Consider the following 123,824-nt stretch of genomic DNA (forward strand, 5'->3'; position numbering starts at 1 on the left):
TTGGACAGGGTAACAGGCAGAATCCTATCCATATAAGAGGGCATTGAAATTATTCAGTGTACAGTTTTATTGTTTAGGAAGATTCACTTTTTTTCTGGATAAAACACACTTCCAACAGCTTGTTGCAAGTGCTGGCTTCACAGGTGGCTGTTTCCAACAGGCCATAAAGCATCCAATGTAGGAGGAGGAGCTCAGTAAAGGAATGGACTGGAAAGACAGGACAGCGTTCAAGTAAGCTCAAGGTAGTTGCTTTTACATTCGTTGAAGCCTACAATAATTTAATGTTGCTATGAACAAAATCTCCCAGTTCTGCTGACATTTAGTGCGTTATCTTCCTTTTGTAGCTCGAAAGATATTTTTCTAACCTTGATAAAAACAGGCAGTGATTTGGTTCAGATTCTTGTTTCTGACCAAATCCAGATTAAAGTACTGTGTCTTTGTAGAGCTCTTGGCTCCATGTTATGTACTAATAAGTAGATATGGCTGCTTAACAAAAGAATGGTAATAAAAATTGCTCTAAATTGGAGGCATCTCCCTGGCCGTATCAACTGATGCCCATTCTCACTGTTAGCTCATCATTTGGCAAGCTGGTCTGCACTGCATCTTTTCAGTATCATGGCTGCTTTTAAATATTATTAAATTCAATGAAAAAGAAATCAATTCTTGTTCTGCAGAGTTAATGCTAGCTAAAAGAGACAGTAGTCCATTTAAATGGAAGAGGATATGAATTTTGCTGGAAAATTGACTGAAAGTCTGCCTGTATTTGGGAAGTGAAGAAGGTGTGCAAAGGGAAGAACTATAATGAAATGAATGACAGGGGGCATTGCTGCTGTTCAGCTTTTCAGCATAATTTGTAACTGCAGCCCTGTTCAGTAAATGCTGATACTCAGCCATATCAGATGGCTTTTAAATTCTTGTCACATTTGGGGCATTTCAGTATTCCCATATGATTGTGGTGCATTAGTATTGCAATAATGTTGTAGTTTGCTATTAATTACCCTCCGTACCCTCTGTTTCACTGATTTAATGTTAGATTTTAATTGGTCAGCTTTCTTAATTACCTATTAGTAATGGAATATGATTCCCAGTGGTTTTTTGTTTTATTTTGTTTTTGTTTGTTTTGTATTGGAATATGAACATGGTATCTCATATTGATATGTGTCAAGAAGTTATCAATAGGTTGTTTAGCAAGAAATTCTGTCTTTAAACCAAAACAGAAAGGTGGAAGAACAAGGGAGCAGCAGTTTCAGAAGTTTAGGAGCATTTTAAAGCAGTAAAAGCTGTGCATTTTATTCACATTTATGTTTCCTGAAGCATAGAAGCCCTTCTATAAGCCTATATGTATCAAATATCCATATAGTACCATCAAGGTCTACTTACCAATGTATTTGTCTGTACTAAAAAGTTAGGTTTCCTTAAACTGCATCCCAAGTACCATTCATGCAAAGACATCCCAGGACACCTCTCCTGCAGAGGTGCGAGGGAGGCCTGGCTGTGCACACTGTCCGAGTCCCATGGCTTACTCAGGTTGGAGGGTATCTTGAATACTGGATGAAAGCAAAGATGATTTTGCGATAAATTTTTGATATAACCAATGGACGGGTGAGATCACAGGAAAGTCACAACTGAACAATGGTGAATATTTCATAGTAAACATGAAAACCATTAAGGAAGGTTGCTTTTATTGAGTCATAAGCTAAATCCCTGAGAACTGCACTGCAAACTTACTCCAACAATTTAATTTTTATCTTGACAAGAAAATAATTCTGTTATGAACCAGCTGCATTTTACCATAACTGTCATTCTCAGCTATTAGAGTAAATGTTATGTGATCCTATAAAATATCCCGAGTCCTTCATCAAAACTGGGCATGATACAGAAGGTTACTGCTAAAGGGCAGCTCCCGCTTTCTCAGAAGTTGTGCCAAACACTTTGACGTTGCTGCTGCGCTGTTAGATGCATGTGAAAAAGCTGCTTAGAACAGAGTTCACTCTGAGCATCTTTACTGTCTCTTTACAGTTAAGTTTAAACACAGCAGTCCAGTTGTGAATCGTTCTGAGTACCTACAATGTCCATTAATTTCATTTAGGGTTTGATCCAACTTTGGTTTCAGTGGAGATGGGATCTGTGTGCTCAGCAGTTGCTCAGTTTCTGTCAGGAATTGAACCCTAATGCCAATTTCCATTTTTGTTTCCTCTGTTTTTTTTCAATCTACATGATGTTTTTGCTTTTAAAAACATTTTAAACAAACTGTTTTATGAGCGTACTCCTTAAAATGCAGATACTGTGTGAATCGGCACTAGTCTCCAAAAGTAAAATTAGATTTTAAATAAAAAATGGGTCTGTGATAATTTGCTGAAATTATGTTCCTTCACAAATCTTTACACAAAGTCAGATCAGTAGGTTGGGTGACACATTACCCAAATGCAGTTAGAAGTTAAATATACAGTAAACACATATGAGCTGTTGGAGAAAAAAGAAACATAGCATGGTATTCTTCTGTTTTAACTTTCCCTTTTCCTCCCCCACTACCCCCTCCTCAAGACTCAATTGTTTCAAAGAAAAATTAGGCAAACTTTACAGAACACTAATACAGGAAATGATCTAGGATATTATACTATATTTTTGGGACCAAATTCTGTCATCTGGCGTTGCCGTATCTTAGCAGTTATTCTTCCCAGGTCACCTTAGTGTAAATAAGCGTAAGGAGTTTGATCAAGGGCTCAGATGTGCTTCTTTAATGACAAGTCCAAAGAGAACATGCCAAGTGCTTTCAGGGCTGGCAGAGTTGTCATTTGAGGTGCTCAGTTTTACATTATGGTAGTTTTGTGGTCTCTTGTTGTGCAGGAGCAGTGAGTCACTTCAGTATCTTCCTGTTTTCCTGCTTCTTCCCCCTTTTTACCAGAGGCCCTGCAGAAAGTGGCATTCCCTTTTGGGTTGAACAGTGTGTTCTGGCTAGATAGGCAAAATATGGACTTCATGAAATATTCGGCTGTGGAAAATGTAACACCTGGCACTTCTTCCTAACAAAATAGTAAATGTAAGCAGGTGAACTGTAGAGTCAAAAGGGGCTTGCACTGTGCTTATGTGGGATAAAAGCACAAAGGTAGTGGCAGTGAACTGAGCTCGTGGACGTAGGCACTCTTAAAATAGTTGTGAAAGTGTCAAAAAAAATCCCACTGGTGCCTTTTTTTCCCAAGGGACTCTATGCCATCCTTAATGGGGATAAAAACAACCAAAGGGGGATAGGTCACGGAGAAAATAGCCTGGCACAAAGTGTGACAAATCTGCTCAGGGCAGTCTAATAACTGCTGATTATGTCTTATTAGAGCTAATGAGCTTGTATGCAAAACATGTGAATCTCAGCTGACTTTTGGCAGGGGCTAGAGAGGAGAATCCCCAGTCTCTGCCCGCCTGCTGCAGAGCAAGGGGAAGGGCTGGATACCACCTGCACCGGCAGATTCAGAGGCCGGCACAAACCTCCCATGTTTATTGAAGTGCTTACAGCTCTCTGCAGTTTCTTACCTGACAAAGCACGCCAATACCCTGCTTCAGTTTTGCTGATGCAAATGAAATAAATGGTGATAACAGCGTGATGCATGTGGCAACCATGCTTGGAGGACAGGCGATGCCCTTTGGGGCCACAAAGCCTGGAAGTGCTGATGTGGAAAGAAGACTGTCCATGGGCTTGCAGTTCAGAGGGTGAGAGGAGCTTCCCACTTGCCTTCACAGCACTGTGTGACATTTTTATCCTTTAGAGAAGTCTCCACGTCGCTACAGTGACTTCTGGTGCATGTTGTTTCCTGGAGCTTTGCGGGTGTGATATGAGGCTTGCTGTGGACTTGGCAGTGCGGCAAAGCAGCTGTCACCTGCGCCAGGCTGTCATCTTCAAACCGAAAAGTCTGCTTTGAAATTGCTGTTGAAATTGTCCAGTCCTTGCATTGAACAGATGTGCAGATCAGAACTACTGAAAAGTTTCTTAAATGAGGTCAACCAATGCACAGCCAAAGAAATAGACTTAAAACCGCAGGGACAACCTTTAAAAGCATGACAGGATTAATCTCGAGCCTAATTCTTCATTGGTGTAGAGAGGCAGAATTCCATTGATTTTCCACAGAGCTTGATTCAATTTTAACTCGTTGAAAAGCAGAAGTTACTGTTGCAATGTTGCTCTGAACCCTGCAGCGGGGTGGCCGTGTGGGCGCTCGCAGCCCCAGTGCAGCAGGGCCAGGCGGAGTGACCGCGCTGGCGGCGCCGGCTCCGTGCGGTCGGCCAGAGCTTGGGTTTGTCTGCGTGGGAGAGTTGCTCGGCTGAGGGTGCAGGATCAGAGCATCCAAAAAGCATGTTGGAAAGATGGTATTGAGTTTCAATATATGCTGCTGCATTCCATGTTTTATAGTTTTCTCCTTCCTCTAAGTACTCTGATATTTATTTTCTAAATGGGAAAATGACCACACAATCTGTTACCAGCCTATGCATCTCTGAAGAGTCATAGTATAATATCTCAGAGCAAAATGTCATATTTTTTTTTTCTTTTGAAATACCTTTGCTATTCAAAACAGAAAGGTTAACATCGTGACAAAGAGAAGCTTTGAGGTTTTTAGGTTTTAAGAACTCGTTGTCCTAACACCTCACATGAAGTCCTTAATTTCGTAGGTCTTAATCAAAGGAAAGATTTAGAGGTATAAAACGGCTTCTGGGTGGATGTTGTGTATAATGAAATCTTAGTTTAGGTATTCATTCTCTGCTCAGTATTCAAGGCTGGAGGCTGATTACTTGATGGCAAAAATGTTCACTGTTCCACTTAAGACAAAGGCAAGTGAAATTTCATATTAAAGAGGAAGAACTGGCTATCTGCTTGCCCCTTTCACAGTTGTGTTATTTTACAAATATATATATATATTTTCTCATTCCCATTGCCTTTAAATCTATAGAATGAAGGTACATGACCTATTGCTTTTGATGTTTACTGTGTTCTGTAAACAGTGGTGGGAAGCAAAGTAGATTTGACCTTTTCAGGCTGCTAAATAACTCTGTAGGCTTCAGTATCCTGGAAGCTTTGAAATGCTACGTACTGCAGAGATCCGAGCTCATTCACATCTCAGTGTGGGAGGGTTTCTCTCTTGCTGGCGTCGTTTTGGCTTTCAGCCTGCACTCTGGGGTTACAGCCTGCAGCTGACACAAGAAGCAGCTCTGTGTGCAAGAATGAGCAGTACTTGCTGGTCCTCCCGGTAGGTCTTGGCCCATTACAAATCCCCATCTCCTTTTGAGTCATGCTGTGCCAAGTTTGTGTTTCCTTAAGCTTTCCTTAGTTTAAGTGGGCTGTAGCAGTGTCTTTCCTTGGAACCACTGGCCTGTTTCTGAGCACGGTGTCAGGTTGTAACCTGCTGTGGAGATGGCCCCTAGAGTCAGTGCATATTAATTCAATTTTTCAGAGGCCTCCTAAAACTCTTTCCCTCAGCACCCATTTTTCAGAGCTCCTGAATTGTGTAGTTCACCTCTAAGAGCAGAAGGTGCTCAAAACAGGGAGACCTTTTAAGGAATTGTCCTAAAATGCATGATTAACAAAGCTTTTTGACACCTTTTACTACTAGTGCATCAACTCCAGTCTTTTGTTCTCATGTTGTGTGTGTGGTGTTTTTTATCTCAATCTGGAGGCCAAAGGGGACAGAAGACAACCGAGCTCCATGTGGTGTTAAATTCTGTATTCAACATTCCTGCCAGTTCACAAACTACAGGAGCAGATCTCCAGTGAGAAACCTGCCAAAAAATGTAAGCACAAGGCATCCTTTGGTCTTTCAGAGGTGTGGGATCTCCTCTGTACCCAGCACCATAATTAGAGGGCTTTAGGAAGGAAAAGGGTAAATGAACATGCTGTTGTAGATCCTTTGCCTGCGGTCTGCTGTGGGTTTGGTGGCAAACGTGATTGTTACTCCTGCTGAACAGCAGCCCTTTGAGTTCAGAAAGTGGTAGCCTGAGCTCAGCACCCAATCTCCTCCCAGTCACTTTAAATCTTATAGATGCTGCGTGTCCCAAACCAAGGCACATCCTCCTCAGGGAACTCCACGTCAGCAGTAGTCCCATGTCTATGAAGAGATCTGAATTTCTGGTTACCTTCCAGTGCATTTCTGCAAATGCCTGATACTCAGTTTCAGAGCACATAAAAAATTTAAAGAATCGCTAAACACTAAGTAAAAAAAAATACAGTGGAGTTCTCTGCACTCAGTGAAATTATTGAAGCAATAAAGAATAATGCTTTTGCAGATGAGGCTCCAGACCAGGCAGTGCAGAGCAAATCAATAATGTCATACTTCTTGCCAGAATCAAAATACTTGTGGAAGTAGCTGTGGAGTGAAAGGAGAAAAGGTTTGCTTCAATCAATCATTCTGTTGTATTGTGCAGTATCACAGGCCAAACTAACTCCCTTGCTAGAGACTTCAAGAGCTTGACAAGCATTTAATCAAAAACGTTGAGCCATCGTTTATCCTGAAAGCTCATTGTAAAGAGCGTGTGGTGGATGCAGGAAAGGTGGCCTGAGCCTGTGATACCCATGGGGTCCTAGACTCTTCTGTGCATGGCCCCTTTTTCCTTTTTCAGCTGCAAGCCTGGATTTCTGTTCAGCCCTTTGCACTGCGTGTTTCCTCTGTGACTGCCGGTGAAACAGTGGGAGAAATGCCCAGGAATGCCCAGCTTGCCGGGCACCTTCGTGTCTGCACTGCAACATTGTGCTGGAGTCCAGCTGCCACCGGGCCCCTCTGTCGCTGCTGTTACAGCTACGTAGCATTAGGTGGTCTTGTCCTTGGCTAATTTAGAGTTTAAGCAACTACTGTATCTTTAGAGTAGATAAGGCTCCAATTAAATCAAACTCGAGACAGAACTGACCTCAGATCTCCTGGATCCTCGTCCCCTACCTTACAGGCAGGCTGCCCTTTGGGTACAGCCCCAGCTAACTCAGCCCAGCAAACTCCGGATTAGGTTTGCTCTGTGGACCTCGCTGTGATTGAGTGCAGCTCAGGTTATGTGCCCAGGGTCAGAAGACTGATGCAAAGTGATAATAAATCCATGGTATAATAAATAGATAGCAGATACGCTATGGCCAGCACATTAGTTTTGCTCATGGTTCAGAAGTGACCTTGAAGCTGTACAGGAGCTCTTCTGATGCAGACTATCAATGTTCAGAGCATAGGTATCATTTACACAAACCAATTCTATTTTGAATATGTCCCCGGAACCTCAAATTCACCAGGTGTGAGGAAAAAATAAAGAGGAACATAAGCACTGGCTCATGTACCAAGTGATATACTAGAAATGATTGTTTCTTTGGACACTCATTCTCTGAAGAGACCTAAAAGAAGTAGATGTGATAATTTCCCCAGTTTGTGATGGCAGCATTTTAGTTGATGAAAGGACAGCAGTTCTGTTTTCCACAGCTTTTGAGGCTTTCAAATGCAAGTGTGTACACACACGTTCATGTGCTCAGGTCGTTTTTCAGCCCAGATATCCTTGACTTGATTAGAGCACGGAGTTCACCTGGTGTTTCCTCCCATTCTATGCTACATCCATCTTGCTCTTTTTTTTTTTTTTTTAAACAGAAAAAAAAGTTCAAACTAATTCATGTCCACAAAATATTTGATGAAATGGCACACTCTGGAATGACCTAATTGAACCAGAGAAGTGTTGATCGCTTTAGTCAAAATAGCTTGCAGTTCTCTTGAAGGACATCTAAAGGCTTGGAGCACTTGTGTTTTTGGTGCAACAACTGTCCTCTCTATTTCTTCAGAGTAATCAGGGATAGTATGTTGAGATTCACTTCTTCCTTCTTCAGCTTCTGTATTGAAAAAAAGTTGTATAAAATGAGCTCCACCTTCTGATTACTTGGAATAAGATTTTCAGCCTCTCATAAAGCAGATTAGACAGTGCCCAGGAAGTTTTACCTCCTTTCCTTATGCCTTTAGAGAACAAAATTGATTGCATCATTTTCAGCATCATTTCATATCCATCCATAATCCATCTTCCAAACTGTATCAGTGCCTCGTACCATAATCCACATCTGTTAATAAAAAAGAGGGAGAGGGAACTACCCTTACCTGATACAGAAGATATTAAAAATTCACCTATAAACAGTTATTCAAACCAGTAAAAAGGTCTCAGTTTACTAGCTGTGTTCTCCTACAGATGGGTTCATCTGTAAGAATGAAATTATTTGCTGCTGTTCTTTTTTTTTTTTTTTTTTTTTTTCCTCCTCCATTACAAAGTCTGAATTCACCGTTGTTTAGATCAGCAGCGAATACCCAGCAGAGTGCACAGAGTGCAGTGAAGTGCTGTGCTCATCCCAGGCACCAACCGAATAAAGCCAAGTCCTGGAGCTGGTGTAAAGGCAGGAGGAATCCGCCTGCCGGGTGCTCTCCTACGCTTGGCCACCATTGGAGCCGGGCCTGTGTGTGCATGGGGAGGCAGCAGGAAATGCAGGAGCAGTTGGAACACGGTTTCACGTTTCCCTTTCCAAACTGCAGTGCCACTTCCTGAAAAATGTTCTGTCCCTAACTGACTGCTTTATGGTTGATCCTCCCCTTCCTTAACATAGAGTGATATATATATATATATATATATATATATATATATATATATATATAGCTCCAGTTTTATGACACTCGTGCTGTCATCCACATCCCCTGAAAATATATTCTGCATCTGCAGTGGGGTGCAGTGATGATCCAGAGCAAATGTTAACTTTCATCCTCCTGTCTTTGGTTTCCGTATCTGAACAAAGAACAGGTGAGAGTGTTTTTCTTGCTGGATCATCACTGCTTGCTTGTGGCTTGGTGGTGGGAAGCTCCATTCCTAGAAAATGTTCAGGATATTCTGGATTATTCCAGAAGCAAAACATTTGCTCATCACTCTCAAGCCAGAAATCATCCCTGATGTAAAGGTGAAGATGCTAGCAGTGTGTTTGCAGAGCAGTCGTAGTATTTTAAGGCAAGTAAAGGAAGAAATTTGCAGTTTATGGTTGTGATTCAGTAAGGTGTTCGTTCCATGCTGAGCTCCAGAAGTCTTGAACAGCAGAGGACAGGTTTCTTGGCATCTGCCTTGCTTATCTCTTCTACAATAAGCCAGGGTGATAGTTGCGTGATAAAACTTTGCAGTCGTGGTTTATTTTACTTTGAATTGATGTCATGGTATTATTTGGAACAGCTAGTGAGGCATTTAAGAATTGTTTTCGATACAGCTCATTGTTGTCCCTGGAAGCGAGACTCGGTAGTAGCTGGCTGAGGGAGAAACTGCCCTTTCTTTTTGGGCCTGACTGAAGAAGAAGGTGTTTAAGCACCTGGGGACCATCTGCCCAAGGTATTTAGAGCATGAGCCCAGCTTACACAGTAGCTTGATCAGGTTGCTGCCTGGAGGGAGAAGCCTCCCGATGCCATTGTCACATGGACATGGCTGGAAAGGCAGCCCAGGTTCAAATTTAGAGCTGTATCCTGGAGATATGAACTCAAAGCTGTGGGGATAAACTTTAGCAAGCATCAACCTTCCTCATGGCTTTGCTTCAGGAAAGCCTTGAAAGGAGCATGTCCTGGAGAGCCCGCTGCTCACAGCAGCGGGGTGGAGTTGCGGTGAGAAGTCCGTCCATCATTGCCCCAACTCACAGACCATCTACCTCACAGTAGCTCACAGCATGGAAAGCCAGAATGGCTCATGGTGCTCTGTCCCCTTGCACTGGTTTGGTTAAAATCAGAAGGCTGTAACCAAGAGGACCTAATGACTGCGGGCACAGCACGGTGCTAACGCGGTACTTCTGGCTCTGGCCCTCGTTTGAGGGCTGCCAGCTCAGACCTGGCTGCAGAGCATGATGCTGTGGGGCTGGATGTGCTCTGCAGGGAGCAGAGCTCAGTGAGAAACTGATGCTAAAGCTGCTGCCGCCCGGGGCGAAGCTGGAAATCTCTAGTGGGGGAAGTATAGCACTTATGCTCCATCCCCCTGTGTAGTCCCTGCTCCTTTACCTGTAGCCCTGTAGCACCTGCCTTTGTGGCTGCAATGCAGAACTGAGGTCCTGACTCCACAGAACCGGCTGGCTGTGTTGATAGAAATCCTACTGCCAGACCATGTGGCTGCCAACAGCACATTATTTTGATCCAGACCACTGGTAACAGGCTGGCAACAGAAAATCCCCTGTGGCACTGAGATTTGAATAAGGAAAAGTGAAATCTTGATTTAGAAAGGTCTGAGTGTATTAACCTGGCATATCAGGAGGTCCCCATCCCACTGGGAATATAAACATGCTCTTAATGAGAAGGTAGAGCTGTCAGGGGCCACTTTATTCATAAAAAGGGCTACTTCCCTAAGTGCTATTATCTGTTAAATTGCAGGATTAGTATTTGAGGTAATAAGGGAAGAGGAATGGGGTCTTCTTGCCTAAGAATATCATAATTTCAGCCATGGTGGAGTTATTTCTGGTAAGGTTGCTTGTAACAGAGCAGTCCACATTTCAGTCTTCCTAGGAGTTAATGTAGTGCCAGAAAACAGCACTCTGGGGTGTAAGTGGGAGATATGAAGCTATTAGTGATCATATCTGCTCACAGCTGCTTCACTTGTGCCCTCTCTTTCCCAGGCATCTCTAGATGGATGGAGGAGAAAGGTCTGCATGTGATCTGACTGAGTCAAACCTGTCATTGCAGATTTTCTCCTACCTTGTATCAGAGGATGGAGCAGTGTCCTCTTGGCACACATCAGGCTCTGTTTTCCACGCGGAGTTTGACTGAAGCGGACAGTGACCATCCTCCTGCCTGTAGGACATGCTGGCTGGTAGTGACATTCGCCCCAGCAGGTGAAGGGATCGAGCCAATGCTTCGGGGTTCCCCATCCCACAAGCACAGGGTGGAGGAGAGCTACACGCTGTGTGTCGTTCCAGGTTTGGAGGGGTTTGTTTTTCTCGCCCTAGCTCAACCATGGAGCAGAGGCAGACCGTATGTGAACTGGAAGGACCTGTCTGTGTCTATAGGCTTCTGTTTCATGTGAGCAGCAGCCTGCGTGGCACACTGGGTGCTGCCAGTGCGAGGCTGATACCACAAGCCTCCTCCTGTGCCACGCAGGCTGCTGTTTACTCTAAACCGTCTGTTATTTGGGGGTTAGGGGAAGAGGTGGAAAGGAATTGGGAAGTATGAATGACTTAACCCATGTGACTCCTGTGACCTCGAGAAGGGCCTTCCTGGCTCACAAAGTGGCTTTATCTGCTCTTCCCAAAAGCCCCCTGAGGTTATTGGTCATGCTCAGCCCCCCTAATCCATGAAGGGGGCAATTTTTATATCATATATCACTGTCAGCTGTAACATGCCCTCAGAAGTCGCAAGATTTGCATCTTATTGCTGTTACTGTCAGCCTTTACTGTAACGTTAGAGCTATCATTATTTTCTTCAAAATGTAGCTGTGTTGAACACCAGAGACATCTACCATCAGCAAACCTAGGTAGTCAAACACGATTTTTTGCATTTTGTTCCTCTACAACGAATGACAATTCCCTCTAATAGCTCTCCTGCCGTCTCTTTCAGAAATTATAACTGCGGTAGCCTGCGTGCTCCAGGAGGTGATCTCTGCAAATTGGCAGCTTTGCTTCTCTGTAAATCTTCTGCCAACTTGCGGATTTCATGTGGTTCCTCCTTTAGGCTAACAGCTTTAGATTTAAGTGCCTGCACACACACACATGCTCATCCTCACAGTGAGATTTTGCATCTGAACTCATAAAAGCTTTGCAACTTTCTTGCTGTGTCACTATACATTAAACTGAAAACTGGTGCTCCTTTTTGTTCTGTGACCAGGCTGTCGAGTCAGACGGGGTGTCTGATCATCTGCGTTTGGTACTGGGGGAAGGGGCTCTGGTTTTCATCTCACCGTGCTGATGCTGGGCTCTTCAGGAGCAGTAAATGTAAATGATAGCTGGGGCAAGTAACTCGTGTGTGATCTGCTGTGTTAGACTGCTCCAGGAACATGCACTTGTGTGGCTTGTCTGTGCATCCCACACGCTGCATTGCCCTTCTGAAAAGCTGTGCCAACCAAAAGAGCAAAGAAGGAATAAAAAGCATAATGCCATTCTGAATAGATGATTTTGATTAGTCACAGACCTCTGGTATACTTTTTTTTTTTTTTTTTTTTTTTTTTAACGTTGTTGCTCCAAGGCTATCGTTATGTGCTGCTCTTGCCTCTTTAAGGCAGTTTTGTTGAGGAGATGCTGACCTTACAGTGCACATATGACAAATATAAAGCAAATGTAGCCAGTGCTGACTTGGGTATACAATATTACATGTTTTGCTTCAGAAAAGGACAGCTACTTCAGGGATACGTTGTTTGTTTGTCTTGTTTTGGTGCTTCTGAAACACGATGGATTTATAGAGTCACTGCAAAATTCATAGCGTGAGTTTGCTAAGATGCTGACCTGCACAACGGCTTGAATTCCTTCATAGTTTCCTCAACTATTGTGGCAGCTCTTGAGCCCCTACTGCGATGTGACCATTCCCAGGGCTGCGTGCTGTTTCGGCTGTCGTGCCCCACACCAAAGGCCCAAGGACTACACAGAGCTCAGGGTAGAACCAAAGCTCTAAAATGAAAAATTCACTCGTTTTCTTAAACCTGGGAAGCTCTCCTTCACCCCGTTGCTATGGTGATGTCTCCCATCCCTTGATCAAGGCCCTCTGCTACCTTTCTGCTGCTGCAGCCTCGAAGCAATCGCTGTTTTTTCCTATTGCTGCGCTGAAACAAGGGGAGAAATTACAGGGAAACTGAGGGGGTGGCCAGGAGTATCCCAGGACAGGCTTATTAGCCCTGGGGACAAGCTGGTCAGAGAAAGACAAACAAGTTGGTGATTGGAAAGTGCAGCTCTTGTTCTGATTAAAGAATTCACTACATATCTTAAACGCCAGTGGTAGCGCTGCTGGTGGTCATGCTCTGCTCTGTGACATCCAGTGAGGTCCCCTCTCCTTCGTCTGTGGTGATAGAGGAGCCTTCACCTTCAGCAGGCAGAGAAAGGGCTCTCTTTCTATGTCTGAGCTCTCCCACAGGGTTTTATTTGATGTTTTTAGGTCTCTGTAGGCTGAGAAGCAGCCCAGCTGGTCTTGCATGAGCTTTCTGACTGCTCACCCCACACAACTCATTCCCTGACGTGGCTGCTTTTGTTCCTGGCTCTGAAACTTGGGGAGTTTCAGGAATGCAATTGCTTGAGATTTCCCTTCCTGGCATATGGATAGCTACACAGCCCAGCTGAAGGGCACGTGGTGAAGGGTTTGTTTCAGAAAGGATGGCTAAAATCATTTGAAGGGGCTTAAGATGTGATGCCTGCCCTTGCCAGTTCCCAGATACTGCACTCCTTGAAGCAGAGCCTCTACATTCATTGCAATTGGCTTGGCCCCTGTCGTTAAAGCTTCGTTTATGTAAGAGTTGGTCTTTAGAGAGTCGCTTTTGATTTTGCTATAACTAAATTGGTGTGGGAGTCCCCATAACCACATTCTACAACTTTACAAGTAGTAAGCAGAAGAATTGGGTGACTAATTTGTGTGATGCCTTATTCATATACTAACTGGAGTAATCACCCGGATACGTCCTTTGCTCTTAGTAGTTGCTCTCAAGAATATCCTGTGGCTGTTTCTTGGTGGTGTGTGACTCTAAAGCAGTGCTGTCATTTCTCTTGCCTCAGGGCATTAGAAGCATTTTCAGGAGCAGTTATGGTCCATGCTGAAAGAGGGTGTTTACTGAAATAACATTGGGAAAAGACATGGAAGGTATAAGGAGCTGCCAGAGTAACAACTTCCTCAGCATACAAAATGATGGAGTAAATAAGTGATAAAAATATGGGAAAGCTGCAAACAGAACATGGGCAGTCTTACTGCATTCACTATCCAACTGCAGTGAGCAAAGGTTCAAACACGCTTGTTAGAGCCCCCGTGCTGCCCTGGAGCTCAGCTCGCTCACTGAATAAAGCTCAGAGTTTGCTTGCAGCCGGGGAAAACGAGAAGGCCGAATACCAGGGTGAGAGGAGAGAGCGCCGAGGTAGGAAACGAGCAGCAAGTTGTGTGGGCTACGCTGAGCAAGGCTCCTCAGTGGTGAACTTGGAAGCACAGGAGCTGCTCTCACCTGCAGTGGACTCCAAACAGTGCCCATGAGAGCCCTTCAAAAACCTGCTGAGTCTTCTACCATTTATATGTTGGTGCTTTCTGTGTGTGGAGTAGACTGGAGTATGAATTTGCTGCCTTTTTGTGGAATACAACAGCAAATACCCATGCTGAATTTTTATTCTAAAAACATAAGATTACAGTTGAACTATTGTGCAGAGTATTCGACCTTTCTATTAGAAAATACTTTAAGGCAATAAGACTGGCAAATTCTTAATGTTTGTACTAGTTATATAACACAAATTAATGTATGCATGCTAGTTCCTACACAAAATAAGACTGTGATCCTCGTGGTATAGATCTGTACTTCGGCCTTTGCTGTACTGCTGGTTAGGAATGGGATATTTTTGGTGTGCTCTGGACCTACATGGCTGTGCAACAAAAATGGAGATGTGTGGGCCATGCCTTATTTTCATGCTAAGATTATCTTGCATAATTGCAAAGTCTTATACTGTTTCATATCTTTAATTAGAAACACTGATAATTATCTGTTGCAAAGTGGATAATTACAGTACTTTCAACTAAAACTTACTTGTTGGTGATTTGTAGAATGCAGATGAGGTCTGTTCTGACACGTTTTATCTGTCATAGCTTGAGACGAGACAAGTGCAGTCGTGAGATGCTCTGATCTCTTGGCTGTGCTTGATCTGTTTCCTGACATGGAAACTGAGGTACTTGGAAAAATAACCCAGCATCAGCCTGGTATAATATATCCATAGTGCAGAATCTAATGGAAACAACATGGTCGGAGGGATTTCAGGGAACTGCTCTTGTACCATACTGAGGATTTTCACTTTAAGTTTGGCCTTAGGCTCTGTGCTCCCTGGCACCTTTCTAGAATACAGTAAAAGTACAGTAAAAATATTTCCCCAAAGCAGGGACTTTATAAATGAAACCTGAATAATTCCATCTTGAGTCTAAGGGCTCTTCTGAAAATATTACAGGACAGGGAGCCTTGCCCAGAAAGCTGATCTCCTGAGTGTGAGCTGTGCAGGTACAACAGCAACAGAGCCTCTCCCCTGTTATGTTCTCACTTATCACTTATGTTCTCACTTTTCTTCTTCAGTTTTTCATGCTTTTACATATATATATATATATGTGTGTGTGTACATATATATACATATATATATATATCTCCTCCTGTGTTTTTTTTTTCTCGGGCTCTCCTACTAACCTTTTTGTTTAGATTCTTCTTCTTTATCAGAGTCTGTATTTAGTCGGTGCCTTCTCTCCCAGCAGTCTCAAGGTATCTCTTTGTTTCACAAATCTCCCTTGCCTTTTCAGGATGCGCTCTGTCCTCCCCTCTGAGACCTGCTTCTTGTGATGGGGAGGGAAGGAGGAACCCAACATGATGAGAATAAAAAATAAGACATTGTGTCATTTATTTCCAGCCATGCTTGAGGGTGGTTTTGAAAAGCAGCATCAGCAGAAGGAAGAGCCTGCACAGATCACAGGCCCTTCATATTGGCCTTTCTTATGACTCATGCTGAGAACCCATAAACTTGGAAGGGTGGTAGAGATTTTAATCAAATTCATTCTCTTCTTTCCCTGAGCAAATGGGTTGATAGTGTTGAGCTTTGAGGAATACTGGATTCTCCTAAACAAGATGCACTTTGGGTCATGCTTTCTCTAAAGCCTTATCCTACTGCTAATGTTATATTCAGTCCACTAAATATAGATAATTTTTCTGATATTTAGAAATGAAGAAACGGTAATTAGTAGTGTTTGTGTACAAAAGAATAAAGCTGATTTGTGCAGGGAAAACACAAACTCTGCCTCTCATTTTCATGACAGAAAGCAACTGTAGAGCTGTAGCATATCCATATTCCCCTTGCCTCCTCATGCAGAGAAGAAAAGTGGCTTTTTATGTCTTTTACAATGGGAATATTAAAATCATTGAGAAGTGAATGTGAAGGATCCAATGGATCTTCATTAGGTATTTTTTAATGAAAATATGTGCTTTGAAATGGGGCAATGGGGTCCCCATGAGTTGATTTCATGGTCTATGAGATCTTTTCTTTCCCAAAGAAAACCTTTGGATGTTTGGCTGCTCCCAGTTCTCTTCCCAAGGTCAGGAAGTCCCTCAAGGAGTGAACATGTCAAATAAGATTTTTTTGGTTTACCAGCAGGTGGCATCAACAGAGCAGTCAGAGTCACACTTTGGGCTTTGCCAGGGAAGAAGTCAGCCTGGTAGAAGTCAGTCTGGTTTCCTGGGAAGCTGGCCTTATCGTTGCCACCATTTTGCTCACCAGTTCAGTCATCTGCACTGCACTGTTTTTGTCTCTCTGCCACTTTCAAATCTTTTGCTGAATAACTGTCTTCAGTTTCTGTTGTCCACCACTCAGTGTGATTTAGTTTTTTTTTTCTGCTAAATCATATGGCCTTATTATCTTCTCTGAGCAGATGACTGAAGTATGCTGCTGTACCTGGCTTGAATAAATTACTAGGAACAAACCTGAAAGGAATGAACAGATTTGGCGAAGTATTGTGGGCACTCCCAGGGGAGTGAACGTTCGTGCACCTAGATTTGTTGCTCACTGAAATCCAGTCACTGCAGTTGTGGTCGGCTGGAGGAGGAGATCTGGGATCACAGAAGCTTTGAAAATGAAGGCATTCCTTCATCTAGAGGGATGATCTTCTCATGTATCTCAAATTACTGTTCACATTCCTCACTTCTCTGTCCGGTATGAAGCGCTTCAATTCCTGAGGCGGCAAATCCTTCACATTTCCACACTGATGTGATCTCTCTGAGAAGACCTGCAGTGGCTCTCATGCCAACAGGCATCTCAGTGTGAGGGTTCTAACTGGCCAGAGGAAGTGACGGATTTCCAGTATCTCTCCTCTCCTCATATCAGCACGTTCATGGTGGTCACCTTCCAGTTCTTCCCAGCTTTTTGTCGCTAGCCTTAAGTAAAGGGAGATGATAGTTAACCAGTATTTAACCGCCTTAGGGGCTAGGGGCATGCTTACATCCAGTACTGTTTTTTCTGACCCCTACAGTTGACATGACCTGGAGGCCTTCGCAGGGCCCCAGTTTAGCTCGGGAGCAGTGTCCGAGGCTGTTCACACACCGTGTGCTTGACAAGAAATTACCAGCACGTATTCCGAAAGTGACAAGGCCGGAGAAGGGAATTCTAGGCAGAATTCTCCTATTATTTCAGTTTATTAAATGCAAGCTTTGAAAAACTTGCTCTTTTTCAGTGGTGCTTGCACATCTGTGTATTACTTTGTCTCTGCTGGCTGATCATAATTCTACCTATGTTGTACTTGGCAAGGAGGCAGTGTTTGATCAAGGGGACTCTTGCCAGCTGTGCTGGCAAAAGTGCTTTTCAACAAAATTCAAATGTAAATGCTTTATTAGTATTTATTAGTTAGTGGTTGCAGTTGGTAACTTGTATTTGCCTAGGAGAGCTCCAGTGAAACGCAGCAAGGTTTGGCTTGCCGGGGAGACAAGAAGATCGTTCTGCAGTTGCTCGTGTTTACTGTGTGGTGTCCAAGTGCGGATGCAGATCCAAGCAGGGGCACTATGGGGGTCCCGGCTCAGTAAAGCAGAAGTGCAGGTACTTGGCCATGAACAGATAATTTAATGGTTTGAATCTAAATCAGATACCAATATTGAAAGTTGCCAGCTGCTTGTTTACAGATGTGCCAGAGGTGCTGACTGATTTGCATGTTTGCACTACAAGAACGTCCGTTGGCCGGGATTAACCTTTCCTGACAGATGTTGCCATCTCACCTAGTCGTTTGGCCCCTTTTCTGCTCAGTGCTCCTTCAAAGGTGAGGCTCTCCTGCCTCCACATGGCAGGAGGGATCCCTAAAGCACCAGCGCAGAGGGGAACAGCAATGTTGCTCAGGAAGCATGAGTACCTGGGAAGGAGCCACACAAAGGTTCACAATTATGACATGTATTTCAGTATTAATAATGAGCAGGAATCACCCAATTTTAGCACTTCCTCACATTAGGGTGTTTTTGAAGGGTCAATACATTTATTGTACATTTATATTAAGCTCTTCTAATGCGTGGTAGCTCTGCTTCTCGACAAAACGAACAGTTGCATTTCTCTTTAGGATTGTTTTTCTTATGCACCTGAGCGCTTAGGAATTTCTGTCCATTCTAAACCCCATTTTTCTTATCCAGGATTTTCTTCTTAATAAAAAACTTCAGGACAAGAATTGCTGACTGTGAGATGCTTGAAACTTGTATTTGAAGACAGAATAGGCTGCTATTTAGTAAAAGCATTTCCTGGGGATAGCTCGTAATACCACTTTTTTGTCTTAGTTTTTGCTATGCTTCACACTTTGCATTTGTAAGTACTTTTATTAAAAAAATTCCTAGCTGGAAATTTGTTTCCAGTGCTCCATATTGATAACTAAATCATCTTGATATTAAGATTAAACTGTCTCTACAGTTGGTGCATGTCAATAGCTTTTTGCTTAGGTCCTATATGCCTTGATTGATAGGGCTTATTTACACGTAAAGAAAATTTTCCATATGATCAAGAACTAATGATATGAGGGTATATTGAGGGTATATATTGATCTTTATGTGCATTTAAATAGTTAATAGAATGTCTGAGCACATTTATAGTGAAATATTCTTTAAAGTTGTAGTTAAACAAGCTCACTTGTGTAGACTAAAATAAGAATCCGGGATTTTTATTGTTACACATGCCATTTAAAAACTTCATACCGCTTGGGGAGAGTTCTTATATCCTAGAGCTAACGGGAGCCTACCCAGACAGTTTGATTCCCTAGGCGAATCTGCTTGGACTCCTCTAGCTGAGCCCCAGTGCTGTCATTACACAATGTTGTATGCAAGCTGATGTTTCTTGCTGTCTTCCTTACTGGTTTGTGGGCCTCAGCAGCAGCGTCCCAGAGATGGATCTGGCAGTGCATATAACCAAGGTGACAGCGCCTAACAAACTCGTGCGTTCAAAGGGAAGACTGCCCTTGGGTAGAGACCTTGTTTTCTGACTGAGTGGAATGCACAGCCTGGGACAGCCATGCAAGGAGTAGTGTTTGACCTGGCAAAGCTTGAGTAAGTGGTATTTAAGGCTCAGATTTCAGGTATTTAGGGCTCAATTCTGATGGTGCCAGTTGGGGAGCTGCTCTAGAGTGTTGTGAGCTTTGCATATTAAGCTAGAAGAATTTGGCATGGTAGAGGATGTTGGTCAGTGGGTTAACTGAATCTGGTTAAAACATTTCTCCACCTTGTTTTCTAGTAAATCTTTTGAAGCTAATTTGAGTCAGCTGGAATGTGAAAACCAGTTGCCTGGGACTGCGATCTTGCCATGGTTGAGTTCAACTCATCGTAGGGTTGAGAGATTCCAACGCTGCCACGAATGAGGCAGGCTTCCCACCCCAGGAGGTGGCAAACCTCACAGGAAGATTTTTGTCAGAGTCTTCAAAGTAAATTTCTTGCTCGTGTTTGGCCAGAACATGTGTCAGAACATGCCATGTGGTCTGCACTTGGCCCCTTGTCCTGGACATCTGAGAATGGCTGGAATAGAAATGAGAACATCATTTGCGAGGATGGCCCATGTTTTCATTAATATGTAATGCTGCACCTTGTAATGGGATAGATAGCTGTATGAGGACCGAGCCTCATATACAGTGAGTAGGAGAAATGAAAATTAATTTTTATTTCATTACCTTGAATGGTGAGCCCATCTGCCAGATAAGAGTGATGCTGTAGATGGCTTTTTCCTTTTTTCTGTGAGGAAGCTAATTAAGGGATTATACTTGTGTGTTAAATAGATGTTCAAAATATATTGGTGGTAGTGCTTGCCATTCCAATTTCATAATGTTGCAAGCAGCAGAGGGAAAGCATGCTGACACTGCCCTCTCTTTGGGATTTCCGTCTCGTTCTCTTTTTAATCTAATTTCCTATGATATCAAATGAGGGCTTCTGTTTGTTAAAGGGAGCCAGTGATACTTCCAAAATCCAGTAGTGATCAGGGTTACTTTATGTAAGGCCCCATGGGCAGTGTCCCAGAAAAGTTGAATTTGATATCCAAAAGTGAATTTACTGACTTCTTGCATGTTGTGTAATAGATGCATCTTTGGCACATTTCCGGCTCCAGTCAACAAGTCACTGTTTCTGTGTGATATTTTAAAAATAAAGTCCACTTAGCAGGAATGCTGAGAAATGCCTGCTGTTATCTGTGGTCATTCCAGTTGAAGTGGGAGTTGTTGCTGGTAGCAAACGTAGGTTGATTGCTCCAAAACTAGCACCCTGCTATCTGGGATCCCATCTGTTCCTGTTGCCACTTGCAAGTCAAACTGAATTTTCACTTATTACTGTACTGCAGTTTCATCACAAACTTGCTATGTCCTAAAAACATGAGAATTAAATAGTACGTGTCATTTGCAAAAAAGGGTTTTAATAACAGCTCAACTGTGGTTCACAATTACAAGTGAAGGAGTGGGCTAGATCTCTCAGCTCTACCGCAGTTTCCAGTTTTAGATGTTGCTAATTTTAATGAGTTTTAATACGAAAGAAATAAAAACATTTTGCCAAAGAATTTGAATATAAAAAAACGAACTGATTTGAGTATTTGAATCTCTTGCATTGTATAATGGTCAAACAAGGAAAGCAGAGCTTGAGAAGCTCATGGTTCGGCCGATCTTTCCCTAGGTCACTGCCTATCCACAAGCCGGGTTGCAGGATGCGCTGAGGGAGAGAGGAGGGCACTGTGAGCACCTTGAATCCCTCCGTGCCCAGGGGGTGGAGTAGCTTAGAAGAGTTAACCTAAAGCTGGTGTCACTTTGGGCACAGCTTTGGTGCAATTGCTTGTTTGTAAGATCACGCTAGAACTGGTGTTAGCAGTGCTAATCCGCTGCCTCTGGAGAGAGCGTCTCCCTCGGAAACAACACGGCTCTTCTCGGAGTGTCACATGCATTTGGTCACAAATCATGTGCAGGTTTGGTTCAAAAAGAACAGTTTTGTGCCTTGATCTCTTTACCCTACCACATGCATATGACTTTCTAAATGACAACAGTTATATTGATAATAAAGACATTATGTAAGCAAAATGGATAATAATTTTGCCACTATTTATGTGATAGCTGATCCCAGTAAAACCACCAGCAAAGTTGCATTCAAAACAGGCATCATTGATATTTTAATTATTTTATTTTTTTGATTCAGCGCTGTGTTCACTTGAGATGATTCCGTCTCTCCTTCCAGGAAGGATTCCCCGGATCCCTTTTTCTCTGTACTCTTAGAGCTCTGTTTTCTGTGTTACGATGTTCTCTTCCTGGCTGAGATCCTCTTTGGTCCTTCCTGAAGGATCCTTCAAAGAAAGCAAAAGCAAGAGCAAAACTGCTTATTGCTGACAATCACAAGAAAGAAAATCTCTCTAGTAATTCTTCACTTTTCAAAATTTTTTAGAACTATGGGAAATGTAGATATTCATCTCTTCAACTGAGGAACTTGAGGACATGTTAATGGGGTCAGAAGTGCTGCTATTACTTGAGTGTTTTGTTTTCACTTGTTTGTTTCACTGTTTTATGGTGGGGTTTAAATGAGGCTCTCTGTGAAGTTTTAAGAACTTGGAAAAGCACTTTAAACTGGTGTAAGACAGTTTTTCCTGGATAACCTAAAATGAAACTACCCACTTATTTATTCTGTTTGTAAATGCCTTGAGGACAGGACAAAGAATTACTCCCAAAAGGGCATTTTCACACCATGTACTGTGCTGCAAAAGGCATAACAGTACATCTCTCTGGGTCAGTTTGGAGGGTGGCTGATGGGATATCTGATCATTCATTGCAGACTTGCGTTTCCTAGTATTAGTTTAGTCATCTCCCTCCATCTGTAACCACCCATGTGAGCAATGAAGTCAGGAGTGAATCAAAGCCTTTAGTCAAATCATTTTTACACCCACAGACAGTTTTCCTACTAGTTGAAAATGCAGTATTAGAGCTAACTATTGCTACCTTGTGGATTTACTTCTTCCCTTCCAGGCAGCCAGGCCCATGCTCGTCATGCTGGGTGAACAGTATCTCTTAAACATCTTTAGTGCTTTGCACAGGGCTTCATCGTGTTGGTCACTTACAGTAGGTCTTTGCTGAAAGTCAGGAAGGAAACGAGAGGCTTATCTGAGGCAGCTGGTGCTTTTCTGGGGTGAATTACAGTGAAAAAGGAGTTCTAAGCAGATCACCTAGAGAGGGAACAGTGTCTGAAGAAGCTGAAGCCTCCCCGCCGCCAGCTGAAACACTGGCCAGGTCTCGCCTGTGGTTGTCCAAGGGCCGAGCAGTGCTGTCACTGCCTTGGTAATGTGAGAGGAGCTTTGGTGATGGAGACAGGGTGTGTGGGACAAGGCTGCATGTACCAAGCTACCAGGCTTGCTGAGGGCTGCTAGGAGCAGCCCAGGCACGAGGGTGAAGGCCATGCCGCAGGGCCACGCTACAAACCAGCTCGGGTGTATCTATACAGGGTGCGAAGGTGTCCTGGGTTGCACAGCAGACTGACTGATGTGAAGATCCAGCTCTTACCTTCTCTTTTGTTGCTGTTTTTGTCTTGCTTTGTTCTTCTAAGAATTCAGAAAATGCCTTCAAGGTATGTTCCCCAGCATAAGCCACCACCTGAAAATGTTTGAAGATTAAAATTCAACTGTCTGCACCAGGTGCCTGAAGTCACAGCATAAATCAGTTGAAGGATCTCAAATCTGTAGATTCACCTAAGTGTAGACTCTTGCGTGCAGCTCAAAGCTAGGGCAGAGATGCAGAAATTTCCCTCGTTACTTGAAACCCAAGCGTAAAGCAAAAATAGATGCATCTCTAAGAAGAAAAGTACTTGTACTAAAACCTGAACCATTATTGTATACTACAGCTCCTGCATCCTGCCAGTGACTGACCTCAGGATCTTTCCTATGTATGTTATTAAACATTGCCACAGAGTTCTACTGCTTCTGCCCCAGCATTGAGTGCATGCTTTGTCCTTTACCAATAGGAGAGAGAGTATTGGAAAGTTCCTGTGTTCGTGTGTTTCCAACCTCGGTGAAGTACTGAGGGCTGAAAAAGCTTGTGTGAAATCAAAGTGGCAGCAGGTGTTATTACTGGTCTCTATATAGCTCTTTTTCTTTCTTCAGAGCACACCAGTTTAACTCCTTGGCTGCAAGCGCCTTTAGTCATCTCTTCCTGGCAGAACAAGGGAGTCGGGGTGGTAGTTTTCACGCAGTGCCCGTGCAGTGCCAGCTGTGGTAGCACTCTGCTCACATGCTCATGTTACCTGTGTACTCCTGACTTGGGGAGGACTCTGTGTCCTTAACTTTAGTTAATTTTTAAATAGTGTACTTAAAAGAACTCTGTGTATAACTGATACCTGGGTAGCACAGTGGCTGTGTGTTAATGACCTGAGTGTGTCTCTGGTCATTTCTGGCTGGCCAGGCTAAGGGTGGATTCCTATGGGCAGCTGTTCAGGCTGAGCAGGAAGGAAGAAGGCCAAAACACCCAGATCAGCCATCGCAGAGGCCTACGAGACACCTGCGCTGGGCTGAAGTGCAGGGTGAAATCTGTGAAGCTGAGGGAACTAGTGTAAAAACAGAGCATGCAAGGAAGAACTTGACATTGTAAATGCCCCCTAATTTTGGGGTGATTATAAGTGTAAAACAATCCTTTGCTGTTTAATGAAACTTGTTCCTGATTTTTCTTTCTTTTTTTTTTTTTTTTTGACAAACTGACATTTATTGTGAGCATTTAATGGGTCTCTGCTCTTCCGCGCAAAGCCTAAGCAGTGTTTGATCATGCAGGACTGCAGTTCAGTTCATTAGGAGCTGTGCATGCACATCCAAGAGCAAAATGTGTCCCTAAAAGATTAAATGAGGTAATGGACGAATGCATTGGAGTTTAATTGAAGTTTGGGACTAAGAAGAAATATGAAAAGCTTAGTAATGTCTTAATTATAACAACATCTTAGAATTAATATTTTGCTTCAGAGATGGTATTTTTTAATCAGATCATCCACAGAGGTGGGGACTATAACTATTTGTCTCATACGTTTCTTTGTCTCTTTTCAGTAACATTTTCCGAATATGCTGTAACATAGCTGATGTATTAAGCAGCATATTTTAAAAACGATTAGTCTTGGCAACAAATATTTATTCTATATTGAGGCATTCCTGTGATATTGGAATGACATTAAATCATTGGCATAAGTGCATAGGAGAAGTTCCAGGATTTGATTTCTGTAGCAGTTTAGAGAGTATAACCTCTCAAATGCTGGTACCACTCTGCTATTGCAGTCACTCCTGCTCTGGAAACCACAGACAGAGAGTGGTTTTGTGAGGAGACGCATGTTTCAAAGCACAGAGACGCCGCGGTGATCAGGTGGATATCTCTCAAGTTCACTCTGAGTTAAGATTATTATTGCTAGAACCCAAGAGGGTTAAGCGAATCAGCAGAACGCGCGTTCGAAGTCCAGGTTAGTAAATAATAGACTTTTTCCACAACCTTGCTCATACGAAAGGTTAAAGGGTGAATCCTTGGCTCAGGTTCTTGGCAGCAAGTAATCCGAGGCTGAGTGGATGAGGAATAAAGTGTCCTTGCGGGAAAGGCTCCTGGCTCACGTGCTTGTGCTCTGCACCTCACGCATACACACGTCCCCCCTCCCCGCGCAGCTCGGCCTCTGCGTCCCCGTCAGCCTCTCACCTGGTAATCAGGCCCTGCAGGAAACAGTCTGAAGAATGGATAGTGATCCAGCACGATGGACAGGATGTCGTTTGCCGTGACATCTATCTTGGCAATCATTATGTCCTTGCGACTCTCGTATTCCTCTGCCAGCCTATCCCATATTGGCAGGAGTTTTGTGCAGGCATGGGACCATGGGGCATCTGCAATGTAAAACCAGAAGTACACAATCTGGCAGAAGAGCATGTTATTGTGCAATTATTGGGACCTATTTAGCCCAGAAAATTCATAGGGTTTTAGACTTCAGCTGTGGCCAGTCTTTACTTGAAACCATTCAGCCTTCATGAGTTTCATGCCCTACCTCACCACTGCTGTGGGGATCAGCAGCCGCTTCCCTCGCGGTGCGGCCGTAGCCCTGGCCAGCCTGTCACTGCAGGGGTGAACACGCAGCCCTTGTCATGGGACTCTGCTAGAGACCAGGCCTGCACAGCCCACATGAAAGTCGTTGAGTTCAGGGCAGTCCAGCTAGTTGTCTATGCTTAGTTTCATGCTGCATCTTTTTCTATACTGAAGTAACTAAGGCCCCAGCTGCTACTGCCACTACTGGCTGCTATGGAGAAGGGCAGTGTTTATTGCTGGGAAGGGTCAAAAGGCAAGTGATTTCCCTTTGTAGACAGAGGAGAAGAGCTATTTGCTAAACTGCAGCTCCTCTTTGGAGTTTAATCCTAGTGTGCTGTAGCTGTACAGCCACGTGTGCCCTGCCTCTGCCTTGGAAGCAGCCTCGCTCAGGCTGTACAGCACGTTATAATGTCCCATTGTACAGCATGACATTCTAATTTCACGTTGTCTCTCAACATTGAGATTTGATATTATCTTGGCAAATATTTACTTAAGGGATCCAGTGTTATTCAGTGCAATCTTAAGTCAGCAGAAGCACCATGGTGTTTCCATTGATGTGACACAAGCTTTTCTTTAATGCTTTCCTCAGACAGCAAAAAATCCTTAAGCTGGACTTCTGTAAAGTACAAGGTTTAGTTTGGTGTGGAAACACAGGTTTTGTTTTTTTCACATTCAAATGATCACCCTAAAGCACTTTAGTATCTGAGTGCACTAGAGACCCTTACAAAACATTACAAACACGGTCATGGTGTCGTTGAAGACAATCCTGTTGAAATTCTTCCCGACAAGGACTTTGACAGGCAGCTTGTCCCAATCTTCTGGAACTTCCTCACTGGAGAGATGTAGCTAATCAAAAACAAACACAGCAGTGAAAGTGTGGGGAGCAGTGAGAAACTACTCCTAGTTAATGTGGGGCTGATTAGTTATTTAGCTAATGTCCATCATTGCTTTTGCTATCTCTGTATCTTTGCTTTTACATCTGCAGTGCAACAGAGGAAAGACCACATTCCGCATGGGATCTCAGAGTGGGAGCTCACACAGCTCTTGTTCGGAAGAGATGGAGACATCCCCATCTCTTCTTCCCTCCTCCTCTCCCTCAGCACCAAAGTCAGGATCTAGCACTTGGAACTCTTCAATTCCCCCTGCTGTCAGGTTGAGCACTTAGTCTCTTCTTGTTATGGTAACTAAAGTAAGTCATGCTGAAAAGCACTGATTAAGCAACACATTTTAATGTAGTTTTCACATGGGAATAGAGGATGACACCTCATTATAACAATAAATGCTGTATTATCAATTGGGAATGATACCCTCTGTTAAAATTCATTCTATGACAAGAAGTATTAGGAGACACTAAGTTTAAATTCATTTGCAACAAATGCCAAATCTTATTCTACTTTGAAACTGTCAGTTTTCTATTTACTAGACCTTCCTGCAACCTCAAAATCCTTTGAGATGAGTCATGAATCTTCTCCTCTCCTAGCTGGAGAGGAGAAATAGTATCTCCATTATTTGATTGGAAAGATCGAGGCACAGAGAAACTTCAAGCCAGTAAAATATGGCAGTTGAAGTCAGCTAAAATATTGGGCCATAAATGATTTTTCTGAATTTGCATAGGGGGACTGGAAAAATTTTTAGTCTATCTCAGTTGGTCTGTCAGCAAGTGAAGATGAATACACTAAAGCAAGTGTAAATTCACAGACTGATGATAAGAACAACAAACTGTGTTTTCGTAATTTAAGGGGTGCTTCAGCTTTTTGGGTTTGTTAGTATTTTAACTGGTATAAAGGGACACCTCGTTAATAATGGGCATACCTTTGCTTTTCCATCTAGGTAGTTCTGACAAAAATGTCTCAAGTTCTCCACAGTCACCTCATCTGCAGGCATTTTGTACTTTGCATCACTTGTCAAGTTGAGGATTCTCACTGCAGGAACATCAGCTTGAGTGATGCGAAAATACTCAAAAACTCGTCCGTTCCTTGTTTCATTAGTGTCCACGAAGACAAACATTATCTGGTAATAAAGAAGCAATCGAAGTATGTGCTTGAGTCCCCCCAGCTTTGGTTCAGAATTTTAGAAATATGATCGTGCTTGGAGCTTAATAATGCTTGGGGTTGAGCCTCAAGTGGAGGAAGTCCCGGGGAGCCAGTTTTTGGTGCGAGCCCAACCAGCAGCTTTGTGGCCTTGATGGTGCCTTGATCCAAACTCATAACAGATGCTAAAGCAGGTGAAAAGGATGGAGGCTTTTACTCTGTGCTTTCACATTGCTTTGCTGTATTCTATTAAATTAATTTTGCTAACACATCTAAATTACCCTGCAAAACTCTTATTGCTTGCAATAATAGAACTTAGCAGGACAAAAGAGCTGAAATACTTGTAATACAGATATCTTTACCAATAGTAAAGCCAAGTGGTCTATTATAAGATGAATTACCATTTTGCAGCAGTCGGTGTATTTGGAGCAGGAGTAGCCCCATAATGACTGAGGATGGAAGCTGAAGTGTCTCTATGACTGCTTGTGCCTGCCTGTGTGTGTGGATTCACCTCTGTGCTGTGGGCAAAAGACTATTGCAAATCTCTTCAGGTTTTGTAGCTGGTTTCAACTCTTCATTTGGCCAGTGGTTGCACTGAGATCCTCATGGCATTTCCTGGCAGTGACAGAAATTCCCAGAGCTTTGCTAAAAATATCTGTGATTGGAAGTTGCTCCTAGAAAGTCTCATATGCAAAACCAGGACCAGCGAGAATTGGTGTTTTGTTTTGTTTTTGATCTTTATGTTTTAAAGAGACATCTTATAGCAAAATTTATTCTTTGAATTTTCCACATCATTTGCTAAACACTTAAGCTGGAAATAAAAATTTCCAAATATTTTTAAATGATTTGGTAGAGTTAGAGACAGACTGGCAGCAGTGTACTTTTACCAGCCGCCCTGGTAAGTGTTTTTCAGTTGATATTTTGGCAGTTGGTATTTGCAAAGCAGAGTTCAATGCTACAAACCTTTCCTCTGAATTCCGCAGCAGCAGACTTGTAATCCTCGTAAGTCATGTTGAACGTTTGTGAGCTCTTTGGGGCGAACAGCAGGATGTGACTTTCAACAGGGACATCAAAAATCTTCACAGATGTCTGGGAAACAAAAGAAGCAACATCTGCTCTGCTCTTTGTAAGCACAACAGTCAGCCAGATGCTCAGAGTATCAGTGTCATTCAGTTCTGGTATGGCAAATTTTCCTTTTCAAGGCTGAGATAGTTCCCAATCATTTCCATAACCCTTAGATTTTTTTTTTCATTGTTTTAAAGAAGATAAAGTGAGAAGAATCAGCAGCTGCTGGATGTTTGCTCTGTTCCAGGAAAAACCTCATCATTATTCATAGATTTTACACTCCGAAGGGACCATTCTAGTTGACCTCCTGTAGAACACGTGCTGAGGAATTAATACTAAAGATGTGCCGAAAGTAAAAGGTGGTTTTATGTAGAGAGGCCCAGCTGCAGTAACTAGAGCTGGTGGGGGGTACTTGCTTCACCCACTCTGTGTGGCATCAGCAGCCCACATCTCCTGCCCTGCACAGAGCATGGTCTTTTTTGTCATCCACTCCATGATCAGAGGCTATGAGGAAGTAGCAAGTAATTACATCTACCTTTTTATCCTTCTAGCTGCACTAGCAATGCTTACTGCCTGTTGTCCCTTCCTTATCTTGGCCTAAGGGACAAATACCAGGGTTGCTGCATGGAAGTGGAAGGGTTGGAGCCAGGTAGGGATGGACCTTCCAGCCCCCCATCTCTGTTTTGCAGTAGCAGCCTGAGCCTTCAGTGGGCCCTGCAGGTTCTTTATTTTTGACATCTTGTGCTCCCCTGCTGCTGGGTCATTGCTCTAAGGCAGTACAAGGTAATGGCTGTTAGGACAAGCAGGAGACAGGATCGCCCTCTTCCTCCTCTGAATTCTTCCGTTGAGGTTTTATATTTGGATATTTTTTCCCCATTCCTTACCCCACCTCCCCTTCATTCCTTCTGTAATTCATTCTGCTTTCTGTAATACATTATAAAGGTACAATTGAAAGTTTGTAGCAAATGGGAAATAGCATATAAAATATGATATATGTTAACCAATCCCCCCATTCTCTTCCAGTCCCTGACTTGCCAAGGTGGATATGCAGTACATATATAGCAATCTTGTACCCTGCAAACAAGAAATAAAGGGGATTTTCTCATAGACTCATTTATGAAATGTGGCTTTTGTGAACAAAATGAAACAAACATACCTCAAGATTATATTCAGTGACTAAATCCAAGGTAAAGGTTTTGATTAATCTTGTTAGATCCAGTTTGTTTTGGCTGCCATCTTCAAGCACTTCATTATGCACAGGCTTTCCCTAGAATAAAGAGTAGAGTTTTGCAAGTTTATTCGTTTTATTGACAGTAGGAGCAAACACACTCTAATATGTTGTTATTCTCCGCTTTGCTTTTTTTATGATCCTCACCAAGAAAACTTCTGTCTTTTGTAAAATAAATGTCACAGCTAGGCCACGGAACAAGGTGATAGCTAAAATTCAAGTTACAGCTGGCTGTTTTAATCTGCTTAGTAATCTTAACATCCTGAAAGATCTCTTCTCTATCTAGATACACTGTCTATAGCATATGAGTTTTCACTCAGATTGTCCTTGGTCTGACTGCTTTTGTAGCCTAGATGTCGGTGCTGCTTCTGCATGGTTTTGTTCTTATTTTGGGGCCATTTTGATGTGATTTGGAAGAAAAGAAGATTTCTAACCTTAAAAGAGGCACCAAGGGAAAGAGATGAAAATCACAACTTCCTGAGCCTAGTAGCACTTATAGATAACTGGTACGTTATGTAATCAAGCTGTTTTATCCAGATTCCTGGATGTAATTCCTGAATGTTGGGAACCTGAGTGTGGGCAACCAGATTTGAAAGTATCAGTTGTCCTATGGCTGCTTTTTACCCTCTCTTGTCTGTAAATACGGTATTTGTTATGCTCAGCTGTGTGAATTGCAAGTAGGGAATTATTGATCCTGAGAAATTCCAGCAGCCTTAAGCTGCTGTTGCACTTTGTGCTCCTACCTTCTTGAACACGACCAGAGTGCTCTTTCGGATGGCGTAGCTGGCACTGACTTCCTCGCTGGTGGTCATCCCAAAGGGCATCTCCGGCACCTCTTTGGCTGTCTCGCAGAAAACATCCACACTGTCGCCATGAAGTTCCTAGTCCCAGAAACAGTGTTTTATAAAGACCAGTGTCCTTCACCCTGCTAGGATGTGAGGGAGCGAGAGGCACAGTGAGGCAGCCCCTAAAGGCTTGCAAGGTACTGAGCAGTGTGTGAAGAGTCTGTAGTTTTTCTGGACTGCCTTTGAGGGGAGACCTTCAGCTCAGAGGAGGCTGGAGGAAAGCTGCGGCAGCCCTAGCACATTCTCCCTTCCAGCTGGTGCCTGCTGCCTGCTGGCAGCCGTTCTGCAGGCTCCCAGCCTCCTCCCTGCCCTGATCTGCTCTGCCTTGCCCTTCCCCGGAGCGTCCTTGCCCTGTGCAGGCACCCGCAGCTGCGGAGGGCCCACGGCAGCACCGCAGCAGCGATGCCCGGACAGGACACGGTGGGTGAGGGGCTCTGCCTGCAAGGGCACCTGGCTGATGTCTGCAGCGCTCCGAGCGCTCTCCGAGGCATGGACCTCTGCTGCTGCATCTGTCAAGGGCTCACTCTGCTGTCTGCCCTCAAACTAAATGAAAATAAGCATGATGAAAGGCAGCAGCTCTTCCAGCTTTGATTTAATCAGACTATTATTTCATGCTAGACAAATAGTAATTTATATGCTGAGACCTCCCAAAACATTCTGGCACTTGCTGCTATGAGGAGGCTGTGACTAATAGGAGGCCAAATTTAAGTTTGTATTTGCTTGAATAGTGTTTTGTTGGTTTCTACCCGTTACATTCCTGGTGTGCCCTCGCTCACAGTCAGAGGCCTCTGTTGTCACTTCAACCTCCAGAGGAAATCAGGGCCCTGCCAGTCACCGTCAGCGCTATCTGCTGTCAGCTTGGGTCAGAGAGCTCTCAAGCATCACTGAGGGCTTCACAGTCCAGCCCAGCACTGGGAAACTGCCTTCCTACCCAAACCGCTGCAGGAAGGCTCAGCGTTTTCACCATTTGTCCTGTTATGCTGCACGTGCTCACCAACTCCATTACTCTGGGGCAATTTGGTAATGAATCCTGTTTTCCTCGTCTGTAAAACCTGGACTGTCTCCTGTGGCTAGAGTATTTGAGATCTTACCAGTTCAGATACAAGCCACATATTGTGACAGTAGCTAGGCAGAAAGATACCAGATTCCTCAGTTAGCAAAAACCATTGGTAGAGTGTTTTGGATTTTTAGGGTTTCTAGGACCTTCAAGGACTGTTTCTGTTTTACAGGCTTCTGCCTGCATGCCATGACAGCTTGTATTTACTCAGTGCAGTTTGACTATTGCTCTGTGTCATTCAGCCCCAAATCCCGAGAACCTTATCCTGCTCTGGAAATTAGTAGGAGTTCGCCTGAGAAGGAGCGGCATGAGTTGAATCAGACACAATATATTTTTTATGATTTCCTATCCATGCAGAGTTCTTAGCTGGCAAGAGCAAAAAAACACAGTTTGCATGATATTTATGAGACTCTGTTCCAAACATCACTTGCCTTCTCTGAAGCTGTTTAAATCATCAAATAAAAAGAGGAAGAAAGGCACTCTTAACATATTAGATAATATTTACAGCTTTTTTATGGCACTAAGCTGGAAGGTACCATTTCTTCACCAGAACAGCCTGCAGTTGTTCATGCCTACAGTTTTAACCCTGTCTTTGAATAGAAATCAGCCATCCCAGATTTTGGGGTGAAGTTGTCCTCTGGGTGAGGATTACAACCTTTTGCCTGTGGATAGCCCAGTAACAGTGAATTTTTCAGAGCAAAAAGGGGCTAAGTCTCTTGAAAGGATGGAATAAACTAAGGGTAGACAAGTCTGTAGCTCTGCCCCAACAGATCCCAAATTTGTTTTCTTTTTTGGCAGGAGCCCTTTCTGTGAGGACACAGGAGTCTGCTGTGACCAGGGCACTGGAAACACTGTTGACAATGGTAGAGGGTATCTGAGCCTGGGTCCCTATTCATGAAAAGCGCAACTAAGTGAGGTAAAATATTCTCGCATCTGCCTGGACTACTTATCTGCAAGTGCCAAAATGTAGATAGGAATAATTGTATCTAATGAAAAGCATTAAAAAAAAAAAGGCCTAGTATTGTAGGCTAACTCTAGGTCTTGGGTATATTTGGGTTTTGGTGGCAATGGCAAACAGTATATCCCTAAATCAGAAATTAAATCAGCCATTTGAGTTTTCCATCTAGTGAATTACCTTAAAAAAACCAATCACTGCCAAGTCTTCAGTGTTTATTATGGCTTCAGCCTGAGCAGTAGAGTTGATTAACACAGTGCTAGGTCGTGTTCTTCTTTTCACTCATGTAATAAATGTGGAGGCCTCTCTGACTCCTTTGGAAGGAGAAAGTGGTTAAAATGATCATCAGAATCACATACAGATTTCTAAGCAATCAGTGCAGAAGCAGTGGAGGTGCAGAAGGATGCTGAGTGCAAACAGGTTTGGGCTCCTGAGAGCAGAGGTCTAAGTTCATTCATGGTGGAGTTGGGCATCCAGATCCATACGGAGGTCCTAACAACAATTTAGTCACCATTCTTCTGACTGCAGAAAATCATTGATGGATCAAGTACCGTGTTTTGGGGTCTTTACAAATTACTGTGTTTCTAATAATTGGTGGAAAATAGACAGAAGGAGACGTGGACACATTCCATGCGTCCCACAAGTGAATCAAAGTCACAATAAGGCATAAAGATCTATTGACCTAGCATTTAATCCAAAATGACTTCAAACCAATTGCAGAGTTTATTGAACTGTCTATTCAATTAAATTAGGTGTCAAGACTTTCTTTGCTGCTGCAGAAGGGATCTGCTACGTACTAAGACATGTTAAATTCCTCTGTGGTGCTGCAGCCTCACTTTTCAGTTTAGATAGGAGAATTGAAGCTGAAAACTGACAAAGTTGTCCTTTAATTCTTGGTTGTTCCATCTTTTGGGTCCCAAATTATAACTGTCAGTTTTACTGGGTTTGCGGTTGATCTTTTGTATTTGGGAGATTTTCTTCAAGCTTGCAGGAGTGTTGGGGCTCCGGGGCTTCTTTAAAATAGTTTATAGCTATGGAGTTTTCAGAGGATTTTGTGCCATGAATTGATGCTCAGCAGCTGAAAATCTCAGCCTTAGGGTATCCCTTTCATTTCTGTGAGCGTGACATCTTTGTTGAAGTAGAGCAAGAGTCCAGCAAAGGGTTACAAAAATTGTATATGCAAAAGAAAATGTATGTGCCTGTATGCCACGTAGTGCTGGAGTCAAGATGTGCAGTACAGGTGGGTTATCAAAGGTACAAGTCCTGGTACTGTGCAATTTAGCAATATGACAAGATCAAGATTGAGTCAGACCAATTCATTTTACTGCCATCAAGTCATTTTGCAGCAGCCTGAACTGCAAATGGTTCAAAAGACATTTTTTTGAGGCCAAGTAGGCAGCATCCACTCAGCAGTGGGTAGGCTGCAGAGCAAAGCACAGAGCAGTATCTAGTGGCCAAACAGTGTTTGATTCTGCTGTCTAAATGGAGAATCGACTCTTGCAACTTTTATGTCAGCTGTAAAAACCCCTCTGCACATATTTGGTCAATCTTTCTACTGAATTACTTTAGACAGCCTGTAGTTAAAATTTTGGGGACTGAATTCAGACCTTAGAGCTGTAAACGATGATTTTTACAAAGCGTAGGATTTGGCATTAGTGTTAAATGTCCATATAAGGGCAACCATTCAGAAAATTCCATCAAATGTTTGAGTGGATTTCTTAAATTAAGCAATGTCTAATGTTTCTTTTGTATTGATTTTATAGGTTTTGTATAATAACTCACTAGGTGGTTACTCTGCATTTTCAGTTTCCAGGTCTGGATGACTTAAAAATTATACTTGATAGGTGAAATTTTATTAGTTCTTGCACATATTCATTTACTAATGAACAAAAAAATAGTGAAGCCATTGCTGGTGGTGCTGTTCTCTGGGCACTCAGTCCTGTCTTGGACAAATTGTAGAACAGAAAAAAGTTTCCTTACTTCTTACACCTTGTTAATAGGTGTCCCTTAAATGTCAGTTTTCTGCTGAAATACAACTGTGAGCATGCTCTGCTATAGCACTCTGCATTCACTGTTTCTCAAAAGCATAGCTGTCAAGTTCACCAGTCTAAAAGATGTTCTCTTGTCAGCCCTATAGATCTAATCAGAGGTTTGAGCTGGGAGCTTTCATTCCCCTGTGTCAGCACTTCTAGTAAATGGTCAGCAGGGCAAATCAGGCCTTCAGTAGTATTTGTGCAGCAGCTATTCTTTACATAAATCTAAATAGGACCTTGATGAGAAATTCAATATCTGATAAGCAAGAAGTAAGTTACTGGAACACTTTGGATCAGCTTTAAGCAGCAGCAGCCACAGGGAGCTCAGCAGTTAGCAAAATCAGACCCCTCTTTGTGGCTCAGGCTTTTTGGGGGGTGTTGCATGAAAATTGTGAGCCAGCTGTGTGTAGATACCATGAACAGACACTTGGCCAAGTGGCCATTTCTGGGCAACTTAGTATAAGCTCATCTTTTTAGAGAGAGAGAGATTAAAAAAAAAAAATCTTTCGTGTACAAATTTTCAATGAGAGAAAAGCTGGATTTCACAGGATTTTTCAAGTCAGTCATATTCCAATATTGTGGTCTTTGCTTAATTTTTTTTCCTGAGCCACATGTGAGCTCCCTCTGATGGCTAATTGCAAAATTCTTTTTTCTTTCGTTTCAAAGTGTAACCTATACACTAAGGAACCCAGTGTATTCCAAGTTCATTGCTACAAAACAGAGTGTTTCTCCAGTCGACTTCTGTAGACACACGATCCGTGCAATTGTAGTGAACTAATAAAAGTGCAGAAGGATCAGGTTTAGGCCAAATTCTTCTTCGATGTAACTTTTATTCATGTTTATTTTAGCAAATGGGACTGAGCATCTTGCTGGAGTACTGCTGCATACTCGGTGGAATTAGGCCAACAATGAATTTGGCCGACTGTGTGAATTACACGTAGGGAAGTGTATTCAGCTGTAAACTCCAGTCCAATTTCTAAGGATACAAGAGAAATCATACATTTAATATCATGGGCAAAATCACTTTGGTAGCTTGCATATTCCTTGTGTGAATATTTACCTGTTGCCTGCGAGCAACACAAGAAGTTCATACTTCCCATAATTATACGTCCCCAGCAGCACACAGGACAGTTTACCTTTGCAGTCAATGGGGTCTTTCCTGCTGCCATCCACAAAAAGCTTCACAGTAGGAAACTGCTGGATATTAAATTCTTTCCTCAAATCATGTTGATCTGTGACATCGATTTTGCCAAACTGGATTCTTGGAGCTTCTTTTCTAAGCTGTCGGGCAGCTTCAGTAAATTCTTCGGACAAATTTTGAGATAGTTGAGATAAAGAAACATCTGAAAAGGATCAACCAGGAGACAATGAGTTACATAGTCTGCAATGTGGAGTTTCTTAGTGGAAATTGTTGTGTCAGGTAATAGCTGGAAGGCTTGAGTAAGTTTATGACTCTAATAAAACTGAGAAACTATCTTTACTTTTTACTTTTTTCTGTTGATTGGCTGATATTCTTAAGATCTGTTTCCCTCTGAAATATTTTAATTCCAAATAAATAGTTTGTTTTAAGAATGATCTCTCACTCCTGAATGTCCTGAAGGGGCCGAGTTGCAGGTATGAAGCACAACTTGCCTGCTTAGGTATTTAGAGTTAGCATTTGTGGATGCAGTCCTCCCCCTGGTTTGAAGCTGGGAGAAGGGAATACTTCCTTCCAAAAGGTAATGACTGCCCTTGGAGACAAGGAGAAATCCAAGCGCCATTAAACCTGGTAATTATGAAATGGAAACCAAGGCAAACACGTCTGGGTATGGGACACCTTTACACAGCCCCCCTCCTTCACACACACACTTGTGCTGTGCCACAGCTGGCTGAGGCCCTCAAAATGCTGTCAGTTTAGGAATGGTATTGTATTTAATAGTAGGAAAATGTCTTAATTATCAGTAGTTTTATTTTACTTGTAAATAGATAGAGGATAACTTAAGGCATGTTTTTTTTTTTCTCTCTTTTTTTTTTCTAGATAGTGCTTTTGACCCTTCTCTTGCAAACAGCATTAAATTCACTAGCACTATGTGTCACTGCAGTTTTGTGAGGTGGCCTTTGGAAAACAGACATGAACCCCCCAAGAAGCATTTTGTCAGCAGGTGGAGAGGGTTTGAGTATAGGCACAGAAGATAAATTTTCCAGCACCTGAGAAAATTTTGAGGCCCTTGCCTCAGATATGGGAAGAAAGGGCCATGGAACTATGGAGTTAAAAAGGCCTGTGAGTATCCTCTTAAATTGTCATTGTTTTTTTTTTGTTTGTTTGTTTTTTGTTTTTGTTTGTTTGATAAAAATTGATCTGCAAACAGTCATTTAAAAGAAAAAAAAAAAAAAAAAAGGGCAGGTGGGAAGGTCCTGCCTAAAGTACCATTTCTATAGCCACTGACAGCAAGTATTGGCATGTTGCCTTTGTAAGGGGAAGCCCCACACTGAAGAATTATGGTTGTGCTTTTCACCATCTCTCTTGATTTCTGAAATTTCTCTTATTTTAGGCACTGCTGCGTGAACACCTCCCTCTAATGATCATGCAGAGCAAATCTTAGATACACCCTCATTCCGCAAAGGAGAGATGAGGTGGGAGGGCTGCCACATTTTCTATTTCCTGGTGTGTGGGAAAGCTTGCGTATCTGAGAGTTTAAACACCCTTTTTATATTCTGCCGGTGTCATACGTCAGCAACTCAAATTTTGTCAGTTTTGTTTTCCATGAACAAGTAGAGAACCTAATTAATATCAAATCACATACACATTCAAAGCAAAGCCCGATGAGCTGAAAGAAAATACAGATTTTTAATCAAACTGTCAAAAACAGTAGGTTTTATAGCTCAAACTACTAGTACTCTTGTTCTAGGCAGTGTAAAACATCTGTGAGAAACAAGCCCTGCTGCTTTGAAGAACTTAGAGCTTGACTGCACAAAGATCAAGATCCAAGCGCTATCGTCAGATATCATCACCTCGACCTTAGAAACCGAGTCATAGCAGGAAAAGAATCAGAAATCTTGCAGTTTGGGGGACTATTTCTTTAGAACTCACTAATAAGCTGCATAAGCTGCTGCTGTTTCTTCATAGTGCAACTTACTAAACTAAAATACATTAAACTGTGGGAAGAGCTGACTTTTACTAATACATAACTGTGTTTAACAGCCGTAAAGCATTCTTCAAGTACATGTACACAAAAGTATGACAGGATGGTTATTTGCTGTTGGCCTACAGTTTCATCCTTCAGCCTGTATTGTTGGGCTAGTGCTTCCTGCAAGCATTGAATCTGCCTGTTGTCACACTAAATGCCAATTTCCTAGCTGTTAGGTTTTGGCATGGCCAGGGAATAATTTCAGCAGAACCAATTTTCATCTTTCACTGCGTAGGCTGCTTTTACAGTTTCTCTACAGATATATAATTTTCTCTGTGGAGGACTCTTGAATGGAAGGACAGTTTTGTGTTTAACATGTTATAGTGGAATTCAGAAAAGCTGGATGTTAATCTCGCTTCAGTTGCAAACTTTCTAATGTGACCTTGAATGAGCTCCCAGTCCCTTTCCCAGTGCCAAATACAGCCCATAATCTCCTGTGTCAACCTCTCTACTTTTAAACTGAGTTAATCTAGTGTTTGCAGTTTACTTTAAGATCTTCCGCTCTGCAAATACTGAGAATTATTCTACAGTTTGGCTCCTTATTCAAAGTATTCAATAAAATAAGCATGTGTAAGAGACACCTACCTAAATGGCATATGCACCTTGTCTCTGTTGCAGGCAACTGCAGCATCAGCCACTGACTCTTGTACCTTCCCAGACATGTGTTTCCACTCTCCTGCTCATTTTTAGTATACGTATTTACCACACTGATTCTTTTTCAGGAGATTTACTCCTAAGGACTAACATGTTAAGGATTGCCAAGGAAGCCTACAGAAGTGAAGCACCTACATCTCATTGTGTTCACACTGCATTAGGTTCCTGTAAGAAATGTAGTTGTGAGCAGCAGATCCTGCTGTGGATGGTTTTGAACTGTTTGCATTCACCCAGACTAGCCAAGCATGGAGAGGAGACAGCTGTATGTTGAAATCAGTTCCTAGGACAGGACTATGTTTGGATATTGGTGTCGTGATCACAAACAGTCTGGTTTACGTGTAGATTTAAAATCAGTTGTGCTCCCCCTGCTCCCTGGAAGTCACCGTTTTTATGAGCTACTTATTTGGACAACAGTTTCTGCTCTTTCAGTAACATCACCTTCGGGTTTGTGCCTTGAAAAGGCCATGTTTGTCTTTAAGAGTAACCCATCTTGCCTGTTAAATGTCGTTTTCTCAGCGTGGATTGTCAGTCACAGACTGCAGGAACGCTTCGGTGGACCCAGAGCCTACCTGGATAACCAGACCTTGTGCAAGAGCAGACCAACATCACTTTATATAAAGGTGAGCATGCCTGGAATACAAAGCAGCAGCCCGAGGTCTGCACAGCCTGCGTGTTTATGTCCTTAGATTCTTCCCCATGTGTACCCAGGATCTAAAGACTTCTCAGTGAAGGGGACCAGAGCTGATAACACCTATAGATCTGGGGAGTCGAACATAAGTTAATCTGTGCCCTCTCCTGGCCACTTCTAAGCGGCAGCAACGGGCTCGACAGCCAGCGCGGGTTCCAAAGTAGCAGGAAGCAGGTTAAAGGATTACAGAGCTGGAGCTGGACAGGGCTTTGAGAGGTCATTGGCCTGACCTAACGCAAGCTTAGCCATTTCTAACCCATTCTTAACAGCTGTTTGACTCATCTGGCTTTAAATATTACTACAAATACAGACATCAAAGCCTCCCTGGGCATTCTCCATTCTTCTCCTTCAGCCTGAAAGTGGTTTCTATCCCTGACCATAACGTGGCTGTGCTGTGTTCAGACCCACTGACTTGCCAGTGGACATGAAGAGCAGTTTGGTACCTGCTGCTTTGCACAAACAGTGTAGTTGAATACATTTACCCTGTCTCCTCTCAGTCACCTTGTGGTCACTGCATTTTACTTTGGGGGCAGTCAGCATGTTGTGAGGGCTGTCCCTGCCTCTTGGGAAGGCCTTGGACATGAGTGCTACTCATCAGGCTGCTCGGAGGAACTGAGGGCTGGTGTTGCATGGAGAAATATGGCACAGATGCGCAGTCTTGTGAGAATCATTAAAATGTGAAACCAGTAAAAAAATGTGAAAACCAGTAAAAAATGACAAAGATTTAGGAAAGACTTTCCTCCTGCCTTGGGAAGAAGTGAATTTGGAGATGTGGTCTCCTGCTTTTCACACAGCTTGATCCCAGTAGTTGTCCCACTCCTCTTCTACCTGGGAAAATTGGAATGCAAAAAGCTAATGCACAACTTGAAGTGTTTGCAGTTTTAGTGGTGTGATGTATTTATAAGTATACTTGTGGATACAGTTTATCCTCCTGATGGTGACTTATTTTCAAGTGCTTGGAATATTTTATTTAATTTTACTTTCCAAGATGTGCAAGCTAAGCTAAGAAGCAACACCTGTTCTGCAATTAAGGTCAATCAAAAATGCATGGTGTAAATAGTAGAATTCTGCTATAAAACAACACCAATGTAAAGTCCACTTTCTGTGGTGATAAGCATTCTATTTTCCCTGTGTTAGTGGGTAGCTGAGTGATATTTAGACCTGTTTAAAATGGAGAGAGATGCCGCAGAGCAGGCAGCAGAAGTGTGAGCTCTACAATCAGGTGCTAGGAGCACATACAGGGCACGTGTCAGCGAGGCAGGCAGCACAGCCGTGTCCTCTGGAAAGCCAGCACATTGCTGAGTGGTGTTTGCATGGCTTTCAGGTGGTGGTCTCTGTTCCGTCCCCGCAAAAAACAGGGAAGCTGGAACTTTGATTATTTCCCTGCTACAGAAAGTAACTCGATGAGGGTAGGAGGGAGCCAGATCTGTGGGTTGTTGAAACTTCACCCTGTGTACTTTGCTCAGCTTGCTAGCGTAGCTACATGGTGCTTGGCAGAAATCAGCATATCTTTTTACAGTAAACACTGTGTGCAAGCAGACCTGGGCTATAGCAGTGGTGCTGCCGAAGGGCGTTAGGAGGACTTGAGAGTCCCTGGACAGAAGGATCAAAGCAGGCTCCACCTGGTGCATGTTGTGGGACTGGTAAGTGGGCAACGATATACAACAGGGATGGGGTTTTCTCCCAACCAATGGGTCTCAGGCAGTTCCTAGAGCACTGGTTCAAAGTTTGCAGCCCAAACTTTTTTTCTTCTTGGTACAGCACCAGAACAAACCCCACATTCTGGGAGATGCTTGATTCCTTTCCCTTCTTTGTCCTTCTATAACTGAGCAGAGGTCAAGAAGAGAAGGGTCTCAGGTCTTGCATTAATTCTTAATTTCTGAAACTTATTCCTGGCAGCCCCACAGATTTCCTATGTGATCTGGGGTATATTGCTTTATCTCTTGTTATCTCAGTTCTCTTAATTTCGTGAATGGTTTATTTACATAGCCTGTTTTGAAGAGCAGGACATAAAACATTTTATGTCCTAATATTTTACGTGCTCTGTGTGCAAGTGCATGTCCCCATCTTGTCTTTAGCCTTTCTGTGCTGTGGCAATGCAAACGATTCCAGCAAATGCAGCAACTCATTGAGCACTGAGCTTCCTCCTCACTGCAGTGCAGGGTGGTCTCTCCCTGCTCCAGTGGCTCCTTGGTGGCATGACTCCAACAGGCACTTCTGAGAATGAGACTGGTGGTTTCCAGGTGATGTATCTGGGCTTATGGGTGATTTCATGATTTTCTGCAGGGTGGAATTGTTGATTAATTCTGCCAGTGTAGCCTGGCTACAAATTTCTCTTAGTCCTGGGGTCTGTGGTTTGAATCAGCTCTCTCAGATGTTCCTAGAGTTTTCCTGGTAAATTATTTTTCACCAAAATAGTTCCTCTTCAGAGGGATTGAAACAATCCACAAGTGCAGGCTGAATTTGGCAAATAACTTGGTCTCTTACAAATTAAAGTCTTGTTTAATCCCAACACTTTCAAGTATTTTTAAGCAACATTTAAAGAAATTTCCAAAATGATTGTTCTAAAAGTTTAAAAATATTTAAAACTTCGTGAAATTGTTTCAAGATAAATGATTTTTTTTTAATTGAAAAAATACAAGCATTTTCAGATTGACCTACCTTTATAGTTGTTGTTCCTGTTGTCAGGTTTGGTAAGGAGGCAAAAGAAAAAACTACACCCACTTCTGCTAAGTTAGGTTATTGCCTTTGTTTCAAATATCCCTTTGAAATTCAGGATAGATTTGGGATTTTCAGCTTGTGTCTCTCTAATGAGTAGCACTCAAACGAGTGCTATTTTGACAAGTGTTTGCAAAACGTGAGGCTGAGAAGCGGGATGCAGAGCGCGGCGGGTGTGTGCACGGCCAGCCTGGCGCTTGGGTGGCAGATCAAGGTCCGGCCCAGGGAACAGAGCCAGGGTGTTTGTGGAGCTGTGTGAGTGAAAGAGTCTATTGCCTCTAATCCTTCGACACGTCTATAACAAACCTATTTCAGAAAATGCTTTTGCCTTAAGGACTATCCTTTCTTGCTTGGTAGAAATTGCTCTTCCTGGAAATTTCCATCACTTTTTAGTTGCACTGCTGTCTCCTACAGGACTGTCTTATCTCTGCTGCTGTACCCTCTCTCCTCACTGGTGCCAGTGCATGATATCTAATGCGAAGCATGAAGTTTCTGTGCATTCTGACCTCAGTCCTGCTATGGGCTGAGTAGTCGCTCATGATCTAGCAAAGCACTAACCATAAAGCACATATATGCATGAAATCATAGGCACATCCGTTCAAGCTCAGCGTGAACTTAAGTGATCGTCTGGAGAAGGGATAGAGTGAGCATTGCTCCAAGAGACCAGGCTCCTGGTAGGTAACAGAAAAGGAGAGAAAAAGCTCTGGGAAATGGAGGATTTCAGTGCAAAACTAGGACACTGTGAAGGGGGGTGCTACATAAACCCCCTTGACATCCTGCACCTCGCAGTGCTGTGAGGGAGGGACTACAGGAGGACACTGTAACCAGAGCCACCCCATCTCCCTGCATCTCACTGCAGTGAGACCGTGTGATGTTCTGTGCAGCGACAAGTGGAGACTAATGGAAAGGCCTCTTCGGATCCCAGGTAAAGCCTTGCGCAGTGAGTGTTCACAGCATCAGTATTTGTCACATCTTTAAAATATGTTGCTGGAAAATAGTTCCCCAGCAGCTGAATTCTCCTCCAGCGGTGCTGGTGGCTGGGAAATCTGCTCTAAAGCAACGTTTGTTCTCTAATGAGCTGCACAGAGATCATATGTGGGCTTGTTACAACTAGGGCCACTGGCAAAGAAACTTAGAAGGGCTTTTGAACTCAGCCATCCTCCTTTTATCAGAAAATCATGCCTTGGTGCCAGGTTCTCCTTGTGCCCTGTCGCTCCAGCTGCTGCTTTGTGTGGGAATGGGAATATGTGACTTGGAGAACTATTTGGGGTGCCCAATTGCTCTTTTCAGAGGCAAGGGGGATTTTTGCCAGGTTAAAGGGACTGTGGTGTGCTTTTTAGTGCGGCTAAGCCAGTCTAGCAGCCAGCTCTCACTGCACCTGGAGGCACAGCTCTCCCACCCAGACCAGGCATTCCTGATGTTAGTTCAGGGAGCTAAACCAGAGGATAACTAATGTTATCCTGAATAACCAGAATAATATTATTATCCTGGTTATCCAATTCAGGAGTCCAGCGTGCTCTGGTGCCATGGTGGCAGCTCCCGTTTTGTGGCATTACACGTGCATGGAACAGCAGCCTCGGGCTGGGAGAGGGCACAAAATGCAGCCTGCAGCCCCTGCAAGCTGTTTTGCTCTGGGGTTCTCTGCCGCCAGCCAAGCGCCACAAAATGCAGGTGCATGTTTGTGGAGTGAGAAATGATGCAGAATCTGAACTTCTAGTTGAGTAACATCACAAGAGCATAGCTTTTGGCATTTGCTTCTGACGCTTTTTTTTGTTGCAAGGCTCAGAGGTGTAGTTCTGATGGCCAGGCCTTCTAACTAATAAAATCAGTTAACCAAAATGCCCCCCTTGTTTTCTCCCCTCATGTAGTACATGAAATTAATAGAAAAATGCCTTCACCTGCATGCTAATTGCAGAGAAACTCTTGCAGTCCTGTGCAATGAAATTGCAGACACCAGAATGTTTTAAAGAGCCATTTTCTGAAGCCCAAAGATCTATAGAGGAGAGATATAATACAGCAAAAACTTACAGTATAAAAGCACCACAGCACAGAAAAAAAACCTCGCTGATTTTTGAGTAATTAGTTTCACCAATTACTGCTGCAAAACATATGCTTGCAAAATTAGGCTGTGGTGGAAGGAGAGAGTGCAGGGTCAGGACTGTGCATATGTATGGACCCATCCCATAAGACCAATAGTGCTTTTATAGCAGACTGGTATTTAGCCAACCCAAGAAAAGAATAAATGATTGTAGTTCTAGTCATAAATTAGTACAAAGCAACAAGGGCTACTGCAGGGACAGAGCAACAGTGGAATGACCATATGTTGGTGCCCCTGCATTAGTCACTCTCTGCAGAGCCATCAGGGTAAGAAGCAGGTGTGAAACGGGTACTCACAGAACTCCACCAGCAGATACTTCGTTTCATTCAATGCTTGGTCAAAGTTGTTCTTTTTCAGCAAGAGGACGTTGTTCTCCTTTTTGATTTTGGGGAGTTTGGCTTTTTTTGTCTTCGCTTCATTTGGACTTATGCTGTTTGTTGCTGGGAAAGCTGTGAGAAACAGCAGTGCCAGAAAGAAAAACTGATGCGTCTTCATCCTGCCTTTCTTTGTGCTGAAAAAGAAGGAAAGGAGCACGAAGTGGCAGTGTTTGCTGCTCAAATGGCTGTTGCTGTATCAGCCAGACTGAGGTTGATAAGACTGATAACAGAGTCTGCCGCTAGTAGAGCCAAATGTACCTTCTTACCAGAAGATTAATGTGTTATAATTGAGAAAGTATTTAACTGGTGTTTGGAAAAACAGTTTCAGTGGAGAAGGTGGGTTCTTACTGTGCCTGTAAATAACCAGATTATGTGGAGAGAAGGTGAGAAAACACACAAAGAAATACTTGGTCAGAGAAGCATGAGTGTTGATTCATAATGCTCTTTAATTAGAGAACCTGCTTTTGTGACCTTCTGTATTCTTCTTTAGTCCTTCTGCTGGGACCTGTTTCCAACGAGGAATTGAGGTACAATACTGCAAAACTGAATGGAAAATTGAAACTTTAGGAGTATAGTATTTTGTCCTAGGCATACAGAAAATTAGGTCACCATTTCTGCATGTTTCATCTTCAGTGCTAACTAGATCTGGTGCTCATTTTAGGCTTTGCAGTTCGAGAGAGCTGTGGAAAATCAGCCTTCTGCAAACTTCCTGGGATCCGGCAGTGTAAATGTTAGGGTTGGTCCTTCTGCTTTGTGGCCATTCACACCCCAAAAGTTGTTTTGTGGTTGAAAGCTAATGGAACGTGTTTCCTATGTGAGCAAATTCCGTTTCCATTTCTGATTTGCTTCACAAACAGAGATTTTAGAGAATGGTAATTCTTACTATTTATTTGAACATTTTGGGCTGCCACTCTCCAGCTACACTTGAAATACATAACACAAAGGTCAAAGTAACTGCATAGCATCCCTGTGAGATGCGTACGTACTGTTGCCTACAAAACAGGGAGAAGGCCCAGGAAGATTTAAAAGCTGGCTCCATCGAGGAAAAAGTTCCCGTGGATTTAACAAAGTATAGATCCTTCAGGTTTTAGACTCGCACCAGAGTAGATTCTGGATCTAGGAGTGAAGACCTGATTTTCTTGACTTCTGGAGTGCTACTTTAAATAACTGTAGTAGCATCTACCTTTTCTTCCTGTATTTTGTGTTGCCAAGACCAGGAGAGACTGGAAATGATAGAATTTTCTTTGCAAGTGTGTTTTACAATGCACAGCTTTTTCAAAGTTGCACACCTCTGCTGAAATGAAAAGCAAATGAAAGTCTTCCAAATTTCACCTTCACTTGCTTTATGTTGCATCATCTTTGCTACAATGATTGTTTTAAGGGTGAGGAAATTAGGAGCTTGTGAAAAACTCATGTAAAAACAGCTAAACTGAAAGAGCGCTACAAAACCTCTTAAGTCATCATATAGTGGCCTCCAAAATAAAAATTTGTATTAATTTCATGCTCCAATAAAAATAGAACTCTTACGGAAGTAAATAACTGAATTCATCAGTATGTGTATGGTGTGGTGAATCGCCATCTAGTGTATATTTGAGACATAGCATAATTACATGGCTAGTATAATTACATGGATCATTTAAAATCAATGTGGTAAACAAAGTATCCTGAGCTCAGTGCACTTTCTGAGTAATGGTAATGTGTCATTCGATTACTATTTTTTCAGCAGTTTAAGTAAAAGATAAAACTTACAGGAATCAAGAGCTATATATTTAGGGACAGGCTCACAAGTGAAATCTTAGAGATAAGATGCATCCATCATCTGATAAACTGGACAACAAAGATTATAATGCAGGAAAAAAGTTTACAATCTTTTTACCAAGAGAGGCAGAACTCTTAAAAGTTGCATAAAAGCATGTGGAGAAGTGGGAGAGACAAAAACAACCTGTTTATTCAAGTTGGTTTGCATTAATTCATCCAACATTACAAACTCGACAGCTTCCAAAAGTGAACATTTTTTAAATGTTTTGTTTGTTTATTTTTTTTCAGGTGACTGATCCCTGTAAGTCTTCATCTGATCTTTTTCCTACTGCTTGTTAAAACATTTATCATGAGAACATTTGTTAAATTATGGATTCCCCAGTGCTTGCGGATTCTCAGGTCACCTTGCAGATTATTGCACAGATACAACAGGCTTCTTGCATCTCCACTTATTTCATATTACGATTCTATAAACCAGTGTGAAAGGGAACTACCAGAATATTTCAACTTTGCAAGTGATGTCTTGGATAAATGGGCACAACTGGAAAAGGTAGTTTGTTTTGCTTCCTGGAAATCTCAGATTATATAAATCGCTTTTGCTGGTGGATACTGCATAGCATTAACTGCAGAGTAGAATTTTTTTTTTTTTTTTGTTATACATGCAGGTGTCACCTGCATAACTACCTGATAAGGATGAAAAGGATGAAATTAGTTTTGGGTTGTATTAAACATTTTAAAGTTTGACTTTCTATTTTAATTTGCCTTTAATCTTGTATTTTAGGATGGGAGAAGACCAGCAAATCCAGCTTTTTGGTGGGTAAAGGATGAAGGAGAGGAGGTGAAGTGGAGCTTTGAAGAACTAGGATTTCTGTCCAGCAAGGCAGCTAATATACTCTCTGAAGCATGTGGTTTGCAGAAAGGAGACAAAGTTTTAGTAGTTCTCCCTCGGGTCCCTGAATGGTGGCTGCTGAATATAGCCTGTATGCGAACAGGTGAGTAACCTTACTGATGTCCTGAACAGAAAGAAAACGTTAGGAGGATTTGACTGTGTTGAATTTTTGGTAGAAATTAGATTGAACAAAATATTTGCTGGAACAAATTTCCTGGAACAATTCCACAATTCAAGAGGGACATGGCCAGGTGATTCTGTCGATTTTGTCCCGCATACCAGCTCTGTGGTTCTTGCAGGTTACGGACAGAACTGAGACTGAGGACATCTTCATTCTGTTGATCTGTCCAAGATTTCCTGCATCATGACTCGGACCTGTTACTCAGAATCTCAGTGCCTCATACTTCTAATTGTAGAACTTGATAGGTACCCCTGAAGGTGTAGGATGATTGAAATAATAATTTAGAACAGCACTAATAAAATGAACAATAGCTTTATCCCAAATGTAAATATAATCCAAATGTTGACCTCATTCATGTACTCAGTAATTAAGTAGATAATTATCTCACTACTGACTTCCTGAGTTTTGAATCATAAAGAAGGTTCTGCAAAACACTTCAAATCTAAATCTTACTGATGATGCAGATATTTTTAATACGGTTGAGACAAACTACAGTATTAGTGGTGCAGATTTTGTGGGCTTTCAATATTTACTAAGATTTGGAAAGTTGGGTCTGTCCCAGGTCATTCCTTGGCTTCAGATTTACCCAAGTTCTACCTTCGTACATGACTTCTCTTTTTCAAGAAATAAGTTCTTGGCAGGTAACTCAACTTTTGTATGGCTGGGTTCATCTCATATGAACGTAGTGGAGGAATCGTCATTTTTCTAAATTGCTTCTTTTCTTTTTCTTTTTTCCCAGGAATTGTCTGCATTCCAGGAACATCCCAATTAACAGCCAAAGACATTTTATACCGGCTGCAGGCCTCAAAGGCCAAGTGCATCGTTACCAGTGATGCTCTGGCACCTGCAGTGGAATCTGTCATGCCTGACTGCCAGTCTCTGAAAAGCAAACTAATTGTATCCAAAAACAGCAGAGATGGGTGGCTGAACTTCAAAGAACTCCTTGCGTGAGTATCAGCTGTCTTAATAGCATCCCTGTGAGATGAAAGATGCTGTATCAATCAAGTGACATCACTAAGTTCTGGAGGAATCCTCTATTTTGGGGATCATTTCCAGAATACAGATGAGTGAAACTTTTGCATCCCTCTGCCAACTCATTGTCAGCACTATATTAACTACAAGTCCTTCAAACACGCTTTAGCGTAGCTAGGTTCAGGGTCTGCCAGCTTTTTCTTATTCAGCAGCCTGTAACCTTCTGAAATCTCAGTGCTTCTACTGTGATCACAAAGCACGTGCACGGAGTACTAATCTTGCAAGCAGCCATTCTGTGCCTGTCTTCTAGAGTGCAGCCTAATGCAGAAGATAGATACCCATTGCTGAATCTCGGTGCCCAGCTAATAGGGTGTTAATTATTTCGGTAGCCCAGACAGTCTTGATTGCTCATAAATCACTTGAATTTACATAATTTTGTGCACCTAAATAATTTCGGACCAAATATTTTTCTTTATATCTTCTAAACCTCAAAAAATGGTGCTTCCTTTCTGAAAATGTTCAAATAGTAACTGTCATATACTTTCTCTTCTGAAGGGTAACATCTGCTAACCATAAATGTGTCAAGACAAGGAGTCAAGACCCAATGCTGATCTATTTTACTAGTGGGAGTACCGGCTCTCCAAAAATGGTGGTGCAGTCGCACAGCAGTTATGGCATTGGATTTACTGTCAGTGGCAGGTATAACTTACAGTTGCTCTCAGTGTCCTGATTGACATGATCACAATGAAATGAAAATGTGACAGTAAAAACTCCCATAAGTGCAGATATTTCATGAGTGCAGGATCTTAATTTTTCCTCACCTTTCCCCTCTCTGAAAAACATTGGTTGCTAAAAGCTTTTATAGATGCTGTTGAGGTATCAGCCATAGCAGTCGTTCCATTGCTCACAGGGCTGACTGAAGAGTAGCGGTTGGATTAGTCCACCTGTAGCAAAACCAGACAAAGTTGAAATCTTCGTTATTACATGGACATTTCTGTAAAACTAAAGCCCCTTGGACCATAGCCTTATCTGTTAAAAGTCATAGTTCATAGAATCCAATCTATGGCTTAGCATTGCTTTGCCTTCACTGAATATCCTTTCCTCTGATTTGTGCTTCCCAAGGAGTGAGACGTATCATGAAAACCGAAAATATATTTCCCAAGGCATTTTGATTTGAAGCTTAGTAGTATGGAATCAACAGAAGTAATTTAGTTAGTTTCTTAGAGAAATAAGTTGTGATTTAGCTGTTCTTCATAATCTGCAAGGTAGGGAAATCCTACCCCCATGGTATGTTCCGTTTTTGAAATGGAAGCAGATTCTGTAATACCAACCATGGATGTTTTGCAGTACTCAGAAGTAAAGCAAACATTGAAAGTGTTAAATAGGAGGTTGTGAAAGGAAATGAGAAAATGTTTAAGATTCCCTTTAACTCTTGTGAACTTTGGACTTTGTAAAGACCTTGTTTGCTGACACCATATCTTCTAAGGAAAGGCTCCTGTACTTTCCTTTAATTATACTGTGACCTGTGCTCAGATCTCTCTCACTGTCTGAATCTTTTTTTTTTTTCTCTCCCCTCTCTGCTCTATCAGGTACTGGATGGACTTGACTCCCTCAGATATAATGTGGAATACTTCTGACACAGGTTGGGTAAAGTCAGCGTGGAGCAGTGTTTTTGCTCCATGGATGAACGGATCATGTGTCTTTATACACCATATGCCTCAGTTTAAACCAGAAATCGTCGCAGATGTAAGCATAACATTTCATCCTGTTGAGTTTTATTTCCGTTTTGCATAACTGAAGCATCTAACTGGACTCCAATGCATATGTATCCACTGCTGTTTGTAGCTTCATTCATGGTACTTTCTATATCTTTCTTTTAAAGTGCTTTTCCCTTCCTTTAAAGCCTAACAGACTAAAGGAACAAGTGATTTCCCTCCTGGTTAGGCTGTGTGACACTGCTACAAAGCGGGGGAGATTATGAAAGATGAAGGGTTGACTCAGCCTAGAGCTCAGTCTGAGTACTGGAACTGCCAGCCTGCTTGGGCTCATGTGCACGTGGGTCAGTACTCAGTGTGTGACACAGACCTGCACTGGGGCCCTATTAACCTGAATTTTCCATGAGTTGCCAGCATGTGTGTTCCTTCTGTCTTTTGGTTTTCAAAACCAGTCGGCTGCCCTGTCCTCCTCAGCATCCATCTCTTCTGTAGAGAGGGAAACCAGATATTTCCAGTAAAACTGGAAAAGCTTATTTCTAGTTCACTGCTGTCACTTAGCATTGAGTCTGTGGCATAGTTGCCCCAGGAACCACTGTGACCACTCAGTAGTCGTACATCTTCATGAGCCGTGTTTGTGGAGGGAAAGTGTTGGGGTTTGTTTGTTTTTTCTATAGCAGCAGGACTGACTGATAGAACCACTACACAGTCAGGATCTCTCATTAACACAGTCATTCTCTGTGAATATTGAATGCATGTTGCATTTTTACGGGTTTCATTTTGGAAATATTTGAATCATGTTAATTACCTGCATGTTTGCAAGATGCCTTTTCCTTTCAACCACTTTCTCGTTTTCTAGACTCTCTCAAGATACCCCATCACCACCTTTTGCACAGCCCCCACGGCCTACCGCATGCTGGTGCAACACGGTTTGAGCAGGTACTGCACATCTGCCTACTGCAGGGGTAGCAGAGAGGCTGAGATATGATGCTGGGACAGCTGTGAATCTTTTGTTCCTTATGTTGCTGTATTTTTTTCAACCCTTAGGAGAAAGCTAATTAGAAAAATTTGCTCTCAAAGGCAAAGACTGCATTCTGAAATGTGTGAATAATTCCTTAGGCCATTCAGTCTTCAAGAATGAGTCTTTGAAAAGACAGTAAATGGAAATAAATGAGTTTTTTAAAGTTTCACTTTGTCTGAACTAAGGTTCACAGCTAGCTTCAAGTTAGGAATGGCTTCAGGCATCACTGGATCAGGGAATTACTGGAGTACAGTGGAACTGTTACAGGTTTTTCACATGCTGAGAGCCATTTAGCGGCTGTTCCCACTCACTTGTTGCGCTATAAAATATTCAGCTCAGGAGAAATGCTCAAAATGATTTGCAAGCAGTTTTCATACCTTCAGTAATGTCCTACTTATTCTCACACAAGTCTTTCACCTAGATACAAACGAACCTTGTTTTAGTATTGAGCCCAGGCTCTATGTTGCTGCTATCAGATCCTTCACCCTTCCTTTTTTGCTACAAAATTCTTGTTTTCTTATTTAATCTTGGATGTTGGCATGTAGCCACATAAAGAATGCTTTCTACAGCATCTGATGTGCTTGTCCAAATCTCTACTTTTTTGTCATCTCTTCCAATAAAAGACTCTGTTTGCAACAAAATATGTTATACTTCCTGGCCCAGGCTTCTCCAGCGATTAACAACCCTGCCCTTGGTGGTAGCATGAGCAACCTAGGAGCATAATCCAGGACTGTGTATCAGGATGATTATTGTTACTTCCAAAGTAGCTTGTGAAGTTGTAGGCAACCAATACCCTTTGACAATTGAGAGAGTCTGCGTTACAGAAGTTAAGAAAATTACCATTGTTTTCTATGCCTCTTAAGCTACAAGTTTATGAGTCTGAAACACTGTGTATCTGGAGGGGAACCACTCAATCCTGAAGTGATAAAGCAGTGGAAAACCCAAACAGGCCTGAATATCCATGAAGGTTATGGCCAGACTGAGACAGTATGTTTGTATTCATTCCTGCAATAAGCCCTTTCAAAGGTAACAATACTAAAGACAAAAAGTGCTTGATAAATCAATGGAAAAGGTGAGAATCATTTACATCAATTTTTGAAATTAGCCTATTATATATAGTTCCAAAATCAGCCAGTTGCATTTTTAAGGTTTATAGGAAATATTATGACTACAGAATTCAGCTCCCTGCACAAACTGTATACAAATTCTGATTAAATAACTTATAGCAAATTCCTGATAGCAAATTCCTTCAGCATCTTTCTATATTAGAGGTTCTAATATGAATATTAAATCAGCTCATGTCCAAGACTTCTCTGTAACTGAACATAACAGAGCTACCAAAAGTCAGATTTAAAGTATTCTCTCACCTCCAAATCTAGTCCTTGTCATGACACAGTTGGACCATGACATGAGCAATTGCTTTGCCTAGTCGACACCAAGGATAAAGTTTACAAGATGGTGCATAAATAAAGAGATTGCCATTTATTATGCAGGTAACAATATGTGCCAATGTGAAAGGAATGAAAATTAAACCTGGCTCTTTGGGAAAAGCCTTGCCCCCTTATGATGTGCAGGTATGTCACTACATTACATCTTTGAGTTCAGTTGCAGTTGTAGGTGTATGAGTAAGAGAGGGCCCTTCCTGAGCTAATCCAAGCAATAATCATAGTAGTGATATGTCCTTTCTGCAGATTGTAGATGACCACGGGGCTATTCTCCCTGCAGGAGAAGAAGGTGACATTGCTATCCGAATCCAACCTAGGCGACCATTCTGCCTGTTCTCTCAGTACCTGGTAAGTTTGAGTTGGCTTGGCTGTGCCTCTTGAGAATCTCAAGGGAGACCTAGTGCAAAGCTCTGTTGACTTTGCTGAATCCTTATCAAGCAGGATTTCTTTCAGCATGTTCACAGAGTCTCACTAGGTTCCTTGGGCTCTTTGAGCCCGGACAGAACATTGTGCTGTTATTTCAAGAGCAGACGGTCTGTCTGCTGTAACTCTAAGGTCCACCATGAACCAGGAGATGTCTTGTTTCAGATCTGTACCTGGCACAGGTAGGATGGCTTTATGTTCAGTGCATCACTCCCCAACAATTCCATTCCTGTTTTTGAATAGGGGTAAACAAAGTAACCCCATAAAGGCTGCTGTAATACACTGTGAGCTCAGAGAAATACTCAGAAAAGCAGAAGCAGCATCCTTTTTTTTCCCCCTCATACAACTCTGAAGCATTGAGAATCACAAACTTTTGGGCACAAACTGATCTTCTAAATCTTTAAAAGTTGCACATTTCAATATCTCTGGTTTTAGAGCAGGTCTTTGTGTGATCACACATCTCATAGATGATGTGCACAGTATGTACAATACAAAAACAAGCTACAGCACAAAACCCTCAAATCTAGATAATCTACTGGCTTTACAGTAGTGGCATATATAACCTAAAATGACTATTCAAATAGTCTGAATGTGGAACAGGCTAGAAGAAATGTGTGTTCTGGTTCAGCTCAAAGGTCAGTGGACCTTTGTTTCCTTAAGTTAAGGACCTTAAGTTTCCTTAAGGAAGAAAAAATAGAACCAGGCAACTATAAAAATATTCTTATCTGTTGCACTTGAGCCACCATCTTGGATAACCATTAGGGAACCTGCCCATGTGCTTAATCCTCCTCTGAACTTGCACAGTATTTTAAGTCGGTGTAGTATCCCCAATCCACAATAGGTACAAATTGATTTTGTGTAAAAATAGAAACAAACAAGAAATCCCTTTTGTTCATTAGGTCCTCCATTGTCGAGTTGTACAATCTAGCACCTGATAGATCAGTGTAGCTAATGAAGTGTTTCTTGTAAATCACCTACTTTAGTTTTGAAAGTCAGAAGTGAAAAGTTCCCACTGACAGGAGGTTATTATGGAGACTCCTGCAATAATAAGTCATTTATGTAAAGAGAGTAGATAATGCACTTAAATAATTTGCTGTGATAGATGGGCATTCTGATGGAGTACTACCTTTTTTACTTTTGAACATGAATACACATCTTTTCCAGCCTTCACATATTTCACTGCAAAGCTGCTAATTAATGTGGTTCTGTTTTTTTTTAGGTAAAGGTGCATAAGATAGCATTGAATATACTAGTTTTGAGAATAGCTATAAAATACAGTCTTGATCATTTTTAGCACCACTAAGTGAGAATTAGATTTCACTAACAATTAAATAAATATTTTGAAATGTTGTTTGGCTGTTGTCAGGATAATCCAGAGAAAACTGCTGCCACTGTGCGTGGAAATTTTTACATCACTGGAGACAGAGGAATTATGGATGAAGAAGGATATATCTGGTTTGTTGGAAGATCTGATGATATAATTAATTCCTCTGGGTAAGTCAGTTGCTTTCAAATTTGCTCATTTTCCTGTTAATGTTGTTCTGTTTTCTCACAATATGAAATTGGGAAAGTTCAGTTGAATGGCTGCTACTACTGTCATATTTGTGTTTTCTTATAGCTATCGTATTGGTCCATTTGAAGTTGAAAGTGCATTAATAGAACATCCTGCAGTCTCCGAGTCAGCTGTTGTCAGCAGTCCTGATCCAATTCGAGGGGAGGTAAAAAAGAAAATAAAAAGTTAAAATAATGATATTTTATTCTAAATATGACATGTGTCATGTGTACTAGACTTACCTGAAATGTTGCAGATTTTGAAATTAAAATAGGTTTAAACAATAAAATCCATGCCCAGACATTTTAGAATTTCAGAATTACTTCCCTGTTTGCAAAGTTCCATATAGAAAAAAAGATTTGCATTTTAAGATTAATTGTGACATCTTTTTGTCCAAGAAATTGTATTCAGGTTTTTATTTCTCTCTTTTTGACAATATGCATATGAAATGATATCCAGGGGGTATCTTTTTTTTTTCTTAGGTTTTTTAACTTTGTTACATTTATTTGAGCTCTCGAGTGAGATTTTCAGATTTTTTTTTCTATTCTGAAACCTTTCTAAACTTTAGTGGTGTTTAAAATTAGAGAAGAAAGATCTTAAAAACAAAACACTGAGCATTGCCCTCCCATAATTCAGAGTATATCCTTCTTTATATTGCATTCAATGACAAACAGCTAGTAGAGAGAACTAAAGAAAAAGCTCCAATTTACACATTTCTGGATTTTGATATTGCATTGTGGCAATAAAAACATTGCTTATTCTCACATCCGGAAGTAACAGAGAACCTTAACTTTTGTGGCACAGGTAGTCAAAGCCTTTGTTGTTTTGGCTCCTGCTTTTGTATCACATGATCCAGAACAACTAATTTGTGATCTTCAGCAGCATGTCAGAAATGTGACTGCTCCTTACAAGTACCCAAGAAAGGTAGGTACACCACTTCACCATAAAAACACGTCTTCTAACTGTGCCAGAAATTGATTTTTTTTTGTCTTGCCTCCTCTTCTTGGTTTACTATTTTCTTACAGACACTCCAAATATAGTTACATAGAATAAAGATAAGTAAAAGATGTGTCCGTAGCTGTAGCCTTTGGTTCACTCTATGAACTACAAAGAACCCAAAGGGTCATTACCCAAATGATGATGTGATTTTTCTTTGCCAGGATTTTCAAGGGGCTCCAATAGATAGGGCATTCACTTCTCTCCAAATGCTCTCTTGAGTCCTGTTCAGAGTCCCAGGAGAGAAATTCCTACTGGCATCAGGGTGTAGAATCCGTCCGTTATAATCAGAGAAGATGCCCTGTCCCAACAGTTTAAGCAGTGGCCTCTTTGGGATTGTGGTTCTTGTCCCTACAGCTAGCTATGCGGTCTGATTGAAATATAAAATAAGAAATTTCCCTGTCCCAACCCAGGTTGTACACCTTCCCACCTTTCTAATATAGCCATAAGGCATGTGGGTCTTTCCTTGCATCTCAGAGATTATTTGGAATGTATTTGACTAAAAGTGATCATTTTTGTCATTCAGATTGAATTCGTTCAGGCTCTGCCGAAGACTGTTGCTGGGAAAATTCAGAGGAAGATTCTAAAGAATAAAGAGTGGGGAAGAGCATAACATGACTCAGAAAATGAGGATAAAATTTCTACCATCCATACCAGCTATGGCACAGCATTTGGACTTGGCATGTTATGATTACCCAGAGTACTAAGAGAATATATGGGAGAACAAGTTACCAAAAAATCAAAGAAAGGAGATCACACTCATGACTTTCATATACGTTGAAAAATAATTCCATCATGACTATAACAGGATGTGTAATTTTAGGACCACTTTTGCTATCAGTTTATAATTTTTTAGAAAGAATGGAATGCAAATAATTAAGAAGAATGAGGGAGAGAAATTATGAGATTTGGTAATGTATAAGGGTTTGCATTTTTTTTACTAGAATTAATATAAATAGCTTTCTTTTAAAAATGCCTAACTACAACTTTTTTAAAATTATAAATAAATTAAATGAGAAATCATAGAAGTCTCTGTCTTGTAATTGGTATCAGCAATGATGATGTGGTATTCTCCCTTCAAAAGCTGCCACTGAAACATTCTCAAAGTCCTTTTGGGTGGAAGGTGAAAGACATATTTTTCAGACTACTACTTTGATGAATTTATAATCTAATTAAATGGTTAAAACGGAAGAAAAGAGACAAAGTGCTTTGGGTTAAGGTACAAACTGTACACACTTTACAGCAGCGTAAATGATTACAAGAAAAGATACTGTAATGCTTGGTTTGTTTAATGCAATGTTTTGTTCTCCTCACTTCAAAAGAAGCAAATGATAAAGCAGAAAGAGCTTCTCTACAAATACTCTTAGACTGGGTGTCCAGATTTCACCTCTCCAAACAAAAACTAGTCTCTGCAATACTTCTGGGAAACACATCCTGAAAGCTGAATGAACCAGTGAAGGACCCCGGCAGCTCTCAGTCTGTGCTGTCCGCAGCAACCAGGTCAGGAAAATGTATCGTTTGTCTCAGTGTCATTGAGAAGAAGCAGGTGGTACTAAATAGGGAATAATCATTTCTGATTCTTGCAGTATTCCAAGGACTTTGCCATTACTGGCTTTTTAACTTAACTTTCTTATTTCATTTTCACTTTTAAGTTTGGAGGTGAAAAACTGTTAAAGCTCTTGAAGGCGCTTTCTCTTCAATGTTGTAAATATGTTTTTGTGGCCCCCGGGGGAATACAGAATTTCGAATGTTTTCCTTTTGCAGATCTTGAATACTGTTTCCAGTCTTCTGTACTGTTCTTGAATATTCTTAATCTCCTCTCTGGGTCTGCCTTTTTTTTTTCCTTTAAGAAGAAACAAATGTATATTTCAGTTCGAATATTACATAGAAAGAAGTTAAATATTCTCCAAAAAATTCTATACCAAAAATGAACGTTGAAAAGACCTCTCTTCAGCATTAAAACCGTTTTAGATTAATGTTCCACCAGCTTCTTTCTTAGTAGAGTTTTGATTTAAAATGTAAGTACAATCTAAATTCTTAATTTTCTGCTCTATAACCTGATTCTAAAGTGGATGGCATGGCTGTCATATACCTGGTGTCATGATCCCTCCAGTGTATGTACTGTAGTTATCCGAAGGCACATGCACTGGGTTTTAATCAATTTTGCCATCCATTCCCTGTATCAACCAGACAGATGGTGTGAGAAAATAAGGCACGTTCGGGTTTGTGAAGGATCTGGTCTGTTCCGCAGCAGGAGTTTCATTTGCGGAAGTCTCCTAAAAGTAACAAGGTCAAAAATGTGATGTAGAATGGCTAAGCTGGATAAAATAATGATCACAGTGCCATGAACTAACATTTCAGTTATATAAGGCAAACCCTGAGGTCATCTTGGCTCTCACCGTTGGGGAATTGGCCAGTTTAGCCTGGCTGCCCTTGGTCTCCTGTGGGCAGAGTGCCACCAGGAGCTTGGGGAATGGAGTCGGTCCCAGGGTAAAGGGCTTGGGCATGAACCACATCAGAGATGTGAGAGTAAGCGGTTATGGTTGAAGATGCAGGACAAGGGTAAGTACAATGCTGAATACAAAGCTTAAAAGACAGGGACAAAGGGCAAAATTAACTCTCTCTGCAAGTTTACTCATGCCAGAGATGTTCCACATGTCAAAAAAATAAGAGTATACCTGTAAGGGTCATTTTTTTCCTAGCTTGAAGATAGCTTCATCCTTTGTGGGAACAGGAGAGAAAATTAAATTTGTATATCAACAGTCACTCACTCGACCTTGCATTGATCCTAGTTGCTAGTACTTAATGGTTAAAAAATCAATAGAGGAGCCTCCACGATTGTGCTGGCTCCTGCTCTCATCACATGGTCATCCAGAGAGGAACCGGGTTTTGTTCCGTGCTTTATAATGCTCATGGACATTTACCAGAAGGTGCTAAGTAGCATTAAAATCTTGATTTGGCAAGATAATGAAACAAGCTTGCAGATTGCTGAAAATAAATTTTAAAAATAAAATAAAAACAAGAGATAATGGAAGTAGTATTGAAAGGGAAAGAAAATAACAGAGCTTTAGAGCATTTAGGAATAGTATGGTGAGTATAGATGGAAGATGGCATTTACAGTGAACAAATGTGGAAGTGTACATCAAATTTGGGAACCCCTGTGATGGAAGTACTGAAGTATAGGATCTTGGGATATATGTAGTAAATGGGTAAATCGGCCAATGATCAAGCTAAAGCAGTGAAAAACTGGACTGTAGTGGCTTGAAAACTTCCTCCAGCTCCGTGAGATGGAAGTAAAATAGAGAATCAACTACTAGTGTTTTGGTCTGAGAACATGTAAACTTCTTACAGACAACTCATCTGGTCTTGTGTTTGACGAATGAGTTGTGGACAACTAGCAGCTCCAGGGAACACATCATGAATCCGTGAGGATCTGCTGAGGTACAGACAAGATACCCAGTCAGTTCACTAGATTAAGTCCTTAAAAAGCTGGTAGTGCAAAATATGGAAAAGCAGGATGGGGAGCTTTCCATTTAATTGAATGGTTAGAAACATCAGCTTTGCCATGTTTAGCTTAAGTGACTTCAGTTAATAAGTAATGTTTTCATATCTGGATCATCTTTCTTTCTTTGAGTGGAAAATTTCAGGATAATGATTGTCTTCTCTTTTTCATTATTTTTGTTCCAGGTTTCACAGCAACAGTTTCCTTATATTGTGTACAGCATCTGCATGTGCATCCTCTGCTGCCATGAAGATATTTTTTAAATTACAAGCTCTAAAATCCTTGTCTTCTTTGAAGTTTCATCGTAGAGCTTTCCGTGATCACCCAAGGTTGCTTGCCTCTGATTTATATTCACAGTATGAGTCTGTCAGGCGGGGTGAACAAGAAATTCCAAAGTACTTTAACTTTGCAAGTGATGTACTGGACAAATGGTCTGAGATTGAAAAGGTAGGTGATCTCTGTTGTGCAGATGAGATACTTTAAATCATTTCAGATTTGTTATTAAAAAATCAGTTACTAAAAGCAATTTACATTAGAAAGTTATACAAAATCTCACCGTTTTCTGCCTTATTGTAAAAATATCCTTTTCCTCGATTAGTCCCCCTCTTCCTAGCCTGTCAGGATAGAAAGAGCCTTGTGATGCTGCATCTTCCTGTTCTTTTGCCTTCCACCTGTGCTATTGCTGTGTATTGGCATTCCACAACTGTGTCCAGGATATCAGGGATATTAGGTGAAATATTTAACAATATAGGAGCATTGATGCTCCTGAAATAAGTCTGGACTAGGAATTGAGTCCAGAGGGTAAATGGGCAGGTAAAGACCTAGGGTCTCGAAAGGGTGATTTTATTGGAAATGTCTGAACTTGATGCATAGCCATAGTAAGTCCCACACCCATGAAGGACAGAGGAAAAGTAAGAGCATATATGTAAGTTGTGAGTTATATGGATCTTTCATAATCTGCAGATACTTGTGTTTTATAATTTCTTTATCTTTGAACAAATTGTTTTTGTTTTGAATCCTTGTGTTTTGTAGGCTGGGAAGAGACCATCAAACCCTGCCTATTGGTGGATAGATGGAAAAGGAGAAGAAGTGAAGTGGAGCTTTGAAGAGCTGGGCTTCTTGTCTCGGAAGGTGGCCAATGTACTGACTAAAGTATGCGGGATGCAAAAGGGAGACAGAATTATTGTGATCCTGCCACGGATCCCAGAATGGTGGCTGGTGAACGTGGCTTGCATGCGAACAGGTCAGCGAGCATATCTGAGCTTTGGAGAAGTGTTTCATACTGCAAGTAGATTGAGACAATCGAGTATCTGTGGTATATGATAAAAAATAATGTAAATTAATACCCTAGTAATTGGCTTAGCTACCAAATACGCAGGCAGTCCTAATGGATTTGCACTAGGTGCTAAAGGACAGGTGTCCTTTAAGCATGGAGCTTAAAGCTGGAGCAAGCATGGAGCTGACAGAAGGCCATGGAGTTCATCAGCTACGTCTGCATTTCGTTCCCTCCAGGAGAGCACAGAGCCAGCTGCATTACCCTCATTGTAACTGTTTGCCTGGGAATGTGAGGGCAGATTCATCTCAGAGGCCTGTTTGGGAATAATTAACTGAGTTTTTTCTCTTAGAAAAGGACTGTATTTTAAAACTGCCATCCCAAAATAAATTCATTGCTCTTCCAGGAATTGTCTTAATTCCAGGAATATCCCAATTAACAGCCAAAGACATATTATATCGACTCCAGGCTTCAAAGGCCACCTGCATCATCACCAATGACATGCTGGCTCCTGCAGTGGACTCAGTAGCATCTGAGTGTCAGTTTCTGAAAAACAAGCTAATTGTGTCCCAAGGCAGCAGGGAGGGATGGCTCAACTTCACTGACTTGTGCAAGTAAGTATGCATTAGTGACACTGTGGTTGTGATGAAGAAATTAGAGTTTCACTACACGTGCTCATTTACCAGTATTCACTGATTATAGATATCTACCAAATTCCACCATTAAGCCTTTGTAATGTTAATTGCAACTGCCTGGCTGCTGTTTCCACATTAAGGTTGCTTAGTAATAGTGGTCTTATACCAGGAAGTTTCTATCCTATTTTTTTCTAAGAGGAAATTTATATGAGAGTAAAGTGTAACTCTATGTTATTTTAGTCTCATTTGGTCAAAAGCCTCTGTAAAGCTTATATAGGGTGGGAGTTCTACAACATGTAATTCATAGTTGCGCTCTGAAGTCTTTGTGAAGTAACTATTGAGATGGTGATTGCATTCTGTGTTTTAAAGGAGCCAGCCTGATGATCATTCCTGTGTCAAAACAAGCATTCAAGACCCTGTCTGTATCTTCTTTACCAGTGGAACCACAGGTTCTCCAAAGATGGCTGAACATTCCCAGGGTAGTCTTGGTTTTAGACCCCTGTTAAGTGAAAGGTATGAAAGGTTTTGGGCCTGGTTGAACACGTGTTAATGTGAGCTGCACAGTAGAGCTGATTAAAAAGTACTAAATAAGAAATAATTGATGTATGGTTCCAGTCCTGCTCCCTCCAACATCAGATCAGAAGCTGCAGGGGAGAGTGGGATCAGTCCCTGTATTTTCGTTTTTTTCAGTAAATGTCTCCGGACCTTTCCTTAAGTGGTTCAAGGGACAGCCATCAGCTGGGAGTAGTCTAGAGCACAGCACCAAGAGGTATCATGCTGTTTAGGCTGCAGAACACTTTGTGACATGTAGCTGTAAAGAAGCAGAGTTAATATTGATTTCACAGATCACCCTGGTGTCTCAGCAGCCCTTATAAGTCATGGTGAAATACCTGATGTGCAACACAGCATCCTTGCCTGCTGCTGCTTCAGCCTTATCTTTCTTCCTAATAAAACGTCTTTCATTGGAATTCAGACTCCTCTTTTTCCCTTCCTCTACCCTGTATTATGACTGGTGTCATATTTATTTATGCATGTGTATACAGGTACTTAAGCCATAGGTGTTCCTTTCCCCAATAGCTAGCTCATAAGAAGAATTTATTGAGGTTGCCCATTGCCCACACACCTGGTTAAAAATCTTGGGATTGTGTATGTGTTTTTTATGTTAATAACGTTTTATGTTAATGTTAATTTGTTTTCTGCTGTATTAGGTACTGGTTGGATTTGACTCCCTCAGACGTAATATGGAACACAGCAGACACAGGCTGGATACTAACTGCAGTGACATCTGTTTTTGATCCCTGGGTTTTTGGATCATGTGTCTTTATACACCGCCTCCCACGGATTGAATCATCCACCATCCTAAATGTATGGAAAAAGCCCCCTACATTGCTGGCTTACTATACTTCCTTGTGGTGATTTTTATTAACTTCACGTGTCTATCTTGTTATTCAACTCACTAGACTCTCTCTAGATACCCTGTGGACACTCTGGTTGGTGCTCCAACATTGTTTCGCATGCTGGTGCAGAATGATTTCTCCAGGTATGTCAAGAAATGGTTTACTAACATTTAATTACTTTAACTATACTTTAATCATCTCCCAGATCTAACTGTTTGATCCCAAATGGGACAGTAATTTAGTTTAAAATATACTTCATGAAAAGACAGTCACAGAAAATGCATGGATTTTACAGAGTTTCTTGGTCATGCGCAGGGGAACTTGGTTCTTTCAGTGTGTAACTTCATGTGGCTGTTGTACATCATCCTCTGACTCAACTGCTGCTTATTCCTCCCCTTTCACACGTTTTTGTTTGGGCTGTTGCCAAAGGTCATCAGTCAAGGCTCTGGCTCAGCAAATCTCTGGGTGGTTGATTGTAAGCATGTGTTTACATCCCAGCTGACTCCAGCAAAAGTTTTTCTTTGGGTTTCATGTGTGCTTCACTCTTTGACTGTTATTGCTAGTGCACATAATGTTGAGCCCAGACTAACATCTTTGCTGTATGAGGAGCCAAAGTAATATGAACACTCTGTTTTCCACGCTCCATGAGGATAGCTGTCCCAGGAACCAGCACTCCAGTATCGTTTGTTTATACTTGCATGCCATTTTGCTAACAGAGACACCTGGAAACTAAGCAGGTCCCTGTGTCCACTGGTAGATTCAGGTTGCCCTCTTGGTTTTCTGCTCCCTCTTAAGCTACAAATTCATGAACCTGAAGCACTGTGCCAGTGGTGGGGAGCCAGTCAACCCAGAAGTCATGGAGCAGTGGAAAAGCAAGACAGGACTGGACATCCATGAAATATATGGCCAGACTGAAACGGTACATTTATAGGATCAATATTCTGTTAGATCATTGAAATTTCTTTTTGCTTTATTGGGTTTTAATGTTTGTTTTCTTCCTTTTCTTCCTTCATGTTTCTGTGAAAGTCACAGTAGCCTCCTTCACAGATGATCACTGAAGGAACCGACTTACATGGCTTTTCTTACAAAACCTTTCAGAAACATGGGTGGTTGGGAGAGGAAGTACTCTGATTTTTCTGTAAATATTTTTAAGTACAATCTAAGCAACTGTGATAGATGAGGGTATAGACATAGTCTAGTCTAAGGAAAAAGATTGGCTAGCAGGAGTCTTGAATTCTGTAGAAGGAGTGGATCAGAGTTTTGGGGAGTTTTTTATCTTGCTTATTTGTACCATATGGCACAAACATACCGGATCCTGTGGATCTTAATTCCTCACTTCAGAAGTATCTGAGAGAATACATTTAATGAATTCAATGCAACTCTAGTTTACTTGTTTACTGTAGCTAACACTTCGTTTTCATTGTGATTTTTTGCAGGGAGTAATCTGTTGTGTTTCTAAAGGAATGAAGGTTAAACCTGGATCAATGGGAAAAGCAGCTTCCTTTTATGATGTTCAGGTTTGTTAACGTAGTTTGTTGGCTGCTGTTTAGATGTTTTTCATAGGTGGTTAGTTTTTTGTTGTTGTTTTATTTCTTTGTTTTTGTTTTTCTTAGAGTAAAATAAATGTTTTTCATTCTAGATCATAGATAAAAATGCTAATATTCTGCCTCCAGGACAAGAGGGCGAAATTGCTGTCAGAAGCAAACCTATAAGACCACTTGGTTTCTTCTCTAAATATGTAGTAAGGAGTTTGTTTTATCCTTCCCCACACAAACACACCTAATCACCCCAAAATCTCTCCAATTCCGTAGTGGTTACAAAGGCTCTGTATTTTTCTCCAATTTCCAGGTTTGCTAGCCTGTATTTGATTCATAAACTACCATGGTAATCTGGCTAGAGAGAGTCTTAGATTAATTTCAGAATAGAGTGGGAAAATGTAGATCCAGACTTTAGTTCAACCCAGGCAGGAAAACTGGGCCATTTTAAACAGCCAGCAGTCAAACAAAATGCTTTTTTAAAAAGATGTTTTATTGTCTTATGTAGCAATGTCAGCACAACTATTGAAGATCTTTGAATTAAAAATTAACTTCCAATGAATTTAACATTGTGTATATCATAGCAAAATGTATAGCAAGCACATACTCAAATTTTAAAATCCTATTTGTAAATCACTTCAAGGATAACCCTGAGAAAACGGCAGCAAGTGAACGTGGGGATTTTTATCTCACTGGGGACAAAGGGACTGTAGATGAAGATGGATATTTTTGGTTTGTTGGAAGAGACGATGATATCATCATTTCTGCGGGGTCAGTTTGCATGCTTCTTTTCTAAATCTGTTGTTTTATAAACCTACATGTGCTCCTGGCAAGTTTCTGATATGATGGTCCTGTGGTGAATACACTGGCCTGTGACTTAGGAATATCTGCTCATGTCAGTGGTGTACCAGCACACCTGTTTCCCTTCAACGTCTCATTTGTTTAAAAAGAGAGTGAAGGTTTCTGTGGTAAAGAAGGGATAATAGTTTAGTTTGTGGGGTTTTGTATATCTGGAGTTTTTGTTTGCTTGTTTTCTTTTGTTTTTTAAAACTAAAATTCAAGGTCATTTCTGCCCAAGTTAAAGAACCTTGAAACATTTTATTTTGAATGTCTTTAAATGTTTACACATCCTATATAGTATTTGGCACAATTAAGCCCTTATATGACATGATGTTCAACATGGCATCAGCTGGTACTACAGGCTCAACTATGAGGAAGATGCAGGCACAGGCAGGAGCTGCCAAGGAACGGAGAAAGATGGAAATGTAGGCAGTGCCCCAGAGTCCTGCGTCACATGACCATCATTACATGCTCCTGCTTTTTAACACATTTCCATTCTTCCTAAAGATTCTGTAATGTTGTTTTGCAAAAAACAAACAACAAAAAAACAGCAATTAAAAATTTTGTTTATACTACTTTTCATAAAACCAAATCTTTCGTAATTCTCTTCTTACCTAGGTATCGCATTGGGCCATTTGAAGTAGAGAGTGCCCTGATAGAGCACCCAGCAGTAGCTGAAACAGCTGTTGTCAGCAGCCCAGATCCCCTCCGGGGAGAGGTAATGATGCTGAACAGCAGTTGGAGAAGCAATATGCTCGTGTAAATATGTAACTTTATAAGGCAGTTCCTGCTTTATTGAATAATGTACGAGTATGAGGCAGTTATGTCACCATGGATAATCCTACTTGGTGTGATGAGTAAAAACCTTTCCCATTTACATGCCCTTCTCTTCTTAGTCCCCCAAGGGTTTTTTTTCTATGGAGAACATTACAGTGACAGATGCTTTTCTCTCATCGGAATTTCTTGTTATTAAGCACTTACCTGTGCATTGAGATTGTCTTTCCTAGCTGTCTCAGTGTAACCAAAGTTATACAATAACTGATCCAGCATTAGAGTTTGTGTAAATGTGTGAGCGACTGTCCGGTGCTTCGACAGGACCTGCGGCAGCCTAGTGCATGATCATTTCTGTCAGGATAAAACATTTCATGACTAGCAATACCGTCCTGCTCCAAGATAATGTAGGCCTGTTGTCCCCAGTGTAAATGTCAGAGAAATAAAATATCCCTACACTTCAGGGAGACTCTGCAGAGTCACCTGTTAGTTTCCTATTCTAGATGCCCTGGGAGAGGAAAAAGCAAATTCTGTTGCTGTGAAATGAGAGTTAGAAAATTGAGCTTTCAACTATTTCATGTGCATAAAGTTGGGCACAGCCACTTCGTACAGGATTTGTTCCTTCCTTTTGCATGTCATGACTCAGAGCCATACTACTCACTGGTAAACAGTGTATCTCAAAAACTCTTAAGAGCTCTTTAAAAAGGTTGATGTCGGATCACTTTTTTTGCTTTTATCTTGTAGGTTGTGAAAGCATTTGTGGTCCTATCTTCTGGCTTTACATGTGATGACCTGGAGAGTTTAGCCCGTGAATTACAGGAGCATGTCAAGAAAACTACTGCTCCATACAAGTATCCCAGAAAGGTAAATGCTTCTGAGTAAAAATTTAAACACAGGGCATGTATCCATAAATATCAGGAGAATTACTAGTTTGATTTCTATGAGTAATCTGAAAGAGACAATGGTCAAGATTCAGGTATAATACCGACTGGAAAATCTTACCTAAATATCATTAGTTTATGGTTTTGTTTGCTTTTTAATTTAGAATTAAGTCATTTGTTTAAAACTTTCATATATTTCTAGGCTGAGTATGATGTGCTAGTTAGATCTTCTCTGTTCTTCATCAGGATCAAATTTTCAATCTTTTACTTCATCTTTAACCAAGCAGAAACTAGTTGAGTGGCTCAAGTGGCTTTAGTGGAAGTACCTGACTGAATCTGTATAATGATTATGCACTGGTCATCACAGTAAATAAATGAAAAGAATACAGGTGTATATACGTGGTGTTTCTCAAATTCTGGCTCTACAAGAAAGGAGCTATTAGCAGAGGTTCACTTGTGTAGATCTAAGGGAACTAAAGATCGTTACAGACTTTGTCCTAGTAACATCCCTCCTTCCCTTTCCATTCATTTCTGTCCTCTAATATCCCATGGCTCTTCATCCTTCTACTCCAGGACCCAGTTTAGTTAGGGGAGCCAGGGAGGCAGCTACACAGTTTGGCTATCTAGGCAGCCATAAACATTGCTTCACAAACTGCACATTGTTTTGCCTTGATTTGGCTTGCACATGATCCTTTAGGCAAACAGTTCTTACTGACAGAGTGTGTGTGCTGAGAGCCAATCTTGCAAAACCAACTGAAACTGATTCTGTAGAGAATTTGCTCCATTGTTTTCTGTCTTTTTTCATGTAGGTGGAATTTGTCGAACAACTGCCAAAGACAGTCACTGGGAAGATCAAGAGGAACGAGTTGAGGGACAAAGAGTGGGGACGGGTATAAAATTGTTTGGAAATGAATAGAGCTTCTTTCGTTCAGTTAACACCATAAAAATTTCTCTGATATAACTGCATCATTCAGATAGCGGTGAAACCGGTGAACAAACTGTTGTAATCTCATTTGGATGATCATGTCTCTATTTAATGTTTAAGTTTATGAAGAAGCCTGTACTGTACACTAGTTTTGCTTGTCACTGTTGCACATGCAATAGTGTACCTTGTTTTAAGGTTATATTAGTTCTTAGCTGTTCATCCTCATTCTTTTTAAAATTTTGTTTACTCGAAGATTTCATTTTCTGAGGTGAATTTTCATTAGTTGACAAAAATTCAGCAATCCCACTCATAAAACAAAACATAGCTAGAGATAGCAGCATCTTTGGGCAGGAAAAAAGTCTTTTGCAACTGTATCTGCTGCCTGGAGTTCCCTGTCTGCTACTATCAGAGTGAGATTTGAAGAATACCACTTTTGAGAAAACATTTTATTTGTTGAGATTAAACACTTTGGTTATGCCAAAGAAATAACTTCTGTACTACTGACTGATGAAATGAAATGATTGTCAATAAATGCAATATTTACTTCATTCCCCTTTTTTGATGGTCTTCATTTTTATTCATGCTTCTTAGCATTTCACAGAGATTTCAAAACACTTTCATTTTTTAGGCACGTGGATTACTGAATTACAAAAACAGTGATCAAATTATCACTCATCTTTGCCCTGAAGTTTCTTGAATGCCTTTTCTGTAGCTGTGACTTGTGTCAGCGTTAAGCCCTTCTCTGTACGCAGTTCTGTTTCGTTTAGAAGTCATGTACTCTGGGGCATCACCAGGGCTCTTTACATCTTCTAGGTCTTTCTACTTAGCTTTAGCCAAGTGTTTTACAGTTGTGCACTCAGCCAGACACAAAAAGAGTATGGCCTGGGATTCATATCCTCTGGCACCTATCCCTGGCCTTGCAGTTAGCCAGTTAGACAGTTAAGTTGGGCAGTTTGAGGGGCATAGAATCAAGCAGCTAATTCCAGAGCTGGGAAAGTGAAAAGTGTAAGAAAAGCTCTGAATGAAACTGCACCACACAGAAGACAGGATGTTTACTAATGATTTTGGTGTGATCGAGACTTCTGACTTTCAAAATTCCTTTGTGGTCAATTCGGCTGATTTGCTCTAGACCTTCAGCTTGTTGTGGTCAGTGCTTACTGACCCAAACTGGGTTTACATTGTGCTTGGGTTACATGTGTTTTTGTGTGAATAGGTTGAGTTCGAAGTCAAGTAACTTGCCAAGTCATTCATTCCACATCCTGCAGTTGCAATCCTGCTGTACATTTCACTGTTAATTTCCAGAATTGTTCCAAAAAAAAAAAAAAGAGAGAATTAGACTTATATGAGGAATAACTTCTTCATGTATGATGTTGTTACAATTGATTATTACATGATTTATAATATTGCACATATACACACATTTTATACTTGCAGTACATGCATATAGTATTGACAATGTGTGTAAATGTAGTACACTGTGTGTGTGTTTTGGCACGTAAAATTGGTGTACTTGCACTGGTAAGAAAGTTAATATTTAATTTTATGTCTAGAAATCTGTAATGAATTTCCACATTATTCTTGGTACTTAGTTTTGCAGATTTGCTGGCTGGTGTTTTTTGTGACTTTTGCAGCGTTATTTTAGCCAGTCGACTGAGCAGGAGCATTTTATAAGTGATCTACAACTTCATCTCCTTTCCCTCACTGAAAAAAAATAGAATAACGTAAAAGAGAGCAGTCAGGAGGTGAGTTTGGTTTTAGTTATTCACAAGATATTTCAGGTTGCTGCTGTTAAACCAATTAAGCTAATTCTTGATCTGAGTCCAACAGTCTGCCTATAAAAACTATCGTGAACACAGTTTCTAAACAGAATCGCTTTAGGCAATTCCATGTAGGAGGGGTATTCATTACAGAAAAGATCAATTAGAGAAGAGGTAATTTGCCAATTTTGGCCCTCGAGTTGCAGTTCTGGATTTAAGCCGCTAACCAGAATTCACCATTGGTGTCTGAGCTTGCACTGTGTGTGGCAGAGCACCAGTCTCCAGCAATTGCTTATTTGCTGGTAGATTCCTCTACAGTCCTACAAGTCAAGAGAAAATTACCTTCGAGCACCATCTCACAAGCTTTTCTCTCATATTTTCATTTACTCTGGGACAGGTAGGTCCCCTTGTCAAACAAGGTCTGTCTGCTTGGGGCAGCATGTGTGTACCTTAGCTGTGTTCAAATTGTGTGTGAGCGAGTCTGTGCAGGGGGAACCGGTCTGATATTTGCTCACGATAGGTCAAAGCTGGGATGTGGTACAGTTGGCCTCACTGCCTTGTACATGATAAGCAGTTTAAGTTCACAGCAAATGTAACTGTTCTTTTTTAATCCCCAGACTCTGTCTACTTTTCCCATCACAAAGTTGTGTGGGGCAATTATTTTAGTGCATGATGTTGCAGCATGCACTTACCAGATTTTAGCTATTCCACCTCTCCGCCCTAGATTCAAACCATATTGTTTCCTTCTGGACTGATTGTCAGTGATTCTAACACAATTATTTCTTTTTTTTTTCCCCCGTCATAAATGAACTTAGAAAATCAAGAGCCTGCACCACTGCATGAGTGGAGGGAAATCAAACCACCCCAGCGGGATGGCAGGATGGAAAAATAAAGCAGGGCTAGATCCCTATGAAGGGTGCGGCCAGACTGATCCAGTGTATTTGCAGTCATTCACAGGCAGCGTGTGGCTTACAGCTGCCTCCCTAGCAGTATCTAGAGCAGAAGTTGGCTGGAACAAAATTTGAATTCAGACTGATCCTGTCGCGTTGTTCCCTGGAGCCACTTCAGTGATATAGACAAGGAGAAACCTCAAGTGCCATAAATCAGAGTTTGTGAATTTGTTAGTCTCTCTCCAAGAAATATCTATTTCCAGTTTGAAATGCTCACATTAATGGCACCATAGCCAGGAGCAGTGTTCTGCCACTGCTCCCATGCTGGTGTAAATTGGAGGACATTTCTGAGAAGTAAATGGAGACAAATTAGTATAAAGCAAATGTAAATCAGAAGTATGTCAAGCCCATTTGATTCAACACTGAAACAACACTTTGAATGAAAACAGGATTTTTCCCACAGAGTAAGCTCTCTAACTGATGTAAGTCAATGTTATTGCATGGATTTCTCCCAGCTGTGCTGGTTATCATTAGAGGAACAAGTGCTTGGCTTTAAAATCACAGCGAGAGAGCATGTTTTTAAATGAATTATCTTTTACTTCTCTAAAGGTTATCTGGAGAGTGAGCTGCAAAATTGTCCATTTGTATAGAACAACAGATCTCATAAACTCAGTTTTCTTTTACAGGGTGTTGTATGTGCAGCTCTTGCAAGGATGCAAATTAAACCCCGTGCATTAGGAAAAGCAGCTCCACCTTACAACGGAAAGGTGCAAAAAATAATTTTCCAACTACAGAATTGTGGAAAAAAAGTTAGGGCACCCTACAGATACCCAAGAAAGGCAAGTACCACTGAATTCTGAAAATACAAATAGTGTTCAAGGCAACACACCTTAACATTAAACTGCCCTAATCAAACATAATCAGATTAGAAATACAATGAGGTTTTATTTTGGAATAGTAAAATTTTGTCTCAATTTTTTCCTCCTGGCACCTCACTGGTTTGTAACATTGAGGTTTTTAAATATAATCCCATTTTTGCAGGGGAATAGTTACAGATAGAGTTAGATTTTTAACAGTAATCCTAAAAAATATGTCTAAAAATGTAATCTGGGCAGAGATTCAGAATCTGATTCTTTTTAAGCACATTCGGATTTTGAATATTAGTAAATACTTTCCGGCAAGGTAATCCACTTAACTTCGTCTGAAGTGAAGTAATCAGATTGTTCATGTAATCCATTTATTCTGTGTAAGTAATAAGGATTTTTTAACATAATCTGATTATGACCTTTAGAAGTAATCGGGTTAAGAGCAATCTGAAATATATGTGCTAGAAGAAATTCTGGTTGTATTTGGTACCAGTCTACACTGGGTTTTAAACAGATTTGACTGGATTTTCCCCTGGGACTTGTTCTGGTGGTGTAAATCACTCATTTACACCAGAGAACATCTGGCCCAAGAGATTTATTTTCTGCTGCAGTCACAGAGTTTTCAATTTAAAAATAAGGTCAGTCAGACTCATCAGCATTTTAGTCCAGTTTTATAATGATACAAAATCTTAAAAACTGAACCTGACCAGCATCCAGAAAAGAAAAGAATCAACCAATTTCTACGGGGGATGTGGGAAGCAGTCTGAGCGCTCCCTCATTTGCTAGGGTTTCAAGCTACAGACCCTCTCTTGCTCCCTCTGAAAACCATATTGTGCTCAAATGCTGTAGCACGTGGTCATCTTACACCACCGATTTGAAGAATTACTTGAATTACTTTGAATTACTTGAATTATTTGAAGTAATTCTTACTGGCAAGCTCTATTTCTCTAAAAAGTAGCTTACTCTTTTTGTTTGCCAGAGCACTGGCACTGCTTGCCAGGTTCATCCTCAGAAGAGCTCATACTCTTTAAAAAAGCAGGCTTGCCACCAAAAAGAAAAAGGTTAGAATCAAGCAGTATTAAGCTATGTGTTGTTATCATTCCTCTTTGTAAACTAGGTTGAATTTGTTCAACAAGTATCTAAAACAATCCCTGGGAAAATCCAAAGAAGAAATTAAGAAACAAGGAGTGGGGAAGACCTTAGCTTTGCTGCTGAGCTCCCAGTCAGAACATCCTCATCCAGGGTTGCTTTTCTGCCTTTTGGCGTCCTATTCCCTGTCAATCAATCTCAAGAGGTGCTGGAAAGCTTCCTGGTCAGGAGTAGAAGATACCACTTTTTTTTGTTGTTGTTGTTGCTTTGGAGTGTTTCTAAAGCAATCTATTCTTTATAATTTTAAGTGTTTACAGGAGAGACTGTATCGGAAATACTGATTAGAAAAATACGGAATCAGACTATCTTTTAGCTTTTGCATTTATTTTCATGATTACATTGTAATTTCTTGCTGAAAGGCACAATGAGTTTTATGACAACTGTAAGTAAGTGTCAAATATTATTTAGTGCGAATGTTCCTTAATCGCTGTTAGTGATCTGAATTCCACATTAGATTTAGCCACTGCCAGGTCACATATAATTTTGGGATTAAATATGATCAAGGATTTCCTGGGCTGAGTGGTCAGTTCAGTTTGTGAGATATTTCCATAACAGTGAAGCACAGTTACCCGGGTGCAGGTGCAGCAGGAGGTTTAGCTCATTCCTGTCAGATCTCGTCTCACATTTCTTGTTACCCCGCCACGCTGCCCACAGCTCACACCCTCCTGCTCCAGCACAGCCTGTGTTTCCTCACGCTTCCCAAAAGCCACGATTAACCACCCGTCCACAACCAAAGCTTACTGCATTCGCTGGGAGCCCAAAAACACCAGTGAACAAAAAAAAAACAGGGTTGTTTAATCTCAGAATTTCCTGGTTCTGCTGCAGACCCACTGCGTGGCACCTTTGAGCACATCTGCTGTTGTAGCAAGAGCTTGGGAAAATAATGAAGACGTTTTGTAGTAAAGTTGTTGATGACCTTTCAGGGCAACTAATTGCGTTATTAACTGGCAAACAAGCACGAGTCCCCAGAGAGGCTGTGCAGGTGGATATTGCCTCTTTCATACCCTTAAGCTCTGAAAGGGATATTGCTTTGCTTTCCAGCTACTAAGCACGTAATTGCCTGGAGTAAAAAAAAAAATAAAAGAGAAAACAAAATACTGCGTCCATGTAGATTACATCAATCTGAATAGATCTTGCACTGCTGAAACTGGGAGAAAGTTTAAAATTGATTTCTTTAGGAGCAGAATCAGACCTCAAATGAAAAATAAACCCCACTCCGTGGCATATTTGCATGCTGAGAGTATTACAGTTTTTAAGGACAAGAGTGCCTGAAAGGTGGGGGGGTTTATTAATCAGCCCCTTGGAGATTCATCCCCCAGAGAAATGTTTAGGCTGTCTTCAATCCAAAGCGTTGTACTGTATCATATCCCCTGGGTGCTTCACTAGCTACTCTGAATCCTACTTTCAGGGAGCAGGTAGTTATGTTTTAACAAGCAAATGAGGAGCTTCTCTGGTGTATCTTGCTGCTGCCAGAAAAATCGTTGGTCAGTTTTTTTTTTGTTTGTTTGTTTGTTTTTTTGGTGTACTGCAGGCTGTCCAGCAGCAGTTTTGGGGAGTTGTCATGGTTCTTATTTGTTTATTCTGCGACTTTGAGGACGAATTTGTCTGCCCCATCTGTGTGTGCTTTGTCCATCATGATTGCATTGAATGATGGTTAATGACATTTCCAAACAGTAGCAGCTGTGTTGTATGTCTCAAAATGCACTCCCACGATGCAGGCAGCCAGTGGGGGTCACTGGAAACCTCTGAATGTTCGTAGGAATCTTCCCTTTTGCCTTGGGAAAAAGGGCCAGGGCAAAAGGTTTGGCAGCCACGCAAACTCATGAGCAAGCTGACTTGTTGATCCGAGTGTCTGCAAACAGGGTTGACAGTTTAGTGCTGTCACTGGATCGTACGTGTATGTTTGTGTGTTAGGAACACCGTGTATTCAGTACACAGGTTGGTTTGTGTGACACAGCTCAAAGGCCACTGGAGGAATGGGAGAAGTCATCTGTAACGTGGCGGGAGAAGATGGAAGAGACTGTCCTTGCTGTAAGGCATGAAGTTCCTCAGACTTCTGCCTCAACCCCCAACCCACACATTCCTGCATGGAACTGCCTCCTTGAAACCTGCTCCTTCTGAGCTCCTGAACTGTAAATGTGAAGACCTGAGCATCCACTGTGTTTGTCCCTAGGATTTCATTGGGAATTTTATGTCATTAGCATTCTGCTGTCCATCTTAACATCTCTGATTGAGTCCATGAGCTTCTGGGCGTCTTAAGATTTGGTCAACCTACTAAACAATCCTACTTGAAAAATGGTGAGAGAAAAAGGAGACCAAATAAAATAGTCCAGTCAAATCAGAAAATTAGGTGATTCTTGTCTCACATAGCCTTAACATCTGTTGATAGTGTTGCTACTGGCAGTCTGCTCTGCGCCCTTTAAAAAAAAAAAGAGTTAAGACAGGTTGACTATAGTTTTGAGTTTCTGCTTTTTCAGAATATTGGTTTGATTTACCAACATGGGGATGGTTGTGCCCTGACAGTGAGTTCCGTGAGAGTGGTCTGGGAAGTTGACTCCGAGACCACTGCAGAAGCCAGGATGAGAGAAGCTGTGCATTTGTGGCACAGAGGCACTGATGCCAAATTGCCAAGTTTACTTTAAGTAATTTCAGAGTTTACAACACATATGCAAAAATGACTTAAAAGCTATCAGATATCCCTAACAGATAGCACTTCAGTGGTCTTCCTGGAAGATGGGCATAGACTGCTGTGCCGAGCTGCCTGCAGAGCTCCCACATGTGAGCACTGACAACCTGATCATCATTCACCATCAACTGCTGCCTCTGCTCGTTGTTTCTAGCATCCTCTCCAATGTTTCCTGCCTTTGAGCCTTAGTTGTATAGAGTTTATTTGACTCTGTACATAACTGTTTATAGTCTCCCGGATATATAGTCTATAGGTGCATTTATAGGTAGCTTTTATTTATCTTGATCTTATTTTCTCCTTGCTGGACTTATTGCCTAAACTAAATCTCTCATAATTAAATAGCTGTCGCTTGTGTGTTATGTTGCTGCCTTCTAAAGGATGAATTTTGTGTCTCATCCCTTCTCTGTCACCCTGTTTTGTAGCAATAGCTCTATGGTTTGAGTTTTCCTTCTCCTCCTCCTTTACATTGTCCTCCTCATCACTTCTGAACCGCACGAGTTTTCTATGCAGAAACTTCCATTGCGTGTTCATCATGAAAATTCTCATACTACATTTAACTCCAGGATCTGAAAACAAATCCCCATTTGGTTGTGGTTTCCAAAGATGTTCGTGCTGTATAATATGTTATAGATTAAAGTACAGTGGATTATCCATTTTCCAAAGGCAATGAACTGGAAATGCAGTCATTCATACTCACATTATTTCCATCTTCTCTTACCTTTTTCAGTGATTGCGCCTTTCTTCAGAAGATAATTGGAGAAACAAGAGCTACGTTCTCAGGAGGAAATAATCCCCACCACGGAACATGACTTGCAATACAAATGAAGGGTTACAGCCCTTCAGAAAGCTAGAGTGAACGTGGAGAGGACAGGGATGCTGCAAAGAGGACATTGCAAAATACATTTGGTGGAGTTAAAGGAAATCTCACCTGATTAGATATAACATCTCCAGGTAAGGACAACCTGTTTTTTTTTTTTTTTCCATTTTTTTTGTTTTGTTGGTTTGTTTTTCTAAACGTCTCTGGGTCAGTGTAATCAGAGTCATCTTTGCTGCATCTTTTGCAGACTAGCAAAATTAAGGGGCCAGTGACTCCCTAAAGAGTGTTACTGGGGCTCTAATTTACCCCTAAGGGCTAGGATAAAATGTCATAAACAGAAAGATTTTCTGCTCTGCATACATCTTTTCCATTTGTAACTAACAGCTCAGTATGGAATCTGTACATTATACTACTATTTTGATTTTTCTGTCTCTTGTAGGAAGAGAATGATCAAAAAGCTCTGATGGTTTTCATCGCAAAAAGCCCCTCTATATCTGCTTTTGTGCCATGAAGATTTTCCTTGACTTTCAAGTAATGAGGTCCCCTTGGAGAATCCAGACATTCTGCAGATTATTCCACCAGCATCACAGGGCTTTTGCTCCTTTGAGTTTCTCAGATTATGAAGCCATCAATCGCTGTGAAAAGGAAGTGCCTGAATACTTTAATTTTGCAAGTGATGTCCTGGACAAGTGGTCTCAAATAGAAAAGGTTGCATTTATGGTTCCATTTATGTGGTTTCAGTACTTTAAGTGAAAAATTTGCGTTCCTGAAGTCAAGCATGAAATTCATTGGCTTTAGCTGGATTCTTTCCTTAGTTCCACTGTAGCATAATCTTACGCTGTAGAAAAAGAAAAGGCAATTTGCTTTGGCATCAGAGGGGATATGGTGCTTTATCTGTCTCTTAATGACTCTGCTTCATCAGTGTCTGTAGTGCTAGGTTTGTAAAAGCCTCTAAATAATTTTTGAACAGAATTGCCATTGCAAATCAGGTAGATACATGCGCCAAATTAGATAGGTGCCTTTTAAAAGGGTCGTTTTAAACAAAAGCTAAATAAAAGCTGTAGAACTCATAATGTTGTCAAATTGCACCGTCTGGAGTATCACAGAAGACCTGCAAGGAACTACAGAAGCCCCTGAAGCAACCAGTATGTCACTTTCCCTTGTGTTGTGTGCAGGAACGAACAGGATCATCAAACCCAGCCCTGTGGTGGATAAATGGAGAAGGAAGCGAAGTGAAGTGGAGCTTCGAGGAGCTGGGCCTCCTGTCCCGAAAAGCAGCCAATGTGCTTTCTGGCCCCTGTGATCTGCAAAGAGGAGATCGAGTTATAGTGATTCTGCCCCGAATCCCAGAGTGGTGGCTGCTGAACGTGGCTTGTATGCGAACAGGTGAATTGTATCATTCCTAGTCGTGTGTACAATGCTTGTGTCAAAAGCTGGTTAACAAGTCATACACAATTACATTTCTTATTTGACTTTGTAGCTTGAACTTTTGACAACTAAAGGTACTGACAGGGGTAGTCTCTTATGACTGATGAAATTACCTTCAGTGCTTTTCCTTCTTTTTCTGTGGCTTGTGTGGATTTAGAAATCAAATTGAATTAACTTCAGATGAACTTAAGTTAAAGCTTCTAGAAAGTTTATAGCCCCAAAAAAGTATTTTATATTTACATTGTGCTTGGGGCAAAGGATCTCATAGAAATAGAAATGATTTTGTACTTCTCACCTGCACATCTCTATTCAAGCAGAAGCAGAGTCTATCTGTTCAGGGATGTGTGACTCAGTTTACCCTCACTTCATTTCTGGATTGCATGGTGCTGGCATTCAACAGATCAGGGAAAGCTATGAAGTGATCAGGACTGGAAGTAAAAAGTGTTTAATATATTTTCAATTTTACTGCACTTTTAGGTGTTATCTTCATCCCGGGGACAACACAACTGACAGCAAAAGACATTTGCTATAGATTGCTGGCTTCCAAGGCTAAGTGCATTATTACCACTGATGCACTTGTTCCTGCAGTAGACTCAGTTGCATCCAAGTGCCCGTCTCTGAAAACGAAGCTAATTGTATCTGAGAGCAGCAGGGCCAAGTGGCTGAACTTCAGGGATTTGTTAAAGTGAGTGCCTTCCTTCTCCATCGTCTCAACTGGAATTAGCTGCTGTTAGCTAGCATTGCCTGTACAGCCATTGTGTCACTGTACTTCTGCCAGCTCCTTCAGACAGTTGCCCACCTCAGTGTCACCAAGCAGAAAGACCAAGGAAACAACAAAGCTGCATTCTAAAATATCCTAGAGCTACTAAAATGTGATAAAGAAGTTTTGATGAAGCCACATTATGCTGGGCTGATACTACAGGGGTTAGGTCCATAGCACAGGATAATACTGATTTGGAAAAGAAAAAAATAGTTGTCTAGAACTGCAACAATCCTGTAAAGACTGTCACTGTCAGGGAGTCCCGTGGGCACAAGTTGATCAGAGGATCCAAGCCCAGTTTGCTAAATAACACTGGCCACTCTTTCATGTAACTTTCTCTTTTTTTTCTAAGGTCTGCCCCTGATGACCACAACTGTGTGAGGACGAGAAGCCAGGACCCAATGACAATCTATTTTACCAGTGGCACCACAGGCGCCCCCAAAATGGCTGAACACTCCTACGGAAGCTTTGGTTTGGGATTTTTTCTTTGTGGAAGGTAAAGCATTTAGCTCAGTTATGCCTCTGCAGCTCTGAAATGTGAAGCAAACAAACAGTTTTTTGTACATGATGCAACTCTGATAGATGATAAGCCTCCCATGGTAGTAGCATATAATTTATTTTAGTATCCTCAGCTGAACTGTAGCCAGGAAACAAGGATCTTGTTTGATATAGTATATGACACCATTCTAGAAATGAAAGCTTACCTATCTAAATCCAAGCTAAATAATATATTTCAATGCATATCATTTGCTTTTCTTTATCTTTGCCATCAATATAAAGGATAAGCAAGAGGTCATTGTGTGAGCTCTGGAGTTTTGTATCAGGTTTACCAGGTCAGGAGAAAAAAAAATGTTTTTAAATCTCCACTTGCAGACTTCTTCATATTAATCATATTAATCTTCATATTAATTCTTTGTCTTAAACAGATACTGGATGAATTTGACTCCCTCAGACATCCTGTGGAACATGTCAGACACTGCTTGGTCAAAGGCAGCTATTGGAGGTGTTTTTAGTCCATGGTCCCAGGGTACATGTGTTTTTATACACGCCTTGCCACAGTTTGATCCAAGAACAATCTTAAATGTAAGAACACGATACTTACAGTTACTCATATTTCATATTGCTTTCCAGACAGGTCACCACCACTGTCTCCTGGATTTATGGGATTAGCTGTTTTAGGATAGCATAGGATTAGGATTGCATTTTGAATAGGAATACAGTTCACTTTGCAGCATGGCTTTTGGGGGGCATAGGATACATCTGGCACCTTCCAATCAGTAGCAGAATTATTTAAATGTCTGCCCTTCTGTATTTCAATATTGAAATGATAAATGAGCTGAATTACATATAAACTAATATTTTCAGTCAGTTGCTATGTCTCTTAAGAAAAGCAAGTTAGTACTGCATACACTGAATGAGTGAGATTTGCTTGTTCCTAAAAGAAATTATGTTCAAGCTTCTCAAGCCAATGTCAGATTTGATCTTGTGACATTCAGAAAGGAGAGTGCTGTTATTAAATGACTCAAAGCATGTTATGTAGAAAATTTTATTTTCCTGACACATAGGGGTTATCTGGGAATTTTTACCCTCAGTTCTACTTCTTAAATTTTCTTTTTTAATAGTGACTGCTGGCTCATTTTTTGTATAGATTTCTTGGCCCTGCAAGCACTTGCATGTGTGGAGTTTCACACCCAGCGTAAAATACAGTGGACACTAGAGCTGCACTGCTCCGTGGTGTGGCTAGAGTGAAGACTGCTGAATGAGAGGCCTTCTCCTTGCTTTTATTTGCCTGGCCTGTGACTGTTGCTGAGCAAATGTCATTTAAGATAAAAGAAAGGTGAAAAAAGTGGGGCTAAGTCACTCCGCATGAGTGATGGTGAATCATCTGCTAGTGTTATGGATGAGAAATGAAGACATGTTAGAAAACAGAGGCTCAGCTGAGATCTTTATTTTGCTAGCAAGGCGCTAACATCCTCTGTGTTCAGTTCCAGCCAAAGGAGGATGTATATTTACCTGTCCAAAATTACCACTTTTAATATAGCATCGTTCTTGACCCAACCTGAGCTTCTGGTGATCCAGCCCCAGGTGTGGTACCACATGTTGGGCCCTGTGTCAGGACAGCTGAGGGCAGTGCAGTGTAATTTATGTCCTAATACAGAATAGACATTAATAGTTAACAGCAATGTCTTTTTTCCCCAGAAGGATGTTGTTTAACCTTTATTTTCTTATTAATTTGTCAGACTTTGTGCAAGTATCCAGTGACAACACTGTGTAGTGCCCCAACCGGCTACCGCATGTTGGTACAGCACGACCTCAGCAGGTACCTCCCTCCTGCAAGTGGTGCGACTGTCACCATGTCTGTGCAGGCTACTATCTGTCTCTAGCACTGCTTTCTATATCCCATATAGCCACATAAACTTGAAGTGGTGGCAAAAATGTGCTGAATACAGAGAGCTGTCAGGAGACCCAGCCCTTTCCTTAGCATTGCAAAGAGGTGGCAAATAAAGACAAAACCTGAGGTGTCACTAACAGTAGTGCAGAGGACAGTGTTCAGTCCTGGAAGCTGCACGCGTGGCTGCACTGCTCTCAGTCTGGGTGTCTGTGCAGCCTTTCCAGCCCCAGTCCGACCAGAGCTCTAGGCTTTCTGCCAGCCCTAACTCTTATGCTAAGGGAGTCTGGTGTGCCCTGAAGCCACAGTGTTCAGCATATGGGAGTCAGGGAGACTGGCTGTTTGTCCCTGGCTGTCTTCTGATACTCAGCAATGTCCTTTGTCTATGAAGCTACACGTTTAAGGCACTGAAGTACTGCTTGACCGGAGGGGAACCACTCAACCCAGAAGTGCTGGCACAGTGGAAAAGGAAAACAGGCCTGGATATCTATGAAGGCTACGGCCAGACAGAAATTGTATGTTCACCTTCATTTGTCAAATGTTACCATTCAAATGTCACTTAAAATTCTCAGAGGACATGCATACAACATTCTTTTTGCTAAATATTTATTTATTTATTTATTTATTTATTTATTTACACACACTGAAAAAAAAATCATGTTAGGGTTTATGACAGTTGCCTACAAGAGGATTTATTATTTTGCTTACAAATTGGTTTTGATGTTGCTTTTAAGACTTTAGCTTTGAAACATGTTGATTTTCTTATCCAAGTTTCTCAGTGAAGTCCATAAACTTTTTGGCTCACAGATGGAATATTTAGATCTTAAGCAAGCTCGACAGTGAGCACAGGATAAGAACAGGAATAGCCTCAGCAGCAATAAGGAAAAAATACCTGGGCTGATTGTTTCTCTTTTGCAACAGGGAATTATATGTGCAAATACGAAAGGAATGAAAATTAAACCAGGTTCCTTGGGAAAGGCAACTCCCCCCTATGATGTTCAGGTATGTTGGTCTCATTTTCTGTTGGTTGTTGATTTCTTGAAAGTAAAACACAGGAAAATACAGGATACAGTACAACCTTCGGTACTGTACAGTCACATGAGGGCTGTGAGTCAAACTTTGTCAGCGGATCCATTGGTTTGTTGGTGTTCAGAACCATCTCTCTTACAGTGGGATACTCTAATCACTCATATGTCTGTCTTATTGCAGATTTTGGATGAAAATGGCAGCGTTCTCCCTCCTGGTAAAGAAGGAGACATTGCCATCAAAATCAATGCCAAGCGGCCTTTTACGTTTTTCAGTCGCTACTTGGTAAGTCGGCAGCAAATTTCCAGAAAGCTGCTCTAGGCCTGCAGGGTAGAATGTGTTTATACCAATAGTAAGAGGTGCAGCACAAACAAACTGTGGCTGTTTTTGGTTCAGAGACTTTGTGGCATCTCGCCTTGACTCTTGTAACACCAGTAGATGAAGCTGCTGCCCCTTTCCCCAGTTTCAAAATAAAAGGTCCTTGTTCCCAGCATATTTCCGAGGTGCAGCTCCTACACTGCTTGTTCTTCCTCTCATTGTGGTACACTGATCTGTTGTCCCCTTCACAATGAGAGAGAGCTCACAAGGCAAGAGGAGCTTCTGGAAATGCACCCCAAATAAGACACAGATATGGAGTATCTATATTTGTTCCTTCCACAGCTTATCCCTTTCTAGCCAGAAAAGTGTACAGCAAGGATTGGCTGATAAGAAACTGAACTGCTTTGCTCAGATCTGAAAATCTTCAACCTTTGTAACTCAGCCAGGGTACAGTTAAAAATGCCCCAAGGAAAAGCAACTGAGTCAGGGCTAGATAAAAAATGACGTTTCTCACCCTGCCTCTGCATTGTGTCTTAGTTGGAAGGTAAGACATTCATAGTTTTATAGAAATAAGGTATTTCTTTTTTGACAGAGCAAGGACTATTTGACGTGAAACCTCAATTCTGTGCCATGTTCTTCTGTAAATCTACTGTTTGACCTTCAGTTCTGTATGTACGTTATCCCCTCTGCAAAAAACAAGCACAACCTCTTACACTTTTTTAGACAAGAAGAGTGCAATGAAAGATGATATGGATAGTGCCCAAGGAGGCAAAGCTCATCTCTAAGCTTAAAGCTTCTCAGTATTTAGAATGTTTAACCGTTGCTTTGTCGACAGGATGATCCAGTGAAAACGGCTTCGACAATCCGTGGAAACTTCTATATCACTGGAGACAGAGGGCGCAGGGATGAGGATGGATACGTATGGTTTACAGGGAGATCTGATGATGTCATCATCTCCTCGGGGTTTGTAGATTTCAGTTAAAATGCCAGGAATTGTCTGATACCTGTATACCTTTCCTCTAGGAAGCATTTATTTTCTCTCTTCTAGGTATCGTATCGGACCATTTGAAATAGAGAACGCCCTGATAGAGCACCCAGCTGTTGTGGAGTCAGCTGTTGTCAGCAGCCCTGATGCTGTCAGAGGAGAGGTAATTAATGGTCCCTTTGCTGTTCATAAGGTAACATGTTCACAGAGGCTATGCTCAACTTCCACAGAATTCCCAAGACTCTTCATAGAGCTATCCAAATGTTTCCACCATTTATCAACAGCAACAGGAATGGAAAATTTGTGTGCCCCAGGTTCTGTATGTATATATAGACTCATATGATCATTAGTTTTGTAAAGAACAGGCCACTGCATATAAAGGTGACTCTGGTCAGAACTGAAGTACTATTTCATCCACTACCTGGAGAATTACATTCCTTAATTTAACAATACAGGTGTACAGAAAAAGCCCTAGAGTCTAAAAACTGTAAAACAGACCTTTACAGAACTCCTACAGCTTTGGAAGCAGATTTTGAAACTTTTTCTTGTACTACTTAATATCTGGATTCATGTGGGGTAGAAACATTCCTTAGTCCCTATTTTAGATTTGCTTAAAGCGCAGGTCTGAAACAGCAAGCTTGTATTGCAGGCCATGCTCATTTATTCTCAATTAAATGCCGTATTTGCTAGCTTGCTCTAATTTAATTAATACTATAATTCTCATTATTTTCCTTTCATAGGTGGTAAAGGCTTTTGTGGTCTTATCTCCTTCTGGTAAGTCACAAGATGCAAAGAATCTGACCTGCGAATTGCAAGATCATGTTAAGAAAGTCACTGCTCCATACAAGTACCCCAGAAAGGCAAGTAAATATGGAAAGGTTTTGAGTAAAAAGATTAGACTCAGCTCTTAACATGAGGTCTTTTAACAGACCAAAAAGCTAAGCCTGTACTTCACAGTAAATACGACAAACATTATTTTCAAAGATAGATTGGAAAATGATAACTCATATCTATTTTCAGATAATGCAGTGTTACCCTAGTCACTATATTCTTATCTAAACCAAATAATGTGGAGACCACTGCTATTCTGAATCAAAATTTTATAAATTAGATCTAATCATTTTACTTTTTTCCTCTTTTGCATCAGATTGAATTTGTCGAGCAGCTGCCAAAGACAATCACTGGAAAAATCAGACGGAATGAACTGAGGAAGAAGGAGTGGAGCCAGCATCTTACAGCCACCTAACACTTGGAGGCCAGATACTTTGACCCACACAAGGCCTATTACATTTAGTAAGAATGTCATGATAGGAGGTAATGAAGTTTGCAGAGTAGGCTATAGTTCTTGCACGTATCCAAATTAAGTACCCTACTTGTATGCATCTTAGAAGTCTCAAGATTTTTAGGAATGAATGTATTTACAATGAATATTTACTAAAGTGAGTCATGAAAAAAATTTAAGTAGAAGAATGTGGACATCTTTAAGATCATAGCACGGGCAGCCTCCTATTGTCAAATATAACCTTGATAAACAGGTGGTGGTACAGGTGGTGGTTATTCAGCAGTTTCTTTTGAAGAGCTGTAGCTCTTGCATACAGGAGAGAGAGTGATAGAGGAAAAAAAAACACTGAACCATCCATGCATCTTTAATCCTGATTATCACCATCAGCCACCAATAAACATTCACAGTTAGTCTTTGTGTTTGGTCTCCAATGATTCTTTCCAAGGTATGACTGAAACGTTACTGGTTTAAACCCATACACAAAAGGTTTAAGATTTAAAGAAAACACTAAATAGGTAAGAAAGCAAAGTTTTAATAAATGGAGAGGAAGGGACAGGTCTAGAAAAAAAAGTCCTCTTCATTTTCCAGCTTCTAAAACAATTTCAAGAAAAGAGGGAATTACAAAAGAAACATTGTTGAGAGGCTTAAACACATCCTTTTCTTTAAACTGAGGCAAGTAACACTTGGTGTTCTACAAGACAAGCCTTATTCCATTTACCACCCACAGCCTTTTATGCTAGAAATGAAATATTGAAGCTAGCAGTTGTGTAGAAAGCATACTCCAAACCGTACTGAAAAGCAGATTATAGCTATGCTATATTGATTTTTTTTCTTTTTTAATTCACTGGAATATCCAAAAAGTTGCTGACAATGGAAACATACACTGATAGACATTATTTTCAATGTGAAACAAGATTAGTATTATAAAGCTAAAACTACAATCCAAAGTTACCCCTGTTCCCACTCCATCCAATATGGTGTAACAGTAAGCTTCTTCCATAAGAAACTTGCAATATTTCAAATCAAGTTTTGAAACCTCAGGAAAAAATAAGAACAACAACAGAAAATGTTCCTCCCCTTTACTCCTTGTAGTTGTATCTTTGGAAAGAGCAGCAAACAGCTATTTGCATAAAATTACTCAAAAGGATTCTGTTCAACAACTATACAGAGCATTTGCTGTATGCCAGTAACTGCTGCATAATACACAGCTATGGTAAACACAAACGTAGTTTTGCTAAAATCCTTTGCAATGCCTGCACCGTATTCTAGAACGGCCTATTACTGTACATTCTTGCACAAATATTCAAGTATTTTAATCATAGCAGTTCTCATAAAGACTCAGAATATTCTTGTAGAAGGATGACTATGTGTGTGGTGTGTGTGTATATATCCCTTCATAATACAAGAAAGGATCAGGAGTTTTATCCTGTTCTGCGTACATACAAAATATATCTGAGAGTTCTGCAATCACCCAGACTGTGACATCACTGACCTCCCTAAAAATCCTCTTGCAAACAACTGCCTTTTCAAGATTTCTCCCTTCTGCCACTACATGCTGCTAGGACTAATTCTGCAATGTCTTTTGATTTCTGCAGTCGTCAGATACAATAAGGGAGAGTCGGGCTGGCCACATATGTGATGTATACACACACGTTCTTTCTCTGTTAAGTAAAGGCAATGCAGAACAAAGCTGCAGAGGAATGACAGCAAGTTTTACCTTTCTCTTTTGAGCACTGTTATGTCGGCAATAACGTCAGCTCCACCTGCAGATATACCGTGAGCATTAAAATTCTTACACATGTGGATTTAAAAAACAAGACTCCAAATGAAAACCCACTCTGCTCTTTACAAAGCCCTTTCAGAACTCTAGGGCATTTTTAATAGATTTCCTTTGTTTTTATCTTTCCCCTCTACCATATCTTTTACACTGTAAGTATATCATTCTCCTTGGGCTTGGTTTCTAGTTCACCATCGTTCTTGTTCTCTTGTGTTACTTCTTTTGAGTTCTCCTCCTCTTCCGCTTCTGTTTTTTCTACCTTTGAGTCTTTTTCTTCAGTCACACTTGATGGCTTCTGCTGTGCATCTTCTTTGTTGCTCTTCACCACCTCCTGTAGATTGTATTTTCTGAACAGAACATAGTCTCTCACCACACTCAAGCAACAGACGTTTTTTATTATTTCCACCACAATAGTATACTGGGGGTTATTAAGATCCACTTTATTTTCTGGATTGAGGCTTCCCACAATTCCTATAAAAGAAGAAATAGTTTAAAAGATGGAAAAATAGCTTTAGCACACCCTAATGAAAGAAGAGGGGAAGCAACATATCCCGTGGTTGTAACCAATTACTGGTTATTGTAATTGCTTAAAATATAGTTACTGTAATTGCTCAAAATAGCAGATCAGAGCACTGCTCTTAGAAGATATCCGGTAACTGAAAATCTATTCTCTTGCACCTATGAAGTAATAGATACTTAATTAAGGTAGAGCTATTTCATGAGTCATGTATTCAAGAGGAATAGCAAAAAATGTTATTTCAATACAGAATTAAGGAATTCAGATTCACAATCTTAGAGGACAAAGCTTTGTAATTCCACACATTTGAGATTTTAGCAACAAAAATGAAGGCCGATTAAGCCTATTCTGCTGGAATAATCTCACCGAAATTCTGCACACACTATTGAGCAGATTATATACTTGTTTTGATTCTATGTGAAATACATACATACCTGCCAATTCCTTAATTACTTCTTCCCTACTCATATGACTGTTATTACGAGCTTTGTAAACAATCTGAAAAGTACCCTTATTAGGGGCTTTAAACCAAGGCTCAAAAAACGTTTCCGTGTATTTTTTCATATCCTCCATAAAAGCTTTGCAAGTTCCAGAAATAGGTAACATGCGCAGAATGACTCTCGTTTTCTTCTTTTTAGTAGTATGCATATCCTTTAATATATGGTGTACCAGGCTTTCAGGTTCTACAAGAAAAAGAGGAAGGTATGAGAAACAAGCTGGAGGCAGTTTCTTCCCTCCTCCCCCTTGTATGCTAAGCTGGGAGAACATGCTTGGCTGAACTGCTGTCTGCATGAAACTCTTTTCTGAAAGGAGTAGTTTTACTTTACCCAAACCAGGTTTTGCTAAAGTCATGCCAGTACCACACCTGAAGTGACTCTGGTATTGACAAAATATGGTGGGGAAGCGATAGCGAAGGAGAAACCCTGTATTTGTTTGGTATAAGCTTGTTCCTCAGGAGCTGTGTTCTGTGGCGCGCGGCTCAGGCTGTGGCGAGCGGCTTGTCCCACGGCATCGCGTCCGCACCTATTCCCTGCGTCCGGATGAAGACCACGTTGTTGGCACCGCTCTCCACCGACTGGAACCGCCGCAGCTTGTGCTCCGTAGAGGTGCGGATCTGGTCCACCTCCTTCCTCAGGGCTGCCTCGACGTCGTCCTCCTCATCTTCGTCCCGTTCACTTCCCGACAGCCGTTCCTCGGGGTCTGAAAACTGTTGGCACAAGTCACGACCTGGGTAAGCGCCAGGGAACCGGCCCCGGGGTGTGAGAGCACGCGGGGGTGGCCGCTGCGTTTGGGCAAAGCCCCTCAGCAGCGCGGCCGCTGCTTCAGTGCTCGGTAAGGGAGCGCGAACCCCGCTGCCTCCCGCGGCACGAGGGGCGCTTACCTGCTCGGGCCCGTAGAGCAGGTCCCCGTACTCGCCGAGCAGGCTGTAGGCCTCCCCCACGCACTTGCGCTCGTTCATGTTGCAGGTGATGAGGATGCCGCGCATGCCGGCCTCGAGCTGCCGCCCGCCGCGCGCGCGCTTGGCCCGCGCCGCCGCCGCGAAGTGCGCCCTGGGCCGCCGCTTGCGCCCGGCCGCCGCCGGCCCCGCGCCCGCCATGCCGCGCCGCCAGCCCCGCCGCGCGCCGCGATGGCGTCAGCGCCGCGACGGGCGGGCCGAGGCGGCGCCGCGCGCCCCGTGACGGCCGCCTCGCCTGGGGCCGCCTCAGGCGCGTGGGGGGCGGCCCCCGGCGCCGGTGTCGCGCGGCGGGGCTGGGGGCCGGGGTAAAGTCCGTTAATGAGTGCGGGAGCGGAGGAGGGGGCGCCGCCGTCGCGGCACCCGCACGACGCCGGGGCTCGGCTGCCCCCTTTCCTCCTCACCTCTCTGGGGGTGCAGTGCTGCTTCAGGCTCCAACAAGGTCTTTTGAGGCCAGGAATAGCGAAGAGTATGTGTGGAAACCAAAAAAAAAAAAAAAAAAGAAAAAAAGAAAACACAGCCCTTAGCCTGGTTGCCAAAGCAAGATACATCCCTGCCACACATGTCCTGTTGGGCTCTTCTGCTGCCAGGAGCAACTGAGCTTGGGTAATTTAGGGAAAATTTGCAAAAATGTTAAGATACCAGGAATTTTGTGTCAAGAGGTAAAGGAGACTTTCCTCAGGACTGTCACACTGTTCTGGCCCGCATTTGGGGCCAGAGTAGGATAAAAGCTTCACAGATTGACAGCAGAACCTGCCGCTTACAAATGCAGAAGCTGGTGGCGCTGGCATCTTCTCTAAGGCCCTGTTTCCGCAAAGCCACCAGGACTAGCACAACTGCCCTGCAGGTTTTTCATGTGGAGGAAACTGCTCAGCATGTGTAAATCACAGTGAATCTCGGCAGGGTTTGGAAGCCTCCACGTCCTGGAGAATTGTAGTGACGGTCCCTGGAGTCAAATGTATTCAGATAACGCTGAGAACCACAAGGACAGTCTCTTCAGGCAACTCTGCAGGATGCTGCAGGGTTCATTTAACCTAGTTAAATGAATTCAACTAGGAAACCTCTGTGGCAAAAAGTGCTGAGGGGCTTGGGGATGACCACAAGTGCTCTGGGAAGCAGTTCTGTGCGCCCCACAAAGATGATACACCAAAATAATCACTGGAGAGTGGTCACTATGGAAATGTTCCTTTCTTCCTAAATGGAAAAACTTCTTCCCTGTCTATTCCTACAACATTCCCTGACTTTCCTGACACAATCCAGTTGCTGTCATCTTATAGTTACATTCCTGCCTCCTTTGGGGCAATGTAATCTGCATAGGGAAGAACTTTGAGGTTGTCCCTCTGCTTTTTTCCGGGAAGATTTTGTTGCATGCGTTTCAAAGAGCTGTTTAAAATATTGCTCCTGCAGGTCAGCTGGCAAAAGCAGGAGACTTGAGTGCTGGCCAAGAAGGCAGCATCGTCTTCACTGACCAGCACCTGGAGCATCGTCCTGCTCTGAACAAGTAGAACAGATTGTCCCCAGTTTCTCTGCTGCCCCTAGAGCCATGGTTTGAGGGTGGAGATCATCCAGCGGGAGCAATGTGGGGCGCTGCCCAGCTAGCAGAAAGAAACGGGAGATATTTGGGATTCACGCCTGCCGCTGCACCTCTGAGCTGGCTGCCTCTCATGTGAGTCCAAAGTACTTGGAGTGAAGCCAGGAACACGCCGCTGGGCGCAGCAACAGCACAGGAGGAGGCTTAAAGCAGTGGAGTGCAGAACCACGAGTCGGGCGTCTGTGTCCGGAGTAAAAGCTGTGGCAGGTCTGAGAGGGCTCCGTTTCCACACGAGGCAGTAAGTCGGGGCTGACGATCCTTCGGCAAGGTAACCGGCCCTCCCGCTTTTGGACAGGACGCTTTCTGGCGCAGGAGCTGATTTGCCTCTTTGTCTCTCTGTGTTTTCATTTCTCCCTGCCCCACTCTGGCTTTCATTTGGCTGGGCTCAGCTGTGTTTGTTATGCACGGACAGAATGTCCCTTTCCTTCACAAAATCACTAAAATCATGTGGTTTTATAGCTAGATAATTATTAATTCTGTAAGAAACTAGCAGTGTTTATATTGCTTTGTAAATAGCAGCTAGCAATGCAGGAATATAGTAACTCCAGGGTTTTCAGGACTTCTTTAAAGATTAAATCCATCTTGGATTCTTTTTCAGGGCATTGTTTAAAGTTTCCCCATCTCGTAAAACCATGCTTTTTGCTGTCTGCGTATGAAAATGCTGATTAAAACATCAATACTTAAAAGGTTTTCAGGGTTTTGCTATCTTCATTTCCTTTCTGGCAGCCAGTGTATGCCCAGTTTTGACAAACTAGAAGAACTGGACATATCATTAGGCCATGTAACACAGTGGTCAGCTAGTAACTAAGGGCTGCGGGACTAGTCCTGGAGCGTCCTGGTCCGTGCTGACATTTCTGCAGCGCAGATCAATACGTTTTTGTTTGCCTGTTTGTTTAATTTACAGAAGTCGCAGATGAAGTACTTGGTAGTGCTCAGTGCCTCTCCCCTGTGGATGGCAACTGAAATGTGATCTCCTGGATTAGCAGGTTGTGGGAGGAGGGAAGGAATGCGAGTGACAGGGAAGCTCCTGCTGACAGGGCTGAGCGCTGCTGGCTGAATCGGATCTCAGCTGCAGGATGGAAACTACAGAGCAGGGACCAGCAGTGGCAGAGCAGGGGCTGTCCTCAGCAGCTATTCCAAACACTGGGAAGCTATTCCTGTGTAATCACAAGGCCTGTGAGTGCACTCTTGTTTTTAAACTGTGTGGTTAGGATTAGGTTTTATCAGTGTCACTGCAGTGTTTCTCAGCAAGAGAATCAGGGAGGATTGCGACAGTGTGTCCTCTCCCCCCCACAATATGTTCTTCTGCCCCACAGTCTGGCCTCTCCATAAATACCACATAGGCAGGGGCTAATTGAACATGCACAACCTAAAGTCCATCTAGTATGCAAATATGATAATGAGTCAATCACATTCTACACACTAAGAAGGGGGGAGCAGCCCAGAGCCCATTGAGCTCCCCGACTGCTGCGGGCTGCACTGCAGGACCTCCTCTTGAGCAGGGGATGTCTCTCAAGGTTCCTCCTCCAGGCTGAGAGATTCCTTACCCACAACAGATCCTCAATACATGACTAAGAGTGTGCTGACACTTTGCAAAACTTCATGAAATTTTTCTAAATTCTATCTCTGATTGATTGTGCAGCTAATCCTTTAGACAGAAACCATATGACCAAGTTTGAGACTAAGACTGAATCCAGTCACACAGATTCCTCAGAGAAGCAGGGAAAGCAAGAGGGTCCATTGTGAACTTCATGATTCTATGGGAGGGTCTTCTTTGCAAACTTTGCTAAGTAATTCTTTAGACATAAACTGTTGTCCAAGAATGGGACTAAGATTGGATTCCTTCTGAACTTCATGACTCAGCGGGAGGGTCTCCTTGACTCTTTCATCTGTCCCTGTCTTCCACACAGTAAATGAGTGAGCCCTGCCATTGACCCTTGCTAAATCATTGTTTTATTTATGATTGAGCTCTGTTAAATCATTGTCTTACCTCAGTAAAATATATCATTGCTTCTCTCTTATAAGTGAAGTGCATCATTCCTCACTCATCCGTGACAATAACAACCTTGGAAGAGACCATTATGGTTCCTGCTGCTCTGCATTTTCTGCTGAAGGTCCCAAGTGCTCTATCCCTGCGGGCTTCCCTGAGAAGATCTCTCCACCGTTCTAGCCAGGGCTATCCAGTTTGCAACTCTCAGAGCTCTAAGAATTATGAAGCCGTAAGACAACAGTATAGATCAGAGGTGCCAGAGTATTTCAACTTTGCCAGTGATGTGCTAGACAGATGGACTGAAATGGAAAAGGTAATAAATATTTGTCTTCTATAGTGCTAACATACTTCATGCTGGGTATATCAGGAGCAATCTAATAAGCAAGACACCAGAGTTGTTATGATCTGCTTATGCGAGCTGAGCTTGATGTTATCATGTGCTACATGCCTGCTCTGTTCATGTGTCAAATTGTTAATTCTTTCTTTATTCAGTAATTCCAGTGAGCCTGTAAATAAATATGTGTATAGTGAGTGAGTCCATGGACTAGACCACTCTAAATCTGACACCAGTTCACCCATCAGTCTTGAGTTGCACTTGCTGCCTACGCTGGGCAATCATGTGGCTTCCCTGTATCTCACTGTACCTGGAAAATGAATACTATGGTGCAATGTGAGACCTCACCCTTCTAACCCAAAAATGAAGTCTTTGCATGAGGGCTTTGAACATACGAATCTGGAAGACTGTGACCCCCCCCCACAAAATAGACATGAGGTACATGCAAAGAAAAGGAATATAGAAAAACCATGAAGTCTTTTACCCTTGTTACTATGTAAATGTGGTCCCTATAGATGAGTGCCTGGTTTTGCAGATTTCTCATGACGAGGAGGTAAACTCATTTATGTCCAAATTGCCATCAGGAAGAAATCAGGGATAAAATCCCTCTGACACAAGGTAAATTCATTTGCCCCCTATCAGAACACATTGTACACAAGCATTTTAATGCACACATGCTCACATTTAGGTGAGCCACTCATCGAGGTCACATTGTGTGGGCCTATGGTCTTAAATCGTTCTTTTAATTTTAGAAGCACCAGTTAGACCAAGTTCCCAATGAAGCTGGAAATGAGCTGTGAGGAAACTGAGCCGCAACTCAGAGGGACCTACATTCATCAGCTGCTTCACTGGCTCTGTCTGAACCAGAAGGATTTTTCTTTCTCAGAGCTGTTTACTGTACAGCCTCTTCAGGGTCTAATGCAATGAGCTCAGGAAGGGAATGTAGATTTATATTTCTAAAATTGAACTTATGGGCTATTCTTTCTGAAAGAGAATTTTTTTTAACCTTATTTTGAATCAGAGGCAAATTCCACTTGCATCCCCAGGTTTATTCACCATTCAGTAAATGATGAATGTGTTTCTCTTCAGGTTTAAGCCAAAGGTGACATGTTTTTTAAATGAAGTATTTGCACTCTACCTCGTTGTCCTATAGGAGGGAAAAAGGCCTAAAAACCCTGCGTTGTGGTGGGTAAATGGTGACGGAGAAGAAGTGAGGTGGAGCTTTGAAGAGCTCGGAGTCCTGTCCAGGAAAGTGGCTAACATATTGTCGGATGCCTGTGGCCTGCGACGGGGAGACAGAGTTATCCTGATTCTGCCCAGGGTCCCGGAGTGGTGGCTGGTGAACGTGGCTTGCATGCGAACAGGTTAGTAAAAGCCTAGAAGTGATTTACAGATAAGATACTGTCACATAAATCAATCATTGCTATTTAATATACTCAAAACTAGAAACATGCTAATGGGGATGAACATCGCTGACATGCAGGTCAAGGATGACTTTCATGGCAAGTTTTGCCTTTGTGGTACTTTTAGGGTTTTTTTGAGCATGCTCTAGGTGTTCAGAAAATTCTGGGAATCTGTGTGCCTCTGTCATTCCCCTCCTTCCAGCACTAATGCACCCTCTTACTACCTTGCAATGAAATTAGCACATACTTGCCCAAGTATTCCACCTGTTCCCCTGTGGGCTATGTTAAATACTTGACTTCTCAGTATATACAGCCCAGGATGTCTCCGTGCCTCTCCAACTTGCAGCATATCCTGTGAGGACAGGTACGTCTGTATTAGTGAAGAAGAGAATTCCAGAGAAATGGCATGTCCAGGAGAAATGCTTTTGGCCCAGGGAACGTCCTTCTGTTGATTTCTTTTGCTGTTCCATGTTAAGCCTAATATTTTTCTAACTTGCATTGATACTCACAGAGTTTTTTAATCCAGAAAAAACAAAGAAAAGTATACTGCCAAATCCTTCTTTTAACACAGACCTGTCCCACTAATAAGCACATGGTAAGCTTATTTGTAAGAAGGTAAGAAGGCCATTTATAGGTACAAGGATTGTTCTTAAATATTGAGAGTATTCCCCTTTAGGAACTGTCCTGATTCCTGGCACGCAGCAGCTGACAGCAAAGGACATTCTCCATCGACTACAGAAATCAAAGGCAAAGTGTATCATCACTGATGATTCTGTGGCACCAGCTGTAGATTCAGTTGGACCTGAATGCCAGTCTCTGAAATTCAAGCTGCTCGTGTCAAAGGGCCACAGAGAAGGATGGCTGAACCTTAAAGAGCTCCTGAAGTGAGTAACCACTACTGTGAAAGTGCCGCAGAAAGAATGAGAAACAAGCACAATGATTCATTGTGAACAGAAAATGTTGGCATGTGTTGAAATATTTTCATTCTTTTAGGACTGTACAATGGGAAAATATCAATATTTCTGACACTTTTGATTGCTGCAGAAATTATTTTAGTTAAACATTTTCAATAATTTATAATTGACCTTTTCAAATCACTTTTTATTCATCATTTTGCATATTTTAAAGACATGCTTCTTCTGATCATCGCTGCCTGCCCACAAAGCACCAAGAACCAATGGCCATCTATTTTACCAGTGGAACTACAGGGTCTCCAAAAATGACTGAACACTCCCACAGCAGCTATGGCATTGGCCTCACATTCAGTGGAAGGTATGAATATTATTTTAAATCACTGTAGCAAGTCAAATGGCAAAAATCACTGTAGCAAGTCAAATGGCAAAAAGAAGGAAAACAGAAGATTTTACCAGAAGCTCTTTGTTTCACTATTACCAAAAAAAAAAAAAAAAGTTCTGTTAAATCTCACCAAGCCTTTTCCTGTGCAACAAGGCAGAGTTTAAGGTTAATACGTTATATCACTTGACCGTCAAACAGTGTTGTTAACTGATTTTTAACATTTTCTTTGACTTTTTCTAAATCTTTCATAGTGTCTAGTTAACGGATTGCCCATTTATTGGATATCAGCAAAGAACAGATTTATGAAATGTATACCATAAAAAGGGAAAAAAACCCCACATAGTTCTTATGCTTCTGAATTCATGTACACTTCATGCACACTGAATTCATGCAACATGGGTTCATGGGATCTTTAAGTTTGTAAAACTATGATGTTTAGAAAATTAGTGCAGCAATGCATGTCATTTGAGTTGTCAGAGTAACAAATCAGAAGAGACCAAACTAAGTAAACAAACAAAAAAAGCTTTGTTCTTAAAGAAATTACTTAAATAAACCTCCAGCAATCATCTCATACATATTTATTCAGCATCCTGTTTTGAGGTGGTATTAGCTTGTCCATCAGTATAACAGAAAAATGCAGCATCAGTCTCTCTTGGTGAAATCTTCACTGCACTGTGACTCATTCCTGCTCAGGAATTCAGTAATTTGCTTATCGTAAATAGCCAAGAAAAACAGTGGTGGATTTGCTTCAGTGGCATATCTGTTGTTGATATTTTAATATTTGCCCTCTTCCTGCCGAATAGAGACTGTGGACGCTCTCACTGTGTTATCCAGGTACTGGCTGGACTTGACTTCCTCAGATATACTGTGGAATACATCAGACACAGGCTGGGCAAAGTCAGCTTGGAGCAGCATTTTTTCCCCATGGATTCAAGGGGCATGTGTGTTTGCCCATAGGATGCCAAGCTTCAGCCCAAGCCTTGTCTTGGAGGTAAGCAGGGAGAGCCCAGCACCCGCATGGTTTTCTCTGACTGGTTTTCCCTAGATTTTCCCTTCCCCCAGAGCTATGCAGGGGCAGGACGCTGCACAGCTGTAGCCTTCACCAGGAAGTAGCCAACTGGTATTTCAGCAGCAAAGGCTGTAAATACAAGCTGAAAATAGGAGTTTCTTTAACATCCAGAAGGTTTCATTCTGTGCTCTACCCAAACGTGCAAGCATTACTTGGTCTAAAAGTGAAGCATGCAAGAAATGGGACAGGAGTTTGTGGACTGCTTTGGCTTTATTAAAATGAGTGACAATTGCAGATAATAGGGAATTTCGTTTGCATGTACTGTACAACTCTATGTTAAGGAGTAAGAGGCAGCAAGGCTACATTTCTTTAACAAATGGTACCAGTATTATACCCTAGTATGTCCTCTGCATGCAACTCTGTTAAAAAGATCACAGTTCATTTTACATAAAACACTTCGTTATCATACCCCTGTTACTTTTTGGTGAAAGATGTTAGCTAACATTAGGATATGTTGAAAAACTTTATAATTCAGATTCCTATACAACATCTTAAAAAGTAGCCTTATGATTTCCTTTGTTTTTTACTTAAACTGGAATTATGAAGAAATTCTGCAAGGGAGAATGCAAAGCCTTCCAGAGGACAAAGCTTTGGTGTGTTGAACTATCTGCAAAAAGATGTAGATTATGTTTTGAAGAAGAACCTATTTAAATGCAACTGCAGTGTATTAGTGATGGTGACTACAAAGCTAACTGCTTTTAGGACACTAACATTTTGTTCATGTATTGATAAGCTGAATATAGAGAGTGTTACATTATCTCTTGCGATGTAGGTGAGACTTTAGATGTTTCAGTAACCACATCTACTTTTTTATTCTAATTCTCTAGAGCCTGGCAAGATATCCCATAACAGTCTTCTGTTCTGCTCCAACTGCCTATCGAATGTTTGTGCAACATAAACTGTCCAAGTAAGCAAAACAAAATTACCTTGCTGGTGTGCTTGGTCAAAACAGTCAACCAAATCATAGAATCATAGAATCATAGAATCATAGAATGCTTAGGGTTGGAAGGGACCTCTAGAGATCATCTAGTCCAACCCCCCTGCATACGCAGGGACACCTAAAGCACGTGGCACAGGACTGCATCCAAGCGGGTTTTGAAGATCTCCAGAGAAGGAGACTCCACAACCTCTCTGGGCAGCCTGTTCCAGTGCTCTGTCACCCTCACTGTTAAGAAATTTTTCCTTAAGTTCCTATGGAATTTTTGATGTTTCAGTTTCCGGCCATTTCCTCTAGTCCTATCAGTGGCCACCACTGAAAAGAGACCATCCCCGTCCTCTGCACTCCCTCCCTTGAGGTATTTATATACACTGATTAGATCCCCTCTCAGCCTTCTCTTCTCCAGGCTGAACAGGCCCAGCTCCCTCAGCCTCTCCTCATAGGGCAGATGTTCCAGGCCCCTGATCATCCTTGTGGCCCTGCGCTGGACTCTCTCCAGCAGCTCCACATCCCTCTTGTACTGTGGAGCCCAGAACTGGACACAATACTCCAGATGCGGCCTCACCAGGGCTGAGTAGAGGGGCAGGATCACCTCCCTCGACCTGCTAGAGATGCTCTTCTTAATGCAGCCCAGGATCCCATTGGCCTTCTTGGCCACGAGGGCACACTGCTGCCTCATGGTCAACTTGTCGTCCACCATGACACCCAGGTCTTTCTCCGCAGAGCTGCTCTCCACAAGATCAAATGATCTTCTCACCTTTACTTTACTTCAAATTTACAATGGCATAAAGGCAAATCCAGTCAGGTATTTCTCAACATCTTGAATCTTCCATATTAGGAACAAAGCTGGAGGAAAAAATTTAGAAGCAGTGTCACCATCACAGATTTCAGAAATTATAGCAAACTTGCATGAGACTTTGAAAAGCGATTTAGCTGATGATATAATAGGATAATAATGATGCAATACTATGATTAGCATATTTTCTAAAGTACTTTATAGTTAGATTCTCCTTCCTTTTGTTTTGACCTTGCATCCCCCCAACACCAAGACTATGCTTTGTGTCAGTGCAGCTTAGCAACTCTCCTGTGACTTTCATCATTTTGTTTGAGATCCCATTTAGAAATGTTATCAATTCTTACATTTTTAAAATGTAATTTATCATTAAAATTTGTCATTAAAAATAACAAATCTGCAGATTTGTTTATGTTTAACTCCATACAATTGAAATGGAATGTATAGGACTCAGTGAAGATTTCTATTTTCATGTAGAAAGGAATACAATAATGAAGGAGATGGCTGATAGACCACTGTTTCCATTCAACTCTGCTGATTGTTTGCTTTCTCTTTCCACCAAGCTATAAATTCAGAAGCCTGCGGCACTGTGTGAGTGCTGGGGAGCCAATCAACCCTGAAGTGATGGGAGAATGGAAAGAACACACTGGGCTGGATATTTATGAAGGCTATGGACAGACAGAAACTGTATGTTCAGACACTTTATAGATACAACAAAAAATGGCATTAGAGTTGGCCAGAAAAAAAAAAAATGTGATTAAAAATGATTATATGCAGTCATAATAGGGGAAAAGTCAATCATAGTAATAAACAGTAGTAAAACTGTGGATTTTATGTTATATAATAATTATAACAGTTTAACACTAAAATCCAAGGACAGGTTTTCATTCCAGCAGGCTTCTGGATTGGGAACTAACACAAAAGAAGCATGTTCCTCATTGCTGGATGACACATTTTGCTTTAAAGACCTATCTTTATTGCTCTTGTTAGCATTATTTGGAGCTTTGGTCATGATTCTTATATCTGGGCATTCCTGGAAAGGTTCTAGGTAGGTGCTTGAAGAACTGTTCTTTGTCAGCAAGCCTAGAGTCATTCTAGTCTCAGCCTAGAACAGTTCTAGATCTGGCTGCGATCCCAAACAGTTCTAGAGTCAACCTAGAATCGTTTTCAGTCATGTTTAGAACTGTTCTAGGTCATGAGAGTCCTGTGAAAGTTCCAGATTGGGGAATTCCTAAAAGTTCTATAGTGACAGAATTCCTGGAAAGATTCTGAATTGAGGCATTCCTGGAAATGTTTTGGGTCAGAGCACCTAGACCTTTTCCAGGTAGGTTCAGGGTGGTAGTCGAGAACTGCTCTAGGCTCTCTCATCTAGAGCCATTCTAGGTCCACATGCTTAGAATCATGGGGGCTCCCTGGGAAGGTTCTGGATTAGATGAGTCCTGGAAAGATTCTACAGTGGCAAAAGTCCATGAAAAGGTTCTAGGGTTTGGAGGTTTCTAGACAGGTTTTAGACTGGGGGAGTCCTGGAAAAGTCATCATTTATTTCTAGAAGTAATCATGGGCTATGTCATCATAATGAAGACTTAATTTGTATTTCTTATAGAGATCATATTCCACCTTTATTTATTTGTTGCGCATTTTAAACAAACTGAAGACTCAATATACAAATCACAGCATATTCTTTTTAAAAACCACTTGTTATAGGTGCTGGTCTGCGGAAACTTTAAGGGAATGAAAATTAAGCCTGGCTCTATGGGAAAGCCATGCCCAGGGTATGATGTCAAGGTATGGTACTCTGGTGAAACGATGGAGAAGAAACAGCTTTTTCTCTTTCTCTGTCTCTCTTTCTCACACTCACTTTAGAGCCTATTACAAGTTTCACTATTAGAAGAGGGCTGAAAGTGCTAATGCAGTTGTATCATCTTTTAAGGATGGAAAAAAAAAATATACATATGCTACTGCCCTGAATTGAGTATGCAAAATAAGCACTTGGGTTACTCTGTCACACCATCCTCACCAGCATCACAGAGCTCCCAACCACTACTGACAGTTAGATGTCAGAACTTTGCCTAATGACTGCAAATAAAATGCTTAGTTCAGGAAGAGCGAGACTAATTTTTTTTTTTTTTTTGTGGTGAGAACAGACCTGCAGAGGCTGATTCTGGCACCACATAACGTTGTAATATTGGTAGGATTTTAGTGTCTTTCTGCTGTTAAGTTTTCCCACCGCATTTCTTATCTTCCTCTCGGGTGGTGGGCTGGGGGAGCAGCGGGGAAGGGATCTTACATGCTTGATTTCCTGTTTGCATAATGTTTGGAATTCCTCTGAGAAAAGACATGATGCAAAGTACATTGGATTATTAGTATTCTTATAAAGCAGTCGCCAGTGTAGGCTCCCCTGTCCCCCTCCCCAGCTTCTCTAAATTGATTTTCAGAGAAGAAAAATAGTTCAATTCAATATTTGAAATAAGCACAAGATTTTATAGCCTTAATTTAATGTTTTGTCACTTGGATCAAAAATAATAAAATGGTATTTTGTTTGTTTTTAGATTATAGATGAAACCAGTAATATTCTGCCTCCTGGGAAAGAAGGGGATATTGCCATCAGAGTAAAACCTACAAGACCATTTTGCCTTTTCACTTGCTATACTGTAAGAACACTCCTGCAGTTCAATTATAGGCCCTGTTAAGTATCTGTCATGAGGAACCTGATACCTCATGTCATTCATAAACACTCTGCTTCCTGACTTGGGAAAAAAAAAAAAAAAAAAAAGCAGGGTGGAGGCAGGAGTTTTCATTAATTCCTGCAGATATTATTTGACTTACACAGCGACTGTCCTACCCTGCAAGTCAGGATCGATAATGATAAGCCCTTACTCCCATGATACTTCATAGCCTAAGGGCTAGAGAAGTAGGAGCCCTCCATTCAAAACCCTCCCCAGAATTAGGGACGAATTTGCCTCTGAAGTATTTCATGCACAGCAGATGGGCTAATCACCCAAAAGCAAATTCTGGATGTCATTTGCTTGCATATTTCTTGCAGCTTTCAGTGGTTCCTAAAGCTGTAAGTCATAACATTCTTATTAAAACTTAAAGCCACAACCAGTAAAACTTAATTATCACAATTAATGATTTTTATTAGTATTTTTGTAGTAAATTTTGTAAATTTACTAAAATTTAACTATCAATTTCCCATTATTAATATCTGGTATTACAACTCGCTTGAATTTAATGGACATGATTATGTGTGCCAGTCTAAGCAGCTGACATTTTCAAATATTCAATTGTATTATGGCCTAAGTACTGAAATGCTAGAATACAGTTGTCATTTATTTTTAAGCAGTTTCATACATGAATACAATTTAATGTTTCCTAGGACGAGCCAGAAAAAACTGAGGCAACAATACGTGGAAATTTTTACGTGACTGGTGACAGGGGGATCATGGATGAAGATGGATACTTCTGGTTTGTTGGAAGAGCTGATGATGTCATCAATTCTGCTGGGTAATTTAACACTGGTAAACAAGAATTCATTAAACTTGAAGAATACTGGTGATTCAGTATCATGACATTGTGTTTTCGGACAAAATTGACCCTCTTTTCTCCATTTTAAAGCTATCGCATTGGACCATTTGAAGTAGAAAGTGCCCTAGTAGAGCATCCTGCAGTGGTGGAAGCAGCAGTCATCAGCAGCCCGGACCCCATCAGAGGAGAGGTAAACAAGTTAAAACATTTCTCACCTCACATATAGCTTTGTGCACAGCTGAGCTAATAAAGCCCAGCTCCCAAGGGATTTGTCTAGCCCTTGGTTGCATTTTTAAACTAAATTTAAATCAGTATTTGCACCCTGTAAGACTGCATGGAAACTTTAGAGAGCAGCAGACCATCCAAGCTGCTTGCCCCATAGCCACTAAGACAAAAGTACCACCTGAAGCTTTCCTTGTCACTAAAATATTTACAGTCCAGACAAGTACTTGAAGAAAACTATCTGTCTGACACACTCTGCAGTGTGTCAGAAAATGTTTTATTTAAATTCATATCTTACTGTTGTGCTATGTTATTTCATTGGCATTTAAACACTTGCTCCTTTGCCTTTTTTTAAAGGTAGTGAAAGCCTTTGTTGTTTTAACACCTGAGTATGTTTCACATGATCCAGAAAAAATGATGAATGAGCTACAGGACCATGTTAGAAAAGTTACTGCTCCATACAAGTATCCTAGGAAGGTGAGCACAGAACTCTTAAGAAATTATTCATCATCATAAGAGAGCTGGCATTAACTATTCTTAATGAGGTTAAGAAAGAGTCAACCAAAGTAAATGGTATTTTTTTTTCCTCTGATTTTCTCCCTTTTCCAATAGATGGAATTTGTTCAACAGTTGCCAAAAACTATTAGTGGGAAGATCAGAAGAAATGAACTGCGGCAGAAGGAATGGAAAAAAGCTTAAAATTACTTGCTGCTTTTTTATAATATCTTTTATAAAAGAAGATGCTCTGATTTAGACAGTAATGTAAAAAGACATTTTATTATGGCCTCCTTCACTTATGTTTAGCAAATTCTTGTCTGAGACCCAGCCTTTGGCTGGCCCCCATCCTATAGTAATAGCCCATAGCAAGAAAACAGGCCAACTGATACAAATGAACTGGGAAACGAGCCCAGACAAAAATACTGTAATTAGTCAATGTTACAGAAGTTTAGTAAACCCTTCTAGGCATTTTTCTTTATTGTTACTTTAATAAAACAGGGAAATTTTAAGAGAGCTGTGTTATTTCAAGAATCACTTTGAAAGTACAGCAACTAACAAATAATTTTTAAAAAGTTACAGCTCAACACACATTTAGAAAAACAGATATAAATAAAATAACACATTTAGAAAAACACATATAAATAAATAAAATCATTACAGTGATGTTTAAAGACTGGACAAGTAAAGAGTTTAAAATACATGATAAAGCAGAAACATAAGAGATTTAAGACCAGATGTTCATACTTTAATTTTAGCACTTGCAGCTTGATCAATTCTCTCCCTTCATTAATGAGATAGTTTATAGCATATGTGTACTCTGTATGCTTGAGCAATTTCCACTTTTATCTACTTGAGCCAAGCACGTCATTTTTGTCCCATTCTCAGAACACATATCTAAGATCATTTGGCCATCCTGATTTTATTAAGCAAGAACACGTATAAGATTTGGATTACCAAATACACACACACACACACTTTAGGTTCTCATAGAGGGTCTAAGATGCAAATATTTCTTGTTGGAAGAATTTCCTGAAGTAGTGGAAGAAAGCCCAAGAGAGGTCAAAGTATTTGTGTTCACAGGAGGCACATTAGAAGACTTCTCTTTTAGAAATGTATATTCCCACTTGAAGTATCCACAGCCTTTCTTTTTGCCTTCGTGCTTACCAACAGGACAACAGAAAAATGCTTTGCCATGATTTGGACCACTGTTTGACACATATAGTCTTTTAGCTCTTCGACCACAATTACAAAGAGGAGGGGTTGGTTTTTTATTTTTTGCAGCTCTTACAGACTGATTCAAATTGACTGTGGAATTCAGAATGGCAGGAGACACTCTGGACAAGTTTAAACTTCTTAAAGGTAAGGAATGATTAAAACATGCATTTTTCTCTTCATATATAGCAAAGGACTGCTTTTTTGCTGGTGGGAACATCTTTGGACTCATTGGCCTTCTTTTAGGAGCCTCTGAAGAAGTGGAGTCATTTCCAGTTACTGCCGACTGCAATGAAGTAGCATTTACTTTTGCAGAGGGTAACTTAAAAGCAGAAAAACTTGAAGGCTGCCTTTGGGCCCTTCCTACATTATAAATAGTAGTATCAGGGCTTTTGTAAATGATAGACTTCTGAGGTTCCACAGGCACCACTGTTTTCTCCAAACTTTGAAGATCCGAGCTGATCACAGCTGACACTTTAGAAATTGTTGTTTCTTCAGATGCTGTTAAATGATCTGTCCTTAAGTCATCTTCAAATTGAAGACAATCTGCACTTTGCTGACACTGTGATTCTGGTATTAGAGCTACATCTTCCCAGTCAGTCAGCAGAGCTAAACAATCAGAACTGGTACTAATATCCTCATCAGAGACATTAACCGAGGAGATGGTGGTAGAGACGAGCACTAGCCCTGCCCCACAGCCTGGCACGCTCTGTTGGGCCGTGCTCATCACGTGCCCGTTGTTGAACCCTTTCCGAACGGCCGCCCGGCAAGAGAGCTGCGGCTTTCCAAGAGGGAGGGGAAACCGGTCAGCAGGTGCTGTTAGAGAGCTTTGGGCTTGGTCACGTAAGTCAGTCCTTGAGCTGGTGCCAGGCACAACATGGATGTCTGCAGAGGATGTGATTGTACTTCTCTCCTTTCGTTCTTCTGTTTTTTCATTGGAATTTATCGTAATTCTGGTACAGCTGTTGTGGTTTTCCTCGGCTGGAGAGCTCATGTTGCAAGTTGTACCTCTGGCTGTTCCAGGTCTGCTATTACTTCCCAGCGGAGGCTTGTCAGTGAAGTTGATACTCGGTGCTCTGGAAATCAGGTTCTCCTTTGGATGTGCCTAGGAGATTTGGGGAAATAAATGCCCAAAAGTAGATAACAATGCACTAAATTAATAAGCATATTAGCCCAAGGGTGTTCTGCTCAGTTCATAGTCAAGATGCTTGCTCCTTTACCCGAGTAGCTCACCTTTCAACTGCATGCCAGGCTCTGAAGCAGTTAGAAGGGAAGATGCGAAAAAGTTACTAACCTTATTCAAAGATTTAGTAACTTTCAGCACACATCCATCACAAATCATCCTCCAAGCAAGGCGGGCAGTATTCCGGGAATCATCCAGCCCTTGAAAGGAATGCTTATATTAATAACCTTCACTCTTCCTTTTAAACTACTACTGGAGATAGTTATTATTAGTGGAAATAGACAACTCAGACTTTTTAAATGAAAGGGGCTCACAGAACTGACACAAGGTTTTCTAGAGAACAGTTCAAAAAAGGGCAGTGAAGTAAGATTCCCTTTGCTGAACATCTAATGATCACCTAACCAACGTTTAACGTATATTCACGACTACCAAAATTCCTGTTGTATCACTTAAATCAAACATATATAGTGCTAATATTCTCTTACATTAATAAGCTGTCCAAAGCAGTCAGGTAAGATGAAGTTTCCTTGATTCTTCCTCCATTTCCTTATCATTCCTTAATATTTTTTCCATCTGCAGCCTAGTAATTCAGTGTTTGGCTGTCTTATGCAACAGACACTTACCAGTACAAGGCCAGATTTCAGGAGGAAAACAAACCCCCCAAAACACACCTAAACTTAAGAGATGTTAAACTCTAATCTTTGAAGTATCTAGCCTTTATGTGTAGATGTTTGCTATTGAACAGAAAGTTGTATAACTTGAAGTTACAGTAGCTTTTTAGCTTATATATATATATACACACACACACATATATATACACACACACAAAAAAAAAAAGACATCATCATATCATGCTTACCAGAATGCTCCCGTCCTACAAAAGCTATCCCCAAATCCTGCAAAGCTCCTTTTAGCCCGTTAGGCTTCCTATTATAGAACAACTAAGAAAAAAAAATGCAAGTGATTAATACAACATTTCTTTACAGTGAGGTAAAAGCCATTTCAGAAATACCATCTCAGAAATAAGTCTCAAAATCAGCGTGCAAGTGTCCCTGTTTTACAGTTGGGGTAAGTTAAGTTCTTACCCTGTAAGAAATGAGAATGGAAAGAACTACAAGACTGCTTGTCTCAAACTAATCGGTTCTAGAACAGTTCAGTAGAAATGTATGGTTTATACTGATCAAAGACTGAATTGAATAGCTTTGAAAAATACAACTATAAATAATATTTTGGCAATATTATTTTGTGCTATCTTACGGCAACTGCTGCATACTGCAAAAGCAAAGGCATCAATACATTTGGCACAGGGGTAAGTGCCTTTTAAACAAGGAACAGTTACTCCAACCAGGTATCTTGTTGGACCACAAGAGAGGGGAGAATTTACACTGTTTCTTTTCAGGGTCCTAATTTTGCTGCCCAGGTTAGGAGTGGGAGCACCAAGAGGCAGTGGACAGGAAGACTCCAGGGTTCTTCTGTATTTCCCCCAAATGCACATGGGAACCCCTATGTTAGCCCCTATGCTACAACTCTAAAGATCCAAATACCTCTCAAAACTGCTTGTTGCAGTGTTAATTGAAGACTGCATAATACATATGCATTTTTTCAATATACATTTCCATTCATGTAAAATATATATTCATTTTCTTCAGTATTACTCATGCTGTTTGGAATATGCTGACTAGTGAAAGCTCAGTTCACATGCTGGAACCATAATACTCTCTAAAAACCATCAGGATTACCTGATCGATAATGATCAGCAATAGGGCAATGAGAACATGAAAAACAAGGAAGTTAAAGCAGCAAACAGAGCAAGATGTTTCAGAAAAGGAAAAGGAGGTGGGGAAAAACCTGCTAGGATTATCACTTACTGCAGTGACATTTATTAAACACCACCACTTACAAATTTGTTTTCTTAGAATTAAGCTTTGTATTAAAATTTACATAGTTCTAGGGCAGGGATTTTGACACTGAGGGATAGTAAAATGCATGGAAAGAAAACAAGTGGCCAAGTGGTCATTCAAATATACAGGGCAGGTTCCTAACTTTAGATACAGTTAGCCTTAAGGCATTAATATGTATAAGTGTTTCACAGTACTGGTTTTCTTACTCTGTATGTTGCTTTGAGATCAATCCAGGTATTTAAAATGTCAGGTTTTCGCAGCTGCTTCCTTTTACACTCATAGTGCAAACATACACCCAGGTCCCAGTCTGCACAAAAGAACAAATACAAATAAACCTTTAATTTCCAGTTCTGATGATTACCAAAGAGGTATTTATTATATCTGAAGAAGGTAGAGATTACTAAGAACACTTTTCAGCAAAAAGTAATGCAATCATTTACAAAACAGCATATTCAGAATACAAAATATTTGTTTAATTGGGCAGGTAACCAGTAGCATCACTGAAGATCTGACCTAAGCCTGGCTTAAAAAAAAACTCTTCATGAAGGGACATAACATGACCATATGAACAGTACCCCGTGCTGCTGAGCAGGAACTACAAGGTAGCACATCCATAGGGATTTTGTTCCCACAAAAAAAAGCACCAGGGTTGTTTCAATTAAACAGCAAGACAAGCAAGTACCTTATCTTATGAACTTGGGATGGATAAAGAGCTTAACAGTCTCCTCCTTAAATCATCTAAGCCCATAAACATGTTGACACACTAAATACAAAGCAAAAAATGGGGTAAGTATTGCAGATAACAAAGATGTATGGCTTATGTCAGTTTAATATTTTTCAAATTTTTAGTTTTATCCCAACATAATCTATCCTTAGTTCCTAATACAGAATTTTGGATGCATAACAGAAGCCAGGCAGCAGCTCACTAGCACCACCAGATGTTCACTCTTTGTGTGGGTTACTCTACGTAAAAGAAAGGAAATTGTATTTACCTGTCCAAGTTACAAAGGTGCAGAGTTTTGTTTCCGACATAGAATGATTTGGAATATCTGAAATGAACAGAATTTTCTTCTCCTTTTGTATCTTTTGAATCCATTTCAAAAACTGTGATAAGCAAATATGGAGAGGGACTCCTTCTTCAACTTGGTTCTTTATAAAACAGAGCAAGAAATAGATGTAGAGATGTTAGTACACACCGAAGCTAGCTCAAGGCTTACCTTTCAAAAAAGTGATACTTCTACCGCTCAGTCTGGGATGATGGTTTTCCTGCATGTAATCCAGGAAACTTTTCTGCTAATTTGAGTGAAAGCGAGGGCCTCTCCCAAGCGCCGCGGCAGGGCGCCCCTACCTGCGCGATGCCGGTGAGCTCGGTGCAGAAGGCGGAGAGCAGCGGGTGCTCCTGCGGCTGCACGTAGCTGTGGAACTCGGCCTCGACCTCTCCGCTCGCCGTGTTCAGCAGAACCGCTGGGAACTCAACTGCGGCGGAGGGAAAACGGGGGAGAGGAGACACCAGCCCCGGGCTGCGCGCAGCAAGGCCGGAGGGGCCGGGGCCGCCGCCTCCCCGCGCGCCGCCTCCCCGCGCACTCACTGGTCTCGGGCGGGCGGCGTCCCGCGTCCCGCCAACACGTCGCCTCCAGGTCCACGACGGCCACGTAGGCGAAGGGCTGCCGCGCGGCCGGGCCGGGCGCGCCCCGCGGCCCCGCGCTGCTGCGCGCCAGGCCCAGCTGCCTGCGGAGAGCAGCGGCGTCGGGCCGGGAGCGACCCAGACCCAGACCCAGACCCAGACCCCGCCGCACCTTGCGAGCCGCTTGGTGGCCATGGCGCCCTCAGCCGCCGCGCGCCGCCGCCATTTCAAACCCGCCGCCACCGCCCGCGGCACCGCCCCCGCTCCGCGCCTCGGCCATCGGCTGCTCCGGCCTGCGCGCGCTGCCGTGCCAGAGGAGGCCGCGCCCGCCGCCAGGCGCGGGTAGTGGCGTGCCGAAGCGGCGCGTGCGGCGCGGCCATGGCCGGCGGCGGCTGCGTGAACGGGCGCAAGAGGCTCCGCGGCGACGGGGACGGGGCCCGCGAGGCCGCCAAGAGGAGGCGACGCGGGGATGGCGGCGCCGGCCCCCGCGCGCCCGCGGCGCAGGTGAGAGCGGCCTCGGGCAGGGGCTCGGCTGCGGCCTGGGCCCCTCGGTACCGGGCCCGCCGTGAGGCGGCGGGAGGCAGCAGCCCCGGGGGTGCCGCGAGGCGCGGGGAGGTGACCCCGAGGCACGGGGCGCTTGTGGTTACGGAGGTTGTAGGTGTGAAGGGCGTCGGCGCTCCCGGCGCGCCGCCGTGTCCGTCCGCCAGGGCCGGGCCGGGTGCGAGGCCCACGCAGCCCTGTGGTACCTCTCGGCAGCAGCCGCGCGTCGGGACGGCGGCCCCGTGTGGTACCGCCCGCGCCCCATCTCCCCGGGCCTCCTGCCCGCCGCTTCCTTGGATTTTAGCAAAATTTTTTGTTTGTTTGTTTTTCTCCCCTGCAGGGGTCGGCGAGCCTGTCTGCCAGAGCAGGGCCGCGGTGTGAACGGGGTAGCGAGGCTGCCGGCAGCCCCTCTGGGGTGCCCAGCGCTGCACAGCAGCGAGCGGGGCCGAGAGCAGAACACCCTGCTCGCAAATGAAGTGACCCCGAGTCTCCCTGGTGCAGATCTCTACCTATGCTAATCCTTATTAAATGTGTTTTTCAGATTAAGGCATCTGGGTTACTGAAATATTAGTTAGTAAATTTAATATACCAGTTAGTAAATAAAAGTCCCATTTCAAAGGAAACTTTTGTCAATAATGATAGAAAATGCTATTTTAAATGTATTTTTTGTACTTAAATAGTTAATGATTTTGTCTTACCATGTAATCCCCTTCCTTTTCCATGAATTTGTGTGATTGCATAAAACCTTTCACAGAATCACAGAAGGGTTGAGGCTGGAAGGGACCTCTAGAGGTCATGTAGTCCAGCCCCCTGCTCCAGCAGGGACACCCAGAGCACGTGGCACAGGGTGGCATCCAGGTGGGTTTGGAAGATCTCCAGAGAGGGAGACTCCACAGCCTCTCTGGGCAGCCTGTGCCAGGGCTCTGTCACCCTCACAGTAAAGTTCTTCCTCACGTGGAGATGGAACTTCCTGTGTTTAAATTTGCACCCATTACCCCTTGTCCTGTCACTGGCTGTCACCAAGAAGAGTTTGGCCCCATCTTCCTCAGGTACTTGAACATGTTGATGGGATCCCCTCTCAGTCTTCTCCAGGCTAAGCAGGCCCAGCTCGCTGAGTCTTTCCTCATACAATAGATGCTCCCGTCCCCTTTCTTTACCAGCACTTCCCTTTCACAGGAAAAGCCGTCGCGCTTGTCGGCGGCGCTGCTTGGAGAGGACTGCGAGATCAGCCACGAGCAGGTGTACGAGCTGCTCAAGTACGCGGCCTTGGGGAAGGGCCACAACGCGGCGCAGCCCAGGTACAACCCGTCGGGAAGGCCCCTGGCTCCTGCCTGGCTCAGGCTGCCATCGGGAGCGTGTGCCAGTGCTGATACGGGGCTGTTAGACCTGGGCAGACACCAGGATTCTTCTGCTGACAAAACTCGGATTCATAATTTTCTTTCATGCAGTTGTCAAAAACTAAATGTTTTATGGAACAAAAGTTTCATACTGTGAAAAATTAAGTATCATGTTAAAAATATTAACACGCTCCTTGTCAGAAGTAACTGAAACACTTTATAGAGTGCTTAGGGGAAAATGTTTTAATCACTTTGCCCTTTCTTAACCTGAACTTTTCATTCTTGGAAGGGAAGAGGGTAGGAGGGAGGGGCATATTAAGGGTATATAACCTTGGATGGGAAGAGAATGGTGAGACGTAACCAAACTTGAAATAAAGTTAAAACTTTAGGCAAAAGTGCTCTCACCTTAGATTTTTACTATTGATTGGAAAATAATTTTGTGAAATTTTGTTTTGATAAAGTAACTTATCTGTTTTGTTGACTATACTGCATCATTACAGCTGAACTTATTTATAGGTATTCATACTCTGATGTGTATAGATGGGGCAGCTTTTAATTTGAAATGCTACTGATACAGAATTCAGCTACCATTTATTCTCTTTGTCTCTCTTACTCTATTGTCTCCAGGAATATGTGGCTGGTTGAGATAAGCTATAAAAGCCTCTTCTCATTGAAGTCATTTGGCGCTCTGCCACTGACTGACATGAAAGCTGGACTGGCTCCAGGTTTGTTTTTAAAGAGTATTTGATAATTGTTTTCTTTTGATTTTTTTTCCTCCTTTTTTAAATTGCAGCTGGTGCCACATTTATCACCAAAGCCACCTGGCTGGGGTTGTGGTTATTGTTCTGCATGAGATGAGCCAACTCCATTTCTACAAATTCTATTTACAGTTCAAACACCTCAGAAGAGTGTTCCGGCATGTAAGTCTCAAAATTGTGTTGTTGCCTACTGCACTTCTAGTCATGAAGCCGTGTCCCAAGGTTTAATCACTGCAATGAAATTATTAGCTTGCAAGCAGGAAATGGCCAAGTTTGAATCACAAAGCAAGATAATGAGAAGATCTACTAGTAGCTTTTGTCAGCTCAGAGCACAGATCAAAGTTTTGATATTCAGAGATTTTTAAAGACTTATGTCTTTGAAGCCTTAGCAGTGAGGTGTGCATCATCTTAAGATGTCAAGGAAATTAAAAATATCGTGGTTGTTTTGGAGTTTATTCTAAGTATGTATGAGCAGAAATTCAATAGTTATGCTATTTCCATGAGCTGAAAAATCTCATCTTTAGTAGTTGTATTTTCTGTCATGTTTCTCCCACTCTCCCAAAATATTATTCATATAATTATGAATTTTCTGAGCTACAGCCAACATTTCTGAAGGAAGAAATCTGCTTCCTCTAGTTATAATTCCATTCTTCTTCTCCAAATTGTGCATTTTAGAAATAGACATCTCTATTATTGCAACACTTGATTTTTTTTTGTTATGATTCAGAATCTCTATGTGTCTCCCTTTCCAGCGATTTACATTACCACCTTCTTCAGCTGGCTTCCTAGCCAACCTGTGTGGAGATGAAGCAAACCTGAATCCTCAAAACACTGCACGAGGTACCTTGCTGGGTTTTGTGTGATCTCTTCCAACCAGAGCAATTTAGTGTTTAAGTGTGTTGTGCAATCCCAGCAAGCTGCTGTGGTAAACTTGTTTATAAAGGAGAACACATAACGGTTTAAACCATGAGGCCAGTTACCCTAACTAGTTCATCATCTGCTCTATTGGACTTATTACAAGCAAATACAAAAGGCAGAAGGAAAGTTTTCAGTATGTTTAATGCAAAATTCTGATGCTTCATTACCCATTTTATGATCAGTTTATTCTAAGATGTGTCTAGTGAAAGACAGAGATCTAAGATAGTTTCAAGCTAGGTAGTTGCGCTTTTTTTTTGGTGGTTGTTATACTGAGTAGCAAATCAACTTAAGAACACACAGGTGTGTTGACAACTGATCTCCTATTTTTATACTCTTTATAGAGGTGATTGTAATCCTACAGGCTTGTACAAAACCTGCAAGAGACTCCAATGAGAACTTCATTGAAATCTTTAGAAGCGTAACACAAAGAACATTGAATTCGAGGCCTAAATGGGAAAATGAACAGCTGTTACTTTCTGTATTGAAAAGTCCTGTAGCATCTGGACTGTAAAACCTACTGCGCAGTCACAGATCTGAGATGTCAGGTATATTTCCCTTCAAGTGTAAACTGCAGAAATCCCTGCAGGGTATCAACTTCACACACCTCTTGATTCTGGGGACAATTCAGTATTTATTTGTGAGCCTGTTCTTAACAGATTTGGCCCTAATATTACTGGAAAGAATTTCACAGAGGTTAAAAAAATGAGAATTCCTTTTACGGCTCACAAAATAAAAGAGATTTATGCTGCCATGCTTGTGAGGAAAGGATGTTCTTGCTGCTATATGGCACAGAGACTTGATTTTTCCCATGATCAGCGAATAGTGCCAGTAGCTAGACTGGGAGTAATATTTAGGTATCCTGAGTTATAGTTCGTTGCTTCAAGGAGTGTTTTCCTTCAAAAGGTTCAGCCTCCTAGTGTCCATACTAATGGAGAAAACTGACTGCAAGTAGGTTTCACTATCTGAGCTTCACAGATAATTCTGATTTCTAAATGCTTATTACAGGTTCAACTTCCACTAGTAGCCAGCGTGCTACTAACAGCTCAGAAATGCAGCGGGATCCTGTTATCCAGAAATACGGAGAAGAAAAGCGAGGCCTGACTAGCTATACTTTAACTTTGGAGGAGTTGAAGAAAAATGATTACCCCATGAAAGGTCAGTTTGAGAAATTTTTTTCTCATTTTTTTGACAGTTAGTGGCATGTTTGATAATTTATGTCCATTTTACCACCAAATTCATCTCTATTGCTTGCCTATGTATGTGATGAATTACATACAGGACGGGTCTTAATCACATTATCTTTTCATTCTAGGCTCCCCTGGATATGAGGGCTATATGTACACAGAGTGTGATCAGCAGAGGACAGACAGCAGCCCCCTCTTTGGTCTTGATTGTGAAATGGTAAAGATAATTGCTCGACTATGCTCTGTAAGGCCACGCACTTTCTCCTAATAGCTGTTACACAGTGAGCCCCGCACCCCCTGTATTTGCTAAATCACTTCTGACACATTAATAACCACTGCAGTTCCTTCATTGGTGGCACCTGTGCCAATGCAGCCAGGGGAAGGGCTCAGAAAGCAGATCAGAAGCAAAGAAAGAACCTTTGTGCTGTGGGGTGCAGCAGAGTGCCTTGACCCTTAGAACAGCAGCTGGATTTGCCATGTCTGTCCCTGATACTGCACTAACCTCCTGAGGTTGTTCTGGAAATCTTCCTCCAAGCCCTTCCCAAGGTTTGGTAAGGGAAGGATTTCTCTCTACCACACACACCTTTCCTTTATTCCTCACAGTTCTCACAGCTTGCTGTGATGAAGAACCCTCCCTTAAGTGTAGTTTTGACCTTGCAGAAATGCTGAATTTGCATCACCTGTGAGTGACTAAAGAGGCAGCCCAGGTTCTGTTTAGAAATTGCACAGCTTCTCTGGAAAAGAGGCTCTCAGTGTCAGCTGAATGGTGCAGGGTATGAACTGATTCTGTGGAATTGTTATTTCTTCATAATGGCTCTTTCTGCATTGCACCTGCCTGTTTGTTTGCTATGCTTCTAATGGGTCTCTCAGGATTAAAATGAAGCCTTTAGTTTATTAGTAGTGGTGCTGGCTGCAGCCAGGGCAGGTGTCAGCCAAGGTTCTGGGTGGCAGCATCATGCTGATTCACCATCTGCTTCTTTCTGACAGTGCCTGACAGCCAAAGGGAATGAAGTCACTCGTGTCTCTTTAGTTGATGCACAGGGTCGGTGCCTCTTGAACGAACTAGTCAAGCCTGAAAGCAGGATAGTGAACTACCGCACCAGGTGACCTGCATGGACATTTTGTACTTCTTCATCTTTAAGATCTGTAACCCCTTCAAATCCAGTCTGTTAAATGGGACCTTTCAGAGGACTTTGGTTTGTACACGTTCATGGTTGTCTGCTCCATTTCACTCGGTGTTAAGAATACAGTTCTTTCTGTGTGGTTAGAATAATTAAAGCTAAGCATGCACTTTTCTGCTACATGGCATTGCTGTGTCTAGGCAGCTGCCTATTCATTCTGCCGTGTTCCAGGAAAAGTTGTGATACAAAGCACAGATTACTCTCACTGCTGGCTATAAAATAGGATACAGAGTAAGTAAGAATATGGGATTGCAGCCTGGGTCTCTCTGTTCCATAGCTAAGTCTGGGTCTCTCTGTTCCATAGCTAAGTTTGTGCATCTGTAAAAAAAAAAAAATGAGTAGAGCAACTCCTCAGCTCACACAGAGCTCTAGGCTCAGTTTCATAATAAAAGCAGGCAAAGCTCAAGCCCTGTCTTCTCCAAAGTCCAGGCCAGCATTAGGTAAAGTGCCTGTCCCTTCGGGTTGCTTGGAAGCATCTTCCACATCAGCCTTGCACTGTTTCCTTACCTGTGCTGTCTGAGGCTAAGAACTGCATCATTTAAGAATAAATCTTGAGAGCAACCTGTAGAAATAACCATGGTAGCACTTACAACAGCTTAATATCCCTGCAAGTATGTTGGAAGTTTTACACAGGAAGCAGTAAGTAGCATTCTGGCATTAGTATGTTACACTGAGTTTATTTTACACGCCCTGCTTATAATGGCCTCCACTAAATGCTGTTGCTAATGCGTTGCCTGTGCCTTGTCAAACTTTTGTTTTGAAGATTCTCAGGAATCACAAGGAAAATGCTTCTTCCAGTGAAAACAAAACTGGCAGACATCCAAACCAGGCTAAAACGACTGCTTCCACATGATGCAGTGTTGGTGGGTCATTCTTTAAATGCTGATCTTCAAGCTTTGCAAGTGAGTATGCTTTAAGAATGTTCTTTTTTTCTTCCCCAAACTTGTGTAATTCATTTCAGACCTAAAACATCCAAGCAATTCCTGTTTTTATTAGTAAACACGTGTTAATAACAGAGGATTGCTTTCTGTTACGCTACTCTATGTTTGTAAGTATTTAAAAGAGCAGGATGCTTTGTACATCTATAGACTTTGCAGTGTCTTTCGGAACCCAAGGGGAAGAGTCTGTCCAGAAATAGATGTAGTTGCAACAGCACATTTACCTTTCTGCTTCAGCTAGGTACTTTTGATAGGTCTGTCATGAGAAGACATTAAGTCCTTTCTATATTTAACAAAACTAATATCCTTGAGCTATAAATACTCTTTTATTTTTATTTATTTTTTTAACCTGGATATTTCTGATGGAATGAAGGGAGGAGACTTTACCCTGTTTCATTACGCCTGTCATCTTGTACATTGTTGTGGACAAGTTAATCTGTCAATAAGAAACTGACAGCTGAAATGAAAAGGCAGAAGCACAGGTAGCCATGAAACTACTACCCAGCTCTGTGAGACGGTTGTTATGTTAAAAGCTTGATATTTCTCTTTTCCAGATGATCCACCCCAGTGTTATTGATACTTCATTGCTTTTTGCCAGAAATGAAGGTCGAAGATTTAAGCTAAAATTTTTAGCCAAAGCTGTTTTAGGGTATGTTTATTACTTCATTGTTATTGAAAGTATTAGACATTAACCTTGGAAGGCAAAGAGCCCTGCTCTTCAATAGCCTCACGTTTTTTCTTCATTAAAACTCAAAAGAAAGGAGAATGCTGTACAAACAGCACGATAAGAGAGACTACTGCCTCCTTGAAAGATCAGGCAGTGTAATAAACTGCCTAGTCTCTGGGCAAACAGATGCGGTGACAGAACCAGAGTTGAGTCCTGGTTTCATGCTTTAATCACAAAACTAGCTTATTTGCAAGTCTGTAGCACTGTCAGCTACACTATTGAATTGCAAAGCAACAAAGGCACTCTAACTCACATAAATTGTATTTACTGCAGCTACCAAGAAAGAAAAGCTAAGATATTAAAGTATATCTGGCTTAATTGTATTCCTCGGCGTACTAGCTGCTATTGCATATAATCTGTTAGTGATACAGTGCTAACACTGTAAGTGTTAGGTGAACATTAATTGTAAGGTGAACATTAATATGCTACAACTCCACATTTGGCCAAGTTGAAGGTTCCCTCCCTGTCTGGGTGCAGAAGTAAAATTAAAAATAGTCATGCATCAGAGTACCATGTGTTACCACTGCTTCTGTCAAACCATGTTAATAATGCCTTGCTCAACATTGCAAAAACATTTCTTGCAGTAACTTTGGGAAGTATGTCACAAGAATGCTGCTGCACTGAATTGAAATCCTTCTTGAAGAGGGGAAAGCATTTTGCCCAAAAAAGGCACAGTTTAGAAAAGACAAGATGTTCATCAGTGTGGGAAAACAGATAACCTGCCTGTACATCTAATTTTGATGCCCTAGGAAAGAGATCCAATGTGAACAGAAGATTGGACATGATCCTACAGAAGATGCTAGAGCCTCATTGGAATTAGCTCAATTCTTTATTGAGCAGGGACCAGCCAAGGTAGCTGTACCTAATTAATATTTCTGTTCATTTTGTTAAAAGACTTTAGTAACTGAGCACGCAAGTTGTTGCGCTCAAGAAGGACAAAAAAAAAAAAAATCTACCCAGCCACTTTTGATTTAGAAAAGAAAATGAAAGGTGTTATAGACCTCAGTTTTGGCAGCTTGTTACTTTTAGCATATATCCTGTAATCTTAATAATCGGCAACAGTGACCAGTGTTTCAGTACTCAAACTCAGAAATGTAAGTGGGGAACTTGCACGTCGTGTCAGGGATTCAGTGGGTTTTACGAGTCTCTCGTGTTGCTGGTTTCTGAGAGGACGTGCTGGAGATAATTGCTGCGTGCTTGAAAAATGACATCAGAAAAGAATAAGGCAAGAAGTGAATGCCTGTGCTTCTGCACTGTGATATGCCTAGGTGACTCACTCAGAGAGAAAGCACATGCATTTTGGACAGCAACAATTAGCTGTAATAAAAGACAACTACTGATCTTCCTCCTTCCCCAAGGTAGCAGAGCTAAACTTGGAGGTGCTTCTGACAATGGAAAGACTGGCTGAGGTATCACCAAATAAATCTGCGTTACAGCTGCAACAAAATACAGTCCAGAGAGTGCAGAATGGTCCTCCACAATTATCCAGATCATGGTAATACGACTCCCAAGTATGCATGTTTTTTCTTAGGCTGAGTCCTTAGTGTAAGCAGTGTGCTACTTTTTCAGACGCAATTGGTATCATCAGAGAAAGAGATAATTGTAAAATAGTTCTTAAACTTTCAGAAAGTGTGTCTTAGATTTCACAAAGAATATTCTAGGCTTCTTCTGATGTTGAAGACAAGAATGTTCTTTAAAATTTTCTCTTAATGAACTGTACCATTTTTCACTGACAGGCACTTCTTGAAAGCTTTTAACTAATAACATTGATATGCAGTGTGATTCATAGCTTGCTTTTGTCTGCTAGTTTTTTAGACTGCTTGCAGCTGACTGGCCAGAAACCCCTCCTTTTGGGCAGACAGGAACCAGACTCTTCTGGCTTGTGTCAGGGTAACCTGAGCTCTTCAAACAAACAGGTGAATGGACTTAGAGTGGGCTGGTCTAAGCAAGCATCAAAGTAATTCAAAGATCTTGTTCAGGGAGGGCAATGATTCCTATTTTAAAAACCTGACTAACAGTAATCTTAGCAATAGTCATAACACCATGTTAGCTAAATCTGTTTTAATGATTTGGAAATAAGCTTTGATCCTGTATCACTCGCTTATGACTCAGTAGAGAAGACTTTCAGTCAAAGTGATTTCTGCCTGACGGCTTCCTTGAACAGTAATGAAAAGTAAAGCTGTGCATTAAGCTCAGTAGCTTTGTTTCTGATCCTTTGCTCTGCCACTGCCCTGCTCTCCTTTGAGCCTTGCATATGCTGTTCCCTACAGATTCTTCAGCAAGCCCTAAAAGATGTTCCCCTGTCCACTTTCAGTATCATTCAGTTCAGTTTGGATCCAGAGCATGTTGCACCTCACCTTCTTGCTGGAATTTCTGAAAAGGTACCTTTTTTTTTTTTTTTTTTTTTGAGTGAGAATATTCATTGCTGAGTTTGGAAAGAGACAATACTTGGGGGCACAGGCACTTAGTTCCTTTGCTTTGTGAAGTTCCTGCTCTGATTTGTGTTCCTGCAGGTGAGAATCAAGCTGACTGACATGCTGACAATTTATGCAGGTCCTTTTGATGAAGGCTTTTGCCTGAAAACTGTGAAGAAGAAATTTGGGAAGTGTGGGCCAATCCGCTGTCTTACAGTAGTAACAGAAACCTATCAGGTAAGGACCAGCTGCAGTATTCAGCTTGCTGATAGGCAGAGTCTGTTGAAGTAATGTCTTGGAAAGATGTGAAATCAAAACACGTAAATACCCCCACCCTTTTTTTCCCCCCTCCTGGCAGCATAGCTATTGGCTATGAGGTACAGCTGTTCTGCCCAAGGAGCAATAAACACAGCTCCTGTGGCCCAGCTTTTACTGTTGAAGCTAGTTGCATAGGGTGACCAAGAGCTGTTGAAAAAGCACAAGCATTTAGGGGAGAGGACTTTAAACTGAGCAGTGGGGAATCTGGAAGTTTCTGGCCCTCCTAATGGAAGACTGATGTTAGTGTTCTTAATTGCTGAACTGCTTAAAACTTGTTTCTAATAGCCAACATATACACATATAGGTATGGAATGTTATATATTGTATATAGAAAGGTTTGGGGACTGAGATCTGTCTTGGGAAAGGGGAGGAGACATATATTTGAAAAGCCTGAAGTATCTCCTCTGTCCTCTTGTTTCCAGCCCTACGTCTGTATCCAGTATGAAGTGCTGGAGGCTGCCCAACTTGCTGTGGAAAGTCTGAATGGAGCTGAGGTAGCTGGATCCTGCATTAAGGTAAACAAAGCAAACAGCAAAAGCCTAAGTTATGCTAAGCTCAAGAATAGCATGTGCTGAGCCTCCTTTATAGGAGCATATTCTGTGCTTCTAGTAGCAGTAAAGTGTTTGGGCTGGCTGTTCCCATCTCCCTAGGCCACTAGTGCCCAGGGCAGGTTTGTAGCCCTCAGCATCCTAATCTTTCTTTCATAAAAAGCTGAGTAACTGGGTGTTAAAATGCCGTATGTATAGCCAAGGCTCACAATTACAAAGTAGGTCTGCATTACACACACAGTCTCTAATCTGAAGGTAGCCTTCATTAATGACACTTTTAAAGAAAGAAAATAGCTGACCAGGCTTTGGTAAGGAGGAAAAAGAAAAGTCATTCAAAATAGTGCCGCAAAGCACAGAGCTTAGACTGACATGCTAACACCACCTACTCCTGTTGGATTCACTCCAGGTTCAGAGACCTGTCACTGGAACAATGCTGGACTGTGATGTTCTTATAAAGGAGCTAGAACTAGATGTAGAAAATGAAGGTGTGATTTATGTGGCGGGTCTAAAGAAGTCATTAACAGAGACAGACTTGCAAGAAGAATTCAGCCAACTGAAAGACCTACAAGCTTTGTTCCTGCCAAGGGATCTCCAGAGTGGAAAGCACAGGAACTGCTGTTTCCTCAGTGAGTAACTTTGCCTGCAGCCTCTTTATTTCCTTCAGACTGGTTCAGCAGCCTTTGGGAACCTTCACAGACACAAGAGGAGCAACTGAAATTTGTTATGCACAAAGTGGCAGTATCTGAAATACTACAGTGAAAGCACCCTGTGTGTTGCTTTAAGGAGCAGTTTACAACTAAATGTTTGAAAAGAAAACTCTTAAAAAAAAAAACCCTTCATCTAGAGAAGTTCCGAAATTGGTTGCAGTCCAAAATGAGGGGAGGGTACTGTCCAGCTACTCACTGACAAGGGGGGTCACCTCTAAAAAGGTGAGGGATGAACAGCAGGAGGGATGTGGTATTTAACTGGCACATCTGTGAGTCTGATGCTTGCCTGAGCAAGCAGAGGATCTCCTTTATTGCAATGATTTCAGTTTCTCATCCCCCTCCTGCTCCACACCTTTAGTCCTGCCCTACTCGTGTTAAGAAACGGCAAAGTATTTTGCTCTTCTCTTTGTTCTGCAGAATTCCTGAAACCAGACAGTGCTGTGGATGCCCTTGAAGTTATAAATAGATGGGCACTGACGGGGAGTAGGCTAAGAAGCAGGAAGGCTCTTGCTCCAGGTCACCTCTGGAGATGGATTTGGCAAATGGATCACAGCAATGAGAAGCAAAGAGGAGACATCTTAAGTGTGGAAAAGGAGCAACAATCAAATTTTGTGAGTTTGAAGCTAATCTTGTCTTTACTATAGTTAGCAAGAAGGACAATGACAGTGACCTGGGTACTTCCCAGAGGACCAGAAGGCATAACTTTGAGCAGACTTAAGTGCAGAGCTGCCTCTAGCAGGGTGATCTCCTTATGCCAGAGCAGAGAAGCTGCAAAGCAGTTCAGAGACATAACAGCAAGTAAGATAAGGTGGCACTTGCAGGGCACTGCCTAACCTAGCAAGCCAGCATAGTCCCTCTGGGGCAGCAAGGGCTGCTGCACAAGAGCTGAAGCCTGTCCCTTGGAGCAGGCAGCGAGTGCCCAGGTGCAGCAGAGGGCAGGGGCGTTGCAGAACGGACTAGTTGTGCAGCCCTGCAGGAAAAAACAGATCTAGTTGCAGTTCTCGTTTGCACTGGAGGAAGTGGCAGTGCCATTTAAGCAGCACAGAGGTTTTTGCCCTGCTGCTGAGCCCTTGTGTTCCCAAATGGCAGCCAGAAACAGAATCGCTGCTGGCCTCCCTGGCAGTGTCATGGGGCCAGTCTCACTATAAGAGTAGATGAATAGGGGATTTTAATGCTTACATTCTGTTACACAGGAGCAGGAGCTAAGGAAAAAGCTGAAGAAGCTGGACCAGCACATCCGGAAGCTTTATCGAAGGCTGCAGAATAACACCCTGTGTGTTGTTCTCTTTCCTGGGGTGAACAGGTAATTTGCCATCTGTTTTGCAGAGATGAGGAAAATACACTACCAAACATTTTTATCATAATCTATGAAAAAATAAAACTCTGTACAAGAGAATTAAAATTGGCTGGGAGAAGGCCTGAAGAAGCTGTTCTATTTAGTCTGACTTCCAAGTTAGGCCAATAAAACCTGAACAGCAAATCCTGCCTAGAACCTGCTTTTGGCCTGAGCCAGAACCAAGTGCTGAAACCATTTGTGTAGCTGATGACCCAGATTAGCAAGGCTGAAGCACCCAGTGCTACTCAGCAGCATAAAACTTCTAAGGTCACCTACCATCTCTGTAGGATACTTCTTCTCTAGTCTGAAGTCCGTTCAGCTTTGCTAGCAAGGCAAGTTTTTTGTGCCCAAGAGAACTAAATCAAGCTTCCACAGCAGTCATATTTTATTTAGTTTGTTGGATTTCTGTTTTTTGTGTGTGTGTTTAACCACTTCACTGCTGAAGCTCAGGTCACCATTTGCAAGAGAACAGTGCCCTGAATTGGGCTGGACTTCAGCATTAGTATCAGGGATGCTGCTAGATGAAGTAGGGCTTCCAGCACATGAAACCCTAGGGCCTGAATTGCCACAGTCACTCAGTGCTTAATCATTAACCAGAAAGGTTAAATCTTTCCCAGGCAAGGCCCTAGCTGTTGAGTACACACTGATTTCAACAGACCTCACGCTGTTCTCTTACTGTGCCCCTGTTCAGGCAGTCAAACATAGATCACATCTACCCTGGCTTTTCTGCAGTTCCTCTTCAACAGAAGGAAGACAAGTTCTTTTGTAGAAACAAAATTATCTTGGGCTGAAATAGCAGGGAGAGAGCTGCTCTCAGGAGATCAATTTGCCTGAGTAGGCAGCTGGGCCAGGGTCTCCTTGCCAATTTGAAAAGCTTCTTGAAGAAAAGAATCGGGATGCTGTGTTATCCTCTAGACCAAACACTGTGTCTAGAAAGGAGATGTATTCCCAAGTCAAGAGTACATTTAGTCTCCATGCCAGTCAAACAACGCGACAAGGTTGCATGCCAAGGCCTGCTCTTGGCATGTGCTGCTCTAAGTTTCTAGCAACTTCTTAAAAATACTTTAACTTGTTTCCTTAAGTAAATATTGTCTAGCCGCTTCTCCTATGCCCATGCCAAAGGACTTGCTATCTCATTTTGTATGCTATTATTCCAACTTAGCAGAAAACAGTTGACTGTATCTGCCTTCATGCAAATGGTTTATTGCACAGTCTCTTCATCAGCTACCAGTATGAGTTTAATAAACTGGCCTGAGTGGGGGCCTGAACTGAGGACAAACTTCTGCAGGGGGCTTAGAAGTGCCTTGGTCCTTGGCTCAGCTGCTGCCTGTGTTTGAGCTGTAACCGAGTCAGTCTTTACACTGCTGAGCAGTCACTCGCCGCTTATCTACCACTCCCAGCACCTTGCTTTGTTTACTAACCTGCCAGCTCCACTAGGAGCACAGGGACAGGAGGTGTTGGTGGAGATCCTACCACAGCTTCACTGGCCTCAGCAGGTCCAAATTTACTCAGGTGTCCCCTCCAGCTGGTCTCACATGGCACAGACTTGCCTGTTGTGTCGCTTCAGGACCATGTGTGAATCCAGTCCCTGGGCAGCCTAGGCAGGTTCAGGAGTTTCATGCTCATAGAGGGGACTCTAGACACCCTCAGCCCCGAGGTTCCCAGCTCAGGCAGTTTAGGGCACTTCAGCCCAGGCCTCTCTTGCCAAGGGAGTTTTGTGAATTGCTGTTTTCCATAGGCTGGACAATTCATGGTATGTTTCGTGATTAAGAAGAATGCCAAATAGTTATTGGAGGTTTTTTTTTTTTTTTTTTTAAACCTGCTGATGCTGAGAACTGCAGGACTCACTACTATGCCAGCTATCTTACGTGCATCAAGACTACCCTGAACAGAAATAACATTCCTGTTGTTTATATTGCAGCATACATGGATCACAGTCTGGCCTTGGTCTGATGGGAATAAAAGATGGAGAGAGGAGTGCCTGTTAAATTGCCAAGTTTTAAGCAAAGTCTTTTGTTAAGATATTTTTAATTACTTGAAATATTGATGTCTTTGTAAAGGTCTTTTACCATAAGAACAATAGGCTTTCACTGCATCTTTTATAAAGTCTAAAAATAAAAACTATTCAAAACATCTTAAAGCAGAAACCCTCTTCCATTAACCCTTTCTTGCTGTGTCACTTTTCCCTGGCCTTGAGCTGGGCAGGCACTTAGGAAGTGCTGGAGCAAGTGCTGCGCAGCAGCCCATCAGGACTGGCCTGGAAGACGCAGTTCAGCTCGCGGTTCCTGCAAAGGCTGCGGTGCCAGCGGGGCTGAACTGCATCACTGCAGCTCATAAACACCAAACCCAGTGCGGTACCTGCAGCAGCTGCTCAGAGGTTAACTGCCATTCCCGGGAATTGTGGGGATTTCTGGAAATGTGCTGTGCCAGCTGCTGAAGCAGAGCTGCTGCCTGCTTTCCGGGAAAGCGCCGCGTTTAGTCCATGGGACGGAGGAATTGGTGATTCACACTTCTTGGACAACCTCCACTTTCTCCTCCCTCCCTGACTCCCCCTTTCCTCACTTACCCCCCTCCCAAAAAAAAGGCAGTTACTCTGGCTCAGAGGGAGGGGCAGGACCCGTGTGAGGGCTGTGCCGGTGCAGGCAGCCCTCACCCGTCCCCGTGTTCCCGGCAGGGTTTCCCGGGGGCGCTGGGCTGCAGCAGGATTCAAAGCGCTGCCGCCCGCTCTGCACCGCGATGGCTCCAGCCCTGCGCTCTGCAGCCAGGGCCTCTCCCACCTGCTGCTCTAACACCGCGACCGCCCAGGCCCAAGGATGCCTAGGAGAGCTTTAGGCACTGAAAAGGTGCTCGTTACAAGGTGAGAAAACTCAGGAAAAGGGAAGACCAGGGATTTCTTAATCTGAATTATGAGTAGGCTGAGTTAAAGCTGAAGCAGGTATTTCAGCAGTGATAAAATACAGCTGATTATAGGCTCTAACACCCTGCTAACTTCCAACCCACAATCACTTTGCCAGCTCCTTGGCAAAGGCCAGTTTATGGAGAAGTTACAAACTGGTGCATGGAGGAAGGGGCAGAAATAAAGGGAAAAGCGACGAAGGAAAATGTAGCACTGGTCCAGAGCAGCATTAGTGAATTGCTGAACTGGTAATGCTTAGATCAGTGTGTTGACAGCCAGCGTTTAATGCTTCCCAAACACCTGACATTAAAATTCTTAGATAAATGTGGCCCACTTTTTTTTTTTTTTTTTTTTTTTTTTGAATATATTTTAGTCACTCCGAGCCTGACACCCTGAGGGCTGCAGCAGGGAGCCCGTCCCTCGCTCCCGCCCCGCGCGGAGCCGGGCGCCCCGCGGAAGCCGCCCCGGCGGGACGGCCGCTGAGCTCACCCTGCATCCGCGGGACGGGCCCGGCTCCCGAGGCTGCTCCCGCCGGCACCTCCTCGCTGCAGGGCTCAGCTGCGAAAAAACAGCCAGGGTTCCTCTTGGGCAGCTGAAAACGATGTGGTCACCTCCCTGCATGGACTACCCGGGACTTAGCGAGCATCCAGGATCCCTGCCTGAGAAACTCTGGAGATAAAGAAAATTAGCAAGAGTCCTAGTTATAGGCATGAAAAAATAATTAATTTTTCCCCTTTTAATTGAAAATGTAAAAAGGACTTCAGCTTTAAATAAGACATTTTGTACAAAGCTTGAACACAAAAAAGTGAACACCAAAGTGTGCATTATGTAAACACCACAAATGTTACTCATTTGTTCAGTAACGCACAGAACAACGTGCAAATTCCCTTTCCAGTGGACTGGACTGCTGTAGCGGCTCTCTTCCCTCCCCCCCAAACCTTACTGGAATACAGGAAATCCAGAGGCTTTGGAACATTTACAAAGCTACAGCAGTCAGGGTACATTGTGACTAAAGATTTTTTTTTTTCTTTTTCCTTTCTCCTTTAAGGGACTGGTCATTTAAATATACAGAAGTACTTGTACAATAATCTCACAGGTAAACGAATGGCAGATTGGATTAGAAAAAGCACCAAAATATTTAATATACATCTGGCACAAATTCCACAAAAGTCAGTAATGGACAAACCAATATTTTGCTTGTAAGAGAAGAAAAACTCAGACTGCACTTAATGCTCTTCTTTTAAAAGGGACTTGACGAAAACATTGCACTCGGAATTGCTATCAAGTAAAGACACCTTCTCGTTACAGCCTCTTTGCATTGTGCATTAGACTGCGCAGTATAATACGCTGGTTCCCTTCTGTTCCAGACAACAGTGGTGAGCAAACTTTGATACAAAAAAATAACTGTAAAGCTACAAAGCAAATGGGACTCAGAAGTAGATGCATCATCTTGCATTCCTTCTCCTTTTTCTCTAGATCATTGTTTCAAATTTGGCCACATCTTTAAAAATAAAATAAGGAAAAAGTATTACATGAA

The 123,824-nt window shown here is 42.0% G+C and overlaps 8 protein-coding genes across 9 annotated transcripts; 5 read left to right on the forward strand and 3 right to left on the reverse strand.

Moving 5' to 3' along the window:
- Positions 1 to 24,794: 24,794 nt before the first annotated feature.
- On the reverse strand, positions 24,795 to 44,217 carry PDILT (protein disulfide isomerase like, testis expressed). Its single transcript, XM_088529393.1, has 9 exons — positions 44,019 to 44,217; positions 35,534 to 35,740; positions 35,333 to 35,373; positions 30,251 to 30,388; positions 29,436 to 29,546; positions 28,178 to 28,303; positions 26,997 to 27,194; positions 25,910 to 26,030; positions 24,795 to 24,988 (listed from the first exon to the last, which is right to left on the reverse strand). The coding sequence occupies exons 1-9, from the start codon at positions 44,215 to 44,217 to the stop codon at positions 24,795 to 24,797; spliced, it is 1,335 nt and encodes a 444-aa protein (XP_088385519.1).
- A 1,919-nt stretch (positions 44,218 to 46,136) lies between these two features.
- LOC104575867 (acyl-coenzyme A synthetase ACSM3, mitochondrial) lies at positions 46,137 to 56,076 on the forward strand. The gene is made up of 13 exons (XM_010223216.2): positions 46,137 to 46,407; positions 46,639 to 46,849; positions 47,667 to 47,874; positions 48,455 to 48,598; positions 49,489 to 49,645; positions 50,471 to 50,550; positions 51,496 to 51,619; positions 52,126 to 52,206; positions 52,324 to 52,425; positions 53,867 to 53,994; positions 54,119 to 54,218; positions 54,857 to 54,976; positions 55,575 to 56,076. Exons 1-13 carry the CDS (start codon positions 46,207 to 46,209, stop codon positions 55,659 to 55,661), a joined length of 1,743 nt encoding a protein of 580 aa, XP_010221518.2. The 5' UTR covers positions 46,137 to 46,206; the 3' UTR covers positions 55,662 to 56,076.
- Positions 56,077 to 58,769: 2,693 nt separating this feature from the next.
- On the forward strand, positions 58,770 to 66,843 carry LOC104575868 (acyl-coenzyme A synthetase ACSM4, mitochondrial). The gene is made up of 13 exons (XM_010223217.2): positions 58,770 to 58,997; positions 59,583 to 59,793; positions 60,230 to 60,437; positions 60,828 to 60,971; positions 61,667 to 61,823; positions 61,919 to 61,998; positions 62,651 to 62,774; positions 63,292 to 63,372; positions 63,495 to 63,596; positions 64,034 to 64,161; positions 64,849 to 64,948; positions 65,746 to 65,865; positions 66,692 to 66,843. Exons 1-13 carry the CDS (start codon positions 58,797 to 58,799, stop codon positions 66,776 to 66,778), a joined length of 1,743 nt encoding a protein of 580 aa, XP_010221519.2. The 5' UTR covers positions 58,770 to 58,796; the 3' UTR covers positions 66,779 to 66,843.
- Positions 66,844 to 75,464: 8,621 nt separating this feature from the next.
- Positions 75,465 to 83,219, forward strand: LOC104580544 (acyl-coenzyme A synthetase ACSM4, mitochondrial). Its single transcript, XM_010228047.2, has 13 exons — positions 75,465 to 75,680; positions 76,148 to 76,358; positions 76,878 to 77,085; positions 77,513 to 77,656; positions 78,087 to 78,243; positions 79,401 to 79,480; positions 79,941 to 80,064; positions 80,471 to 80,551; positions 80,759 to 80,860; positions 81,729 to 81,856; positions 81,942 to 82,041; positions 82,619 to 82,738; positions 83,026 to 83,219. The coding sequence occupies exons 1-13, from the start codon at positions 75,480 to 75,482 to the stop codon at positions 83,122 to 83,124; spliced, it is 1,755 nt and encodes a 584-aa protein (XP_010226349.2). The 5' UTR covers positions 75,465 to 75,479; the 3' UTR covers positions 83,125 to 83,219.
- Positions 83,220 to 85,001: 1,782 nt separating this feature from the next.
- THUMPD1 (THUMP domain 1 NAT10 acetyltransferase adaptor) lies at positions 85,002 to 87,051 on the reverse strand. The gene is made up of 4 exons (XM_010228046.2): positions 86,836 to 87,051; positions 86,478 to 86,661; positions 85,889 to 86,137; positions 85,002 to 85,408 (listed from the first exon to the last, which is right to left on the reverse strand). The coding sequence occupies exons 1-4, from the start codon at positions 87,049 to 87,051 to the stop codon at positions 85,083 to 85,085; spliced, it is 975 nt and encodes a 324-aa protein (XP_010226348.2). The 3' UTR covers positions 85,002 to 85,082.
- A 3,399-nt stretch (positions 87,052 to 90,450) lies between these two features.
- On the forward strand, positions 90,451 to 100,808 carry LOC104570979 (acyl-coenzyme A synthetase ACSM3, mitochondrial). 2 transcript variants are annotated; one of them, XM_010218043.2, is made up of 13 exons: positions 90,451 to 90,801; positions 91,976 to 92,186; positions 92,902 to 93,109; positions 93,354 to 93,497; positions 94,356 to 94,512; positions 95,418 to 95,497; positions 96,884 to 97,007; positions 98,025 to 98,105; positions 98,870 to 98,971; positions 99,697 to 99,824; positions 99,936 to 100,035; positions 100,425 to 100,544; positions 100,680 to 100,808. In XM_010218043.2, exons 1-13 carry the CDS (start codon positions 90,580 to 90,582, stop codon positions 100,764 to 100,766), a joined length of 1,764 nt encoding a protein of 587 aa, XP_010216345.2. In that variant the 5' UTR covers positions 90,451 to 90,579; the 3' UTR covers positions 100,767 to 100,808. The 2 variants fall into 2 exon arrangements, with proteins under 2 accessions (XP_010216345.2, XP_088385535.1); XM_088529409.1 differs by lacking the exons at positions 100,425 to 100,544; positions 100,680 to 100,808 and having other exon boundaries at positions 99,697 to 99,838; positions 99,936 to 100,002.
- Positions 100,809 to 101,381: 573 nt separating this feature from the next.
- Positions 101,382 to 106,680, reverse strand: ERI2 (ERI1 exoribonuclease family member 2). The gene is made up of 8 exons (XM_088529406.1): positions 106,658 to 106,680; positions 106,450 to 106,589; positions 106,210 to 106,337; positions 105,854 to 106,010; positions 105,068 to 105,168; positions 103,820 to 103,901; positions 103,072 to 103,160; positions 101,382 to 102,882 (listed from the first exon to the last, which is right to left on the reverse strand). The coding sequence occupies exons 1-8, from the start codon at positions 106,678 to 106,680 to the stop codon at positions 101,542 to 101,544; spliced, it is 2,061 nt and encodes a 686-aa protein (XP_088385532.1). The 3' UTR covers positions 101,382 to 101,541.
- Positions 106,681 to 106,863: 183 nt separating this feature from the next.
- REXO5 (RNA exonuclease 5) lies at positions 106,864 to 121,538 on the forward strand. Its single transcript, XM_088529391.1, has 19 exons — positions 106,864 to 106,989; positions 108,202 to 108,323; positions 109,156 to 109,282; positions 109,873 to 109,960; positions 111,044 to 111,193; positions 111,351 to 111,439; positions 112,210 to 112,325; positions 113,167 to 113,305; positions 113,896 to 113,990; positions 114,818 to 114,920; positions 115,427 to 115,563; positions 115,876 to 115,984; positions 116,339 to 116,449; positions 116,582 to 116,719; positions 117,223 to 117,315; positions 117,755 to 117,974; positions 118,473 to 118,666; positions 119,249 to 119,358; positions 121,313 to 121,538. Exons 1-19 carry the CDS (start codon positions 106,864 to 106,866, stop codon positions 121,377 to 121,379), a joined length of 2,334 nt encoding a protein of 777 aa, XP_088385517.1. The 3' UTR covers positions 121,380 to 121,538.
- Positions 121,539 to 123,824: the final 2,286 nt, after the last annotated feature.

This window comes from Tinamus guttatus, unplaced genomic scaffold, assembly GCF_059628265.1.
Source record: "Tinamus guttatus ecotype Peru unplaced genomic scaffold, ASM5962826v1 Tinamus_guttatus_pri_ptg000330l, whole genome shotgun sequence".
Classification (NCBI taxonomy): domain Eukaryota; kingdom Metazoa; phylum Chordata; class Aves; order Tinamiformes; family Tinamidae; genus Tinamus; species Tinamus guttatus.

What these genes read in the sequence shown, in the direction of transcription:
- PDILT (XM_088529393.1), bottom strand. Translation starts at nt 44,217, where the DNA reads ATGAAGACGCATCAGTTTTTCTTTCTGGCACTGCTGTTTCTCACAGCT. An exon ending in CTCTGGTCGTGTTCAAGAAG is followed by an intron (nt 29,547 to 30,250) that starts GTAGGAGCACAA and finishes TCTTTATTCTAG; the next exon opens with GGAAAGCCTGTGCATAATGA. An exon ending in GACCGTGTTTGTAATGTTTT is followed by an intron (nt 24,989 to 25,909) that starts GTAAGGGTCTCT and finishes TTTACATTGCAG; the next exon opens with ATGCCCCATGGTCCCATGCC.
- LOC104575867 (XM_010223216.2), top strand. Translation starts at nt 46,207, where the DNA reads ATGAGAACATTTGTTAAATTATGGATTCCCCAGTGCTTGCGGATTCTC. An exon ending in GTTATGGCCAGACTGAGACA is followed by an intron (nt 51,620 to 52,125) that starts GTATGTTTGTAT and finishes TTTATTATGCAG; the next exon opens with GTAACAATATGTGCCAATGT. An exon ending in CTTACAAGTACCCAAGAAAG is followed by an intron (nt 54,977 to 55,574) that starts GTAGGTACACCA and finishes TTTGTCATTCAG; the next exon opens with ATTGAATTCGTTCAGGCTCT.
- LOC104575868 (XM_010223217.2), top strand. Translation starts at nt 58,797, where the DNA reads ATGAAGATATTTTTTAAATTACAAGCTCTAAAATCCTTGTCTTCTTTG. An exon ending in GTTTCTTCTCTAAATATGTA is followed by an intron (nt 63,597 to 64,033) that starts GTAAGGAGTTTG and finishes AATCACTTCAAG; the next exon opens with GATAACCCTGAGAAAACGGC. An exon ending in CATACAAGTATCCCAGAAAG is followed by an intron (nt 65,866 to 66,691) that starts GTAAATGCTTCT and finishes TTTTTCATGTAG; the next exon opens with GTGGAATTTGTCGAACAACT.
- LOC104580544 (XM_010228047.2), top strand. Translation starts at nt 75,480, where the DNA reads ATGAAGATTTTCCTTGACTTTCAAGTAATGAGGTCCCCTTGGAGAATC. An exon ending in GTACAGCACGACCTCAGCAG is followed by an intron (nt 79,481 to 79,940) that starts GTACCTCCCTCC and finishes TTGTCTATGAAG; the next exon opens with CTACACGTTTAAGGCACTGA. An exon ending in CTCCCCCCTATGATGTTCAG is followed by an intron (nt 80,552 to 80,758) that starts GTATGTTGGTCT and finishes GTCTTATTGCAG; the next exon opens with ATTTTGGATGAAAATGGCAG.
- THUMPD1 (XM_010228046.2), bottom strand. Translation starts at nt 87,051, where the DNA reads ATGGCGGGCGCGGGGCCGGCGGCGGCCGGGCGCAAGCGGCGGCCCAGG. An exon ending in TGCTCTACGGGCCCGAGCAG is followed by an intron (nt 86,662 to 86,835) that starts GTAAGCGCCCCT and finishes TTGTGCCAACAG; the next exon opens with TTTTCAGACCCCGAGGAACG. An exon ending in CATCCGGACGCAGGGAATAG is followed by an intron (nt 86,138 to 86,477) that starts GTGCGGACGCGA and finishes TTTTTCTTGTAG; the next exon opens with AACCTGAAAGCCTGGTACAC.
- LOC104570979 (XM_010218043.2), top strand. Translation starts at nt 90,580, where the DNA reads ATGGTTCCTGCTGCTCTGCATTTTCTGCTGAAGGTCCCAAGTGCTCTA. An exon ending in AACCTTAAAGAGCTCCTGAA is followed by an intron (nt 93,110 to 93,353) that starts GTGAGTAACCAC and finishes CATATTTTAAAG; the next exon opens with ACATGCTTCTTCTGATCATC. An exon ending in GCCCAAGCCTTGTCTTGGAG is followed by an intron (nt 94,513 to 95,417) that starts GTAAGCAGGGAG and finishes CTAATTCTCTAG; the next exon opens with AGCCTGGCAAGATATCCCAT.
- ERI2 (XM_088529406.1), bottom strand. Translation starts at nt 106,680, where the DNA reads ATGGCCACCAAGCGGCTCGCAAG. An exon ending in GCCACCAAGCGGCTCGCAAG is followed by an intron (nt 106,590 to 106,657) that starts GTGCGGCGGGGT and finishes TGCTCTCCGCAG; the next exon opens with GCAGCTGGGCCTGGCGCGCA. An exon ending in AGCTCACCGGCATCGCGCAG is followed by an intron (nt 106,011 to 106,209) that starts GTAGGGGCGCCC and finishes TGTTTTATAAAG; the next exon opens with AACCAAGTTGAAGAAGGAGT.
- REXO5 (XM_088529391.1), top strand. Translation starts at nt 106,864, where the DNA reads ATGGCCGGCGGCGGCTGCGTGAACGGGCGCAAGAGGCTCCGCGGCGAC. An exon ending in AAATGATTACCCCATGAAAG is followed by an intron (nt 111,194 to 111,350) that starts GTCAGTTTGAGA and finishes TTTTCATTCTAG; the next exon opens with GCTCCCCTGGATATGAGGGC. An exon ending in TAGCTGGATCCTGCATTAAG is followed by an intron (nt 117,316 to 117,754) that starts GTAAACAAAGCA and finishes GATTCACTCCAG; the next exon opens with GTTCAGAGACCTGTCACTGG.